The sequence below is a fragment of the Lagopus muta genome, chromosome Z, assembly GCF_023343835.1.
Source record: "Lagopus muta isolate bLagMut1 chromosome Z, bLagMut1 primary, whole genome shotgun sequence".
Taxonomy (NCBI): Eukaryota; Metazoa; Chordata; class Aves; order Galliformes; family Phasianidae; genus Lagopus; species Lagopus muta.
The window spans coordinates 53,686,684-53,830,862 of NC_064472.1; the positions used below are offsets into that span (position 1 = coordinate 53,686,684).

At 39.8% G+C, this 144,179-nt stretch overlaps 2 protein-coding genes across 2 annotated transcripts; both read right to left on the reverse strand.

Annotated features, from left to right (window-relative positions):
• Positions 1–1,088: 1,088 nt before the first annotated feature.
• On the reverse strand, positions 1,089–24,252 carry LMNB1 (lamin B1). Its single transcript, XM_048932298.1, has 11 exons — positions 23,721–24,252; positions 16,045–16,201; positions 14,775–14,900; positions 12,951–13,121; positions 11,470–11,595; positions 8,427–8,647; positions 7,209–7,434; positions 5,834–5,938; positions 5,350–5,469; positions 4,578–4,682; positions 1,089–2,004 (listed from the first exon to the last, which is right to left on the reverse strand). The coding sequence occupies exons 1-11, from the start codon at positions 24,074–24,076 to the stop codon at positions 1,963–1,965; spliced, it is 1,755 nt and encodes a 584-aa protein (XP_048788255.1). The 5' UTR covers positions 24,077–24,252; the 3' UTR covers positions 1,089–1,962.
• Positions 24,253–46,214: 21,962 nt separating this feature from the next.
• On the reverse strand, positions 46,215–55,296 carry PHAX (phosphorylated adaptor for RNA export). Its single transcript, XM_048932306.1, has 5 exons — positions 55,123–55,296; positions 53,075–53,694; positions 51,481–51,601; positions 49,679–49,762; positions 46,215–47,127 (listed from the first exon to the last, which is right to left on the reverse strand). Exons 1-5 carry the CDS (start codon positions 55,225–55,227, stop codon positions 46,858–46,860), a joined length of 1,200 nt encoding a protein of 399 aa, XP_048788263.1. The 5' UTR covers positions 55,228–55,296; the 3' UTR covers positions 46,215–46,857.
• Positions 55,297–144,179: the final 88,883 nt, after the last annotated feature.

The following is a 144,179-nucleotide window of genomic DNA, read 5'->3' on the forward strand; positions in this document are numbered from 1 at the left end:
ATCTAGTGGCAGGATGTTTCCACACTAAATGTCAGCAACATACAGAAGGCTTACCCCCCCACCCCTTTTAAAATCTCCTAACATTATTTAGGCTAGTTTATGCAAGTATTCTAAAGCACCTTTCTAAAAATCAGCACTTGTCTACTGCCATCTATCGTAAGAGTGCTGACTTACCTGAATACACACAAGACTCAAGCAGCTGCTCCTAGGTACATGCTCCCATAAAGGTTAAGGCACTATTCATCATTCTGCAGTGATAAAAGAGGGTCTACAAAAGCTAGAGCCAAGAACACTGATACATGCTAAATAATCTCTTATCAACTGTCTTATCTAACAGAATTGTATTGCTAGTCTGTGCTATAAGTTTTGAAAACAAATAAGAAATGGAATAAACAGTTTACTACAATGTAAGTGTTCATTTATACAGGTAACGCCTGTAACACCAGTATCTCAGACTGTAATAGAAAAACATTATTCTTAGGAAAAACAATTAGACATAATGAGAATATTACAGGATATGAATTAATACTGAAATTATATGAAAATACTACATAAATACAAATGCTCACATTTAAACAGGAAATTAAAACAAGTTTTACTTCAGGGTCTAATGCAGTTGTTTAAGCCAATGTTACTACCAAAAGGAGGAGACCCACCAATCTCTGTCCATCCACATAAGCCTTGGCTACCTCTAACTTCTGCTGGCAAAAATTCAGAATGTCATGATGTAGTTCATCAGGACAGAAACCGATTCAACATGGAAGACACTAAGAAGTTCTGTTTTTCAAGAAACTGATAGCAAAAAAGCACAATGAATTCCCATGATTCTGGCCATTAAAAAGACCTTCAGATCAAGACAAAGATAACTACAGAAACAGTTATGTACACTTTGAATAAAGGTCCAAAGAATTCATTTTTGAAATGTCAATTTGTTCCTCATTATTTTAAGAGAAATCTTACAAATCAAGTGCCACTGTTCCACTTACATGCAGGTTTTCCCAAGTTCAAATCCTATCAGTTCTAAATACCTAACAATCATTCAACTTTTAACTCCATTTTATCACAAAACAAATTTCAAATCCTTAATCTGAAGTGTCTATACAGATATACTTTACTCTTTATTCAAAGTTTTCAAACAGTAGGTAAATGCAAAAAGAACTGAAACTTTCCACATTGACAGAATTACAGTTGTTTTCCATAGAAACATAGACTAGATTTCTAGAAGACTTGGATTTGTTCCTAAAAACTGTAAACAAGCAAAGCAATCAATATTAAAATTGACTTTGTTACAAAAAAAACATGTAAGCAAATTTAAGCTGTTACACTACCTTAACAATACAACTAACACATTTAACATGAATCCCCTTTTCAGAATAAGAAACCTAAGCAAACAAAGTAGCAATAGAAAGTTTTTTTTTACTGCATCCTTCGTGAGTTGAGTGCTTACATGATTTTATGGTTTATCCCCTTCTTTTTTTTTTAAAAAAGTCTATTTTCTATAAGAAAGTTGTTTATCTTTGATTGCGCTGTAATACGAAAATGTCTTCAGTACAAAAAGTTCATAGTATTGAAAATGCCTTTCCCTTCCCAAACAGCACCTAAGTATAAAGAAGTCAACAGTAGATGGCTGGAGTGGTGTTGTCCGACAAAAATCAATCCCTGGAATGCAGAAACTTCTAAAGTTTCTATTTTAAAAAAAGACTGGCATATAAAACTAGGGGTAGGGAATGTCATTTTCAAACAGTACACAAAGTTCAGAATCACCAGTTTATGTCCTAACAACAAGTTACAGATACGGTTTCTTTTACAAAACTTCATTTTCAATGTCAGGAAATTAAGGCCATTAGACTTTCAGCTTAAGAACTCACAGAAATAAACTACAAAAATACATTGTGCTTTTGAGAAGGCTATTCTGTAGACAATGATCACCATTATTTGAAGAACCTGGATGACTGGAAAGAGTTACATGATCGCACAGCTTCTGTCAGATTTTCTTGGGCTCCCCTGTCACAAACAAAAAAGTCATGATTGGAAAAAATCCAACAGCAAGATATTCAGAAATCAAAAACAGTATGATTATATGTATTATTAATATAATACATACATATTATCAATGTACAATTACTAGCTTGGTATGGCCTAAGCAAACTGTAATACAATGTCTTGACCCTATGAAGTAAAGGAATGCTAGATATCCTGTTAAGTGAGGTAATGGAAGATGGGCACCACTGTAGGAGACTGGGAAGTGAGAAGCAAATACCTGGTAGAAGAGTAAAAGGAGACCACCACAGTAATGATATGAGGGAAAGCTGGAGGAAGGAGCCTTGCAAGGCAAGTATTCCTCCAGACTGATTTCCTTATCTTGTGAAGATTATACAGACCTGCTGACCTGCAACAAGCAGACTTAGTGGGGAAGGAAGAGATGTGGCAAACTGCACCTGTACTCAGTTCAGCAGAGTGACAAAGACAGCCACTGAAGCCCCTCCGGCCCATTTCCAGAATACACCAAATCTTGAACTGTGCTTGTGCAGAGGTAGAGCCATATCTCAGTCACAACATTAGAGGAGACCTGGCAACCATCTGAGACCCCAGACGCATTTCTGAAACATTCTGAAGAAGCACTTTATTTCTCCTTAAGGGCCACAAAGACAAAGAAGGCAAAGGACTGCCCTTTCAGGTGTGCACATCTTCCACGGCAGGAACAATCACTGCTGGATCCAAGGGTGAGAACTGTCTCTTTGTATCTTTATTTTCATTTCTCTCTTTTTCTCCCTCTTTCAAGTTATATTAGAACAGATGCAAGTTGATTCATCATAGCTTACCACTAAAACTGCATTTCTTACGTAGCACCAATAATCACATTCCCTAGGAAATTTGAAACTACTCTTGTTTGAATAAACTCATTAGCCAACCGTCCGTTGTCATTTCACCTTACTGTGCCCCAAGGAGCCTCACACCTTACAACTTCCATACTTACCCAGGGTAGCTTGAAGTCATGAAAATCAGAAATAACAAAGGCCATACCGTAGTTTATAGCTAAAAGCATCATTGAGATCACACAGCTGGTGAATACAGTAGTGAGCACACACAAATACGTCAGAAGTTTTTATTAAAAAAAATCCACTAATATTTCTTTTGCTGAAAAGCTAACACTGCTTTAGCTGAAGAGCACACCCCAGAAACCAAGCTGCCACAGGATGCACTTCAATACTGAAAAACCGTAGTAAAAGCTTGCACCTGTATTCAGTGCCACTAAGATACAACTCAGTTACAGGCCGAAAACACGCCTGGCAAAAAAACATGATTTCTCAAGCAGTCAGCTCTCTTCATTTTTTCCTGCAGATTTACATACATAATTTTAGTTACTGTTCTATGTTCACTCTCCTGACCAACATTAATACCCATACTAACTGAAAAATAAGTTTTAGCTAAAGGAGCAAAATATCTATAAGATGTGTGACCAGAATGCCAAGGGAGGTGATCCTGATCCTCTGCTCTGCACTGGTGAGGCCTCACCTGGAGTACTGCATCCAGATGTGGAGTCCTCAGTACAGGAGAGGCATGGACCTGTTGAAACACACCCAGATGGCGGCCACAAAAATGATCCAGGGGATGGAACACCTCTCCTATGAGGAAAGGCTGAAAGCGCTGAGGGTGTTCAGCCTGGAGAAGAGAAGGCTGAGGGGAGACCTGACAGTGGCATTTCGTTATCTAAAGGGGAGCTACAGGAAACAAGAGGACAGACTCTTCAGCAGGGTCTGTGGTGGCAGAAAAACGTAAATGGTTTCAAGCTCAAAGAGGGTAGATTTATATTAGATACTAGGATAAAATCTTTTACAGTGAGGTGGTGAAGCACTGGAAAGGTTGCCTAGTAATGTGATTGATGCCCCATCCTGGCAGACTTTTAAGTGAGGTTGCATCAGGCCCTGTCAACCTGAACTGACTGTGGTATCCCTGTTCATCGCAGCAGAGCTGGACTAGATGACAATCAAGAGGTCCCTTCCAACACTAAGGAATTTATGATTATATGGCCTTGGCCTTAGAGGAACTTACTTGCCCATTACAATTACTGTCTTTTCAGAAAGCTACTTGGTTAAAGCAGTAACACCAAACTCAGAATGCAAACTACTCAGTACGCTGTATCTGAGTATTCTCTCATCTTTCAAAGCACTTTATACTGTCACTGCAGGTTCACACCTCTGCCTTTAGAGTTGCGTTTTTTCATCATGCCTGACACTTTCACTCCTAGAGGAAATGAAAGATTTAAGTTCCGTAAGTAAGCAACTACCATTTTATGTACTGACTGAAGGCAAACACCATACATTTCCCTCAGTCCAATTGCATCAGAAAGTTTAAGAAAATCCCGTATCTTCCTACTAATTTTAATAATTCTTAAAACGGTTATGTTTTAATTCAATTACTGATTTAACAAAACAAAAACAACAGAACAGCCATGCTCAAACAGTTATGACACTTCTGTAAAAAAAAAAAAAAAATCCCTTCTTATACATCTCTTTTCCTTTTCAATCTAAGCAAATTTGTTAAGACAGTAGTCTGGACAAGCCTTAACAAAATACCTGTTGGTGGACAACATCTCCTTCAAGAATTTCTTCACCTTCCTCCTCCTCCTCTTCCCCTTCATTTACAGTTGTTTTAAAGACGGTGCTTCTCTGAGCAACTTCCTGCAAAGGAGTTACATTTTTAATAATTGACTCTTCCAAGAGCTCATGATGATCTACTTGTATTTTGAGAAAGCAGAATGCCACCTGTTCAGACAGCCAACTGTACAGTTTGTCTGTGCACTGCAGCACATGGAAAGCATGTACACAGCATTCCTAACACTTCAGTTGTAAATCCCTTAACAATTAAAAAACTTCCTAAAAATGCACATCAAGCCTTTTTCCCCCATAACTATTACAAGAAATTTGTATTTTGGTATTTTACCTTAATTGCTACATGTCATAGTCACTGATCTACTTAAAATTAAAACTTGTTTTCCTAACTCCTCATTAACACAGTTTTCATGGGAACAAAATATAAACAGAGCACTGAAAAGTTTACTAATATCTTTTACCTTCAAAATTGAGGCACCCCCATCAGAGCAATGACAGAACAAATGGAGTATATAAAATTTGTAAGTTTTCTAAACGCTGCACCCCTTAACTGCAATTAAGTTCAAGAAAAGTGCACAGTATGCTTGGCTAAAAGTAGCAGGAGAAAATTTTACTACAGTCTCACATGCACTTAAGCGCAAAGAACTAACAGTGGTTCTACCTGTATCTTTACAAGGCTAGATGCTGGAGTGGCAATATAGTCAAATGCAAGTTTGACACATCTGAATTACTTTACCTCCCCCTGAGAATTTTTCAGCACAACTTTCACATCTTCACCAGTGCCCCAGGAATTCTGGTTCTTCCAGATGAGGTCAGTGGGAGGGCTAGCAGTCACTCCAGCATTTGCAGCCCAAATCTGTTAAAAGTCACAAATGAATGTTACTTGTTAGTCTTACATAATTCACTTCCATTTTAGGCGACACTTTTTTTTTTTAAACATTAAAATATCCCTACTTTTTTAACATGAACAGACACTTTTGAATATGCAAATACACCTACTTACAGTCAAAATTATTGTTGCATATATAAAGTAAGTTTCTAATGTGACTCTGTTCACTAAAAATTACCCTTCCCAACAGATGATACAATGAATGCTAAATATAGGTGATTTTTTTTTCCCCATCTGTATGGGAATGACAAAAAAACATTACTGACTTACTGACATACACGAATTAACCTAAAGCCAGTTTGAACTGAACAGGTGAAGCTTGACAACTTACTGTAACAGTCTGTCCTGCCTTCAGTACATATCTTGAGGTATATCTGTAACTAGCAGAAGTGTCTCCTATTTTTCTGATCATCTCCCAACCTCCCATAGGTTGATCCTAAAAAGAAGGATAAAGTTTGTCAGCAGTTATTGTGTTAAACATGTAGGGTATTTTACACATATGGATATGATGCATATAAAATTTTGTATTTCCCTTCAGCACATAAATAGCTACAGTTTTAGGCAAGCTGATCTTTTCTTATTCCAGGTTAAATTTCAATACATTCCACTTCTCCATTTTGACATCACCCTTTTTTAAATTAGTGTATTAGTTTGCTTCAGGCTTTTTTATACCTTAGTCCATATAAAAGCACAAGTGTTAAGCCTGACAACATTTTGTCTAGCACTCCTGATCACTCCCACATACAATTTAGACTGCACTACAGACTGTTGCTGAAAACTTTATGCCTGACTAAGTGCAATAACTATGAATCATATATGGCTACTTAGAGTTGATGGTTCAGCTATGGATAAACAAACGTGTAGCTAGAGGTCACCTATAATAGAAGGGAATCCCATATGGTGCAGAGGGAAGTTGCTGAAAAAAATGGTTAGGGAAAAGTGGGAGGTCTTAACACACTAGAGCAAGTTAAAGTCATCTTTATAAACACTAAAACATAACACAGGATTGTTTTTTTTTCCCTTTAAACAGAAGTTAAAATTCCTATCTTGGGCAGGAGCAATTTAATGCAACAGTTGATGTCCTTCAAACAAAAGCATGAGTAATAGTCAAAGCATTTCTTTAAGTGAAATGCCTTTAAATATTGTCCCACTTCCCCACTGATGCAAACTGCAGCCTACCCACAGAAAAACAATCTGGAGAGGTTTTGGCATGAGCACATATTGCTCCTTCCAAAAACTGCAGATGCAACCAAGGAAAGAAGGAAAATTGTAACTTAAAGAAGACATACACAAGTATTAAAGAGTGTCTCTAATTAGTCAGTTAGACCTTCACAGACATTTAGAACTTCATTCTGCATTGGTGCTATTTCTTTTGGGCCTTCTTAAGGCAGAGAGAAACTTCTGAAGAAACAGTGCAAATGGACTTTAGGCTATCAATGATAATTGTAACTGTAAAGCCAGATCATCTGGCAAAGCAGAACTAAAGAGTCTGGCACCTTGAAAACCATTAAAAACAATCAGGAAATTGTTACTAACCCAGAATACTGTTGGAAAGAACATTCTGTGACACACTAATTTCTAACGGCCCTCTTTCATACAGCCTTAGTTCCAGAGTCAACATTAAGCCTGAGATGTGATATGGTGCTGAGAAAGCCTTCTACCTACTCAGCCCGCTGTAAAGACATGTGATATGAGCACTTTCAAACCTGTTCAGAGGTATTCTTCAAGCGGATGAATTTTCCATCAACATCTATCTCCTCAATAGAGATATTTCCAGTGGCAGAAGCTGAATGGGAGATGCTAACACTACTGCTGGCTTCAGATTCTTCCACATCAATTCTCTTCCTCTTTCCTCTGGTGGTACGTACACTACGGCTTGATGAAGCTCGTGAAACTGTCACTCGAGAAGATGGGCCTGGAGAAAGTCTGAGCCTAAATTGAAGAAAATCAGAATCACAAACTGTAAGGGTTGGAAGGACCTCTAGAGATCACTGAGTCTGGCCCTGTGCAAAGCAGGCCCCCTTGCAGCAGGCTGTTCAGGTAGGCATCTAGACAGGTCATGAAATCTCCAGTGAAGGAGAATTCACAACCTCCCTGGGCAGCCTCTTCCAGTGCTCCATCAGGAAGCAAAAGGAAATAAAATTATTCTACCCTCATTTAAAAACTTTCTTCATATCTTCTCCTGTTCCCACAGAATTACATAGCTAAAGGTAGAGGAACATTGTAAACAAAAAACATTACATCAGAATTGAAGCTGTAATTACTTTAAAGAATTAAAATGTTGTCAAACAGCTCATTAATGCTCAGGGACATGAAAAACAAAAGACTACTATATTAACATCATAAAATCATCTGCACTACTGGGTAGCTGTAGTAAGTCCAAAAAGCTCATAAACAGCAACTGCACAACACTCTTACAAGGACTTAAGTTTTGGTAGGAAATTTATACAAAAATGTCTGTGGCAAAACCACCATCAGTATTTCATCCCCACACAGAAAAATCAGCTGAGAGGAGTGCCAGTAAAAAAACCAAAGGAATACACAATTTCCAATCACAACTGTGACTTGCCAAGTCAAAGATCTCAGTGCTGCTGAACTCTGTAGTCAGGTGTAAAAAGTGTAGCTATCTGCTGAATTAGGTTATCACAATAGCTATGACAGTATTAAATTAACCCATGCTTAAAGCAACTTGGATAACAACTCAGGGCTAACTCTCAACAGGGGAATAATATCTGTATCTTTGTAGAACAGTCACTGAAATACTCAAGAAAGTTTCTGTCACAGAGGTAAACATGTGTCAGACACAAGGACGCAAAGAACAGCGTTTTGTTAACACCAGTAAGGGGCTTAATGAAAGAACTGCCTTTAAACAGAGTTCGACAAGCAAGCACGCAGAGTCACCATGTTGCCACGTTCTTTCATACCTCTCCTCTTCGCTCTCCAGCAATTTGCGGTATGCACTGATTTCCATATCAAGTGCCAGTTTAACATCCAGAAGTTGTTCGTAGTCACTGAACTGCTGCTGCATTTGATTTCTCATCTCTGCCACTTCTCTCTCATTCTCAGCCAGTATTTTGCGACAGTTTTCCCGCTCCTTGGACAAGGCATCCTCAAGCTCATGCACTCTATCTTGCCATGCTCTAGACTAGAAAGCATTGAAAAACAGTGGTCTAAAGGATAGCTCACTCTAATGTCAAAGCACTCCACTAATCAGGTAAGCTGAATTTCAGAATACCAGACTAAGCACCCTCTTTCTCTCTCTCCAAATTCAAACCCACCCACACTCATCATCCTGTTCTCCACATTTTCTTTAAAACCTTAAGTCCCAATGAAATTTTCAACATACTTTAGAAAGCAAACATTTTCATATTTCAGAAAAATTAACTAAGTATTACCACAGCTGAAGAAGAATGGAACTAAAAAGTCAGCGTGTTTAACGATAACACAGGGTAGGACACAAAGAAAATGAGCTTGGTGAACTTCAAAGCCTGTGGTACATAATTGTTTTTCAGCTCTCAGACGTATGTTCCTTGCCTCAGTTTAGTGCTGCCAATTCTAAATTCTTGAAGAAGTTTATCTAAAGGAATAGTGAATGCCTGCCTGCCTACCAACGTTTTCAAGGTCTGCTGAAACTGCAGTGGCAATTGGTCCACAGGAAAGCTAATTTGCAAGGCATTGGCACAGGCTGCCTAGTGATATGTTTGATACCTCACCCCTGGACTTTCAAGGTGAGGCTGGATCAGGCCTTGGACAACCTGTTCTAGCTCTGATGTCCCTGTTCATGGCAGCTGAGTTGGACTAGATGGCCTTCAGAGGTCCCCTTCCAACTCTAAGGATTCTACAACTCTATGATCTTAATATTGTATACACAGAAGGGAATACTTATCAAAGAATAACTAAATCACGACACCTTTAAGATCTACTTTCCCTGAGAGCATTTTTTCAGCCTGATGTTCTCTAAAATACTTTAACTGAAGGACAAAAAAAAAAACAATAGTGCTCTAGAGCCATGTTGTCTGGTTAAATCACCAAATTTGCTGTGAAGGCACACTACTCTAAAAGTCATCATAGTACAGCAATAGCAAAACAAGCAGCCTACCAGGCAGATGCAGAGGACCAGTTTAACTAGATGCTGCTCTTAAGACTCAGATAGTGCTTAGTGTTACGCAGAAGATTACAGAATTTGCTGAAATTCACAGCACATACCTCTGCAAATTTAGAAGTTTTTTAAACCTAGCAGCCAATTTAAGTTAGCAATATGACACTGACATTTAACTGAAGTTAGAAGGAAAAAACCAACACACTGACTGAGCCACCACAACAATGACAATCACAATGTAAAGGCAGAAATAAGAGCTAAGTAGCCAGAAGCCTTAATCCAATTCTTGTGCAACCTCATGCACACTGATTACACAACCGGGCCTACTTTAGAAAATAATTTTACTGTATAACAGAAAAACTGGGAAGACTCATACCCAAAGTTATTAGGAAAGTGCATGAATGTTCTTCACCTGAAGTACACTGAACTTTGAAATTCTACAAGTCTACTATACAGTAGCAATACAATTCAAAATTCACCACTAATAATAGGAAGAATAAAAACTAAAGAATTACTAATTACTTATTGGAACAAAGTACAAAGTCTTCATTGCATTCAACTGATAAATAAGGTTCTGAAACGAGCTTCAGTAACAAGCATTAGTATCTGTCTAGCTTTTCACTCCAGATTTTCCAGTACATGACTACTTTGATCAAGTAAACTAGCACTGAATATATGACTTGTCACAGGTTGTGTCACACTTCTATAAGCATGATCTGTATACTGTGACCTGACACTACCTCCTTTAGCTTCAGCTATACAAACCTCAAGTGTAGCTACTTGATGCACTTCGTCCTCTAATTTCATCCCAATCCTGGCACAATCATTCAATTTCATCATTTTTAAAATAGCTCTAGATAATAAGTGGGTCAAATATGGAAGAAGATATCAAGCAAACTGTTTATTTTAGCTCTGGCTTGAAATCATGCTTTGCCGAATACTGCACTAAAGCATTCAGATACTGAAGAAAAGAACTAAATTGTTTAGAACGTCAAGAATATACAGCTTGTGCTTAATACTGTCTTATCTAGAAAACAAAGAAGGGGTTCTGCACAGTTCTTACAAGACCTAATGTAATAGGATCAAATCCTTACTAGTACCATAACATTTTTTTCAGTTTTCTCTACATTTGCTGGTACTAAGTTGAGATGAACTCTTGACTCCATAAAGGGTGGAGAGGTGTTGCAGAGATCTAGACAAATTAGAGAACTGGGCAGTCACCAGATGCACAAAGTTTAACAAGAGCACATGCTGCAAATTCTGTGAATCCTGCACTAGGGAAGGGGCAACCCTGGCTATACATACAGACTGGGGGATGAGTGGCTAGACAGCAGCTCCACAGAAAGGGATCAGGGTGTTCTGGCTGATGGCAAGTTGAACAAGAGCCAGCAGTGTGCCCTGGAGCCTAAAGGGCTAGCCCTGCCCTGGGGTGCAGCAGGCCCAGTGCTGCCACCAGGAGAGGAGGAATGGGGCTGTCCTCTCTGCTCTGTGCAGCCTCACCTCCAGCACTACATGCAGATTTGGGCACCACAATATAAGAAGAACATAAAGATATTAGGAGTGTCCAAAAGAGGGCAACAAAGACTGTGAAGGGTCTGGAGGGCGAGGTGTGTGAGGATTGGCTGAGATCAATTGATTTGTCTGATCAAGAGCAGAGGCAGCTGACATGAGGCCTCATGGCAGCCTACATCCTTCAAATCTTCTGTAGCACAGAAGATCAACTTTGTCTAAAGAAGACATTACAAAAATAAGTTCAAACAGAAGAGAAAACAAATTCAAAACACAGTGATGAACATACTTACAAAGTAAGGGAAAGAATTCACATTAAAAATCAACAACTAATAAGACTGAACAGACAAACTTGTTACCTCTTTCTGAATATCGGCGATATGGGAAGACAGTGTTTCAATTCGCATACGACTTTCATGAAGTTCTTCTCTTACCGTGTTGGCTGTACAACTGTGCATCTCAGATGACTGTCTAATATTTTCAAGCTGCAAAAGATGAGACATCAACTTCAAAGTATCTTTAATTAAAAGAAAAACCCCGTCTCCAAACAAGATATATACAGTATGAAGGTGCGAAAGTTCCTCTATCCAGCTCTAATATATTATAAAACATCTCTCTCTTCAGTGGTTAAATGTGGTGGTTCAATTATCATGTTTCAATTATCATGTTGGATTGCCCTATCTAAAAACCACAGCTATCCGAACATTTATTGTAGGATTAACTCAACTCATTATAAGTTTCCCTTGAAGACATTACTAAAACTAGAATGCTAAGTTCAGTTTTTACTAAAAAAAAAAACAGTACGTATCTTTATATACTTAAATACTGTTTTTTAAGTATGTCTGAATAAACACTAACCTGAAATCATTGATTTTCTACAGAAGCAAGTAAACAACTGATGCTGATTATCAGACAACATGAGCACATTAGTTACGTGCCTTAAGATTACAGGTACCAATGCCATGATCACTGCTTCTTTATTTTAATTTATTACATCAAGTTCCAGTAATTTTGTTTTTAGACTGTTTAAAACACCCAAAAGGAAGCCTCAATTAGAAAAGATTTTTCAGATTATAGGAAGATTTTTGCTAGATCTTATTTGAAATTTCTGAATTATTTGAAATTTCTGTGTGAAATAACTTCCTTTCTCCTAGTTTTTTCAAGTCAGACTGAAGCCCTGAAGATAAGCAACTGCACAGTTTTCCAACTTTGTTTTTAAAAATACTGAACGCTGTTCTGAAAAACACTAACTGCAATAAGAAGCCACAAGAACCAGGTTCAGTTGAGACATCAGGATCCTTCCTTATAAAAATTACAAAAATGCTGAATCATAGTAGAGGAAGGAAATGATGAAGTATAACTGATTTCAGTTTGAGTAGGGTTTCACCCTTCTATAAATGCAGAAATGACTGGGTGTGGTCAAGGTCTCCACACAAGAATTCTGATATAGGGTTTGATATGGAGTGCTGTCTTCTCAGCAAGCCATGCTACAGATTAAGCTTTACACAAAATACGGAACACTACGCTTATTACTGAGATTGTTCTGTTACATTTATAATAACCACAACTTTCCTTGAATTCAAAGTAATCTCAGTACAAGTCTTCTTCCACATACTTCATTTACACAGTGCTTTCTATACCTATTTTATTGCGCTGTTTAAGTTTCAACTCTGCCTCCAAAACGAGAACTACAAATGTAGATATACCTTCAAAAACATGGTGACTTTAACCCAAATGCCAAAATAAAATCCTCTGAAATCTAAGAAATTGTTAGGATATCCCCCCACTAAACAAAGCAAAATAAAGTGAATCGGACAACTGCATGAAAGAACATTCTCACTTTGCTACTGTAAGTCTGTTCGAGCTCCTCTTTGTACAGTTTCACTTGTGCGTCATGCTGCTCTCTTATTTCCTTCAGTGCTTGGGCCAGTTTATACTCATATTCTATTTGACGCCCAGAGTCAACTTCAACTAAGCGAGTTTCATGTTTTCTTCTCGTCTCCTTGATTTCCTAAGAAAAAAAAAAGACAAGATCACCATTCAATAAATGAGGAAAAGCAAGTTTTAGAATCTGACTATCCAATAAGCAGATTGCAATAGAAATTTCAGCTAGTCTTGTGAGTCTTTATTGGAGAAGTTGAGAACTTCACACTAGGTATGAAGGTGGAGTGTGGGTTAAAATTCAGCTCACTAGTGATGAGCCTGGGGGAATGACATCAGGGTCGGAGTGAAGCCAACAGCTGAGCTGAAATGCATCTACACCAAAGCACACAGCATGGGCAACAAACAGGAAGAGCTAGAAGCCATTGTGTGGCAAGCAAACTGTGACTTAGTTGCCATTACAGAAACATGGTGGGATCGCTCACATAACTGGAGTACTGCAACAGATGGTTATAAGCTCTTCAGAAGGAACAGGCAAGCAAGGAGGGGATGGTTGTGTGGTTGTGAGTATTTGAGAGTGTTGTGATGCTGTAAAGCTTGGAGCTGGGAATGATAAGATCAAGACCCTATGGGTAAGGATCTAGGGAAAGGCCAAGAAGGCTCACATCTTAGGGGGTCTGTTATAGACATTCTAACCAGGATGAAGAGACAGACAAGGCGTTCTACAAGCCAGAAGTCATGCAATCACCAGCCCTTGTTCTGGTGAGGGACTTCAACTTCCCTGATTTATGCAGGAAATACAACACAGCCCAGAGGAAGCCGTATAGAAGACTTGAGTGTGTGGAAATAATAGCCTGACACCGCTGGAGCCCACCACGGGAGATGCTCTCCTAGACTTGCTGCTCACAAACAGAAGGACTGGTGGGAGATGTGGTGACTGGGAGTTGTCTTGGGAAGAACAACCATGAAATCATAAGAGTTCTTCATTCTTGGTGAAGTTAGGAGCAGGGGGTCAGCAGAACTGCTACCCTGGACTTCCAGAGAGCAGATTTTGAGCTGTTCAGGACACTGATAGAAAGGATCCCTTGGGAGTCAGTCCCAAAAGATAAAGAGGTCCAGGAAGGCTGGAAATTCCTCAAGAAGGAAGTCTGAAAGGTGAAGCATTAGGCTATTCCCCTGTGCCACAAGATGAGCAGCAGAGAAGACAATCAGCATAGCTTAACAGGGAACTTTTGCTAAGATTCTGGGAGAAAAAATACTGCCTCCCCATAGAAGAAGGGACAGGCAACTCAGGGAAAGTACAAAGTTGCTAGCATATACAGTAGGAATATAAGAGAGGCAGAAGCCAAGCGTGGGCCACATCTCAAGTACTGTGTTCAGTGCCAAGCCCCTCACTACAAGATAAAGGCCATGGAGTGTGTGCAGAGAAGGACAATGAAGCTGGTGGTGAAGAGTCTAGAGCACTAGTCTTATGAGTATCCGCTGAGGAAACGAAGACTGTTTAGTGTGGAGAAGAGGAAGCTTAGGGGTGACCTTATCACTCTCTAAAATGACCCAAAAGGAGGTTGCAACGAGGTGACATGACACCCAAAGCTATTTCACCATTTATAAGAGCTCTGAGTTCATGTTATGTGCTTGTAATAAAAAGATGAAAACCTAGATACAAGAGAAGTAAATTCTGCTCAGAATGGGAGTTCAGAAAGTTATTCTATTACTTCAGAATGACCTTTCAGTTATCCTTTGTCCTTTAAAAACATAAACATTTTATACTAAGAAAATTTACCTCCTCATACATATTCTTACGGAATTCCAAATCCTCAATGAGGCTCTGACAACGATTTTCAAGATCCACCTTCTGTAAAGTTTCATCAGCAAGTTCTTTCTTGGCCGCAGCTAAAGAAATCTCAAGCTTTAGGAAAAAAACACAAAAGCTCAGCATGATTATGTAGCAAAACTTGCATAACACAAATAACTCATCTGCCTACTGAAACATTAAATAAATATTAAGGTTAAGGTTGACAATCAAGTCTAGTATTTAACAGCAATGATTTTTTTCTCCTTTGTGATTGCTTGCACAAGTGAATAATAGATTCTGCACACTGATAAGATTCATGCTAGTGATAAATGTCCTAAAATGTCCTAACAAGCCTTCATTTTTTCTACTTGACAAAGAACAGCTTCCTGATTTCAGATGTCTCCTAGACTCATGCAAAGCATTTTTTTGTTGGTCTTGGTTTTCTTTTTGCTTAAAATCACAGTTAAGATACTTCAAAGGGTCAACAAAACTGTAAGATTTTTTTACTTGCTATCAGATGTCCTGAAGACAGAGCGCTACAAACAGAACTATAAAGAATGAAGATAATCATAAAAGTAGGAAAAGTAGGAAATACTTTTAAGTTCCAGCATTCCGACCCAACTTGCTTTCAGGAAATATCTTCAAGAAGAATCAAATATGTTCTCAGTACATTTTTTATTACCCGCTATGAAAGACAGCTACAGCTTCTCTCCTCCAGCCATCTCTCATTGTTTCATCAACTCTTTTTTTTTACTAAATAATTATCCCAGTTCTCTTAAGGAATCTTCCTTGCTGCAATTTAAATCTATCAGTTTTTGGTTGGTTTGGACTGGCACAAACAACTGACTACAGCAGTCCTGTAAGTGAAGGCTACAGTTCCGCTTTCTACAGTAAGACCAAGGTCCATTGCACTTTTCAGATTCTTTCTGGAAGAACAGTACTGAACCAGTTACTCATTTATATCAGTGACCTCAGTCACCCCACAAAATACTTCTCCAGTTTAAGTCTGTTTTGAACTCTTGATATGTTCGTCTACAGAAGTATGATCCTTTATACTCTGCCAAGCGTGGAATTTTAAAAGCGCTCTACCATTCATGCTATTAATAAACTGAACCATACTGAACATACACCTATTCCATACTTTTGTTAAATTCTGACACCAAACCCTAAGTTCTAGATTTGCATTCTTGTTTTAGCAACAAAACTGCATTTTACCACAATGACACCAGTTCCTTAGTTAATTAATTCTTTTCCTCACCTGCACAATTTGATCTCTTAAATCCTCAAGTTCTTCTTCCTGACTTCTCTTATCACCCAGTGCTGTGGCCAGCGCAGCTTCCTTAGCATTTAACGCTGCTTCGAACTCTCGAAGTTTGACTTGAGCTGCATTAAGATCAGAATCCTTTTTTGCATAGCTGGAATAAAACAGAAAGCAGTAAGAACAGAAACGCCCCAAAGTAGACAAGCAAAACAAGGTGCAATCTAAACACTTTATTCATTTAATTTACTTTTGTTTAAAAACAAACTACTTAGTTCCGTTCTCTTATACTACAAATTACTTAGTACTTCACTCGAACGGTAGAGACTTTATTATAGAGGAAATTGTGTGACAAAAGATTTTGTAAGTGCTGTATGCATGGAAAGTGAAAACTGGTTAATCAAAGTTGCTTTTCGTTTTCTCCTTCACAAGCCACTGTAAAAATGTCCTATCCCCTGAGTTTTAATAGGTAGAAATAAGTTGCTCCCATTAACGGGCCCTTTCCATAGAGTGGAAACAAATAATCTCAGCAGCCCTTTTTATCCATGCAGGAACTTGTACAGATCAACAGTCCAGCCTGCAAACAGTCCTCTTTCAAACAACAAACCAGCTTCTAAATCAAAATTGAAGTTCACTATGTACAAGGTAACACCCCATGAACAGAAGCTGTAATATAGCAAGTTACTTTGCTATACTTTGCTATACTACACCCTTCTAATCATACATCGTGACTAAATTCTACAGGTCAGAGGAAAGATACCCAAATATTTTTTACACAGTAGTCTGCCATCAACAAAACTGCAGTAGTGATGAGGTAGAAGTATCTTTATTTTTAAAGAGGCCAACATTATTTTCAAATTATTGCTCAAACTAGTTGTCAGGTCTTTATAGGTGCCCAAATGGGGTTATTCTCTAAGGCATATGCAAACAAGGCAAGCAAGTGAGAAAAGAAAGATATTTCTAAAAGTTGAAATACTTCCTCTCTGGGATATCCACGCTTCTCAGGTGAAGGAAGCAGCACACAAAAATTCTGAATATTTACAGTCAAGCCATAAGCCATTCTACAGGAATAAATGGATTAGGACAACAGCTAGCAGATTTCAGTTTCCACATTTCCTTGGGGAAAAAAAGTAGAATTCACAACACCAAAACGAGGAATCTAGAAACCAGTAAAGACTCTTAAGAACTAAATCCTAAGGGCCAGAGCATGAATACAGCCAGTACTTTCAAATCAAAGCACTGCACTTACAAGCATCAACAGCAAAGTTTCTCAGCAAAATGAGACTAGCATCAGATCAACACACAGTTTTTAAGAGAAGCTTAAATTTGTGGCTTTTCCAAGATTACGTGCAAGTACATGCAATTAATAACAATTTCCAAGAGAAAAGGGTGTGCAGAAGGCTTACCACAACGTGTATCAATCATTTTGGAGGCGATTTAGGCCGTACAGCCACCAGATGGCGGGCTTTATGTAACAGACTTAGCCTTAAGCCAAACCCACCTCCTCTGAATGACACAGCACACTGATGTGGTACACAGTACAACTGATCTCAAGAACTGAGAATCTTGTTTTCAAGAATTTATTAACATTTCTGCTGCTCAGTGCTATCCATTTGCTCAATGGTGTTTTACATATGACTGCTTAGACCCAATAGCTGGGTTCATCTATCAGACCACAGAAAGTAATTCAGGTTTTGGCCACAAGTGTCCCCTACTTCCAAGCTCCCTTTGTTATTCACCAGAAACCCACTACTCTGTCCTTCCTCTCCTTCTCAGGCCTGTTAGAACTCCACTGTACAAGAACACCTGAATGACACTGAAAGTGGAAAAAAAAAAAAAAAAAAAAAAGGGAGAAGTATGAACACAACAGAAACCTCTCCATCTTCTAAGACTGATGAGGGCCCATCAAGCTCTGAGCATCACTGGATAACACTTTTCAAAAAACATGCAGAAATGGCCTCACTCACGCTCTCACAAAGCTTCAGACTGAAATCAAGCCTGTCAAGTTGGATCCTAAAACTACAAGTCTGGTCCTCAAAGTAGGGCATGTATACAAGAGTGCAATCCTATCTGAATTATCCTGAACTCCAAAAATGAGAAGATTCCATCTGTGACCGAGGTCACAGAAGGGAAAAAGGCAGAATTGAAGCGTTATTAGTTATATATGCCATAAGTTGTCTCAATCAAAGAGCTCATCTGTACATACTCTCAGGAAGAAAACAAATGGGAGCTCAACAATTTTAATGCTGAAAGCCAGACTAAATCTCAGCACCCCATCAGCACCTTCCCAGCCCTAAAGGAATATGGAAAAGAGCAACAAGATCAGAAAAACCTCTCAACATCACATGTATACCCCACACACCTAGTAATTTCTGCCAGGAAGAACTTCAGAGTCCCAACAACAGCCAGCTTCTTCCACCACAGAAAGCTGAAGCTGCATTTCAAGACAACAAAAAAGCCCAAGCCCCAAGTACCTTCTTGCTGCCACGTTCAGCAATTACCTAGAACTGTACTCCAAGTAGTTTCACTCTTGAAAGCAATAGAAGCAAAGAATTGTTAGCCTGCTTCTTCAAAGAAGAAGCTTGCTTTTCTCTTTGGACTTTGAAGTGCACCTATTCATTCAAGCATCTATTCAAGCATCAATTCATTAATTTTCAATTTATTTTGAAATAATGCAGAACTAAGATCTGACCAAAACCTAGCCAGTTGCTCTTTATTTTCTCTGTACTTCAGGGAGAACTTGTGCTTCAGAAATATAACCCACATCATTTAACACATAAAAACACTGCAGAGAGACTCTCAACTGGTATTACCTCACTGCTCTCCCTAACGGAAGTTGCAGCCAATAGTACCTTAGATAAGGCCTTGCACAAACTGCCCTTCAGAAAGTAATGCCTCCTATTTATTTCCTTAGAAACTACAACACATACAAAGATAACAATATCACTTTATGATAGAACAAATTGTCACTGCAACCACTCTTCTTCAACACAGTAACCACTATTAGCTAGTCATGAACACGAGCCTGCTTTGCCACACAACAATCTGCATCAGCAGAGGTGACCCAGTGTTGTGGCTGCTGCTGCTGCTGAAATGCATCACCTGCCTCACTGTGCCCACAGCCAGTTTGGTTTCCAAAAACATTCAGCAAGAGTCAGTGAATGTCAGTGGGTGCCATTTTTTCCCCACGGAAGAATTTAATGCCTCACCTTCACTGTATTCACACTTCCATGTTGTACATCATTTTAGACAGCTCAGTTTGCTCACCATTCCCACTGTACAACTTGTAAAGCAGAACGAACAAGCACACAATCCTAAGGTACCATGGTTGTGTCTGGTTACCTGTGGCAGCTCATTTAAAACTAATAGAAAACTCCCACAATGCCACTGGTGCTACCACTGCTCTGGTGCAGATCAGAGAAACAGACATGCCACTGAATCTCAGGGAAAGAGGAAGGCTCCCTTTTCATGCTCTTGCAACCACCCTTTCTCTTTCATAAACTCTGAAGTTCATGAAACATCCTAGAACTTCCTGCAATTTCCTTGAATTTCTTACTAAGCTAGCTGAAAAGCTACCTAGGAAACAAATAATTTTATACCAGTTTATACCAGGCTCAATCTGAGCCTGGGCATGATTGAAGTTCCACTGAAGCTGATCAAGTGCAAAATGCCAGCAACCTAGGGGAGACCCTTTCCTTGTCTCCCACCACACACCCGTTCACTCCTGACAGTATTTGGGCAGCCACATTAGAGGTAAGTGCTGCCAGCAGTAATTTCAAGGAACATTAATTTTTCAGACAATTTGTGAAACGACTATGTGAGTGTAACTAATGATAAAGCAGCTCACAGTTACATTTACTTAAGGTTACACGGTAGCACACACTGTGCTGTTCTCCAGTCAAGTTGGGGAGGTGTGCATGCATGTGCAGAAACAAATCTAGCCACGCTAATTAAACAAGACATCAAGCATTGCTTTCCCATGTTTCTTCCCCTAAGGCACAGAATACAGTAAAGCTGCATTTTGAAAGAATACAATTTACAAAAACAGAAGGGGTATCTGTCAGAAAACATTAATGACTCTGTATACATATCAGCATGACAATAAACACCACCAGTTAAGCTCACTATTTATGTAAATTAATATATATAACCTGGTTCCAACTTCTTATTTCATCCACTTTAAACAGTTGAAAATGGTAACTGAAATCATGGTTATATGACCATCCCCATCACTCACCCCATTCTGAAGAGCTCAGTTGACTATGCACATTGAAGAATTGTAGCCATCAGTTTTAGCAGACCCTTTGCACAAGAACTATATACATTAAACTGTTGCTCAAAATTAATTGTTTTTGCAGGTTCAAAAAAAAGATTCAAGTATAAGCATTTATGGTTCAGTGAAGTCTGATGTGTTTCCATACCTAATTATTAGATAACTCAAGATACAGACACCTGTGATCAGTTGATTCGGTCCATGAGAGTGGTGATTCCACAGCTGCACTGACTCCTTTGCCAGATGTATTTGTACACATCATAATCTTGATCAAACAAATCTTAAAACAGCAGTAAAGAGCTCACAGAACTTCAAAATGATGAGAGAACAGCACCAAAATGCTACCACATATTGAATTTCCAGTAAAAACACCACATTACAAACAGCATGTTTATTCAGTGTCTGTAGTAGTACTCACAAAATTTCTGCAGAACACACTTAATGACTTGGTTTAATAAAACCCCATGGAAGGTTAAAAAAAAAAAAAAGAAACACAAAACAAAAGCAGGCATCAAAGCTTCAAGAGAGATGAAGAATAAGCTGTGTTGAGTTGTCTACATCAGGGTGTGAACATACAGCAGGCATCTGATAAACTAACATTCTCATAACTTCACTGTATTTGGCAGCAGTAGATCTCCCACTCCATAACAGCTGGAATTTGTCACTACAGTTTGATTTCCAAATTTACTGCTTCAAGTTACCACTGCAAGTAGACACATACTTGTAGGATATGGTTACATCCTACTCCAAGTGGAAGACATGCTCTTAGATCATTCACTCTTACATTTCACTTGTTTAAATTACAGTGCAACAAGTTAATTATTCCTCTCCTTATTTCCTTGGGACAACATCTCTAGGGTACACATGAGAACAGAGACAGGGTTCAGATTAAAGCTCAGCTGTTCTGTAGCCCCCAGACTTGACTTCACTTCTCAACATCACCCACAATAACAGGAATCGTAGAATGGCTTGGATTTGGAAAGCACTCCAAGAATCAAGCTCCAGTGCCCCTGCCACAGGCAGGGCTGCCAGCTGCAAGACAAAGAACAAGCAGGCTGCCCAGGGCCTCATGCAACCTGGCCTTGAACACCTGCAGGGATAGGGCATTCAAAGCTTCTCTGGGCATTCTGTGCCAGTGCCACACCATCCCTTCAGTGAAAAACTTCCCCTTGACATCTGATCTAAATCATCCCTCCCTTTGTTTAAAACCATTCTACTCCTGTCCTGAAGCCCACTTTGAAGAGTGTTATATTAGCTGCCCAAGATTGTACCCTTAGCTCACTACGACACAGCACATGTGCACCACGGGAAACCCTGGAACAGCTGTTAGAACTTGGCTGGCAGGAATGCCACAGGGTTCTTCTGAACAGTTGCTCAGTGTATCAGCTGCATGCTTGCAGAGCAATTCAAGCTACAAGGCAGTAACAGTTAGGTGTAATCCTAGCTGTTACCAGTATTGCTTAGGCTATTACTGCTGAGTCTCACCTCAGAAATCCACTTCTGAATAAAGATGGAGAAAGTAGACCAACTGAAAGCAAAGCAGAATAACTAGAGAATTTAGCTCTTTAATATTAATAAATGCACAGAGCTAGTCTGACAAAATCACCTTCTTATAAGTGACTGTACCCTACAACAGCTGATAATCAATGACCATTAAATCCTCTATCAGCATCTTTGATAAATCATAATTTCTTTAATTGAAAATTTACCTCTAACACATTGTCTGCTTTTACAGCTAAGTGTACTTCAGTACTGGAAAGCCACCAGCGAAACTTCCAGAAGAGTTTCCTAAATTAGCTATTTAATAGTGTTATTGTGCTTTCCATAGCTGTTTTAGTTTCCATGGAAAATGACATAAGGCATTACTTTCAGAGCAGCTCATATATTTTTATACTGTAAGTAAACCACTACAGAAATTGGAAAGTAACCTGTAGCTTTGGTTTTTTGTGCACTGATTGGGCAGAAAGTCAAAAAACAGAAAGATTCTTGGAATTTAAAAAGAAAAGAATGAAGCACACCAGAAGAGCATTCTACCAACTAAAGAAAGCAGAGTTGTGAGAACAACTGGGTTTTCCACAGAAAAATCAAATAGCAGAGAACGGCTAGCTGGACTGTGACTCCCTTTGCTCAGGGTCATACAACTGAACAGCCAACCATCTGTGCTCCTTCTGGATGAGATGAATCCCCCTTCAGCATCCAGAAGTATTCTGCAAAGCCAGAATGTTTTTGTTTTTTTTTTTTTAACTGTAGATTGCCTTCACCCCAAGCTCACATGTAACGGCCATCAGCTTCTGAGAAGTGCCCATCCCTGCCATGAAGTCACAAAACGAATGTCAATCCCTGCCTGGTCTTCTACTTGAGTGCCCATCTGTAGCTACAGTGCACTTCCCCCTTCCATCTGCTTTTTTTTTTTATGGAAGCGTACCAGTGGTCACCAAAGAGTAACCAGAAGGACCACCCAATGATCAGAACCACATTATGCAAAAGCAAAGAGCCCAGAAGGCACTGAGCTGCCTGCAGACATGCGGAAACAGCTGTGGATTGGTTTACATGAGTGTCTTTTTCGTTATGGAACTCAGAACTGAGATCAGATTTACGAGAAAATCAGAATTGACAGATTACACAAGAATCTTTTTCCCAAGCTTTTTACATTAGTGTAATCAAGATGAGCAAGATAAGCAATTGAATCAAGTCTGATTTTCAAGAACCAACACTCAGTGGAAGAAATCAGTTCTTTGTGCAGATTTTTGGGCTGTGCCATAAAACTTGCAATTCTGAGATTATCATAAGATTGCTAAGGCTGGAAGAGACCTCTAAGATCACAGAGCCCAAACATCAGCCCATCCCCACCGTAACACTGCCCACGTCCCTCACTGCCATTGCTACATATTTCCTAAACACCTCCAGAGATGGTGATTCCACCACCTCCCTGAGCAGCCCGTGCCTCACCACGATTTTTCCTACTACCTAGTGACAGAGCCTGCCTTCACCTGAACGTCCATAAAAAAAAACGTACAGAAATTGTTCATTCGGGGCTTTAAACAAGCCCTGCTTATCACACACTCGTGCCTTTCCGTTAACACCCAACGGAAAGCGGCTTTAGACAGAGGAACGCCCACACCGACGCTCAGCACCACCGCGCTATCCCCGAGACCGCACGGCGGGGGGCGGAACGGCAACCCCCCCGCCCTGCCCCGGGGGCCCCGCACAGGGCTCTGCGCACGGCCGCGGGCTCCGTACGGGGTGGCGCTGCGGCCGCGGCGAGGCGGAGCCTCCGGCGCTCATTCATTCCGTGCCCGGCGGCCGCCGGCACACAACAACGGGGGGGCGGGGGCTCCGCGCTTTGCCCGCGCACTCTTCCCTCCTCAGGAAAGGAGGATCCGGCGTCCTCCAGCCCGCTCACCTGCTGAGAACCTGCTCGTGCTCGGCGCGCAACTTGCCCAGCTCGATTTGCAGCTTGGCCCGCTCCCTCGCCGTGTCGTCCAGCGTCTTACGTGCGTCGGCCAGCTCCGTCTCGAAAAGCTCCTTCAAGCCGCTGATCTCGCGGCCGCATACCTGCTCCCGCTCGGAGACGCGCCGCTGCAGCGCGCTGTTCTCCGTCTCCAGGCTGCGCACCTTATCTATGTAGATGGCCAGCCGGTCGTTCAGCTGCCGCAGTTCCTCCTTCTCCTGCAGCCTCGAGATGCGCGTGGGGCTCAGCGCTGCGCCGCCCGCAGCGCCCCGGGGCTGCGGCGACAGCGGTACGGCTGCTGCCGCCATGGAGTACGGGGCGTTGGGATGAGGACGCGAGAGGGCTGAGCAGAAGAAGAGCGCCGAGCGGGAGGAGACGGGGAACGGGCGGCCGCGTGCGGTAGTCGAAAGGTTCTTAGAGCACAGCAGCAACCACAAGCGACCCTACGCCCTCGAGGGCCCCCTGCAATATGGCCGGTTCCACTTCTCTGCTTCCCCCTCATCCTGTAACACTGCGTCACGTGGCGAGTTCTCAGCCAATAATATGCTGAGGACGGCCGCGCGCCTCGGGCTTTGTAGGCGGGGGCGCGATTCGAATCCCGCCGCCGCCGACATATAGATGAGCCCGCGCGCCAGTGAGGTCCCGCCCCACCCGCTGCGCTAAGGATCGGAACGCCCTGCATCGCGCCATCCTTTGTTGTGGTGCTGAGGGAAGGGATCCCTGTGCTACTCTGCTCCCCGCCTGTTTGCTTTTCCCGATAGCGTGGAAGCTGTGAGCTGCGATTTAAAAACAGCACTCAAGTCAAGCCGACGCCTAGTTTTATCTGCCTCCTCGCATTGTAATACTCAACGTGTGTAAGTCGGGTTCAGCTCAGTCTAGGTGTTAGCATTAGTGTGTGGATGTTCCGTATCTGGAATTTGCCTGGCTGTTGAAGGTTGTTGTGAGGGGGATGTTGTGTCCATAATCACCAGTTGACCCTACACTCCTCAGGAAAAGGCCACATTCTTCACATTACAGTATAATAGATCAAACGGCCAGATTCCTCACTGTGGGTTTGACCTGGAAATCTGATTTGTGGCTTAAAAAGCAGCAGCACCTGTTTGTAAAGGGTTAAGCAGGCTGTATCTGTCACTTTACACTTTGTCCTCTGGGCATCACCTGCAAGACATTAGAGAATAAAAAGTGGAAAGAGAAACACAGCTAAAATGATTGATTGTTTCACAGCCCTGAGTGTCCTGACATAAATCACAGAAGAAAGCGCCTGTCTGCAGGAAAACTCCATACACTTCTTTTATCGAGGTTCCTCACAGCTGTTGAAGGGAGTTCCTTAGAACGAGCTAAGGCTGGATCTGGAAAGACAGCAGTTTCCCATCAAGGATGTGAGGTTGGCCTGACTCAAATGCTTGTTTCTAGACATTCATCCTCAGTTCAGTTGTCTTAGCAAAATAGTTCCTGTGGATTATAACTGTGAAGAGATATCTCCTCAAGGAAGCAAATACAATCCTGCCACGGGGGCTTTTGACTAGAGGCAAATTGTTGGTGGTTGGAGCTCCCTGCCCATGCCATGCCTTTGTTAATACAGAGTTGCAGACTGTGTTCCTTCTTCCTCGGCCTGTTATTACAATCTGCTCTTTTCCAGCCTGCTGGAAGATAGAGCAGGCTACAAAGAGTAACAGCAGCTGGGAGAAAAAAAAGAAAATGGTATTCCATCTCTATAGCACCTGCTATTGCATAAAATTGTCAGCGAACCAGGATTATAGCCCACGGTAGGTTTCCACTGCAGCTGGCACTAGGGTGAAAGGGTCTGTGTTCACAAGCAGTACGAATCAAACAGAAATTGGGATACTTATGTTCAGACAGAGCTCTCTGCAGGTGTTAATGCTGACTACGTCTACTTTCAGGTCTTCAGTCATCCAGTTTTCATTTCATTTTAAAGACATGTTACTACTCGTCCACCCTCACCCCCTCCCTTTGTTTTGCAGCTATTGCCGTTGAAGTGAAGCATATTGTTTTTGCTGAAGGAGCTACAGATGTTTTTCATTTTGTCTCTCACATTTTAAGGACATATTCAAACACAACTAAAATTCTCTGCTGTTTTTTTTTTTTTTTTTTTTTTTTTTTTTTTCTCATCTGAAATCTCTTCCTGCTGTAGGTGTGATTGAATTCATTTTGTTCTGGTTATGCTGAAACACAAAATAAGAACAGAAGCGCATGTATTACCATGCTCTGGCTAATGTCAGACATTTTACTTGTGAAATTGCATATCAGTGTTGTTCCTCTTTCCTTTGGCAATTCGGGCCTGATAGGAGCGGTGTGCTTCCTTTGTGTCGAAGAGCCAATAAGTGCCATTATTAAGCCAGCCAGAGGCGTCAGTGCTCACAGACAGGCACAAACAGCCGTGTAGCACTGAGCGTTGACACTCCCATGCTCCAGACTGCTGCCCCAGGGAATCAGGAATGTTTTCTCAACCTCAAAACAAAGGGAAAGCAAAATGGAGGAATGTGTTGTTTACTCATATGGCTTACAACTTGACTCAAGACTATTTCAGCTTATTAAAACTCTGACTGGCTTTGCAACTTTTAGGACTGAACTGTGAGCTACCTCCTAGAATTTTAACACAGCTTCCAAATACCACCACAGCCACAGTCTGACAGATTTACGGTTGGCATAAATTGTATACATCAGTATACATTTGGATATATTTGATACTCAGAGCAAGCTATACTACATTTAGACCTCTCTCCTCTGTTAGTGGGAGGTATTTTACTGGTACAATATTGCATTTGCTCCTTTCTTTTTAAATCAGTATCAGCTTTCCAACATGCAGTGTTTAACAGCAAAGTTTTTATTTGTACACTGATTGAAATAAAGAACATTCTAGAATCTGGGCAAGTATGTGGGAGATTAGTGTAGAGTCCATGATTCCTAGAAAATAAGACATTTTTACTGTTGCTGACATAATATTGCTAAAACATTTATTTTTATATGAAATGTAATGATTAGCATTTATGCTTTATTTCCTTGTGAATTGGGCAAGAATTATGTTGAACATATTCTGCAGGTGTGTCAGTGCTACAGAAATAAATGATACTTCAGGGATGTAAATATGACTCAGGGAACTGATAAATATTTGAATCTTTAACCTGAATTTTTCACTGAAACATTGTCTATTTGTTTCCGCTCAGAAGCAAAGAAGAGACCAACACAGTAAATACCACAATTTGTGCTTTGAAGAAACAGAGGAAAGGAGCAAAGATTTGGTATCAGTGTTTTTCCAAAACAAGTTAAAAAAAAATAAATGTTACAGCACTCCTAGATGTAGCAGGTCTCTTGCAGGCAGCCTCATCGAGTGCCAAGTAAATTAACTTGACCAAGTATTTTCATAACCCCAAAGCACAAAGTAAATTTGTACGTTTGCGAATATTCTATCAGGATCTGATCCCAAGTGCAATTAACTTTACATTTCAGTGCTGAATAAACTTTCCTTCAGGAGATTATTCTTCCCCCCCTCCCTCCCTCCCTCCCTCCCTCCCCATATCATTTATGCTTCACAAATATTGTAATATTTAATTCTGACAAGTCCATAGAAATGTTAATTTCTTTGCTTATCAAGTATTGGCTAAGAAACAAAATCTTGTTTTTCCTGGAAATACTGGGGGATAGGGAGTGGAGACAGGCAGGGAATGAATATGTCTACAGCTGTTCTGAAAGACAGCAAAATCTGGAGACTCCTCACATCAGCAGATGGGATAATAGTAATACTCCTCCCTTTTTTGGCTTCAGTAGTGCAAAACTGATGCCAGGTAGATATCCGTAAGTTCTGCATGGTACACGTGTTTCTAATTACTGCTGTGTATTTTAATAACTCATGTATGATTACATTACTGTTAATATGTTCCCTTCCTTAGGCGAGGGGAGTTGCCTAAGAATTACTTCAAAATGTAAAAATTTTACACAGTACCTGACTGGGATTTGAACAGAGTTCTTATATTTCCTGCACACAAGTGAAGCACAAAAGATCTTCTAGGAATTTTTATTTTTAAATTTTATTGTTCAAGGTACTATAGAAAATATTTTTTGTTTGTTTGTTTGTTTCTGCAGAATCTCTCACATTGAATGTTTTGTTAGAATACTTTATTTTGTGTACTGTGGGATCTCCTCCTCCAGGAGAAGCTACCACATCATAAAAAATATTTGGGCTGCAGCCTCTCTGTATCTGCATGCCTATGGCTCAATCTAAGATCAGTAAGAGCAGGGAGGAGAAAGGAATGTAGCCTGAAGCAGCAGTAAAGGAAAGACAGAAGCAAAAAGAATGTTGCGAGAACTGTAGTGCTCCTCAGTATCCATTATACAAATCACCACTGTTCATTTTGCCTTACGTAATCAGGTTCTAGAATTTTCAAGGCAGGGAAAATCAGATTGGGATGCATGCTTAAAGAAATGGATGCATGGTGGCAGTAGATTTTGTCTGGGATAATGTCCAGGGAGTATTCTACACCTCTCTACCCATTTGCTGAAGTACACAAATACACATAAAATAGATGTAGTGATATTGCTGTTAGTCCTAGCCGAAGTCACTTCCCACAGTGATTGCAAAACCCAAAGGAGAGAGAAAGAAACTGCAGATGGTGAAGGAGAAGCAGGAACTGGTAATTACGTAGCTCCACACAAAGAGATCAGGCTCGTGTAAGGAAAGACTTCTGTGCAAAACTTTATAGGTTGCATTTCCAATGAACACATGAGCAGCTATAAAATAATTTGGAGTATATCTCCTTGCTGATAGTATTTTAGTTGGTACAGATGGCTTTTGCTCATATAAAAATAACGGTCTTCAGCAAGAACTTTTTGCTGAAAAATTATGGTATTAATCATATTAACACTTGAGAGAAAGTTGCTGTGGCTGGTGACAAAACAACTCCAATTCACTTTGCAAAGACACTGATTAAGGGAACACATTAATTGTTGGCAATTTCTGCAATTCTGATCTTGGTTATATAAAACTGCTTACTTTTTTTTTCCAAATGCTTGCTGTATGTATTCCTCTGATAAATCACAACTCAAAGTTTTAGTTGAAAGATGCTTGTCCTTTTAGCAGTGGAGGAAAAGAAATGCTGAATGTGTAAGTTAGTACAAAATTAAACATGTTAATTAAAGAAAATTAAATATTTAACTATAAATTACTACCTGAGAGATGACAGTGGGCATGGTGAGCTTCCTGGTTTCTGTGCACTGATGTGACCTCTCATGTGATTGATCTGTTCCACATCTCTGAGCAAGTTTAGTGATGAATTTCAGAAAAGTGGATATTAGTATCTTGTCATCTCACATTTGCTGCCCGCTTCCCACTTTGAGCTTCTTCACTCAAAGATTAAACACCTGGGAAAGCCATGGGATAAATATACAACTATATAATTAACATCATGAATCACAGTGCTCACCCGACCGGCTCCTCCATATGGGCAGAATATTAACAAAACTGCTAGGTCACAGAAGAACCACAACAAAACAGCAGCACCACAACCCATGCACACTGATGATGGGTTGGAACAAGAAGAGCAGCTCAGATTGATGCACGGAATTAAAGGCTCTTTCCTCCCACCAGAAACTTAGCTCCAGGCTCCATAACAACAGGGTTATGATGGGGTACTGGGGTAAAAGTGCATTTTGAGACCTTCGGTGAAAACAATGAAGTGGTGGAATATGAAGCCTTTCTGCTCCTAGTGTAGCTGCCATGGGTGACAAAGCACAACATACAATATAATTGCAGCAAATTTCAGGTCGACATGCCCTTGTATTTAGCTTTATACTGATAGCTTCTTTTATGTGGCAGGGAAATATGGAGAGTCAATGTTTATTTGTAGGGTGTGGCAGCTTCCACACAGGCTTTGGAATTACCAGTTTTCACTTGAAATGTTTGAGGGCTTAGAGACATGCAAAAGACTTATGAATTTTTAAAATAAATTACAAGACATGAATTATGATTTTAAAGTTTGGCATCTGTGTTGTTGAGTTCTTATTTAATAACATTGTTCATAAAGAAGACTCACAAAGCCTTTACTATATTTCAGAGTTAGGAATTGTGATTACCTCCATGTGTCAAGGGATTTGTAAGATAGACTCCTAGCATCATTTCTCTATACAGGGAGAAAGCAACCTACTTCTGATCTGGTATTGAGGAAGGTAAATACAGCGCTTCGAGACATACATAAATAAATATCCAACAACAGCAATAGTATGTCTCTGTCAGGTACAGCTTCTTGTACTGGTGTTATTGAAGTTGGCAGAATCCAGAAAAAAATATCAGTTCTTAGCTGTGTAAGATTCTATGATAGTTCTTCTATACTTCTACTGCTTTTTTTGCTTCTGAAAAGAAAATTTAGAGTAAGGGGAGCCTTGCTCCAGATTCCTCAATTTGATACTTACAGTCTGCTCCACTTTTTAAAAGTTGCTTTGCCTCTATCTGTGGAATCATCTCTTGCTTGGAGGAGGAAAAACATGAAATTTTCTAAACTGTCATAGCAATATCTTTTCACAGCCCAACTACTTTTAGCCCTGATGAAGCAGACAGGATTACGGATGCCAAGGACATCATATGAGTGCTCATCATGTCACTTTATTGTTCAGAGAGTGTCCTTGTTTCAGACAGAATAATTTTCTTCACAGTTGCAAATATGATGTTTTGGATTTGGGATGAAAATAGTGCTCATAATATGGATGTTTTAATTACTATTTACAACAAGCCAAGGACTGCACTCTCAGCAGATATGCAGATGGCACCAAACTGTGTGGTGTGTTTGATACACCTGAGGGATGGGATGCCGTCCAGAAAGCCTTGAGCAGTGGGCCCAGGAGAACCTCATGAGCTTCAACAAAGTGTAAGGTCTTGCACCTGCGTCGTGGCAGCCCCCACTATCAGTAGAAGCTGGGGGATTAAAGGGTTGAGTATAGCCCTATCAGAAAGACCTTGAGGGTACTGGTGGATGGCAGCTGGACATGAGCCAGAAATGTGTCTTCACAGCCCAGAAAGCAAACCATATCCTGGGCTGCAGCAAAAGAAGCACGGCCAGCAGGTCAGTGAGGCGATCCTGCCCCTCTGCTCTGCACTGGTGAGGCCTCACTTGGAGTACTGCATCCCAGTGTGGAGTCATTAGCACAGGAGAGATGTAGACCTGAATGGAACACCTCTCCCATGAGGACAGGCTGAGAGAGCTGGGGCTGTTCAGCCTGAAGAAAAGTCGCTAGGGAGACTCAGTAGAGGTCCCATACCTCAAAATATACAACATAAGACTGGATGGGACTCTGAGCAACCCAATCTAACTGTGAGTGCCTCTGTTCACAGCAGGGGATTTGAAAAAGGGTACCTTCTTTAAGGGTACCTTCCAACTCAAGTGAGTTTGTGATTCTGCAATGGTTCTATGACTTTTTTCCTTACCCTGGCCTGCCTATAATGAGGCTGAGGGTGCAGAAAAAGCTAGGAGAGGACACAGCCAGGACATTGAACCCAAAATGTGACAGGAATGATATCCCATACCATATGTCGTCACACTGAGCAATAAAACTGTGTGGAGATGGACGGTAGGCTGCTCTTGCTTGGACACCAGCTAGGCATTGTTCAGCCAGTTATGAGGAGCAACTGCAGTGTAAATCTTTTTCTTTTTTTTTTTGTTTAATACTTCTCTCTTTGTCTTTCCTCCTCCCCTTTCTTATTAAACTGTCCACCATTCCTTGCACCCTGATTCTCCTTTTTTCATTTCTTTCATCCATCCCGCTGGGGGGAATGAGTGGTGCTCAGCTGCCTGCTGGATTAAATCACAACAGAGAAGAAAAGAAAAAATTCACCAGAACTACAATAGGTAGCTGCAACATGTGTTTTTCTAAAAAAAATTTCAGTTCTGGAACTCTATGAACGCTGTGCTATTGCTACAAATAACTATAGAATGTTTTCAGCTCTGCAAATTAAATAGAAAAGATGCTTTAAGGCATGTTGGTGCATGACCCCTACATTTTCTTTTATTGTTGCTGTATTTCATTTTGGCACGCTTTTTCCTACTTCCTGAAAGACGTGTATACACAAATGTTATTTTACTATTCTATTATTCATTATTCTTTAAAAATTGAATGTTGAATTTACTAAGCAGGCTCTTCCATTATTTGAAATACTGTTTAATTTTGCACTACCCATAGCATAATTAACAGGCAGAGCTATATTCTAATAAAAACCTGAAGCTGCATGAAGATTCTAATCTTGTGCATAAAGGCTCACAGAAAGAGTGATGCAGAAGAGTGCGTATCTTTTGGCAGGTAGGAATCTGAATGGCGAAGACAATGTGAACACATGAACAGAGGACATGAACTGCAGAATTTCTGTTAACAAAACACCAAAACCCAGCATTCAGATATTTAATATACACAAAGCCATGTTTTCAACAGGGTGCATTAGTAATGCACCTTACTGGGGTTCCAATCCATTCACAATGGGCTGTCTTATCAGAATGAAAACAGATATGAGTCGATCTTCTTAGAAGCACGGAAGTAGGGCCTTCTTAGGCTCTGCCAGTCCAAAATCATTACTGTGAAACAATAGAACTTATTGGTAGAAATTTAAAAAGTCACTGCCCAGCTGTGTACTTTTAGCACTACATGCACACAGACTCATACTGTAAAAAATGTATTTCAATGAATAGCCACAGTTACATATAAGGATGTATCAGTGTTTACTGAGAAATTTAATAATGAGGTGTACACGGACAATATATCTTTCTGGTAAAGAATTCTCTATGGGATAACTATTATCTCACATATTGAAAGGATATAAGATAAATTTTGGATTAGGTGCCAAAATTACAAGCAGATACTTGCCTTTTGAATGCTCAGTAACATCATTACAGACATTCTTATTTTGTGCTAGCAGAAAGTGAGAAGACAGCCCTGTCTTTCTGTTGAGACTTCCTAGAACACCTCGTGCTGTTGTCGATATTAAACTCAAAACACAATCCAAAAGACAAGAGTTTGGAGAGGAAACATTGATTTATTCTGCACAGGGCATGATGTGGAAAATGCCCACAGAATGTTTTTTTTCTTGCTTCTATTTATAGTCCAAAAAGTTTTCACTATACTTAATACATAAGTCACACATCCCTATTATATATTCATAGGATTATGGAAGTACAGGGCTACATAACATGTATGAACCTTCTGTGCTTATGTGGAGGTCTTTGGTTATCTTCAGTGGTTGTCTGGGGAGGTACACTACTCAGTTAATCCATAGGATAACTAGCGCAGCACTAAGATACAGGAGGCTCTTCTGGTTGGTTAATTTTTGGACTTGTGCTTTCATCTTCAAGGATGTCTATTCTTCATAGAATCATAGAATAGCTTGGCTTTGAGTGGACCTTTAAGCCAGTTTCAGCCCCATGCTATGGGCAGAGCTGCCCTCCATCAGCTCAGGCTGCCCGAGGCCCCATCCAACTCACTGAGTGCCTCCAGGGATGGGACACCAGAGCTTCTCTGGACAGCTGTGCCAGGGCCTCACTGCCCTAATAATAAAGAATTTCATTCTCACATCTAGCCTAAATTTCCCTTCTTTTAGTTTAAAGACATTCCTGTTTATCTTGCAACTATTAGACTAATTAAGAAGTCACTTTCCCTTCTGCTCTTTATAAGCTTCCCTTAGGTACTGGAAAGCTGCAATGAGGTCTCCCTGGAGGCTTCTCTTCTCCAGGCTGAACAAGCCCAGCTCTCTCTTCTATCTTCAAAGGAGAGCTGCTCCAGCCCCTTGATATTCTTCATGCTTCTCCCCTGACCCCCTCCAACAGCTTCACATCCTTCCTATGCTGGGGTCCTCAGGCTTGGATACAGTTCTGCAGATGGGCCCTTACAAGGGCAGAGTAGATGGGGACAATCCCCTCCCTCTTCCTGCTCTGCCTCTCTGTTGATGGAGCCCGAGATACTGTTGGAGTTCCAGACTGTAGGCGCACACTGCTGGCTCATGTCCAGCTTTTCATCCATCAGAAGCCCCAAATCTTTCTCCTTTGGGCTGCTCTTAAGGATTTTTTCTCCCAGTCTACATATACCTAGGATTGTCCCAGGTCAGGTGTAAGACCTTGCACCTGGACTTGTTTTGTTCACATTGACCCAGTTTTCAATCTTGTCTAGGACTGTGCAGCAGCTTTGAGCAGTAAAGAAGAGTAGGTGGGCATAATCATGAGACATTCACAACTGGACATTCTCCATTGCCAGATCAGGGTGGCAACACTTTGGATGAGAGGAGAATGCACCACCACAAAATGCTTTTTCCAGACCTGCTACTGCCATTTCCCAGTAGCCCGGTGTGCCATGAAGAGCTGTTTTCTCCTGAAGGAGCCGTTTTCTCTTGGTATTTGTGCTCTGCATGGGATTTCTCTGGAACCTCCTGTTTATTCTCAGGAGAAGACAGCTGCCACTTTCCTGAGTTCCTAAATTAACAGAAAGCTGACTAAGGATAGAATTTTTTGTTCATTACAGGAATGCTATTTAAAAAAAAAAAAGAAAACAAAAAAAAAAAAAAAAAAAGAAAACACCAGCAACTGTTTCACAGAACCACGTAACAAAACTTACATAGTTGTACATTCAAGTTCCTGTGTTTTATTTCCTGTCATGCAAGAACATATGAATACCATGATCTGTGTCTGTCTAATTCAGAGTTTAAACCTTAACAATCCTAAAAGTATAGCCATCATTTGAACTAATTTCCCCAAATCATTTTCATCTTTGCAATGGACATGATGTTCTTAGTCATTTTCAAAAGCTCATCAGTTAGCACTGCAAACCTTCCTGCCTACCCACTAGAAACTGCATTTAGAATAACATTATACCTCAGAAATTTATCTAAGCAGGCTAGATAAATAATCAGTTTTTAAGTCACATCTTCCTAAGCTTCAAGCACTCTTTTTAATTTTCTGTCAGGTGATAGTTTTGTTTGTATAATTTTTGAATTGTTTTACATTAATCACTGGCTGCCTAGCATACAAAGAATTTTTGGAATCCCAAATCTTAGCTCCTTGTGGTTGAAAGGATTTGGGTATTAATTCCAAACAGCTAAAAGGACAGATTCCATCCAGAGATAAAGGGCTGCTCATCCATGCCAACTTTAATGGGATCTGCTCTGCTCAGAAATGACAGGTTTTGATAAAAGGCTTTTACCTGATTCTGCTCTCATTTGTAGAATGTGCAGTTCTCCTGACTGTGTAGTTCTCCTGAAGCATTATTGAAATAGCAAAGCATTAAACACTGCAGAGTGGACAGAGTACTGAGTAAGTACTTGATTTACCACTCTCATTGATAAAAACCATCTTAGAATCCGTAGACAGAATTTTTTTCTCATGCATAAAAGGTATTGTTTGTTGTAATAGCCTATGAATGGGAAAGTAACCCGTTTTTTATAACACTGACATTAAAATCTCTCAATTAAAGAAAATTTAAAGAAAGTACTGTAATATGGGGGCTGCTCTGAAAGTAATAACTCCTATTTTATGATGTTGTCCCGTGATGTCAGAGGTGGATGTTGGTGATATGAGGTTGAACCTTCACACCAATATCCCATTACATGTTGTTGCTGTGTGACAGATGGCAGCAGAGGCGCAGAGTGACAGAATGGCTTCTAATGTGGAAGTGAGGATATGGAAGCAAATGTGTGCAAATGTGTGGCACTTAATTCCTTCATGTGGAAAAAAATGGAACTCACTGACATTCATTGATGCTTGGTGAACATTGGCGGAGAACAAACAATGTGTGTGTGCAAACATTTCAGCAGTGGTGACAGTGACATCAAAGAAAAGCCACATTGTGGAAGGCCATGCACAGCTCTCACATCATGGAATGAAGAGTATCTTAACTGATCCAGTCAAATCAGTGAGGAATATGTTGAAATATAGTGTTTTATAGCTGAGAATTTTCTCCACCAGTGTTACTGTGCTCTTCGTAGTAGTTTCCATGGAAATAAATAGGAGGCACTACTTTTGGAGTGACTTACATACAAATGTGGTAGTTGTTAAGTCATTGCTATGCTGGCTGCAAAGGAAAGCTCTGATCTGCTTCTGTAACTGCATTTGCAAACACTGAGAATCTGTTCACCTTCTGACATTCTGGAAGATTAAGATAGTTGCTCAACTGGTTCAAAAAGTTCAAAGGCATCTGAACAATTCTTTCAGGCTTTATGCCAAAAATTGCTTCAACATCTTGCCAAGATGACTTATTTCTGAAAATATGCATACAGCTAGACAATGGTTAACCCAGAAAATATCCTCCCCAAAATTCTTTTGGGTTTTGGCTGGGAAGCCAAAGAACAGTTGCTTTTCTTCCCCGCCTTTCTTCTCATATCAAGCTTATTTTTCTTGACTGGGAATTCCACTAAAGATGTTGCAACACACCAATTCTTCTTTTGTATGTAAATATCTAACAACATAATGGCAGAGAAATATGATGCATAGAAACAACCCAGAGGGAATCATTAAGTTTTTCATTTTGTTTTGTTTTGTTTTGTTTAGGGTACAGAATAAAATTTATGCTTCACTTTGAATCTGTTGCCAACCCTCAGTAAAATAACTAGTAAAATAACTTATAAAACTAGTGATTTTACTTTATTTATTTACTGTCTTTAAACAGCATGACTGAAAACTCAGTACCCTTCCACATCCCCTGGTAATTTTTGCACAGTTACCTAGCTAAGCAGAAAGATTGAAAAATCCATGAATCATTACAAATTTATATTAAAAAGAGTGAGTGCCATTGATGTGCTGATTAGGTGAGACAAACCTAATTAATGTCCTTTACAAAGTGAAAAAGAAAAACACTGGGCTGTGTTCAGCTAGGAAAGCAACAACTGAATCTGACTCTGAGAACAATGAACAAACTGCCATTTTAAATATTAGCCAGAAGAATCCCAGCCAGTTTCGGATGATTCTTCTGTCTACAAACCTGTCTGAATTTCCAGCCGCCATAGTTTACTACACAGCACCCCAAACCACAAAGCATTTTACACGCAGTTCCACAGTGGGGGAAAAATAAAACAGGAAAGCGCTAAATCATCCTAATTCCAGTACAGCGTGTGCCTTTCTTCTCTACATTAGATCCTTTTTGTACCGCAGCATCTTTTAATTCAACATAGTTACTACAGATAGTAGCACTTGTTGGATTCCGACAAGCACAGGCAACCCACACGCAAACTTAAACCCACCTGCAGCTCCTCCTGGGGGAAGGAAAAAAAAAAAAAGAAAGAAAAAAGCTTTTCCTATGCCCGCTCTTTGCTGGGAGATTCCTGGGGCAAGAGCGACTCTTACAGGAAGGAAGAGATGACACACTTTCTGTTATCATTCCATTTTTTATTATGTTCAGCTATGTTTGTCGTTTTCCTCTTGATGTTGATCCAAGGGCATGGCGGGTGTCCCTGTCCACATTTCAGTAAGAACCCAGTTTTACTTTAAAATGGGGGTCCTCTTCAGGTTTTAGACAAAAGATTGTTGTTTCCTCAAGTATTGATTCTCTGGGGAAGCTTAGCATCTTAGCACAGATCAGATACAGGCTTTCTTCTCACTGCCTCATACACGGAGAATTCCCTTCCAGGATGCAACTGCTGCCTTTGCTCTCTATCCTTCTTTTCAGCCTGGAAGATCCAGTCACTGAAAAAAACCCTCTTTCCTATATGTCTTCTCATTTCACAAAATATAACAAAAACAAAAACAACCATCAACAACCAAATCACACCAGGACCAAATCAGTTTCACCCAGGCTTCTGGGATGACCTCTGGCAGCCCTCAAGTGCTACTGCCTAGCTCCCAGCCCCATGACCCATAACATTTTCTTTTTGTTCATCAAGGAGGAGTAAAATCCCTATTGGGTGAGGCTGTGCACCGCCTCCTTTAATGTCCAACTCTCCTTTTGAGACACTCCACAATAAACACAGTGGGAATAACTGCTTTGGTTGATAAGATGACCAGAGTGAAAGTGTAGCTAGGCCTACTTTGGAAAGGGAGATGATAGACCATTGCAAAGCTTCATGAATAGCAAGGCAATGGAGAAGGACAATCGTCAAGCAATGCAGAAACATCAAAGCCAGAGGAGAAGGAAAGTGGGGGTGAAATTTTCTTCACAGTGTTGCTATTCAGCGCACCCTCCATTACATACGCAGCAAAGAACATCATTCCTCAGGCCCATGGCACTTCCTTGCAAAGTGTGGTTTGCGGACTGCAGGTGGGTTAAAGGCTTTTGAAAGAGGTTCATTAAATCGTCCTGCATGTTCTAAATTAAAAGAGTTGAACTGTTAGTTTCCAACCACATTCTCTGGTCAATAAGGTCAAGACAAACAGATCTACTCTTACTTACTTAAAGTGTTCCTGAAGAACACTGTTCCTGAAGCTGTTATCATTTCTGGATATTCGGCAAATTTGAAAATGCATGTAATTTTATCTGCAGAGAATAATTTCTGTTATTGACCTTTTAAGCTAACTTCCTTGTAAAATTAAAAAATATTCCTCATCTCAAGTAATTTTACGGAGGAGTGCTGAGATTTCCCAGAGGCCTGGCAACTCCAGGAAGGGCACAGGGCTTCTCTTTTTAAAGGCTAATTTGAGGAGTTTGTTGATTTCCCTCTCAGAAAGTTGTTGGAGAGAAACAATGATTTTGTAGGTATCAGGAGAGTAAAATATTCATTACAATAGTGTTTTTTCATATCTGCTGCTATCTTAACTGTTGAATTCCTCATGTAATTGCAAAGGTGAACTCTAGCATCACGCTACAGCTTGTCTCATGCACACCTCTATTCTCTATGGAGTTGTTCTACAGACTGAAGTTCCATGGGCCTATCCCTCCCTCCTATGTGTGGAATCTGCTGCTGAGGCTTCATTATCCTGTGGACTAGTGGAAAACAGTAAACAAAACTGGAGCAGGGAGGAAGGAAGCAAGGGAGGAAGGGACATACTTCACAGAGGTCAGGCAAACTGGCTTACAGCCTATCCAGTATGTGTCTTTATGCCTATCTGCAGGAAGGCCACTTCCAGGAACAGCTGCTGAGAACAGAAAATTCTTGAGAGCTAGGGCAAACTGCCAGGGCAGGGAGTGCAGGAAAAACTTCTTTGTTCAGCTGAGGGCAAAAGGTAAGGAGCACTAAGGCCTTTTCTAATGGGCTGACCCCTGCTTCTTTCCATTCAATCGTGCTGAAAAGTGCTAGGAGGATTAAAGGATTGCAATTGTGGTGCTCAGGTATTATCTGCTCTATTCTTTTTGGCCAATTTTTGAAAATACGAGGTGGTAAAAATTGAAAGATGCCAGAACGCCTTCAATTTGTAACCCACAGAGGAAAGAGATTGAGATGTTAAATTGGAGTAGTTGGTGCTGTCAGATAATTTCTGTGGAAAACTTCACAGACATGCTCTGCACTCTAGTTCCCATTTAAAGAATTTTGGCAACAATCCAAACCCATTAAAAAATAAAATAAAATAAAATAAAATAAAATAAAATAAAATAAAATAAAATAAAATAAAAATATATGTATATGTATGGCATTGCTGTTCCCCTTTCATGAGCATGTGTCCTGAGTTCTTCAGAAGCAATCTTCCAGATGGAAATTACTGACACAGCACTGTGCAATCAACAGCTCACTGCATAAAATGCAAAACAGTCACAAATCTGGTTTTATTTACCCACACAGATTTTGACAACAACAACAAAAGAATGACTTTACTGAAGCGCTGGTCTTGTAAAAGATGCTGTAGGTGTTCGAACACAGAAACTAACCTTGAATGTCTTTCACTGGGTAAATTTTGGATAGCGTATGAAACGAAAGACCTTTCAGAAAACAGCTCAGAGGAAAAGCATTGCAAATCAAAATCAAATAAAGATAGAACAGGAGAACATATGTTTTTTTGAGAGCAGGGAAACAGACTCACCTACTGTTAACAGCAGTATTACCTTATTTTTATTACCTTCTCTAGAATAGAAGCTTGTATGAGCCATAGATTAGCATCCACCATGACAAATTCCACAGGGAGAAACAACAAAGTACGAAACACCCACAATTTAATTTCCTGAAGAAATATAAAAACCATCATTTTTTTTTAATTTTTATTTTTTTTACATTTGAGGCACACAAGGGAAGAAGCCAGCCCATTGTTTTGTGATTATTATGTATACAAAACTAAATTAGTAATAATGGTAGAAAATCTTCAAAGCCCTTCTGCTGATTTGTTTCCATGGCAATTCTGAATTTTTGTTACCAACAGCCTTGAAGCCATCTTCTGTCCATTGGGTTTCATGAAGTCTGCCACAAAACAGAACATGAAAATAGAGTTAATTGGAATGAAATGCCTTTTGTAGAGAGTAAACTAAAATAAAGCTTCAGTATATCCCATTTTAAAAGTCAGTTATATGGTATCTAAATGAACATCGCAGTAAAACCTTTATTGTACCGCCTACCTGTCAAACAGATATCCAGGATATTAAAAACTTTTGGAAATATTCAACACCTCAGAGAATAACATTTTTGTTCTTATGATTTCCCCCTTGCTGTGCTCCAGCTTTAAACTGCATTTCCACAGTGAGGAACCGTAAGAGAATCACAATAGAAAATTAAAAAGCGTTTCCTCTTGTGTATATCTGGTTTGGACTGATAGCATGATAGGGCAGGTTTTCAGGTTGCTGTGGCCAATTGCTGTCATTTGTGGAGCTCATTGTATATGTTTTTTTTTGCTGAAGATTACTTTTCATTTAGATCTGCAGCACGTATTTTCTCTCATAGCCCTTCAGAATCATTTTGCACTATCTAATTTTCTTTTGTGGGCTGCCAGTGACTGTAGATCCCAAATTCTTCCTTCAGAAAAAAACCTACTTCACTGTATTATGTTTGGGAACACTTTATCCCCACTACAAAGGAGTTAGCGACAAAGCAAAATGATTTGCACAGTTTTCAGAAGCCGATGCTGCATAACTGCACATTTGATGTAGATCTTTCAGAAAGGTGTTTTAATTATGTTTGATTTAGACAGGGAAGTAGGAATACTGCTTAAACAAGAAAATTCAAAGTGAATCTGACAGATACTTTGTGAAGGGTAAGAAGGAACAGTGAATGGTATCACTTTTAGAAAGTTCAGGAAGAAGGGGAGAAAGCGACCAGGAGACAGCAAGGGACTAGGCTGACACCATTCTCTTCTCCATCTGCATGTACATTTGATTTTCCATCACAATCTCAAGTTCAAAATACTTTGGTTTCCTATATGAAGAATAGCAAGGCAACTTTAAGTTACTTTTTTTCTTCTTTTCACTTTTGTCCATACAAAAAAAAATAGCCCATGAAACAGTTTGATTAATGTCATAAGCACTTTAAACCTTACAGACCATTCCAGCTTGGTTACATGGGCAGGAAAGGAAGTCAGTTTTCTCCTGTAGGCAAGAACATCAGAGGTGGTTGGTATGTAGAAAAATTTAATTGTATGGGTGATATCAGCAAGTAACACTGCAGATTATCTTTTCTGCCTCTTGTATTGGGTAAGAACATGGAAACAAATCAAAGGATCTTATCTGTAAGTATACCTAGCTTTGTGGCTGGTGGCTTTTTGACAACCAAATGACCTATATGGCACCAGCTTTGTGGGCACTGGTGGGGGTTCAGGGCTCATTGGGAGGGCTTTAAACTGATCTGAAGGGGGATGGAGGGAATAATGAGCCTTCCCATGACAATGTGTGGGATGGCATAGCTAGATTAGAGGAACAAGGAATTAGTAGGGGCCTTGAAAGACATGCTTTTGAGAGGTGTTGGCAATACTGCAACATATATGAAATTGTATGATGATGAGTCAGTGGCTGCTGGAGCTATAGCAGAAGAGAGTGGGGAAAATCAAGTGAAATATTTAAAAAGAATTATAGTGTTATCCTTTAACGAGGTGACAAGACCAGCTTCCCAGCTGAAGTGCCTCTATAGCAATGCACACAGTCTGGAAAACAAACAGGCGCCTGGAAGATACTATGCTACTAGAAAGCCATGATATATTGTCTTCACTAAAACCTGGCAGTGGGATGATTCCCGTGACTGGAGTGTGGCTATTGGCAGCTGCAGCTGTTCATAAGGGACAGATGAGGAAGGAGTGAAGGAGGTGTTGCCCTCTACAGCAGAGGTTGGTCATGTCTTTTGAATCCCACACTTAAGATATTTATTAACATTAATAGGATCACCTCTGAGTCTTCTTTTTTCAAGGCTGAACAGTCCCAGTTCACTCAGCCTTTCCTCATAGGGAAGATGCTCCAGGCCCTTCGTCATCTTTGTGGCCCTCTGCTAGACTTTTTCCAGGAGATCCCTGTCTGTTTTGTACTAGGGAGCCCAGGACTGGACACAGTACTTCAGGTGATACCTCACCAGGGCAGAGTAGAGGGGGAGAATTACCTAGAAACCTGCTGGCCGTGATGCTGTTAATGCACCCCAAGATCCCATTGGCCTTCTTGGCCACCAGGGCAAACACCAAAGCTGGCTCATGGCCAACCTGTTATCCACCAGGACCTACAGTTCCTTCTCTGCAGAGCTCTCCTCCAGCAAGTCATGTCCCAACCTGTACTGATACTTGTGGCTATTCCTTCCCAGGTGCAAGACTCTACACTTGCTTTTGTTAAAAAGCACCTCACCTGGTTTATTGCTGGCTAACTCTCCAGTCTATTCAGGTCTTGCTGAACAAAAGCTGGACACGAGCCAGCAATGTGCCCCTGCAGCCCAGAAAGCCAACCATATCCTGGACTACATCAAATGAAGAGCAGCCAGCAGGGTGAGGGAGGTAACCCTGCTGCTCTGCTTTGCTCTGCACTAGTGAGGCCTCACCTGGAGTACTGCGTCCTGATGTAGAGTTCTCAGTACAGGAAACACAGACCTAATGGAATGCATCTTAAGGAGGAATGCAAATGATTCAAGGGATGGAGCGCCTGTCCTATGAGAACAGGCTGAGAGAACTGGGGCTGTTCAGCCCAGAGAAGAGACCTGAGGACTCTGAGTCTGAGGAGACCTGATAGTGGCCTTTCAGTATCTAAAGGGGGGCTACAGGAAAGTAGGAGACAGACTGTTTAGCAGGGTCCATGGTGGCAGAAAAACAGAAACGGCTTCAAGCTTAAAGAGGGTAGATTTAGATAAGATAGGAGGAAAAAGTCTTCTACAGTGAGGGTGGTATGGCACTGGAACAGATTATCTAGAGATGTGGATGCCCCCTCCTGAGACTTTCAAGGTAAGGCTGATCAGGACCTGGGCAACCTTATTTAGCTGCACATGTCTCTGTCCATTGCAGGAGATTTAGCCTACATGACCTTTAAAGGTTCCTTCCAACTCTATGGATTCTTTGATTGCTTGAAGCATTCCTTTTTAATTTTTATTGGGGGCTTTTTCTTTCTTCATGCAAAAGTCTTTCCTACACCTCCAAAAACAAACTGCCTGCCAGTGCTCCAGTATGTACTCCAGCAAGTTCTGCATGCTGAATAAAGGAATACCAGTGCTGAAAGGTTGCCGGTGCAAAGCTCAGACAGTGGCAGCAGGAGACTTGCAAAGTAGTAACCATAAATACCTTTTTGGAAAAGGCATTTGGAAAAACTGGCAAACAAGTGAACAAATACCAAACTTGTAGAAGAAATGAAAAATTTAGGAAGCAGATTACAAAGTGCTGTTTCTGGAAAAAATTTTACTTTTCAAAGATATGATGTGCCAAAGAAGAATGCTGATATGCTAACTCACAAACAAGCTTTCAAGATAAGAAATATCTTTCAGGGGAAATTTTTTCAAGATAAGAAACATTTTTCTGCATTTATTTAATGATAAATTAAAACAAAACAAAACAAAACAGAAGAAACAAAACTAAAAAAAAAGAGAATGTTTCCATTCAAGCCAAAAGTTGTGGCTTAGCATCTTGAATACCTAATTTGTGTGTTATGATTTCAGACATGTATTTGTCATTTCCACTGGTTACCAGCATTCAGGTCCAGGTATGATTGTAGAATTGTTCTCTTGTTGGGCAACACTCCCAGCTTTGAAAAACTGCCATCTACCAATTTTGCAAATAAGGAGGTGAGAAAGCTTCAACTTTCCTTTCTAAATACTGGGAAACTTTTTTTTTCCTGCAAGACTTCTCTAAGGCCTGGTGAGCCACACAGGAGACAGGATGCAGCAGATTCAAATGACAGCGTATTTCCCCCATTTGCCACTGTCAGCTTCTGACATGACACAGATGGTTTTGTGTATTCCCACTATAGAGGACAGCATCTGTCCTGGTAGAAAAGCTGATGGTGAGTCACATGCCATAATGAAAACTTCCCAAGAAAACCATTAATCCTTACATTTGCATTTTAGTCTGTGAAGTGCTTGCTCCTAAAAATCCTAAACAGCCAGGAACATCAGGTTTACACAAAACACAGTCCTGTTTGGTTAAAATCAAACCAGAGAAAGAACCACGATCTCTGCAAGCAGCAGCCCAGGACAGGATAAACAAAAATATGTGAAATCAAGAGAGAAAAACACTCAAAGACACTTATATTTCTAGTTCCTGCAGTAGTTTCAGTGGAAGAAAACATAGCAGGGAAGAATGTTGACTTCAGATATCAAATCTGACTCAAATCTCCGGGTTCCTCAACTCCAGGACTGCCCATGCTCAGCCCAAAGGTTGCTGAAGCCAAACTCCTCCAGAAAAGGCTGCAGAGGGACAACACAGCCGCAGGACTGCCTGGAGCAGCCAACACCTGACTCCACACGCTACGCTGACATGTAACTGTTCCCTCTTAATGCATTCTCTTTGATTCCCATGGATGAAAAAAGAACGAAGACTGGATGCTCAAATATTTTAAACACATGTCCTTTTGAAACGAACAGTGAAAGCCAAAGATGAGAGAGAAAACGAGGCAGACAAAGAAGGAATTGATGCTCTGTGTCATTCTTCCCTTGAAGAGATGACTTCATACACTGTTTCAATAATCCTTACCTAGGAAACGAATGCTAAAAATATTAACACTTAAAAAAAAAATACAGTCCTTATTAACATAAAATTATCTAATAATGGGAAAAAAAAACAACCCAACAAATAAATAGAAACCTTAACCCACAAAAATTAGTGTTCCGTATACCAATTTTTGGAAGACATTCCCAAGCAATCATAAAAAACTACGACCGTACTGTCTCAAACTAATCAAGTACTGTGCATGACTTATCATTTTAGTACACTTATCATTACAGCTGTATTAGAAAAGTTAATGAGTAAATCAAATACTACTACTTTGTTGACAGCCTGTTTCCAGCAAAAGCACCTGATGAGTAACAGCAAGCTCAGACACATGAACAGAAAAATGCAGAACTCCTAGATAAATTTAAAAGCACATAATGGAACGCACTGTTCCTTGTATTTCTCAAGATATTTTGTCCTTTAAATACCAGCTCTTGACAGTATTAAAAATTCATTATGTGTTTCAGTGACACACCTTGCCTCTGAAATCCCTGAACTCCCAGAAGAGGAAAGTTTATGGATATGTTGGTTTTAGAAGTCAATTAATCCATTAAGAACACCAAAATATTGAACGTTAGTTGATTTTCTTTCTGATGACCAGCTGTGCTTTGGAAAAAAACAAAACACCAGGTTGGGTTGTAGCTAAACAGTGCTGCATGGAGATGGGGACAAGTCTGCTTTTCATGTTGTTCTATCAGCAAGGGGGTTTGCAGTGTTCAGGGGAGCCAGGATGGCTGGCTCAGACTGGCCAAAGGGACATTCCATACCATGTAACACCATGCAGAACTGCAAAAATGGGGAAGCTGGCTGGGACGAGGGGTAGGGATGGGGACAGCTGCTGCTTGGTGGGGCCTGGATGGGCATCAGCTAGTGGGTGGCAATTGTGTTGTGCATCATTTGAATTGAAAAGATACACATTATTATAATTACTACTATTTGCCCTTAGTTTTCTGTCCTAGTATGTTACATTTATCTCAACCCATGAGTTTTACCTTTCTTTTTTTGTCTCCTCCGATTCTCTCCCCAGTTCCTCTGGACACGGCAGTCAGAAAACATCTGTGTGGTACTTCACTGTCTGCCCGCTTAAATCACAACAGTATTTTATACTGCAAAATAACGTGTCTATTCACAGAAATCACAACTCCATAGTGACAAAGTAAACATACACATATCAAAGTCACAAACTTTCTTCAGTTACAACCAAAACATTATACTCGAACTACAAAAGGTCTTTTGTGTCAAGTAGAAGTTATCTTTTGCACATCTTGTTTTCTTAAAATTCAGCAAACATAAACTTTATAATTCCTGCAAGCTGCACGTTACTTCATTCTACCACAGGAAAAAGCTTGGAAACAAGAATTGCAACGTTTATACCTGCAAGTAAGGTATAAAGACACTCAAAGTAAATACATTAATACAATCTCTCTAATTGGAAAGAACTGTATTTTAGAACACAGAGATGTGTAATTTGTGTATGTTTATTCATAGAAAAAGTTTAAGTAGAATAACTAGGACGCTCAAACCACTATCATTAAATGGAATAAACTGCAGAAATTTAAAACATACATTGCTCAGCAGTACCTATTTACAAGATTGTTCTTCTAAGATTGCCAACATTAAAATGCAGTTAATTTCACAAACTGATCTCATTTAACCACAAAACATCGCTATTCTTGTCAGCACACTGTCAAAATAACATTACATAATCTTTTACATCAAGAGTAACTTTTCTGTTACTGTGTTTCTGTTCAAGTGTAATCAGGAACATCCCCTACTTAATGGCAACTTTTGTCAGCTTCAGCAGGTCAAGCTGGATTTCTTTTGTTAGAGCTGTTAATTACTAAAATTAACATGTGGCTAAAACAGCTTTTCTACAGAACACTGATGCAGAACTCTTATCAAGAGAAATCTTATCAATTTTTGAGGACTCAGCAAACAAATAAGACAGTTAACATCTTTCATGGTGTTAAGCTTAGCTATGAACTATGTCATTTTCTTCTTTATCAAATATTTCCCATGTTTCTGCAATTCATGAAAACAAGAAGTTATGGTATAATTTTAAGTTTGTTTAGTATGTTTTATAGAGACTTTGTTATCATTACTATCTAAAAGATCTCCAAATCATGAGCATTATCAATTTCTATAATATCTTCAGGTTCCATCTTGGCTTCATGATGCCCATCCTGCAAATCATCCAGAGAAGCCAGAGCTTCGTTTGTGTCACTGGCAAAAGTCTCACGAGACGCATCATCATATTCTTGCAGGTTAAGCCCTTTAATGGCTTTTTTCATCTTCTTTCCTAGAATTTGTATTCTTCTCTTCTTAGCAGCTTTTTTGTTTTCATATTCCTTTTGGTTTTCCAGGTAGAATATTTCCTTGAATGAAAGTAAATGAAAAAAAAAACACATTAATTTCCTGAAGAAAACATCAAACAAAAATCCTTTTAACTTCTAATTCTGCTCAACAGTAATGAACATTCACACTACTCAGGGTAGGAGTACAGATTGCACTTATTTTGATTTGAAAGTACCATGAAAGCAACACTAAATTTTTCATTCCAAGCGTGCAGATGACACAAAACTGGGAGTGGTTGATATACCAGTGCCATGCTGGTGCCATGCAAAGGGATTTCAGCAGTCTGAAGAAACAGACTGACAGCAATTTCATAAAACCACAGAATCACAGCGTTGGAAAGGACATAGGATCTAGAAGATCACCTAGTCCAACCATCCTCCCATTACTAATATAAGCTATTAAGCCATATCTCTTAGCTCCTCATCCAGACTTCATCTCACAGAGTTCAAAAAGAAATGCGAAGTTTAGATGTTGCACTAAAGGACATGGTCGAGTGAGAAAATACCGGTGGTAGGTGGAAAGCTGGACTGGATGATCTTGAAGGTCTTTTCCAACCTTAGCAACTGTGACTCTACATCTGCGGACGAATGACACAAGGACATACTTGTGGCCAACCGCCCAGAAAATACAGCAGCAGAAAAGGACCAGGAGGGCCTGGCAGACATAAAGGTGAACAAGAAACCAATAGTGCACCCTTGCCACAAAGAAGGACAATAATGTTCTGAGCTGCCCGCGGCAAATACTGCCAGCAGGTGCAGGGAAATGAACCCTTCCCCCTCCTCAGGGCTGGAAAGACCACACCTCAGGTAGCGCATCCAGTTCTGGGCTCCCCAGTATTGAAGAATACAGACTGGAGAGACTACCATGAGGGGCCACTAAATATAGGCTTGGAGAATATAAGGCTCAAGGAGGGGTCTTATGTACAAATGCCTGAAGGGAGAGTACAAATAAACAAAGAGTCAGGCTCTACTCTGTGGTACTCAGAGAAAGGATAAGAGGCTATGAGCACAAAGACAGAGGTTCCCTCTGAACACTGGCTGACACTTTTTGACTGTGACACTGACTGAGCACGGCAGAGATATCTCCCACAGTTGTTTCAAGAAATGGAAATCCCACCAATCAGAAGCCATCTTGACATGCTCTTGGCAATCTCTTCTAGTGGAGCCCTGCTTGAGCAGGTGGGCTGGACCAAAGGACTTGCAAAGGTTTCTGTTGACCTACACTACTCTTGATTTTTCAAAGAAAATCTTTTATATCAAGATGAAAGAAAACAACTAAAGGTAACCTACAGTGAAATCTTAAGCAAAAGGTTCTATTGCCCTTCAACAAAACTCTTCCTCAAAAATGAAACTGGAGGCCACATCTCTACAGCAAAACCTTTCTGAACCCCAGTAACATTTTCACTCCTATAAAGCAAACTCTAAGAAGCTTTCTCCTTATTTTAAAGGCGGAAAAGATCATGCAGATTAACTAAATGCAGCTACATGCCTTATTTCCATTTTTTTTTTTAATGAAAATCAAAGTTTCACACAAAAAACGTTAATGCTTTTTTCACTCCAAGAGATGCAAGTCCAATGCTAAGTACACAGATGTGCGAGCGTGTTGTACACGACAACCTCTGCAATGACAAGATTACACATTTTTTCTATCAAACTGTGTATCAAACATCAGTCAGTTTCATTGAGAACGAAATGCTGCCTCATTAAATGCTTGACAAAAATCAGCAAGAGAATAACAAGGCACACAGTCACAAAGGCATGGATGAGGTGGCTGCACAGTACATTTTACATGAAAGTGAGATAAAATGATCAAACTCACAACTTTTTGCAACCATTGTACGCTATGGAATGTTGTACTTGTTTTTTTTGTTACTGTTGTTTTTTTTTTTTTTTTTTTTTTTTTTTTTTAAATATGTGACAGACAATCCCAGATTGAACTAATTCATCTCTAATTCCCAGTACAAAATGGTGGGCTAACATATCAAGTGAGCTGAAAAAGCAAAACAGCTTTAAAAGAATTTAAAAAAAGACATTTCAGACTATATAAAAAACCGTGAAAGGCAAGGCAGTAATATTTACAAGATCATTAATCTAGGATGGCAAGCACATTAGGCCAGTGAGCAATTACGACTAGATTCAGACAATAATCTGGCAAAAGGGAAAGTATATAGCTTCAGCTGTAGCACCAGACAATAAGACAAGAATACTCTACTAAGAGCACACTATTAAATTATTGTATAATTAAGCGATGTCCAAATAGAAATACAGCTGTAAATAACATTACTGTAAGGTATACAGAATTATGAAAAACTCAGTATGCAACTCTTCAGACGCCACAGTTTTCTCATCTGTTTTTTGTCCCTGGCAATACATAAATGGTGCTATTTTAGCCACCTGCCAATGCAGTGTGTGAACTGTTATTTGCTTGTACTTTGAATATGAAAAGCACATTTCTGTGGAATAATAAACTTGCTAGAAGTCTTGAGGGGAATTCAGACATAAGCTTTCTAGCAGAAAAAAAACCTCCACAAAATTAACTTTGGACAATCACGTGCACTCTTAGCAATTTTACCTTGATTTGTTCTTCTTTGATACTGGGAGTATTCTTGAGCAGATTTAAATAAACACCCCCTGGTGTTCTTCTCCTTGTACCGTTCTTAACAGAGAAAGAAAAAATTTGCAACGTTAGCAAAATTAAAATATAACTGTTGATACAAGAAGGGTATAAAATACAATGCTTTCTATTAAGATTGAATTCAAAAAGCAAAGTTCTGCTGTTCTAGCTGTTACGTAACCACAACCCTTTTTTTTAATTGCTGTTTACGGCTGATATAGTCAACAACCAGCTTCCTACATTTGGACAGAAATATCAGCTGTTCATAGCTAAATCTAATTTTGACAGTGAAAAAACAAAGTACTTATGCATTTCAGATACTCTCACAGCCACCTGCAACAACACATATAACACATATACATTAGGTTAGATATTCAGAACATTATTAACAAGAAAGCCTAGTAAAATTTCAAGAATTAATCTCATAAAATTCTGTGAAATCTCATTTGTTTGTCTGCAGGATCTTGCATTACTCCCAAGGCAAAAGTTTCTCCCTGTAACATGTTAGTTCCATGCTCCACATCTACTTCAGTAGATTTCAAATTAACAACAGTGAAGTACCATGCTGGTGCATGAACAGACACAGCTTTGAAGCCTCTGTAAATTATAAACACTAGCTACCAGAATATTTTACAATTACCATTCACAGTACATAAAGTTGAACTGTTACTCCAATGCCCCGATACTCTATTAAAGGCAAGCTTTTCTACTAAATAGCAAACAATACAATTCAGAAGTTTAAGAACAGGGAAGCTCAATTTGTATATCTTTCTTGAAAGAGCAGACACCACAAATTTTTATTATACTAGTAGCACAAAATCTCAATTAAAAAACCAGTACACTGCATCTACCCTTCAAATGGTATACGCTGATCTGCAGGCAAAGGTGCCACTAGGAGTTGTACATTTTCATCTTCTCAGTGAATACTTTTTGATTATAATTTGAATCCCTCATAAAAACACACTGCTTTTAAGAGAAGTCACTGGCTAGAAAACTTACCTCCTGCCTTGCAACCACAAAAGTTAAAAAAGCACTTAATTAACTTTCACCTCACAGCTCACTATTTAACAAAAACACACACACAAACTGATAACTTGATCATTATGTATAGAATTTTTACCATGACGTGTAAAAGAAATCTGCCCTCAGTTCTGCACTGCTGGTATTCAGGTCTTATAATAAAGCTAAGAGATTCCCTATTGAGAGTTATGTTTTGGAAGTGACATTAGGAATGCCTGCAAGATACCATGTTGACCTCTGATTGTATGGTGATTAACCTAAATAGCTCAGTGCTGCTATCTAGAACAACCACTGGACTTAACAGAGTAATCTCCCAGAAGCTTCATCCCAGAAGTACCAGCTTTTATTCAAGATTTAGAATGTCTTAAGGTCGTGAGGGAAACATCCCAAGGTAAGGCACGTAATTGTTATGCTATCACCGCAAATCAGATACTGATTTGAGGACAAGAAGAGGAGTAACTTCCAGACCCATTCATCTCATTGATTACTCAAACTCTGCTAGAGGGTTATGCTACCATTTATTGCTAATTGACTTTCATTGCTCAGACAAAAGATACACTTCCCAAGGAAAGATTGTATAAAAAACAAAACAAAACACAAAATAAAACAAACAAACAAAAAAAGCATGGAATCTAGAAGAACCTGTCAAATGTGAAAGCTATGTAATAGAATTACACAAACATTCTGCAAACAAAAAAGTATCCCCTCCACCCCCTGCCACAATATCACATTTTTCTTACCACTATGAACAGTCCACCATTTTGTTCCACTTCAGCAGTTTCCATGAGCAGCTCAATAGATTTTCTCTTTCCAATTATTTTCACTACTCGAGCAATCAAATCTTTCTTTGGTTCACAAAGCCTTGAGGAGGCGGGGGGGAAACAAACACATTCAGTCTGTAGAATTTCAAGTAAAATCAATCACAGCACTTCCATAATGAGCAATTCATTCTATGTGATACAGAACTATGCTATTAATAATGAGTTTCTACACTTAAATGTTTTTCAGTGGCTTCTTAAATCTCAATTTTACAGTATTGAACTTCTGAAGGACAGTGATATCTAAAGCATGCATTCATGTTAAAAGTTTGTCTGAACAAAAATGCTTTGAGTAGCTGTTTTCCCTCTACTAATTAGTGAAAAGTTAAACTATATCAGAAACTTCAAAGCCCTACATAAACCTCTGAAGCAAGAGGATGAAAGTCTGCCATATGATAAAACAGCTACATATTAAAGGAGCGTAACACTGAACTGTAGCTAAGAGTTTGAATACAAAGTCAGCAGTCAGCTTACACAGCATCTATTTGCTCGGCCAGCATCTCTACTCCACTGGAAAAAAAGTATAAGCCCACAGATAAAAAACTGTGTAGAGCAAGAGTCATGTTCGATTTTTTTTTTTTGTCCTTAAATGGCAAAGCTGATGATGCACAGTTCCAAGCACTATAGCAGAGTGGTTTTAAATCCAAGGGGGGAGGTGGGGCAAGGGGGAAGCAGAGGAGAGCAACATACTGCATGAACTACAAACATTTATTGAAGACCACCACATATTCAAGTGCTTTAAGTGATATTACCATGCTACAAAATTACTCACACTACAACAGCTATAACAATAGAAGCTGCTTGACCTACTATAGGGAACCTGCTTTATCAAGGGGCTGAACTCGAACTGCAAAGGTCCCTTCCAATACCAATGATTCTGTGCGCAACTCAAGCTTGGTAGCTCTAACACTGGCTGGCACAGAACTGCAGCAAAGCTTCATAATATTGTCTCGCTTTCAGTGCTAGCATCTAGTAATCTTAATTTGACCAGCAGTGAAATGTCTCTGAATATAGGATGATCTATGTAAACAACACATGTATTTCAGAAGCAGTGCTCTCAAAAACATTACCCTACTCACGTCAACTAGATTTTCAAAGATTTATAATTTAGCCACATTTCCACAGTGACAACAGCTTATGCAAACTAATTACCAACTTAAAATTTACATCTTTAATCATGGCACAATTCCTCAAATAGCCACTACTAAATATAATTAACAAGAAATAGTATTTTTGATAGCCACCGTTAGAAAAAACCAAGCCATTAAAATCAATCTCTACCTGACTGACTCAGAAAGGAAAAAAAAAGGTTTGACCTTTACGCTTCTAAAAGATACTACATAAAATGCTGCATTTTAATTTCAGGATTTTGGAAATACCCAGAAGGCACTTATTCATGCCTTTTGTAGCCTAGTACAACACATCACAGAGACAGCAAATCAAGGTCTTTTTTTGTGTGCTCCCTTCCATCCATAGTTTACCAATACTTAAGTAGACATACGATTATCTAGCTTACCGGTAAGCAATTTCATCTGCTACTCTTTCCTCCGAATCCTCTTCTGTTATTTCATACCTTCCTTGGTATTTCATTTCTTGTCTTTCACCCAGTCTGTCTTTTACAGATCGCTTTCGTTTGAGAAAGCCTTGTCCATTTTCTTCTTCTGCTGGCAATGTTTTCTTGTCATCATGCATGTATTCATCCAGTTCTTTATCTAAAGTCTCTGCCTCCTTTTGCTGAGCTTCCTTCATCAACTTTTTAGCCAATAAATAATTGTAAGTCTCTGACTGCCTGCTCCTGTCAATACTTCCATCCATCCCTAGAATCCCAAGTTCAGTAGCCACTGCATCCTGATTTTGCTCCTGGAGCACCATACCCCAAATGTTGTTAACTTTCTTACCACCTAGAGCAGTTTGTTTTGCGTGGCTCTGAGTAACTGGAAATGGCTCAGATTTGGCAGGAGGAAAGTTGAAACATTTCTGTCGTTTTCGTTTCCACAGACAGCTATCATCATCAGATTCAGAAAAGCTTTCATCACTTGAATCTACACTCTTGGTTGTCCGATAAGGAACGTCTGGTGCACCTGATGAAAGGCTGCTCTGGAAAGGTCTGCCTGCATTACTGCCATCGTGTGATTTCTGAAATAAAGTAGCAAATGTACATTAACTCAATTACTCACACAAAGAAAGAGAGCCATCAAGTCATGCAAAAAATTTCATTATCTTGAATTTCCTAATCTCAACTAGTGGCATTTTGAGCAGTACTCTGTAAGTATCTCGAAGAGACTAAAAAGGCTACTACAATTACCAGCCCAGACAATGACAAATGTGCACAGTAGTTTTAAGAAAGAAAACTATTACAGCACTTTGGTGAAAGTTCTCATAACAGTAGAGAAATTAAAAGTCTTCTTTGGAGTCTAATCTGTCAGAAAGAGAGTGGGTGCCCAGTGATGCGCACCCACAGCAGTCTTCCCTGAAATTCATGTGAAAGGAAAAACAAACAAAAAAAAGGAACAAAAATTAAAGACAGATGCTACTCGAGACTTTGAAAAGCTAATAGCATCTGGTGATTTTGATTCACTAAGAGCAAGGCATTACCATCTAATGGTAATGCCTCACATTAGAATCAGATTTCCTCTCTGCTTTAAAACAAAGTGCTACTGACTCACTGTGGCCAACAGGGCAAAAACAAAACCCTAAAGGTTTTAAAATGCTTTACAAACAAGTCTTACTGCTCCAAACAACATTCAAGATCTGGCACTTCTCCATCATTCTGACTCGCACACTAAAGAAAAAGCCAAGCCTGCTCAAATCTGCATCACCTGCAGACATCACAGGTTACATAGGCCGGAATTCTGATATTACCATTTCAGGGAACTTATGGCCATGCTGTCTACACCATTCTACAGTAACTCTTTTTTTTTTTTTTAAACGGTTAATTTCATTTTTCCCTGGTTGATTTCTTGTTGTATGCTACCCTAAGATCTTTAAGATCAGACTTTCTTCAACCAGTGGTTAAAAACCGTTTTTAAGTATCTCACCACAGGTATGGCACCGTTTCTTCCCTTCCCTTTAAGGAAGTGAGAGCAGATGAAGTTCAAACATTATAATACATCTTAACATGGAAACTCTTAGACCTCGGGAATAAACAGAACCATAAACAGCAGTTTACGGGTGAGAGCAGTACATTCACAGCACAGCGGTGGTCGTTACCCATCGCTCCCACGTGCGGACGAACGCTTCATCCTCACTGTTCGCCTAAGGCCTGAACCTGGACACCCAGTGTTCTCCTTCCTCACCACATCCGGCTCCTCAGAGCCATGGGAACCAGCCCGCTCCGCCGGGGCCCACGGCACGGCCAGAGGGGCCACGCAGCGGGAAGGGCTCACCCGGCCAGGCCGCACGGCCAGGCCCAACCCACACAGCCCCGGGCCTGGCGCCGCTCTCCGCCGCCAGCAGGCCCCCAGCCGCCCGTTGTGGCCGGGCCTGCAGGGCGCCTCCGGCAGCGGGGACGGGGAGGCCGGGCCCTACCCGGAGCCCGCCTCGCCACAGCCTCCCATCGCTCACCTGCTGCCGCTCCCTGGGGGAGCCGGCGGCGGGCATGTCGGAGTCCGAATCGGAGAGCTCGCCGTCCTCCACATCGCCCTCCATGCGCCGCACCTCCAGTGCCATCGCGGCGCAGCGATCCCCCTACGGCTACTGCGGCGGCGACGGCGGCGGCGGAGGCGGGGCGGGACGCGTCGGGAGCGTCGGCGGGCAGCGCGGGGCGGGGCGAGGGCGCGTTGTGCGCCGCCGCCATCTTGTGCTGTACACTGCCCCCTAGTGGAGCTGCGCACGTTCATCGGCGCCGCGGTGGAGGCGGGGGATGTTGTGGGTGCACAAGATGAACAAACATGCGCAGATCGTGTAGTCCGACTCATACCGTCAGTCGGTCGACCAGGAAGCCCTCTATTACTCAAGCTGCTCAAGTGTTAGAAAACATTCTTTATTCTTGGCGCTGGATGCATGAGGGGATCATAGAATCATAGAATAGCCTCGGTTGAAAAGGACAATGATGATTATCTAGTTTCAGCACCTCTGCTGTGTGCAGGGTGCTTCTGCCTGATCGCGCACATCTGGTACAAAGCACCTCTGCTATATGTGTGATAGGTATGCAAACATTTTCCCAGGCAGAAGATATCAGTAGTTCCCCCAAAATCATTCTCATAGGGTTCCACCTCCTTGTGCATGCTCATGTGGCTTTTTGTGGCAGTGGTCCTGAGGCCCTCTGGATGAAGTTAGTAGCCTTTCTTGCTGGCTGGCTGAACCCAGTCTTCATGCATGCTCAGTTAGCTCCTTGCCTTGGTCACACAAGCTGCTTTCACAGTATCAGCGGATCCAAGCAGAATTTCCATGTCTGCCATTTTGTATAAGGAGGTCAGTACATCATTACGTGGTACAAGGGCACAGATTTTTCCTCTTTTCTAAACCAACTCCAGGGCTATCCATCAATGAGCATTAGCAAACAATGGTATTTCACCATCTTGTATGACAGCCATCAGCCCACCACCAGCATGCTCACTAAACCACATCTCTCAGTGCCCTGCAAGATGACCCAGGGCCATTACTGGCCAGAGTTACTGTGTGACGATGTGGGTTACTTCAGGTGAGTCTAAAAAGCTGCCATGGGTTCAGTACAAAGATAAAAAAATCAGTCTCCAACAGTCTATCTCTGGTTCTTTGATGTGGGCCAATGAATATAAAGTAATACTTTATTTAATAGGTTGATTATCAGAAATTGAGTTCTTTTTGTCTCTATCACAACAGTCTAATCCATGTCAAATCAGGCAGGCAGACTAAATTCAGTGACTCTGGTTATTTTAGCTGTGATTAATGCCAGGTGGATCAATTTAGCTTATACCTTTCTTCAGTAAGAAATATATTTCCTTCAATAATTAACATATACATAGTCCCGCAGCTGTGTTTACAACTGCAATATGCAGACTACTATGTTGCAGGGTAACATTTGGGAATACAGTTAGGCACTGAGACTCCTCATACAGTGGAGAACTAAGCAAAAATCTTTGTTAACACCTGAAGCATGGAGCCACCCAGATCTAGTTAATGAGAACAACTAAACCAAGAGAATTGATTTTACTGCTACGTGACATCATACGCTAGCATTAGGTCTGTCACTGTTTCAACAATATAGAAAATGATAGAGTTATAGAATTACAGAATATCCTGAGTTGGAAGGGACTCTTGGTGGGTATGGTGGTGATGAATTGGTGACTGGACTGGTCTTTTAAAACCTTAATTATTCTAATGATTCTAAAAGATCATGGAATCCAACTCCACACAGTGCTGCAGGTGAGGCCACAAAGCACAGACCACAAGGGGCATACCCTCACCTCACCTGCTGACAGTGCTGGGCCTGCTGCAAACTAGGGTACAGTTGGCCATTTGGGCTCCAGGGCACACTGCTGGCTCATGCTCTGCTTACCATCAGCCAGACAGACATTCCTTTCTGTGGGGCTGCCCTACACTGTTGCATTCCCGATTCTGTATGTACAGCCAGGGTTGCAGATGCCAAGGTACTTGTCCAGCACTGACACAATAAATTATTTAGCAGATAAACGATTTTCTATATATAATTTCCTATTTACTATTTTGGATGGAGTAGAAGAAGACACTAGTTGTTAGGGCTTGGGAAAAATATCAGGGTTGAAGAGCGGATGCCTTGGTTTACTTTTTTTGCTCAGTTCACTCTCAGACTTCTACTGGTGTGAGTGTGAGTGTAGGATCAGGCTGGTGGGACAGAGGACATCACTGGAAACCATGATGGCAGCAGTTGTTTCCTCCGTGCAGCAGGATGCATGAATTCTGCTTGCTGGTGGCTGCATCGGCGCAGCAGGCAGATTGACAAATTGGCAGGAATGTTAATTGCTGAGAAATATAGCTGTGAGAGTAAGATATGGAAGTAGTTTTTCTTACCCATTGGCACGGATACTTATCCATCTCGGTTCCAACAGCTCAGCCTCTTACCTTTCCTGTGCTTCAGGGCCCTTCAGGGATTTACAGAAGGCGACCTCTTATACAGCTGTGGCAGAGGACCACATGCATGCAGATACATCTGATAGAATTGATTTTTAAACCATATTTGCTTTCCCCATTTAGATATCAAACGTCTGGCTGAAGGGCTAACACAAGCGAGTTAAATTTTGTCAAATCTCACAGCATCTGATCAACATAATAAAACAACAGCAAAAGTTTATCTTTTCGGCTAAGCTGCTTTGCATGGCAGCTGACATTTCAAGAAAGGATCCAGGAACGCAAAATCAAAATCTCAGAGAATGTGAACTTGAGAATCTTTTGCTTATTGGCATAAAGAAGCAATCAGTATGGGAAGGTTGAAACGGCGGAGGAGAGAGGTGGAACATACCCTAGTCTGCCTTCATCTAGGAGCAGAAGGAAAGGATGACCTGCAGTTAAATGCCTACAGCTAGCTAAGCAGCCCTCAGATGAATCCTGTCTGGGCCTTCTTGTCTTCTCTGACGTCAGTTTATTTACACCTGCAAGTCACAGTGACTTTTGTTTTCACGCAGAATTATGCCTGAGTGTAGAGAGGATTAAATTAGGAAGAGAAAATAAATAAAACTGGCACCCCCAGATCGGTGCTTTCTCTTGCTAGAAAAAAATAATGACTGCAGATTGTTCAAAATAAACTTGCCAGTCTGCCAGAATATTGCAAAGGTTCCAAGATGAAAATGTAAACATGCTTTTCCTGATATCCATCCTGAACCTCCCTTGGCGCAACTTGCAGCCGTTTCTCTTCGTCCTGTCACCAGCGAGAAGAGCCCAACCCTGCTTTTGCTGCAGTCACCTCTCAGGTATTGGAAGAGAGCAGTAAGGGTGCTGAGAGCACTGGATCTCGTGTGGCACAGTGTTGGGGGTACGGGTGTGCGCGTGAAGGGCAAGTCGTCCCAAAAGATGGACACTGGGAATAAGGCATGCTTCTATGTTTTTATCATTTATTGGAAAAGCGGGTAAACCCCGCTAGAGGGACCGGGGAGGCCGCCTCTTGCAGGGCGGATGAGCGCTCTGGGCGCTGCCGGCCCTCCTCTTCGTGGGGCGCCGGGGCCCTCCAGCCGAGCGCTTTCTGCCCCGGCCGCGAGCGGAGGGGCCCCGGCTGCGGCGCTGCTCGGAGGGACCGGCTGCCTCGGGATCCGGCTCGTCGGCAGGACCCGTGCCGAGGGCCCCGCTGGATGTGCCGGGGAGCTCCTCCGCGTCGGGACCCGCGGAGCAGCTGGCTGGTGTGGCGTCGGGGGTGACGGCCCCATGCAGGTAGGCGGAGGGACCGGATGGTGCCGCGGGGCCGTCTTCGCGCTCCTGGGCAGCGCTGGGGTCCTCGGGCCCGTCCTGCTGCTCTTGGTCGGCGCTGGGGTCTTCGAGGCCCAGCAGCCTCCGGGCCCGCTGGCTGCACCGGCTCTCGATGCTTGTGACGAGAGCGTCGATGAGCGGTGCGGCGATGGGCCCCAGGGCGTGCTCTGTGCACTGCACCAGGATGTCCCTGTCCGGCCCCACCTGGCACAGGAATGCCAGGATCATGCTTTTCAGCCACTTGATCTTCCACCAGCGCATCTCCCCGTGGTGGTGTAACTCCTGCTCCAGCCAGGGCAGCACTGGGTCGAGGATGTCTGCTTGGGCCCTGAAAAGTGCTGCCCAGACCTCTGGCAGGAGGCCACCCACTCTCTCCTGCTCCGCAGCCATGGGCTCAGGGGATGGTGGTGCAGACAGTGGAGCAGATGCTGCAGTGCCGCTGAGGCCGGTGGTGGTGCCGAAGCCGATGGGCACTGGCACTGCAGGCGGGGCAACAATGCATTCCACGTACTCATTGTCTCCCCGCACGGAGACCCGGATGGTGTTCATGGCCGTCCTGCACAGTGGGCAGCTGTCCTTCAGCCTCGCCCACCGCTGGATGCAGCCGAGGCAGAACATGTGATTGCATGGAGTGGCGTAGGCGACGTCCTGTCGCACATCGCGGCAGATGGAGCACGTCCATGCCTCTTCTGTGGCCATGGCTTTCTCGCTGCAGTGGGCTGGGAGAACTGAGGATGACAAGTTGTTCTCCTTTGCCGGAGCCGCAGCGGTAGTGTTGCACTCTGCGAGAGGAAGAGAGGTCACAGTCACTCACTGTGCCAGGCTGTGAAAGCCATCGGCAGACCCTTAGCAGGAAACCCTCCCTGCTGGCACAGGGCCAGGCTCCCCGCAGCTGCCCTGAAGGAGCCCACCTGTCCCAGCACCACTCACCTCCGCTGCTGCGGGTGCGCTCCGTAGGGGCCCTGGCTGCCTGCACTAGGCAGGGCCAGGGAAACAGAAGCGATGCTGCGGGGTCAGGCACTGAGATGCTGCAAGCAGCCCCAGGTGTGACCCAGCACAGCACAACCAAAACCTTGCTCGACCTCCAAGCCTCGCAGAGTTGCTCAGCACGGTCCAGGAACGAGCCAGACTGAGCTGGGCGCGGCCAGCACCCCACTATGAGCAGTGAGGGCTAAGCAGTCACAATCCGTCGCCCGATAATGTCACAGCCCGTTGCTTGGGGACGTCACCATGGGCCGTCCGCCCCCACTGCCCCCACCCATGTTTGAGATTTTGCCCCTTTTCCCTGTTTCTCATTTCCTGTATCTTGCCCTTCATTCCTGTCCACCATTTATGCCTCACATTTGACATTAATGCGCAGGTCTTTCTTTTGCTCTGATTAAACCAACTCTAACTGTTCATTTGTTTCCTCTGTTTCTTCAGTATTAGCCTGTAGATTTTTCACTACTGTGTTGCGTAGAAATTGGGTTTGGCCTTCCCCTCGTCTTGCTTCAGGATTGCCTTTTCAAACTTTCCCTCATTACTCTTCTGTCAGCATTCTCCTTTCTAGGTGCTTTCCTGGAATATCTTCCATTATCAGCTTCTGAATGAGTGCTGCATCCCACATGTGGGGAGTGGGTGCAAGTAAGATTCATGAACTCCTTTGGGACGGCTCAAGGTGAAATAATGCCCACGGTCCATATATATGTGTCTAGTGTAGTGTGAAATTTACACAGAACAGCTGTTCTGTTTTTGTTGGCCCTCACAATTATTTCTACTTAAGATTTGCAGTTTTATGGGAAATCAAGGTCAGCTTGAGTTACTTCACAACTTTTGGGAAACCTTGTCTTAGCAACATTAGGAGGAAAGAGTTTAGGGGGGAATGGTAGGTTGGGGGCGTGGAGAGAGATCACCAGTCCTGGATCCAATATCTGATCTGCCAGTGCGGGTGTCAGGGGGAAAGGACCTCCCCCTTGACTGGTACATGTCCTGTGCCTGGACTTCCTGAGCCTTCTCTTGTCACAGTTCCAGGACTGGTTGAGACACCATCAAATTGAGAGAAGTGACATCAGGCACTCTCCTGTGGCAAAGACCTTAAAGGATCATCTTTAAGGAAAAGACTGTGGAGATCATCAAGTCCAATTGCAACCTAACCATACTACCCTAACTAACAACCCTCTGCTAAATCATGTCCCTGAGCACCACATCCAAACAGTTTTTAATCATATCCAGGGATGGTGACTCAACTACCTCCCTCGGGAGCCTATTCCAATGCTTAACAACCCTTTCTGTAAAGAAGTTTTCCCTGATATCCATCCTAAACCTCTCCTGGCTCAACTTAAGGCCATTTCCCCTCGTGCTGTCACCTGTCACCAGTGAGAAGAGACCAGCCCCGCTCTCACTGTAAGCACCTCTCAGATATTGGAAGAGAGCAATAAGATCTCCCCTCAGCCTCTTCTTCCCCAGACTAAACAACCCTAGAACCTTCCGTCTCTCCTCATAGGCCATATTCTTGAAGCCCTTCACAAGCCTCGTTGCCCTTTTTTGGACCTGTTCCAGCGCCTCAATGTATTGCTCAACACTTTCTGTATTGAGGTGCCCAAAATTGAACACAGTGCTCGAGGAGGGGCCTCACCAGTGCTGAGTACAAGGCAGGATGACTTCCCTAGTCCTGCTCACCACACTATTCCTGATACAAGCCAGGATGCCATTGGCCTTCTTGGCCACCTGGGCACACTGCTGGCTCATATTCAGCTGACTGTCAGTCATTACTGTCCATCAGTTCTGGACTTGCTTTTAATTTTTTAATGGAAAAAATTGAGTCAAGTCCTATCGCTTTTGTTGTGTGGATGAAGCAAACCATGAGTGATGAAAGTACCTTTAGATAACAAGATAAATATGTAAATATTTCAACAAGCCTGATTCTTAAAAAAAAAATGAGGAATACAAAGACGAAGTGTGCAACAAAGTTATCAATGTATGTCAAGTCTTTCTTCAAGCTAATAAAAACAAAACCATGAAAATGTAAATGCTTTGGTCAACTTATAGTTTGCACAAGTCTATTGTCTTCAGTGATTGGCTAATGCTGAAAACAGATCCCTGTGTTCTGTTTCAGATTCATCAATGATTTATCTTGCCCATTGCATACATAGATGAACCTTAGCAGCTTGCCATGCTTTGATTTTTTCTGTTACTGGTTTTAGGACCACAAGCTGCAAGGTTGTTCACAAGATAACTGTCAGGACAGAGCTATCACACAGTCAAGACAACAGTGGAACAAAAACTTCTGATGAGTGCACATTTTTCTTCCTTTTTAACATGCTGAAAAGGACTCTGCTTAAACTGAGGAACATAACTACTACTCATCTTGTTGAATTTTTTCTCTATTTGACTGCTGTTGATATACAGCAACTTACAGTATGCTGTAAGTTTTTAGGAGATTATTTCAAAATAAATATTTCAAAAAAAACCACTACTTATTTCAAAAGAATTATCGTCTCTTAAAAATATGGTGGTTAAAAAATGACCAAACCATAACTGAAACTGCTCCCAAGGCTTCAGTGAAATCTCAAAAAGGATAAATAAATAAATTCTTTGAAAGAATATGTGACAAAACCTTATTTGCAGTCTGGAAGTGTGGATCTGAATGGTGTGTCTGCAGGACAACCAGCTCAGCCTTACTGCTCCTATAACAAAATCACAGAATCACGGAACGGTTGAGTTTGGAAGGAACCACTTGAGATCATCTAGTCCAAACTCCCTGCTTGAAGCAGTCAGCTAAAGCCCACACTGCGCATTTTGAATATCTCCAGAGCAGGAGAATTCACAACCTTTCTGGACCTTTCCATTCTGTTTCAGTGCTTTGTTACCCACACAATGAAGAAGTTTTTGCTTATGTGAAATGTTTTTTACATGCCATATAAGTTTCTTCTTCCTGTGTTTCAGTTTGAGCCCACTGCCTCTTGTCCTTTTACCAGGCACCACTGAAAACAGCCTGATTCCATCTTGTTGACACCCTCCTTTGAGATACTTAAACGCACTGATTAGATTCTTCCTCAGTCTTCTCCAGGCTGACCTTCCCCAAGTCCCTCAGTCTTTTCTTTTAGAAGAGACACTCCAGCCTCTTAATCAACTTTGTAGCCCTCTTTTTCACTTGGCTTAGGAGCTCCACATCTTTCTTGTACTGGGAAGCCCAGATCTGCACACACTACTCTGCATTTGATCTCACCAGGGCTGAGCAGAGGGAGAGGATCACCTCCTTTGCCCTCCTGGCCACATTCGTTTTAATGCATTTCAGGATGCCATTGACCTTCTTTGCCATGAATGCACTCTGCTGGCTCATGACAAACCTGCTGTCCACCAGGACACCCAGGTCCTTTTCTGCAGAGCTGCTTTCTAGTAGGTCAGTCCCCAGCCTGTACAAATGCATGCTGTTATTCCTTCCCAGATGTAGGATTATGCACTTGCCCTTGTTGAACTTCATTATGTTCTTCTCTGCCCATTACTGCAGCCTGTTAAAGTCTCTCTGAATGGCATCACAGTCGTTTGTTATGTCTGCTACGCCACCCAATTTGGTAAAACCAGTGAACTTTCTGAAGGTGCACTTTGTGCCTTCTTCTAGGTCATTGATGAAAAAGTTGAACGAGACTGGGCCCTGTACAAATCTGTTGCTTGACTGAGCATCAGCACTGATTGAGCATCAACTCTTTCCCAGTTCACTTGCACTAGTAAAAGTAGAAAGCAGCTGTAGCAGTTGATGCTTCCAGGAGGCTTGGACTTTGCCAAAAAAGCTTCTCAACAGCCAGCACTGAGGTCTCAGTCAACACTGCTTGGTGAGCAGTTTTGTGCTTTTTATTTCCTTGAAAGCAGCTGCTCACTTCTAGTTAGAAACAGACTGCTGCAGGGAGCATGAAACATATCAATTGACAGATATTTCAGACAAAATGTTCATGACATCTCTCTTGTCTCTGTTTTCATGTATTGCTTTACTATGAAAGCAAAACAGGGCAGAAAATATCTTGTGACTGTACCGCAGCTGTCTGTTTTCAGATAAGACACAAAAGTGCTAAGGAAAATGTCAGGAATCTTTGGGCTAGAGCCTGCATGAGTAGGAAATACAGAAATACATGAAGGTATTCACCATTCTTCTTTCCAACAGCAACAGCAGAGTGGTTTAAAACCAGAGTCATTATAAAGCCACACTGTCTATATACCTGACATTATTGTTGGTTAGCTATATTTGATAAATGCTGGATAATATTAGCAAATCTAGGAAAAGATCTTCATAGTTTTTTTTTTTTTTTTTTTTGTCTCCATTCCAGTTAGAACTGGAAAAGTCTTCAAAGGGAATTAAAAGAGAGCAGAGCTGGAAAAAAGTGTGAAAAAACAATTCAGTGCTCACACAGGCATTCACATTTAATTCTAGATAAAGTTTTTAGTTAGATTTTCTTCAGCTGACCCACTGACACCCATTTTTCATACACATTGTATGGCAAAATCTTCCTTCTAGAAAATCATTGACACCATGTGTGGTAGAAAATAACCATGTTTTCTGGGTTTGATATCACCGTATACTTGACACCTTCTGGGTGACTCAGCTGTGAGTGAGGCCTGGCTCTGTGGTAGGACTTAGGCAGACAGAGAAATGAGCAAAGCTGATCTCACAGTTTCATCCTGTCCATCTGTACCCATGAGAAAAGCCATGCTTTCTATGAGATCCTGCTTTCTCTGTTTTCCTTTGACAGTTACAGAAGTCTGCTATGACTTCTCTGAATGTCACTTTCTTAAGGAAGGGTGATCTGTTTTGAACAGCTTTTACAAATCTAAAGTCAAAGTTTGATGGTTACTGCATAACTGGACAAGAGAAGAGCTGCTGATGTCATCTGTCTGACTTAAGTAAGGTTTTTGACATTGTACACCCACAACATCATCATTTCCAAATTGGAAACTATGTGAGTTTGATGGGTAGACTCTTTGATGGGTAAGGAAATGGTTGTGAGATAGGATCCAGATGGTGGTGGTCAGTGGCTCAATGTGTCGATGGAGGTCAGTGATAAGTCGTGTCCCTCAGGGGTCGGTACTGGAACTGGTACTGTTTAAACTCTTCATCAGTGACACTGAGAACAGGATCAAGTACATTCTCAGCAGTTTGTGGATGATAACACTGAAATGTGTAGTGTGATCAGACTGCCTGAGGTTTGGATGCCATCTAGAGACACATAGGCAGGCTCAAACAGAGGGCCCAGGAGAACCTCGTAAAGTTAAATAGAGCCACAATCTTGCATTTAGGTTAGGCAGCCCCCACCATCAGTATGAGCTGGGGGATGAAAGGATTGAGCACAGCCCTACAAAAAGGACTCAGGGGTACTGATGGGAAAAGAACTTGGGGTACTGGTGGATGGCAACTGGACATGAGCCAGCAATGTGCCCTCAAAGCCCAGAAAGACAACCATATCCTGGACTGTATCTAAAGAAGCAAGGAAGCATGATCAGCGGGGTGAGGGAGGTGATCCTGCCCCTCTGCTCTGCGCTGGTGAGACCTCATCTGGAGTACTGCGTTCATGTGAGGAGTCCTCAGTACAGGAGAGGTACGGAACTGTTGGACCGTGTCCTGAGGAGGGCCACAAAAATGATCCGAGGGATGGAACACCTCCCCAGCAAGGACAGGCTGAGTGAGCTGGGGCTGTTCAGGCAGGAGATGAGAAAGCTCCAAGCAGACCAGATAACAATCTTTCAGTATCTAAGGGTGGCTGTAAGAAAGAAGGGAAGAGACTCTTTATCAGGGTCTTTTGTGGCAAGAAAAGGGGAAATGGTTTCAAACTAAAAGAGGGGAGATTTAGATTGGATATGAGGAAAAAGGTTTTTACAATCAGGGTGGTGAGACAATGGCACAGGTTGCTCAGAGAGGTGGTAAATGCCGCATCCCTGGAGACATTCAAAATCAGGTGGGATGGGGATTTGACCAATGTGATTTAGTTGTAGGATCCCTGTTCAGTGCATGGGAGTAGGACTAGATGGCCTTTTAGGGTCCCTTCCAACCCAAACAGTTCTATGATTCTATGAAGTCAGGATTTGCTCACTCTGTTGTCTGCTGAGTGGAATGGCCACTGGTGACTAGGACTGACATCCTACCTCTCACAGAAGCAGCCAAACCTATTGCTTTTATTTATACCAAAATTTTGCAAGGTTTACGGTATTTAACTTAGAATAAGTAATGAGTAATCATTTACTTGTAATTGTAGTATTCTTAGGTTTAAGGGCAACACCTGTGTACACACCTGGTTCACTTTCATAATTAGTTCCCTGGGTGGTCCAGAAACTCCATTTCTAGATATTTTCATAGATGAAATAATGAACTGGTTTATAAAAATGGACTGATTGAAAATATAGGTGAGTGGCTGAGCTCCTAGCCACCCTCACAGAACATTTGACTAAGTGGTGCAGGAGATCTGTGGTTGAGAATTTCTGACTGTCCTGAAGAATTTCTCTCAGGGCATTTCCTGCTGTGCCAAGAATAATTTAAAAACTGTTATTCAACAATGTAGGTTGCAAGTCCCTGTTGCAGGGACTTCTTCTACCACAACCAATCCTTAAGATATTTGCTTCCCCAAGTGATCAATACTTTATATCAAGATACAAATAAACTAACTTTGTGGTTGTTGTTGTTTGTTTGTTTGTTTGCTTTGTATTGTTTTTTTTCTTTGAACAGACATTCTGTGCATGAATGTGTCTACAGAGCCTGCCTGTGTAGTCTGACAGTTACTCAGATACTGGTCTGAGCTGAGCCTGAAAACTTCCCTGTAAGTGGAATAAAACCACTTTGTTTTCATCCATTCTTTGGAGCTCAGCTCTGCTCAAGAGAGCAGAAATTTTGTATAAACATACCTGTCGTTATATAAATATAAACAAAGACAATTAGCATCAGGTGATGTTTTCACCACCTTAGAACTGCTGGTCTTCACATTGGGGTATTTCCAGACTAATAAATAACAGTCTTTTGTATTTACTAACCAGGAGAGCAATTATGCAGCAGCTATGCCATGGGTGTATCAACTGCAGCCAAATTTTGATACAAGGCATCAATGTGAGAACCAAGATTAGTAAACGCCACTTAAAAACTGTAATCATTTATTTCATGAAAATCTACCAGTTGAATTCTTTCCTCCTGCCTGTTCCAAAAGGGTAACACATTTTGAACACTGAAGTTATATATGCAATTTCTAATTTTTGTTTTTCCCTTCTATCACTAACTGCAGTCACAGAGTGCCTTGGACTTTTCTACTTGCCTTACCTGGAAAAAAAAGGAAATAAGTAGATAAATGAGATTGAAAGTTGAAGAAACTATTCTGACCTTGCTGTACATTTTTACCTTTTCAGCTGGTGGTTTAAAACTGTGGACTTCAACCAGTCCTTTGAAGGAAAATGAAAAGATTATCACAAAGAGTCAGAAAAACTGCTTTAAACCTATACAATTATACAGAGTAAAAAGTTTGCAAATGGAAAACAGTTTTTCATTTTTAAAATAAGCGAACAAAATGACTTAAAGTGAAACTCATAGCATCCTGTTTTGGTTATATTTCAAAACCCCAGACCTCTTTTGCACTGCAAGTTTCTGCTGAATCTTAATCTTAAGAATTCTGGGAGCTCCCCATGTGATTCTCAGAAGGGGATCCCAGGGGCAAAAAATCTTAACCACAGGTTTTACTAAGCTGCAGGTGATCTTTCTCTATAGGTAGTGGCTATTCAGACACCACTGATGGTTTTTTACTAGCTGAAAGCAAGTCCCAGTGTCCTTCACCCTGCCAATACATTTCCTTTGACTTAATATTTTCAGCCTCTGTATGCATCAAATTAAGTGAATATTTGGTGTGCTCTGTTTCAGCCTTTAGCAAATTCCAGCAGGTGCTTGACTGAATCTAACCAAATGTTCCAAGAGATTATTATGATGATTGCAGTGGAGTAAGTGAGTTGAGAGTCAACAGTAAGTGGAATCTTGTCACTGAACAGGGGATAGTTAAAGCTCTGGGGTTAGGCCATGTGACTTAGCTTTTAACCTGTTAACTTGCCATTTCTCTCAACTATGATACATCTACAAGAGGCATAATCAGAAAAATGGTATTTTGAAATCCGAGCCAGGCTAAGGATTTATAAAAAACTCAAAGTATTTATCCTTACTTTAGCAGAAAGTAAAATAATGCAAGGAGAGGAGAGAGAAGGGGAGAGAGGACATGGGACGGAAGAGAGTGGATTCGACTGGAGTGGAGAGGAGAGCAATTTCCTAGTTAAGAGTTACAAAGAAATTGTTAAATTGCCAGATGTCTCTAAACATACATATCACTTCATTTATAGCGATGCATGCACTTCATATTGATTGCATAATAAGAAGGAATCTCACAAAAGTTTGTGCTTCTCTTAACTACATTCATGCTAAAGTTATGATCTGTGGATGCTTGAATTCCTGAAGTGTAACTGAATACGAGTTTCTCTTTTTTGGCCTTTCAATTTAACATACCACATGAACCTTCCAGGTTATATATCTGTCAGATAAGTCATCTATTTGTATATTGCATGGGTCAAAGGCTAAGTAAAATTATTTCTGTTTGTTACCCTGAAAACTATGCATTACTAAGTTTATTTGGGAAAAGACCCTTCTCATGAATTCACAGGCACAGTTGCTGTTTAAGGTTTTCTTGTTTACCTTGCAAAAGCCTATCACTCTGCTGCTTCTTAAGAATGCTTTATTCACTTTGCAGATCCTCTTAACGGTTCAGGTGGCTCCGCTCTGCCTCTCTAACTCCCTCTTCTTACAGGAAAGCACAAGTTCAGTTTTGTTTGCAGAGCAATGTCAGTACCACTCCTACTCACCAGTTGCAGCAGTTTGGACAATTCCCAAGTCCTGGATCCTTCTGATGTACAGTGCAGTGCAGTGCGTGTCTAGAACATTATAATTTGTACTTGTTCCTTCCAGATATATGAAATCTGCCAAATATGTCTTTTTTTGTGAATTTATTTTATCAAGCCACAGGGCTGGTGTTTTAGCACGGAAAAAATATTGCAAACTAAAATGCAGAACAGGGCTTTGTTTTGTACTAGTTTATCCTGCATTAGCACTGCTCGCCTTGAATTTCTAAGGTGCATCTCAATTATAACAGGTAGGGAACAGCCATGGCCATAACTTCATATCTGATTGCTCTTGTTTTCTTCCCTCACTAAAAAATGAGATCTTTATTAAAAGAAGAAAATGTGAGACTAGTTTGCATGAGCTGCCTAACCAAAAACTTGCCAATGATTATCTAAACAAAAGACAGACCAGTTTGTGAGACTGGATCTGAAGTTATCATTTCTTTTATGTCATATGTTAAAGCAAAACTCATTGCCAAGTGGACTCTCGTGTGTTAGCACTCAGATTTTTGAGGTGTAGCAGATGCACACTGCTGTGACATCCTCTTCATGGGCTCTCACACTTGGCCCTTGGGGATGGAAAGGTTTGGTTCCAGCAGAAAGCCTACTTCCTCCAAAAGGGACTGAGATGCTGGCCATGCTCATGACCTGATATGGGTCACTAAGAGACCAAAAGAAGTGATGGAGGGCTTAAGGAGACACATGGCTCTCCATAGGCTTTTGCCTACCTCCAGAGCCAGCTGTCAGGTCAGCTTGGCTGTCTCACCTGACAATCTTATCAGAACTAGACCTGCACTATGATCTGCTGTCCTGGCAGGAAAGGTGAAAAACCTACACCAGAAGTAGGCTTTGATGATGGAGGATCAAGGATTACCTGAAGGCTGGTGGCCTGGAGGTGTTTCACTGGGCATTGCAGCTGCTAGGAAGCTACTCCATATTGCTACCCCTAATCTTGCCCCATACTGTTAATCTGCATAAGCAAAAAAAAAACAAAAAATGGAAGCCAGACAATGGATTTTAAATTTTGTTTTGTTAGGAGTTTAAGCTGTACATACTTACTGAAGTGAGCCTTCTGCTATTACACTAGTTGCTGGAGTTTAGAGGACTTATGTCTTGGGATAGAAGCAAAAGAAAAAGAACGAATCATCCCTGTTCTGTAGCTTATAAATAAAATTCAGATTAATGTAGTGTATCCAAGAAATTAAAGATCTCAATCTATTGCATGTGTGACTATCAGGTTTTCTCTTAGAAAGATTAAAGTGTTACAGGAAATTTTCAACAATGAATTCATTCACATTACAAAAATACCTAATTGAATGCCTTTGCTGGCACATCTCATGGAATACTGAGCTTGAAAGGTTTCACAGCATAAATTTTGCATGTCTGAAAGTGAATGCCACTTTGTTGTTAGAAGCAGGTCAGAGACAACCACTGGGCAATCTTGGAAAATTCCTTTAAAAACCTAACTGTTCTTACAAGCCATTTCCTTTGCTGAGTTGTTCAACTGTCGTGGTATAGACACTGTAGGTCAAACTAAGAGAATACTGCATGACTCGATTTGAGGAATGCTGGTTAAGACTGCCTTTCTTTTGGCTTTGTCATTGAAACAGTGGAAGCGAAGTAAGTCAACAAGAGGAGGGCTGCTCTTTGTTTTCTCTGACAATGAAAGCAGATGAAAATGTTTCTTCCTCCAGCTGCTCCATCTGTAGCGTGCTGAGATCCACTAACCTCTTTACCAGAATAATGTTTAATAAGGCTGCACAGCAGTAACCCCAGCTAAAACAGCATGTTTTTTTTTTTTTTTCAGCTTAGCACTTCCTTTTACATCTCAGTGCTGCTGAGATCTGGATCGATATGTTAAGGAGGGGGCATATGAAGAAAAAAAATGCTATCTAAACATGATAATAATGTAGCAATGCGTAACCATGGACTCCCCAGTGCTGATGTGAGATTAAGGACGGGAGCATATTGTCATCAGTGAGGGGAAGAGCTGACCCTCTTGTCAACCACAGGAACTCAAGCTGGTAATGCTCTAGACTGTGGGTGTCCAATCTTTGCCTTGCCTGGGCTGCACTGAGTGAAGAGGAATCTGCAGATAAAACTTCCACAAAATGTAGACAAACAGGAATCAGCAAAAGTTTAGAAAATCATCTTCCAGAAGCTACATGTGTTAATGAAAATGGAATCGAGTGAACCCTCAGCAAGTTTGCTGATGACACCAAGCTGAGTTGGTGCGGTCAACGTGGCTGAAGGAAGGGATGCCATTCAGAGGGACCTTGAGAGGCTAGAAAGCTGGGCAAACCTGATGAGGTTCAACACAGCAAAATGCAAAGTCTTGCACTTGGGCCGGAAGAATCCCAGGCATCCATACAGACTGGAAGGAGCAGTCCCTGGGAGCAGTCCTTGAGAGCAGCCCTGTGGAGAAAGGCCGGGGGGTATTGATGGATGAAAAACTTAACATGAGCCAGCAGTGTGCTCTTGCGGCTCAGAAAGCAAATGGTATCCTGGGCTCCATCAGCAGAGGGGTGGCCAGCAGGGACAGGGAGGTGATTATCCCCCTCTGCTCTGCTCCTGTGAGCCCCATCTGGAGTACTGTGTCCAGGTGTGGAGCCCTCAGTACAAGAAAGACAGTGTTGTTGGAGAGGGTCCAGAGGAGGGCCACAAAGATGATCAGAGAACTGGAGCACCTCCGCTATGAAGACAGGCTGAGGGAGCTGGGCTTGTTCAGCCTGGAGAAAAGAAGGCTGCGGGGTGACCTCATTGCAGCCTTTCAGTACCTAAAGAGAGCCTACAGAGGGGAGGGGAATCAACTCTTAGAAAGGGTAGATAACAGCAGGACAAAGGGAAATGGTTTTAAGTTGTGGGAGGGGAGATTTAGGTTGGATGTCAGGGGGAAGTTCTTTACAGAGAGAGTGGTGAGGTGCTGGAACAGGCTGCCCAGAGAGGTTGTGGATGCCCTGTCCCTAGAGGTGTTCAAGGCCAGGTTGGATGGGGCTCTGGGCAGCCTGGTCTAGTATTAAATGGGGAGGTTGGTGGCCCTGCATGTGGAAAGGGGGTTGGAGATTCATGATCCTTGAGGTCCCTTCCAACCCTCGCCATTCTGTGATTCTGTGATCATCAGAGGGTATTAAAAAATGAATATCTTTCAAACAAAGAAAATCAAAACCTTTCACATTTTCTGCTGTAACTGAAATTGTTACAGCTTTTACATTAGAAACATGAGATACCTTCATTCTAGGGACTTGTTCGTTTAAATAATACATAAATACATATGCAATTATGTAGATGAATATCACAAATAGTATTCAATTTGACTCTATTTGCAGTGCAAACAACACAAATGTACGTTCTGGTTAGTGACTTTAACAACGGCTGGAGTTGCACGTGGGCTTAGTGAGTTGCTTATAATGTGTAATTCAGGTCCAGTTCCAAACAGCTGGGATTCTTTCCCTCTTCATTTTCCTGGCTCAGGGAGAAGTGCAAACCAAATAGAAAGTCTGTCTTCAAAAACATTAACAAAGCCACCTTGGAGTTACAGTGTGATTTAGTGAAATGATCTGCAAAGCAAGTTTTCCTCCACTCAGAAAGAAAAATTATCATGGTCTTAGCGGTCCATACAGTACTGTAGAAATACTCTCTACAGATAGATGTTTCTTTGTGGAAAGAACTGCTCCTAGTTAGATTGTGCCCACTGCAGGAAGAACAATTTCTGTACATAGATTGACAGCAAATGTAGAAAGAACAGTTTAAATTGCTCAATTTTCCTTTGATGATTGTGCAGATTTCATAAGATATTCTTAACTCATTTGTAAAAGCCCATCACTTTTTCCCCTTTGAGTCTATTAAAATCTAGATTTCTGTTTCTGAAGTGCTGTATGAGCATGAGATATGCAAGTTACTTCACAAGCTGCTTAATCTAAAAAGTGTACGTTTTTAATATTGATTGTCCTGATTTTCAGAGCTACTGTGACATGACAGAGTAATGGGATCCAGTGTTAGTAAAGGGTAAAATGCCTCCTCTAAACCAAACCTTGTTCATCTTTGTAATTGTTCTAGAAAGAAAAAAAACATACAATATGAGGAGAGAGTATACTATCACTGCACTGGCAGGCAAAAATGAGCTAATGCAGGAGACAATATGCAAGTGAAAACAAGGACTACTGAATACAGTTCAGTGTTTGGAGAAGGCAAGTCACCTCCTCATCACAGTCTGTATCAGCCATGGGAGCAGCTGGCTTCTAACTGGTGGAAGTCTGTGGCAATGCAAACTTGTAAAGACTTTCTTGTATGGAAGTAGACACCTTGGTGACACAAACTGCAGTCAAAATTTCAATCATTGTTAATAGCTCTTTCCTTTTTTTTCTTTTTTTCTTTAGTTAAACAGAGCAACTCAGTGACTTGCCAATCAAGGCAGACAGAGATTCGGCCACTGCAGGAAAGACACCAGGAATGTTAAAATGAAAATACGATGATATAATTATAATCCTTGGGCGATCAATGTCTTTAACTTCTATTTAATTGCAGTGAGATGAACATTGGTCCAAGAATCTTCTGGGACAGGGGAATACAAAAACTTTGAAAAAAAATCTTTTTTTTTCCAAAGACTTAAAGTCATTTCCCTATTAAAAAAAAATATATTTAGCTGAATGAAAAACAAGAAGAGCCAATTGGAGTTAGCAAGCTGGATATATTAGACCCATTTATCTCTAGAAACCAAAGTGTAACTTGCTGTGCTGAGGATACCTGTGCAGAAGAACAATCAAGATACACACTGCAACTTCATCTGATTTATAAAATCAGACTGATAGATCATCCTGATTTCACAGAATTGAAATGAAAATACAGCTAGAGAGCACTTAGATGGCAATGACAAGTAGAGAGGTACTTAATGTGCTTAAATGGGATTTAATGTACCAGCAGATGCTGTTGCCTTGACCATTTATCCCTTTTTACAGAGGATGTGTGATCTCTTTTAACAGGATGGTTCATTCATTTAGCCAGCAAAGACCATCATGTCCTACAGAACTGATCTACTACTGATTCACAGGAGCTGACTAGCATCTTCAACAGCTGAGTCTGAAAGATTTAGAGCTCATTGCTGCTGTTTTTCTTAACTTGTGTACTTTCTTTGAGAAGCTAGACTAGACATCACCCCTTTGACAAGCATATGATTCAAATTGACATTTGTTCTCCCAACATGGCAAGTGAACACCACAAATCAGCAGAGCCAAGTATAACCTACATTGCAGCACTGTAGCTGAGAAGGATACCTTTTCTCAATCACAGAATCACAGAATCACAGAATCACAGAATTGTATCTGTGACAATCTGTTTCTCTGTGACAGCTGTGCAGCTCTCCCTTCTTTCCCTTGCTGGGGACTGGACTATCTGAGAAAGAATGACTTAAAGGTAACTACCCCCACATTATCTTACTGGTTTCTAATTTGTTAAGACAAAATTGTCATTCTGCCTGAAGTTCACAATTGCTTTGGTATTTTAAGAAGTAGAGGAAAAAAAAAAAACAACCAAAAAACCAACCCAAACAATTAAAAACAAAGTCCCCCAAAAATGGGCCAGATGGGATGGAATGGGCAGAACAGATGACTCCTTGAATATTACATTTATTATCATTAATTTTAAATCTAGTAGGTGTGGAAAGCAGTTCTTCTGCATTGCCTCTACTCTGTCCAGCTGTTCCAGGGGCAGACTGCTGCCAGTCTGCTACTGCACATATCTGCAGTGTCTGATGCACAGACTCAGATGTGAATGATCCAAATCGTTTATTACAAGTTCTCACATCACTTACATACCTTCACAAGTTTTCTAGCTTTCGCATCCACCCCTACAACTTTCCCATCCACCTTTACATGTCAACAGAGCGTTCTACCAAAGACTTTTCAACCGTTCATCCAATCAGAGCCATGAGACGTCCTTTATTCTTCTAGAGGTGTCCTTGGTTCTCATGCTGTTTATCTTGCTCCACAGCTGCTGCTCTGAACAGCTTTCTTGTATTCCCACACGTATCCATTACAACATGAGCAGCAGCTGCCATGGTGGCCCCCCAGACACATGGCAGTCACAAGTGTGGCCTCCTGTGGGAGGAGGCCAATCAGCCTTTTAACATCTGCAGACAAATGGGGAGGTTAGGTTAGATGTTAGGAGGAGTTTTTTTCACAGAGGGTGGTGATACACTGGAACAGGTTGCCCGAGGAGGTTATGGATGCCCCATCCTTAGAGGCATTCAAGGCCAGGCTGGATGTGGCTCTGGGCAGCCTGGTCTGGTGGTTGGTGACCCTGCACATAGCAGGGGGGTTGAAAGTAGATGATGATTGTGCTCCTTTTCAACCCAGGCCATTCTGTGATTCTCTGATTTTTTTTTTTTTAATTTTTTTTCCCCACATCTTGCTTTCAGTACAGGCCTGTTCAAGAAGCTGCACTAAGCAATAGTTCTAATGGTTTTGGACTCAGCCCTGGATGTGGCAAATGAAGATCGTGCAAACTGTGGTGCAGAAAAAATGAGTAATTTTTTCTTGCACAGATGCTATGCAGATAGTGGTTTCTTTTAAAAATATTGCCCTGACAAAAGACACCGTGATATTTACTGTGCAGCTGACATAGCAATAGGAGTTTCCAGTGAACCTCAGGGAAAGTTGCCTTACTGGAAAATAGCCTTGAATTGACTGTGAATGGGGAGGCTAAATGTGCTGCTGTCCTAGAGGAGAGAAGGAGGGACCACCTAGGGAGCACGGAATAGATCAGCCAGGCTCCAGGGGAGACGAAGAAAGCAAGCACTGACAGGATAGGTAGACTCTCCCAGCCTCTCCCAGCAGCAGGGAATTAACTCCGGGAGATAAACATTCCAGTTCTTTTAACATAAGATTAAGGGTTATATAATACAGAAATGTGAGAGCAGTCTTGTGCTCACAGTGTTGCGTGCCTTGATGTGAAGTGTGTTTGCTGAATTCACCCTAATCAAAGGTACAAAAGGGTCGGGTTCCACCAAATCCAGGTATGAGGTTGCTCATGTGAATAGGAAGAGTTGTGAGCCAGTCATGTGCTTATGGAAGGTATACAGAAAAAGAGTACAAGCCTGTAAGGATGGGGTAGGTCCATGGTCAGTCCACGAAGGCAAGTCATTGGGTTGGGAACTATACAGTACACAGCATCATCAGGCACATGTATGGCTGCAACACAGCTCAGGCAAAGAGCTCCAAAGAAGCAGTCTCTTGGAGATTTCTTGTGGAGATTTCTCACAGCTTTCCTCAACAGCCCTTTTCAAGGCTGTACACACTACCTTGAGATCAAGCAGGCAGACCTTTGGGGTGTAATATGTGTGCACAGAGTCCTGACACACTGGAACTCAAATGATTTTAAAGTATTTTCTTTCCTTTGATAGAGTTCTACTGCTATAGCCCAAGCAAAGTGTACAAGTAGTATTAACACAAGTGCTCTACCAGAATGAACAGGTCTTGCAGTAAATAAAAGTAGTCACCAATATGTACAGTATGTCAAGTTTAGACAGGAGGAAAAGGAATATTCCTTCTTGCAGCCAAACTGGTATAAAGAAAACTCTCTAAGTTATACAGAGATTCAAGCCCTCAGCTCTACCTACCTCAGCATGCAGGAGAGGATATTGCAGAAGAAGATGTTTTTAGAAACATACCGAGTGCTCTCTGTCATCCCTTCTTTGTTCTTGCATCTTAGATTAACGAATGCAAACAACAGAAGCAGAGGCAATTTGAACAGTTCAGAATCAGACATTAGTTGCCAAAAATAATGTGCTGGGGACACTTGGTAACAGGTGTTACTCTCCCACTCACTGAAAAGCGAATCAAAATATTTTATTATTTTTAGAAGATTTGTAGAGGAGTAGAATATACTGGTCTAAAATAAGAAGCCATTACCTGGCTGTAATTCTGGTCCTGCCAATTTCGGCAGGGCTGGGACTTCCCAGCACTACCGTCCCCTATCTATTAATGGTTTCTCCTGCTTTATATTATTTCTTCTTCTCAATAAAGAAAATAAATCACTTGCTGGAAAGATATTCTGATACAATTGCTAATTAGACCTTTGTATTTCTGAAGTTTTGACAGTTTCCTGAGTTTTACATGTAAATAATTGGAAAGGTATCAAAGCAGAACATCAGTTTTTTTTCATTTTTTTTCTTTTTGTTTATTTTTAATTATTGTTATTATTTAATGAATAGGGAGGAAGAAAGAAGAGAATGCTTGTCTTTCCCTTATTATTTGTTTAGGAAGGACACATATGGTGAAAAATCAAACCTAAGGTGATGAATAAAGAAAAGGAAGGACTGAAAAGAAGGAAAGCAGAGTCATACCAAAGATCTCTTTCTATTTTATAATATCCTCTTTTTCTATCACTTGGGATGGAATTCTTTAGTGACACTTTTATTCATGTATCATGAAAACTAGTTCCACTTTTTTCAGGCAGTTTTCTTTTTTGCAATTACATTTCAACACAGGCATATCCTGTCATTCTTACCTCCTGTGAAAGATAGCGCATGCAGAAACCACAATGAAAAGCCAGGCATTTTTCTATCCTTCCCAATGAAAGTCTGTTTACATACGTGCATTGATGCACATACAGACTGTACATGCACACATAGGCAGGAATGGTTGTCTCACCCCTTCCTCAGGACTGGATGGTCCTGGTCCAGGATCTGAACTGTTCTTTTCCACTATGTGATACATCAGAAATGATTTCCTACTTCCTGCCAAAATTCTTCAGCTGAAAAATTACTTTCTCATATGCTACTGTTTCTTCAAATATGCAGGCGATTCCTTCTTCCCAGACCAGGAGCCCATCAACCCAAGGTATAGATTATTTTCTACTTTGTTCTAATACAGTCGTTCTGTCACCACTGCACACATTCAATCTCTCTGCACGGATATACTTCAGTGGCATCAGTATAAGAGCATGGAGGGGACTGTGTTTTACTCCACTCTGATTTCTATATTAAGGAGGAGATGAAAGAGGTAATTGTAGGAGCAGAGGTACAAACACAGTTATTGTATGCACTGAACACAAGGTAGTGTAAGGTACTGTAATCAGTTGTGTCTCCTTGCCTGATGAGAAAGCACTGAATGAGAATATAGACAACAATTTACATTTCTTAGTTGAGTGGTTCTAAATGTTTTTCCCAGCACGATGTCCTTTTTCTACAGAGTTTGGTGGGATGGCTCCTGTAGTGTTTGGTAGGTGCTGGCCTGGCAGAGGTGGACCTTACTCCTATAGTGCCCTTTATCTCCAGCATGTAATCACAGATGACAGTCAATGAATGTTGCACTGATCATGGAAGAAGTTATGTATGGCAATGAAAAAGTACCCTGAAGTCTCATCTTCCACTTCAGAACCAGTGTGGTTGTTCTCCTGAGAGGGTGACTACGCAAAGCAGGTGCAGATACAGATGAAATATGTAACAAATTCTGTGTCTTTCAGGAAAGTGATGATACGGTATGCATGTGAACTGAAGAAGGGGAAAAGCTCTTCCTTCTATATTACAGAGAACAACAATAGTTAATCCGTTTGGAAGTAGAGCTGTAACAACACAAGATTAGTCTGGTATTTTGAATGCAAGGTGCGTATTTGTGTGAAAGCCAAGCAGTCACAGATAGCTGGGACAAACCTAATTAAGTCTTGAAGTATGACCCTAGACTGGGCGGTTTTCCCTGTGAAGGAAAATCATGACCTGGATTAGCTACTGTCTTCCTTTCACAAAGCATTTTGAAATAATCAGTGTGTTCACAGATATGGCTCATTAAAAAACACTATTTATGATGTCAAAGGAAGGCTTATATTAACTTCAATGTCCTTTAGGTCAAATCTTGACTGTGGATTCAAAGACAGAGCTTTCCTGGATTAGGATTGCAGAAATCAACTGGGAGCGAGAGCAGGTAGGTAATAGCAGTGTGTGCAAACTGCTGTAGCCTTTCTGCCAGCATGCAGCTGGCAGTGAGAGGGGCTGCCAGCAGTCACCACCACCATTAGGCCCTTGTCCATACAACTGTTGAAACAGAATCAAACAATAAAGATACTGGTTGAGCTATAATTCCCTTCAAAGTGAAGATATGAGTTGGTTCTTTCTCAAAGAAGAGTCTTCCACTTCTGTGTTGATATACTGATATACTCTCACATTTTCAATAGTAATGCTTTTAATGCCCTATTTACAGTCTCCATTGTCATATGCAGCATAAATATAAAAAATATGATGCCAGCTAAATGTGTTTTATTGCTTTCCCTCCACTCTTCAGCTTTCAGACCTCTGGAAAAACATGAAAAAATCTGATCTCTTGCAGGTGTTAACCATCAGTCTTATCTGTGGAAGAAGGATTGAACATGAGGTTATAGAAGAGCATGTGAGGGTTGAGTGACGATTTTAGCTAACAACAATTCAGGGTTGGAAACAGAGAAGCCTGCTCATGTTGCTCTGTCTGCTCCATGTGTTCTTATGGTATAGTATTACCTAGTCTGTCAGAAGCCATAGGCTGTCAAAGAGAAGTTTTAGAACAAGAATATTAATATGAATTATATAGTGAAAATGAATGCTGTCACTGCTGTGCATTTTTCCTCTTTGTTCTCAATTTCTGCCAAACTTTTTCTCCAAGAAATGCTATGGGTACAATGTTTTGGCTTGAGGTTGATATTTTGATATGTTCCCACCCTGGTCCCAGAGATGCACACTGAAACTCACACAGCCCCTGAAGGATTTCAGAATACAGTTTCTCATTATTACACTCTGTGCTGCATTATGTAAGAGGAATACTTAAGCCAGAGCACTACAGAGATGTGAAAGAGAAATTCTTTCAATATTTATTAAGGCTAAGAAGTGACTGTTCCTATAGGATATGAAGTTAAGCCTCTTTTTTTCTAAATCATCCACAGATAGGACACCTACAAAGATAACATTTGATAAGGTGCTGAGGTGAATGCAAAGTCATCTTAGGCACTGGATGTATGTGGTATGTATTTTTTCATTTTCAAAAAAACTTTGTACAGATGCCTCCCTATTCCACAGTGACACTTCAGAAGAATTTAATGTAAAACCATCACTCCGAATGACTTTCCTCCAAAGCACTTTTATTTTCCTTTACATAAAGACCTTGATGGGATCCCTGTTTTCACTGGATTGTTTTAGACTTTGACATTCTAAAAAGACATATTTGAAAAGATAAAAGCCAAAATTATTTGCAACTTGTGCGTGTGTGTTGATCTCAGAATTTTTTCTTCAATGAACTTTATGAAATAGCAGAATTACTTTAATGTAAAGGGATAGTTACTTAAGGAGCAGATAGATACACCTAGCATGTGTTTGTTACCTTAAACTACTGAGGGCAAGACGTGATTACACTAGTCTATAGAAATCATGTGCCTTCTGTAGTTAATCACAGAATTCTGTAGAAGCCAGCTGTCTTCATAGTTTCAAAAATGTAACCTCAGACAGTCCAGACTTTATCTCAAAAAAAAAAAACAAAAAAAAACCAACAACCCCAAAACAGCTTAACCTAATTATGATGAACATGAACGAAAGGTTGCTCAGAAAGTGTTACTAAAATCAACATCTTTTTCATTTTGAGAAGGTGACTGGGGCAAAATTTCAGCACATCCGTGTCACAAATAACTCTCAATCAATTCTTTGAACTTTTGCAATGTGTATTCATAGTTTTAAATCCAGAGAGACCATTAACTCATTTGGTTAGACCAAAGGCCAGAAAATTCTGTGCAGTTACTATTGCACTGTCCAACTACACAGACCGTGGGCTAAGGCCTATCTCTTGAACAGCAACCCAACTTGCATGAACAACATTAGGAGATGGTGGACATGTTCTTTTCAGAATTAGCTCAGTCAGTGAACGAATCTCCTGAAATGTTTAATATGTATTTCTTATTTCTAATTTAAATTTGGTAATAGCAATTTTCACTTGCCTATTTTCATTTGGCAGTTCACTGTTTCCCCCTCCCCCACCTCAAAAATGCATGCACGAGGAAATCACAATTCTATCTGAAAACTGGCAAGATTTTTAACAGGGATTAGCTGATGCTTCTGTACGTTAAAATTTTATGTGACAAACCCCTCATCAAAATCACAGTCTGTTCTGATCATTGACTTTTTAAAATCCAGGATTAGAATGCTGAGAAAGAGATCTGCATATTATTAGTACTATCATTTACTGTACATGAGTATTCTGGGGCAGAAGGGAGAACTCTGCTTAGCAAGCAATGATGTAAAACAAAAAAATTATCTTTAAAACTGAATAACACTGAGAAACTGAAATTATTCTCTCATTTGAAGCTGCTTTCATCATTTCATCTTTCTTGCAGGCAGGGGAAAAAAATCTTTTCAAGGATTCTAAATTCATCAGGAGGGTCACATGAAATAGGATTTGTGCATCTCTCAGAATTAAGATTCTTCATTGAATCTTTGATCCTCGTTGCAACTAAATTCATTTGTAGAACAGATCTCTTGTGAATACTTGGCCAGTAGATGTGGGTAGCGGGGAAAAGTTGAAGGGGAATCAGTGCAAACAGTCCCAACTCTTTCAGTGCAGGCATCTGTGATCCCACTAGGGAGAGCTCACGCACTGCAGTCTCGCTGAAAGAACTGCAAATAAGCTCCTTTTTTTTTTTTTAATCTTTCTTTCTTTTCCATTTTTAAACATAATATTACAGCAGACACACAAGGCCTGAAGCATGTGCATCTAATATTTAAAAAGGCTGAATACAGCAGGAAATGTTTAGGATGTTTCTGCTTATACCCTTCTTGTTGTAATCAGGTTTCTCATTTCTTTTCTGAGCTGTAAACTTTGATAACAAAACCAGAACAGAGGCATCTGTTGCATACATTTTGTCTTCTCCATACTTTTTTAAGTACGGATTGCCACCTTTCTCATCTCCATTCCTTGTATATGCTACTCAGATTGGGAACCAATCTCTCCGTGCCTGCTTTCCTTATCTGTAAAACTGGAATAACAATAATTCCTGCACCTGCCTTCACTAGCTGGTTGGCAGAGCCTTCAAAGCAGAGGCCAGATGTGAGATCACTTTCAATTGCAGTCCCTTGCTTTTTCTGTATCCTGAATAAGACATGATCTGAAGCATATCACCAACACAAAAAAGGAAATACTAGGTGTTATTTGGGGAAGAGGAGAGTAATTTACAGTAAATTTGGGTGTAAGAGAAGAGTGGGATCGTTTTCCAATCTTGGAAAGCTGGCTCACAATAAAGTACAATTTTCATCTGGGAATAGATAGTGGTGCTTCTGACGCAAGCACTTCTATAGCAAACATATTCACTATGAACTGTGAAAGGTCCTATGAACCACCAGAGGTTGCTATTACCAAATTAAAAAACAACTACAACAACAACAACAAAAAAACCAACAAACCAATAAAAATAAAAAGCCAGTGAAATACTCTGATCTATTATAGGACAAGGTAGTTTTCTTCCTTTCCCTATATATCTCCCTCCTACTTTTATTGCTCCTGATTTTCAGTCTTTAGAGCCAAGCCAATCTGGAAAGAAGCAAAGGAGAATGAGGAAAAACAAGGATGTTGAGTCAATTTTAAGAAGTATGAAGAGGAAACTTTGTCAGACCAAGGTCTTGTGGGGAATCAAACTGCCTATATGCTCTATTTCTTCTCCTTTCTCATATGGATTGCAGTCTTTTATTATACTTCTTTGTATATGGGGCAGAACAGTGACCATTGTTGCAAACCTGGAGAAGCAAAGGCAACAGATCAGAGCTGAAGCGTTGCCTTAGAGCAAGTATTAGTAACATTTCCCAAGGCACAAATCTGAAGGAGCTGAGGCCAGGCTCACATACAAGACCTCTGATATCTCAGTCCAACTCAGCAGCCCCTGGGCACTGGCTGTACCTGGAAGCAGAAGCAGCCTAGGGATTTAGCAGCCTGTAGTTTTCCTAGAGCAGCTCACTTCAGCATTGTCAAACCTGTAAAGGTGGAGCAGGTAGGCTCTGTCACCAGAGACGGTGATGTGTATTGCCTCCTGTGTCTGTCCTGGGGTGCTGAGGGAATTTTCAGTTTCCTTGACAGAAGAACCAGGACCTGCAGGTGCTGTTCGTGCCCCTGCTTGGGCACAGCAAACTTTTGTAAATGTATTCACAGCAAAGGCTGCTCCAGTCAAATCCCAGCCTGTACTCCATGCGCTTTAAGAAGAATGAAATGTCTCTGCAAAAGTTTTGATTTGTAATATTCAGCAAAACCCACGGGGTTGGCTTTCCTGATGGTTAGAGCAATATTTGGACTATTTATTGCTCTCTATTTCTAAATGATTAGGTAAAGAAGGACAAAGTGTTCTTTAGCAGCTATAGAATTTAGAAAAACAGAAATCTCCATCCTCTTGTTGACTCAACTCTTATTGTAGTCACACACTCTTACATGACTTCCCATACTCAGCTGCAAGATTCATCACCCTCTTCACTAATGAAAATAAAGTTCACCTGTAGAAACCAGATAAACCCCTGCTTGCAAGTATGAAACAAACACAGAACACAACTATTTTTCAGAAAGTAGGAAAGGAATGTAGCCAGTATAATGCATCATAAGAAGTTTTTCCTTCATTTAAGTTATTAATATACCATATTCAGTTATTAATATATTAAGAATATTAATTATTTGAAGTTCTCTGGAATTCCTGCTGTCAAAACTGAGGAGCCTTCCAGTGCTTCTTTTAACATCTCCCAGTATCAAATCGTGTGGCACTGTCACAAATCTGCAGTCAAGGACAGTGAAGTCTCAAACTACACGTGATCAACTGCTGTCAGGTCTGAAAAAGTTGCTGTTGCTCCGCCAGGTTCCTGTTCTTGACTAATCTTTCACAAATCTCTTTTACAGATCTCCCTTTTTCATTCCAGAGATTCATTTTTCTACATTAGATAAGGGTGAAAGCCCACCCCAGCACAATTAGAAGCATGTTTGCTCAGACCTGATTCCATCCACAATATTTTTGCTCCTTTACAACATGACCACTCTTTGGAATGGAAATGAAACCAAATTATACTCAGGCATGACCACTTGCCCCTCCTTTGCTTCCTTTCTCTTCACCAGACTGAGTCTGATTTTCCAAGATCTGGATTTTGGGACAGAAGACAGGAAAGAGGATAGAAAACTTCTTATTAAGGCCTCATCAGTTTTGTATATTGCATATATACTGTATACTGGACATTAAAATCTGGTCCCCAGCACCTATTAGAGAAATTATCTGTCCAAAAGAAAAAGGAAAACAAACAGATTCTGAAAAGATTACAAAAAGCAGCAAAGTACCCTGTAGGAATCCAGCGGAAAGAAGAGGAAATAAGTAGAAAGGGCTAGGAGACAGGCCCGAACATTTTACATATGTTGCTTTACTGTGTATGGGAAAAATTCTGTTAAAAATAAATGGAAAGGGCATTCCACGAAGTGAAAAAATGGTAATGGTTTGCAGCAGTAATGGAAATGAAAATCTGGCTTACATGACAATGTTTAAGTGAGCCTTTTCCCACCACATCTCATGGAACAGATGTCAACTTTGTGATGAACAAGATAGAGCTCAGAGAGTGAAAGTCTTTGCTTTCAATTTTCCTTTTAATGGAAGGAGAAAATTGTTCTAAAATTAAGAGTTAGCTGGGGGCTAAGAAATGGAAGTCTGCTTTAGAGTGATCTGCACGTGTAAATAGATAATATATTACTAAATACTGTGTGTCACCTGGCTGGGGACCTGATTCAACACCAAATCCAAGGGAAGCTGTAGTGGCTACAGAGCAGCTGAAGAGAAAAAGCAATGTGGCGAGATCATGGCGGAGAAGTGGCTCACACTGCCATAGCAGCACTGCTTCAATTTGGACTCTGATGACCTGCAGGACTGAAGACACTACCCCCTGCTTGATGCTCCTCAGTTGCAAGTGAGTCCTACTTCAGGAAGGAAAAAATGTCCATCTAACCTTGCAGGGATATCCTCAGGAAAAAGAAAAAATAGGAGAGGCTGTAAAAGAGCAAGTTACTGCAGCCAGTTCCAGGCATCCCTCCAACATACATTCTCTTTAAGAAAATATTTGAATAATATTTTGATAATGTATCTTCTTTGTTTGCTTGTTCATTTGTTTGTTTAGCAAGTGCAAAAAATGGCCTTCTTGAACATACTAAAGGTAACTTCAATCTTTCCCAATTTTCTGGCTGTGGGATCATGGCAGCACTTTATGAACCAGAACCAGAACTTTATGGTTCCTGGTTAAGCCATCCACATGCAGAGAAACAGACAGTGCATATCAGTGGTAAGAGAAGGAGAAGATTGCTGGAATTTTGCCTGCTTCTTAAGAACAAAACCTTTTAATTATCGAAAGGTGAAAATTTCTGTACCCTTCTTTCCTTCCTGACATTTATCTTAGTCAATCTTTGACACAGATGAGGCCCGCTGTCCTGACATACAAAACAATGTCTGTTTTAATGTCTTGGCCATAGATTACATAGCACAGCTTTCCAACAACGCTGCAGCAAAACCAGAACAAAAAGTGAATATTGACAGAAGGAAGTTTTCAAAAACAACTATCAGATACAGGCTATGAGCCAACAAACCAGTGACCCCCATGACTTTAGAAACTCTTCTCTCTCCAAACTTCTGTCTCTATAGTGCTTTGGGAAGTCTCTTCTCCCAGTGTGTAATAGCCATTTCCAAAGATGGTTGGCCAAGTGGCAGAAAGAACTACCTCATGCTTTCTCTATTTACAGGAATAAAAAGGAGTTGCTTAAGTGTCTGGTTTTATGAATATGATATGTGCTGTGGTCTTGGAGAAGAATAAGAACAGGTTTTACGACTGATAACCTTTGTTATGTTTTGTTTCGTTTAGTATCACTCATGGAAGCCTTCACTAACTGGAACCATTTTTCTCGATGTCAGAATGAAGTACGCATGACAGGTGCAAATTTCCTCATGCTGATCAGTCCAGATGACACCCTTTAGTGGTGCAAAGATAATCCAGCTGCTTCTGTTTCAGCACGGAACACTCTGCTTTTCAAGAAGCGCTTCCAACAGAAGCTGACTTCACATGTTACTTTCAAATAACTGTGTAAATCATAAGATTGTAAAATTCCAGTTTGCAATAGGAAGCATGTGTAATAGAGCCCAAGGTTGGGAACACCTCCAGTGCTCACCATGGCCTGGCTTGATGAGGGAATTTTTTATGTACATCCCTATCTTTTAATGTGCCTGAACTTGAGTGGAAATCACATGAAATATTTTCATACAGAGCTGATATCCACTGGGCAAGGTGGAACACAAGGATATGGGGTGAATAGAAGACTCCATTGAAGTGGCCATGTAATGAGACAAGAATAATGCTCACAAAATGTGCAACGACACATGCATTACCAGATTTTGATCTTTGAATCATCAGAAATTTACCACCTGGCATAAAACTCCTCTACAGCTTTCAGTCTTTGCATACTTGAAATCCTTATACAATTGCATAAATCTTCATATCATTAGCAATTACATTTTTAGTGTGAATTTATAGAATATAATGTTCCGTCAGTGAATACCAGCAAATAAATCGTGCCTTACTGGGCATTGTGATGCCCTACCTAATTTGGGATCTTATTCCCATGTAAACTTACTTGAAAATTTAATTGCAAAATGTATATCACTATGAAAAAGTTATTTAGAAATATTGGTTGGCTTCTTTTAAATGAAAGAGGAGTAGCTTTTCATGTGAATATTCATCTGTTGTTCACAATCTCTCTTTTTGCTTTGGTCTCCATTACTGTAAATTGATTATTTTGTGTACTTTCCTTTATTTGAGCATGGTTATAAATTGCTTTGCTGGATTAAAATTCTGTCTGGTCAATTTGACGTACTTTGAGTTTTAAGGCTATTTACATTATAGCTCACATAGACTTAAGGAACTACTATAAAATTAGTTCTCAATTTTAAAGGTACTAAAATTGAGGTATATTTACTTTGGTTTCAGTTGTCTGCATTTTTACTTGTTTCTACAGAGCTAAACACTCTTTTGCTCAATATTTATTCCTGACTTTGAGTAACTCCCTTGAGTAACGTCTAATGAACATATTGGAGAATGTTGACACAAAAATCTGACTAAGGATTTTTCATATGAGCAATGGCTTCCAGTACCAGGACTCTAAACATGGGATCCTGGGGTATGGCCAAATCTTTTACCACAGTTTGCATGAAATCCATACAGATGCACTATAAGAAAAGATAATTGATATTTAATGTATTCTAGATTTGCAATGTTGCTGTCAGGGGAGACAGATACTGTTTCCGAAGGAATATGCTAAGCAACAATCATAAATATTCAGGAGAAAATTCATAAGTAAACATATGAAAAGAGTTAAAGCGTAGCATTTTCACAACCGCTCTATACTGCAATTAAACTCTACAATTACTTCCTGAAAAAGAAAAGTGCATAGAGGAAAAAACACTGCCAGTCTGGTGTAACCATAACCAAAATTTATTTATGATCATTTTGAAAATAAACCAAATGATTACCAGCTCCTGATATACCCATTCTCTCTCCACTAAAACCAATGAGAGGGTGTGCAAAGTAAAAGAAAAATGTCAGGATGTATCCTTCAGTGTTTACTCTTTACATTAAGACAACTCTGAAGCTCAGATGGTACCATAAGGAGCCTGGAGCATTTCAGAATCAAGCTGCAGAAGAAAATGCAAGGCAACTCACTGTTGGCTCTGCTGTGACCTAGAGTGAGAAGCAGCATGTGACTGCATTACCTTGAAAAGCGAAAAGATCCACAGCTGCCATTTCCTTCTCTGCAGCTGCTGAGCTGAGTTTTGTCGGCAAGCTGTGAAGGGGAGGCTGAGGTAAAAAAAATCCATTCCCATCTTCTTTGTGTGGTTGGTCCCTTGTCAGGGGATGTCACATTACCCATGGAGGAAAAGTTTTAGCCTTGCATAACGCAGAGTGCCTATACTTGAATTACCCTGCAAATTAACTCAAATGAGGTGACTTCATTAGGTATTATTACATAAGTATTCTGGTTAAATACAGACACCCATTTTATTGTCACAATTTCTGCTTCTAGTGATCTTTCACATCACAGGGTTGAAACCCAAGGTCCTGTCTTACCCGTTTGGTTTTATTCTTTAAACTTCAGCCCCTGGAGAAAGGAGCATACATGACAGTCACAGTTTTCATATGAATGTAAAACAAAAGTTTGTTACTTGCCAAGCTATTAAAAAAAAGCAAGAACACATATGATGACTGCGTCATGCAACTTCAGAAATTGAGACAAAGAACTCAACTCACCCTTGAAATCAGTGCTTGCTTTCGGATATCTCGGGAAGTGCCCATCCTGACTCATAACATCTGAACGTTTAGGGAGTTTGCACAAGAAAGAACAGAAGAAAGATAAAGTGATTACGAGATACAGACAAAATGGACCTTTTTTTTTCAGATGAAGGTGAAAAATAATGAAACACTGAATGAAATCCTGGTAAACTCAGAAAAATGCTCATCTGGAATTTGTAGACATTAGTCAAACACAGATTACCCTTATCTATTTGGACCATACCAGGCCGTGCTGAAAATCTTCCAATTTCCTTACAGCTCCTGGCATTCACATCAAGATTGCCATAAGCTCACTACAGGCCTTTTTCAAAGTTGAGAAAGCATTATTTTTTTTCTCCTTTTTTTTTTCTTTCTTCTTTTTTTCTCAGAATGTGGTTGCAAATAGTTGTCTGTGGGGAAAGGGATATTCAGCTGTCATGTCACTGTATACTTTTGTGTATTCAACTCCAAAGTTGCAGGCACATTACAGGAGTCTGCTGAGTCCTCTCTTGAGGTGGGAAGTAAATGGCAGCCCCTCCAATGCATCCTATGCAATCTGGAAATCAACCCAGTTGTAGATGAACTGAGACCTGAGCTCAGATCACCGGAAAAGCAGCCCAACTACCACAGTTTTCTCCATTCTTCATATTTTTTGTCAGTACCTAACATTATTTTGCTTGCATTTTCTTCTTTATCAGGGCCTTAGCTTTCAATAGTTGATAATAGTTGATACGTTAATGTATGCATTTTATATTTCTTCTTAAGCAAGATGGACTTTATTCTTCTTTAAGTACCCTTCTAATTTAACTACACCGTGATTCCTGTAGCTTTTCACTGCTCTGAAAACTTTGCTTCTTGCCCCAGAGCATGGCTTTCATAAATTCATTGTCACTCATAAACGTCATCTTCCTGCACCAAAACCATGACTTCCCAGATGATTTTCATTCAAATCACAAACACAAATTCTTCAATAGCAGTATACTGAATACCATGGTAACCTACTGCTTTTAATTATTCTTCTCTGTGCCCTAGCATCTGGGAAACACACAGAGACAAGCCAAATGTAATTTAAATACTGTCGTGTGCTCCAGATGTAGCAGTACTCTGCCAGGTGTTTATTTTTAACGTATAACTTGAAATTTCACCCGGTTAACTCATTTTTTGCTTCAGGAAAAATATCACTAAAAACATAGGTTTCCTGCTGCAAATGCTGTAATACCCAATTGTGACTATGATTCTTCAGATCTGGTGATGGGGGGCACTTTTTTACTTCCCTTTCAGTACTAAATATTAATTATGGACATTATTGCTTCTACTTTGAACTAAAGCCACAGCAGACATAACTTCATCCAGAACGAACAAAAGTGCAGGGAAGATTTTATTGTATTGCTTTTGCTGATTTCTTTGGCATCAGATCTGGTCTTAAGTTAGCTGCATATTATGTTAGGCCTGTGTGGTACACTTGCACACATATCCCCCCGCCATCCATAGATGCAAACGGTACTGGAATTTGTACTTTAAGGTTTTTTGTTTGTTTGTTTGTTTGTTTGTTTTTAATAGCTTTGCAGCCACTTAGAAGAATTCCACAGCATTTTTTTTTTCCCTAAAGAAAATGAAAATTAATTGCCATCTCTGCCACAAGGTAATTTTTTACTTCTGAACTTGTAACTCCCACTGTACGCTAAGATGTGGTGGTGCAGTAATAAGCAAACAAAAAACTCACTGAAATCCCAACATGCCTCTTTAAAAATATTCCATTAAAAAAGAAAACACATTAGCTTAGATCTCAGAACAATGCAGAATAAGGGGCGTCATTCTGTTGCATTACGTTGGTCTTTCTTTGCCATTCTTGCATGAGACACTAGACTTTTCATGACATCAGCAGAAAATGGCCTCATGAACGTGTGGTTAAAATAAGAAAAGTGAGCACTCACGGCAACTGTTAATAGAGCTAAACAGCCTTTACGAATGTTTCTAGCAAGCTATATTCCAGCATGGCTAAATGAGCCTTTATCACAGTGTGTACATCAATGAAACAAAATATTGTTGTTTTTTTATAAAAAACAGTTTGCTTACAAGTGTAAAACTTCTTTGCCATGCTGCCACTTTATCTTCAAAGAAATAAAGTGCTGACTTTAGAGACTTTCTGAACAAAAGAGATGCAGAAACCACTTGTGGGCTCCCAGCAATAACTGGGAGGAAATCAAAATGGAGCTGACAGGACTCGTAGGTAAGTTTTCTGAAAAAGCATAACAAACAGGTCCTGAACTCATTTCATACAGCAGTTATTGTGAAGCCAACTATTCCCAGACTAAAGATATTCCAGGTCCCAGAACAGGTGACTTCCAGAGATCATTATTACAATCAAATGACAACAAAGCACTAAACATCGTTTTTGTTTTTGTTTTTGTTTTTTTTTTGAGGTGAGCTTGAGGTGGTCTTCATTTTATTGTCTTTACTTTGGGTCTTAGAAAAGTGGATAGAAAAGAATTCAGATGTTTCCCTTTCAGGCTTGGAAAACATAATTGCTGGGTCTTCAGTTTATCAAGTTTTTGTTTCATGACTCATCCCTACAGCCCTGCACAGAGTGCTGAGAAATGAACACATTTGGCTTCATAAAATGGCTGAATGACCCAGAAGAACCTGTGCTTGCAGCTGTCACTGGAGAGCAAAGAGCAGGAGGAGCTTGGCAGAGATCAAACAAACTCCAAGATAAACAAGCTCTGTTACCCAAGAGTCACAAAGCTTCTTAACATTCCACTCGAGATAATTACCAACCAGGAAAAGCAGATTTAATCTGATACTTTTCCCCACTCTTCCATGGAGTACATGGCACTCTAGATTCTGGGAATGGCAAACAAACTCCAAGGTTGCTGAAGTTTTTCTGCATGGGGCTGAAACTGGTTAAAAATAAGACAATTCCTGAGAAATGGAATTCCTGAGTACTTTTTCAATGTGTCTTCAATATGAAAGCCATTCCCACTTGCCCTTGAATCTGCTTACCCCTCAAAATTTTCTTTGACAGTATTTATTCCCATTTGGAACCTGACATTGTTTCCCTTCTTTTGTTATTTTATGCTTCAGATCTAAGGTTAGGCAACGTAACTGTTAGTTTTAAAATCAGAAGGACCATATACTCCAGTTTCCTGCAGAGATCAAAAACAATTAACTCAGTCTCCCTCATCTGGTGGTATAAAACATTCAGCAGTTCCCCTTGGCTTTTGCAGAGAGAGTAAGACACTTTCTGAAACAAACAAACAAACAAACAACAAACAACATGCTATGGACCTTCAGTCTAACTTATTACTTTAAAATCTGAAATTAATTGTAGATAAGGGTGCAATATAATTTTTCCAGTGTCTTCTAGATTATTCATTTCATTTTGAAGTACATTTATTTTGGAGTTAAATACGAAAAAAAAAGGATATAAATGAATCTTCCCCTCTTAACAACATGAAAATTTGGAAGCCATTCTTCTGTAAGCAGAAACCACAAAAAGCGTTATAGATTACATTACTGGCTTTAAAATAATAACATCTGTATGAGCCTTGCTCAAGTTCCAGATGTTCTGATCATTTATATTTTGAGTATTTTTAATTAAGATTGTGCTCTCTATTAGGGCATTTTTACTGTATTTTTTTAACAAAAGTAATTCACTCAGATGAAAAAAAACCAACCAAACAAAAACAAATAGACAATCTTTTTAAAAAGAGTTTGTAAAGCCTGCACTGAAAATAAAGGCAGAAATAAAGAAACTGTTGCATTTTAATTTCTTTCACAGAAAGCTGCACTGCATTCCAATGAAATCAAAGGATTATGGACTTCATGAGGCTCTGTCAAGCTAATGAAAATACAAAATAACTCCTAAATAACTTATTGTCCTAAACAGCTAGCTATCTGCTATGATTACACGTGTCAAGAAAGCCACTGGCATCTTTTAAAAGTCACATATTCATCCCTGCCAAAATCTAGCTGCAAAGGCTGTAAATCGATGATTACAACAGAATCTTCCTCATATTTGTCCGTTATATTCATTGTTAAAATCCTAACAAATCTACCAAAAATTAAATTCTTGGGACTATTCACATATTTCCATGGTTTTTCTGTGATCAACATAGGAAAAAAAAATATTTATTTTCTGAATGGCTGTAGTACTAGAGCAATTCTGGCATGTGAGAAAATTGAATATTACCTCTGAAGAACTGGTGCTCACTTATTAACTTGAATTGTATGAAGGTTTTTCACTAAGTACCATTGTTTTACAAAGGAAGTAACTTCAAGCACGATATCAGTGTGCAACGATAGAAGCAAAATGGAAGCATGCATTATATGGGATTTAACCAGCTAACCTGCTTCTTAGCCTGAGCAGACTCATGTGCAACTCACACAGATGTTTCTGCATTACAGACTCCAGGACCCCTGGTTCCGGGGCAGCCGTGGGCAAAACTAGCCAGAGTACTGCTATGGCCAGCTACCTTAGGAAAATAAGCAGTAGAGTTAATCTCCATGCCTGCACTTGAGTTACTTCTGGAAGATCCTAGTGCTGCATTGCTGAAAGGGCTTACTGACACTTGCAGTTCCACACCTAACCTCGGACTTTCCTTTTATGGGCCTAGATCAGGCAAGTTCAACCCACAGCCTGTGAATCACATGGGGACCTGTACAGCTAGTAGTTATCCCTGCTCTTTCTGCCGCACCGTCATGGCAGCAGTGCTTCCTTCCTGAGTGACCTGGCCTGGCCCCAGGAAAGCACTCATCACTCAACAACAACCAAACATCATCCTCAGACAATTAATCTTCACTCACTGCGGCCCAGGCAAGCCAGAAGGTTGGACACCATGGTCCTGACAAAGTATGTGGTTAAGCATTTGAGGCATGGCTGACTAGTCATTGTCCCATCTGATGATATTCTCACATGGGTTACTGTTTTGATGAAAAAAAAAAGGTTAGTAAGTACTCTAACTACAGCACAGCAAGCAAGATCTGCTCATGAAAAAGCACCACAAATGCCATAATAAATTTTAGCCTAGAACCTTAACAGTTCTATTAAGTGGACAAAAAGGTAACGGAAGTTACATCTGGTTCATAGCAAAGTTCTTTCTAAGTTTCCAGCTTCAATGAACATTTAATTAATACAAGATTTAAATTATTGCATGAAAAAAAACCAAACATTGAATCATAGCATTTCCTTGATTTTTTAATATGCAGTTCATGTGCAGTTCATATCCTACAAAAAAACAGTGGGCATGCACTTCAGTGGCTGTGGCTTCCGTAACAACTTGGAAACGGCCCCCATGCTGAAACTACAAGAAAAATAAAATATTTGCCAAAGATTTTTACACAAAAGAAGATGGCTAAATTTATCTGAATTCTGCTATAATAACTGCATTTGTCCACAGAAACAGTTGGCAGACCAAAGATGCTAATGACTCTAAGCACTGGTATGTTTCTACAGTGTAGATTCCCTGCCTTACAGGGACAAGTTGTCCTTGTTCCTGATTCAACTCACTTGTAAAAACCATGCTAAAAGATAATGTGTGAGTTTCTTTGTTCACTCTGATACTTGCACAGAGCATATACTTGCAAGACTTCCAGGAGTAAACCCCGTGCATCTCAGCAGCGTCTTTGCTTGTACAGCTTTGTTAGAGTTTTCTGGAGAAGTTGTAGGACTTGGTCCTTCCAGAATACATACAGATTAAGTGCAAAGGCATTTGTGGAAAAGCACCATTAAATCACTTGGCTGACAACCAGAAACATCGTGCTAGCAGCTTATGAATAAAGTCCAGCCAAGTTCTGACAAACAATCCCTCTTAGGCCAGAGCTCGTATGTATGGCTGACAGGGAACACTAGTTCACTCCAGCTGTAAAATGTCCCTGTAGTCATTAAGGTTGTACATCAGGCACACCAGGCCATCGCATAAATGCACCCACTGCTCTGGAGGTGGTCTCGAAGGAGCGTGTGTGAGCAAACTCTGACACAAAGAAGCTAAGCTCTTCCACTTCTCATTTTGCAGAATATTTCCCTTGCAAAAACTTGTCCATTTAGTATTATCACCTGAATTGACCACTAGTGTAGAGTCGCGACCCAGGCTTTATGAAGAATAACTTAAAAAGTGAGAATACCTTGATATTGCACTTTACTTATATATCTTTCATAATGGTTTCAGGTTCCTCCTTCAGACACCTAAGATGCAGAAATACTTGTGAAATATACAGGAAGCAGGTTTCTGTTTCATCCATAGACACCAGGAGCTGAATCTTTTCTTGTTGAACTAGAAGAGCTTCAGGTTAAAATCTTAATCTGACAATACTATTTAAAACTAGCCTGGGAAATGGACAGCCGTTTTGGAAAATTAGCTCAGGAAGCATGGCACTGTTCTTTTATTTTTACACAGAGACAGCTTTTGAGTATTTGTAGTTGCCATAAGTACTTTGACATAAGACTGTCCTTTTCTGGAGATATCAGTTCCAGAGGTTTACTACAATGTTTAATTGTATTATCATCATTTTTATTTTTATTAGGGTGTGCAGAAAAAGAAATCCTGTAGAAGAGAAAATCTCTGAATAGATTTAAGTTTTGCTTAATTTAAAGCTTTATAAAATGCAAAATAAATCAATTCATTAGTAACATTACACAGATGGAGAGAAACAGAGTAATGGATGTTTTCAAGCTGTTCTCATTTATTGCATCTTAGGTATTACATGTTTTGCTTGTTAGCAAGCATGACATATTCAAATTTAGTGGCTGTCAGTACTATTACCTGTACTTCTGCAGCCAAAGGCCATCCTCCTTCCTGTTCAAAACCTCCCTCAAGGAGAGGAATTACGCAAACACAGCGTAATAAAAAATGACTAATGATATTGCTTTTTTGGGTAGGGCTTCCCTCATTTTCAGCCAGTGAATTGTTTTACAAGCTATCTTTATGTAGTTTCAATGCCAGTAGAGTCACAAGTCCCTCTTACAGTCTTGCTCAGTACCATCTACTGACAAGTTTATGTACTTTAGTGATTTATTAGTAGTTTTAGGAATTAAAATAGCAAACAATGTCCTGTAGTTGCTATGATTTAATACTAGATGAGAGCATACGAAGATTTCAGCAAGTTTCGTATGCCCTTCCCTTGAAACAGGCTTGGTTTTATTCCCACAGATTGCAAGCCAGCAGGTGCTTTAAGAGGATGCACTTAACAAAACTCACTCCACTTTTGTTAGATAATTATTTGGAAAGAAACCCTGCAAAGGTCATCAGCAGGTGCACTTACTGAGGCAAGATAAGATTTCGACATTCTTATAGTTTATTATCAGTCTTCATGAAACTTCTGCTGAATTCAACAGGAAATGTAGGTTGTCCCCACAGAATAATGTTGTAATTATACTTCTCTGAGCCAGGAGATGACCATGAGAACAAGCATTAATCTGAGGAAGGTTAGTGAAAGCAGAGCAGGTTTGCCAAACTTGGCATTTTATTTGCTATATTCAGAGACTAAAAGGTATATTTTAATAGCTAATACTTGGTTTTTCTGCTTGCTAGCAGAACAAAATGTCCAGCCAAATGTCCAGTCCTGAGATTTGCTGGTCAGAAAGGAATATGCAGCAGGACATTAATCTTACTGCTATTACTTATAGGAACAGCACACCACGGTCATTTCCAAACGAGGTAACTTCTCAAGCTACAAGCAGCTGTTTTTTATTGCATAGTCCTGCCAGCCACACCAGCGTTTTTCAGAATGGATTCTGCAATGGGCTCTGCTCCATTTGGACCCCGGAGCTGTGTGGTCAGGATTTCAACAGAGCTTACAGGCTGAGCTGTTTCAGGAATCTGGCCAAAAATGTGTTATAAAGCAAGGGGTGGAACATGGAACAGAAAAAGAAGAAACCAGAGACCTTTCGTGGGTACTTTAGTCACACCTGAGCTTGCTTAAAATCATATGAATGCGGAGTACTTTAAGGTCTGTCCTGAGGGCTTATTTCAAATAAGAATAAAATGTAACATGTATGAGGAACTAAGGCACTTGTCTATCTGAGATTTTAACGGAGCCATGGACACTGAAAAACATTAATATTTGCTGGAGAACAAGAGGCCAAGGAAATCTTGGCAAAGAATTCCGTTTTACTATGTCAGGGTATTATTTGTTTAATTTTAGATTAGTCAATACTTTTGAGCTTGGGTTTTCTCTTTGTTTCATCAAATATTGAATCAGCTTGCATGCATCTGACTATCCCAGGAGTGTTTATGCTTAGATTTACAATGTAATACCCAGAAAAACCCTAGATGTGATCAAAGAAGTAAAGGAGAACAAATCTACATGCAGAAGAGAGTTTTTCCCTTTAGCTCTAGCACAAAATGAACATTGAAATGACTGAAATCCTAGCAGAGAATGTTTGTTTGGACATGTAATTTAGTAGAGCTATGTTCCACAATTAGAGATTTGTTTTAAAGAACATTGGAGATTTAGTTTCTATGCTGTTTAGTAAATGTTTATGCTCTATTCTGCTAAGTTACAAAAGGGGGGGAAAAAATCTACCTTTTTATTGCAGTAACCATAGTGATGCACAGAATAGTGATACAACAAGGGACATAATAAGCATATATTCTTTGAACAATGTTCATATATTTTCCAGATTCAATTACCATATAGAAGTATCAAATGTTTAAGTGGCCAGCAGAGAGAAGAAAAAAAATCCAACAAAAATGCTATTCCTCATTCAAGATAAAGTCCGTATTACTTTACTTGATTATCCATCCCTATATCTTTTAAGTTATTTCAGAAGAAACTCCCAAATACCAAAGCATTTGCAGCCAGATTTATTTTTCACTTAGTGGAGGTCTCCTTTCCTCCTTTATTAGCCATTCAGGAATTCGGTAATAATGGCAATAATGGAATAAATGCCTTTTGTTACCATATCCTTATGTTATACTGCAGTATTGTCATTACCATCTGACAGGAGAGGAGAAACCCCAGTGGTAATTTTGCTGTATTACTGTGCAACATATTTCTCCATCTACTGCCTTCCTGTTTTATTTTCCAACATCAGGTCAGCTTCCTTCTATAATGTGGCAATTTTGAATGTGACCATTTGCGTGAGAAATTTTGTGAAGTGGTGAAAAATTAGCAGTGAAGACAAGAATATTTTCTAAATCCTTTTTAGCTGCTTTACAATACTATTCATCTAGATTTTACAGAGGAGGCTCATCCCTTCTGTTGAGAATCTAAAGATTTTCTTGAGGTAAACACATTTTGCTCTCTTCAGATGGACAGCTCAGTCTTTTTCATTTCTTTTTTTTTCTTATAATACACTGTGAGGTGAAATGCTGGTGACTTGTAGTTACAAAAAGAAATACTCGTGGTATATGCTACATCTGGTGGTACTGGATCCTAATGCAGTTTACCAGCCAGTCACCGTCACTACAACTCAAGTCCAACCTGCTCTCCTTATCCATCCTCATTGCAATAAATGCTGAAAAAAACAAGCTATGCAATGAAACAGCTATTTCCAGATGAATGCTGTCTCTTCAATCTGAGTGGTGTAAAGACAGTCTACATGACTACAAGTACATGAACCACTGCCATTCTGGATAAAAAAGGCAGTGTTTCTCAGTCCCCAACAGTGGTTTTGAGCAAAGTCAGACTGAGTAGGAATGTACTGAACACAACCACTGGTCAAGATCTACAGGTTAGAGGGAAAGAGAAATACCTAACTCATACAATGCTTTCAAGTATGAGGCAGTCCCAGGCACACCAGGCAGACCTGTAGGAGCCAGAAGAACATTTGTGGATATTAGTCAACTCCAGGATGTGACCACAGCTGAACAAAGGTTTTAAGATGTTCAGGGTTATATTTGTGGCATTAAATTAGTCAGTTGTAGACTTGAAACATGGGTGTTCAACATGTGCGCCCAGTAGAATAAAAGCAAAGCTTTCCTCACATGTACATGTACGGGCAGACTCAAGCTCCTCTGAGCCACGTTGGACAGGAACCATTTGCTGTGATAGCATGACATTATGCTTAAACTAATAAAGCCTGTCATTAAGTATAGGTTTCCTAGATCAAGCATAGCACATGGCTAGCATAGCTCTCTAGCTTTCAAGTAACATCCAGCCTCCTTCCAGCAGTTTCTGCAAATTTCAAATGAAGGCTTGTTTCTTTTTCAGACACATAATCAGGTGCTTAGAAGACAACAAAAAACCTCATCTCATATTAATATGACATGAAGCTGAAATGGAATTGAGTTGTCCAGGCAAATATTTGGCAAGATTATCTGACCCACACTTAGGATTACACAAGGCAGGGTATGTCAGGTAAGAAAGACATTAAGCCACATCAGAAGGTCCCAGTCACAGTCAATCGTGTTCACAAAAATAATTGCAGTGGTTTGTATCTTATACCTCAGAAAACTTATTCATATTCTTGTTTCCCGTGTCTTTGACAATGCTTGTGTAGCACACCACAGGATTGTGTAGCACTTTTTCATCTGTACTTTATTTCCAAGTATGCATTATCTATTTTTTTTTCCATGTATTTCTCAAAAGTCAATAACTTATTAAGCATTTATCTAATGGCATTTTCCCAGTTTGACATCAGTACGCTGTAATAACAATGTGTAAACACAGTGCTTTCACAGGATACCACATCTTATATCATGGAATGAATGAAGCAAGTGATGACAATGGGTTTAGTAATGCAAGAATATCTGCTGTAACTTGCACTTCAAGCATAATCAGAGATGGAAAAGGCCAGTAGTATGAGGTCATCTCACAGGACCAGAATGTTCGTAGTATGTTAATTGCAGAGTATTTCCTACAGATGCAGCACAAATAAAGGAGAAAAATTACATGGCAATCTTCGCTGCCTTGTAAATTTTCACAACTTTGCCTCCCATCGGCCACCTATTCACATGTGATGTAATAGCTATTCTCAGGCATTACATACCTATTCTTTCCTTGAGGTAGAAAGATGAGTAACTTTCCATGAATCAAGTTGATGAGAACATTCCTTTAATGAAAAGCATCGTCTGCATACCACAGGTTTATTGCAAAAAAATCCCAAACAGCCTACATTTATCCATAGCAATTCAACAGACTGTATTCTTTCTTCCAAGTTGATAGTAGTCCAAAATGTCAGTATGGACAGGGAAATACTCAATAAAATCTCAAGGTCATGAGCAGTTCTTATCACTGAGGATGTAATTGCTTGTAGGGGCAAGTGTCTCAAAGCAGATGTTGGGCAGGGTCTTCTTATGAAATTTAGAGTGCAGCACCCTTTATCATTTCAAAATACAAAAACACATTGCCTTCTATGTTTTATCTGTTAGCAACCACCTGAACACCCAACAGAAAAACTGGAAGCACCAAACCATATATCTCAAGGGAAAGAAGATATTATACTCCTTGATTAGAATTCAAGCCCAGCCTGTAGTGCATGATGACAACTTCATTTTGTGGTGCTCCTGTACTGTAACTGTTCAATGAAAAATGCCAAACAGAACCCTGTGCATAAAAAACATAGTGGGCAGTGAATATAACAGATAACTGGGACAGTGAACTTTAAGCTTTCAGTCTGAATATCGGTGTATTTCTCTAGCTAGTATCAGGAGTGTAACTGATTTTAACTCAAGGCACATCTTTGCAGGGAATGTGGCTGACAGCTTAATCATTGCTGCCTGGGCCTGTAGACAATATTTGCAAAGAAAATGTTAGAGAATATCTCCTTAAAGAAAAGAAGATCATAGCTTTTTCTGACATTGATTATTTTTTCGTTGCTTTAAATAAATTCTGTCTCATCTTTTTCCAAAGACAAATTTGATCGTCAGCTATATCTTGCTATTTTTAATATAAAGAAAATAACTTAATCAACCAAATGCTAGATTTTTTTTTTTTTTTTTTTTTTTTTTTTTTTTTTTTTTTTTAGGAATAGTACTGTTATATGAAATAAAATGAAATGATGAAAATATTTTAGGTAAGGTTAGGAATGCTGATTAAAATGACTGCAGATCTATCTGTCTTGTGAGTCTAATAAATGGGCATCATTGTTCAAAGTTCCTAAGTGTTTTGCATTAAATGCTACTTAAATGTGCTTTATGTATGCTAAACACCTATATGTATATATGTATGTATGGAATGCATATCTGTAATATCTGTATCTGTATACACAGTTTGCATTAAATAAGTATATACACATTCAGACATACCCTTGTAGATATAGATATATATATATATGTCTGTATATATATATATGTTTCTGGTGTGAAAATGTCAAACTCAAATTTGTAATCAGTATAAAAACTGTTATGCTATTGTTGCACTTAAACAGATATCATTAATAGCTGGTGTTTTCATGAAGGTTTTTTTTTCCTTTCCACTATTATTCAGCCTGACTAATTGGATATCCTTGTGTGGCATCACCTCTCTGTGCATGATATACAGAAATAAAGAATGATAAATGCTGCTGCATAAGTGAGGAAGCAGTGTGCTCAGTTTTTTACATAGAGGTGAGTGACTCAGAGCTCTTGCCCTAGAGAAGGAGAATGAAGCCATCTGAAGCTGGTGTGTGAGCATCCTTTAATCAAAACCACCATTGGCCTGGTCTGAGTCATGTCTTTGCTGGGCCTCAGACTGCTGTGCTCTTCTCATCCTCCAGATTTCACATCGTTTGCTTCCACCAGAAGCTGGCTGCCCACTCGCTGGAGTAATACATTGTCTTCACTTGTGAGATGCAGCCTTAGGGCCACTCACCTTCCACCTAAGCCTGCTTTGAGCGGGCAGCATAGGCATTTCGCTTAATGGCAGCAGTATCCTGCAATGTCCGTTCCAAAATGTACATCTGATGGGGACATTTCTTATGACTGAGATTGGGATGCCCACGGCTGTCATCTGAGCACACATGCTCTGCCAGAAGGACAAAAGCAGCACTGTTCCTTTGCAGAATGGAAATCTTTCTGCACAAATGGTGAATAATGCTGTCATTTTGTCTTCTGCCAGTGCTTCTGAGAAAACTGCAGCAACCCCACTTTACTCAGAAATATTACAGGGACACCAGGTAGAATTTGGTTGTCTTGGAATGTTGCTCTATGCATGCTGAACACACACATTAGATAAAGGGAAAATGTTAAAAAACCTTGTGGGTTTGTTTTTTTTTTTCCTCCTGATTTTTAGGAACATATTTGAGGCTGAAAGCCAACTTATCCTAACCTGAAAAAAAAAAATCTTCTAAATTGATCAGACTATCATCACAAAAGCAGCTTATGTGGTAGTGTCCATCACGGAGTTCTGCATATTCCATTTGCCTTATTTTGAAGCAGACACTTTCAAAACTTTCTAGAGGTGGCAAAGCTACCAACACACAGTGAGGATAACTTCAGTGAGGTTACTTTCTCACTGAAGTTATCCTCTCACAGACTCTGTTCATTTGTGAACTTCACACACTTGATAGCCTTGAATATTTCTGGGACAGGCAGTTGGGAAAGTCTGGATGAATCTGAACTTCATGACTCTGTGTGGTAAGTTAATGGGAACAGCGTTTTCTTTTTGATTGAATTAGAAAAAATTGTGGTAACAGAGTGTCTCAAGCTGTTTTTGTGTTCCTCGGTTAGGAAGGAAGAAAAATACTCTGGGTCAACTTAGATAATTTGCTTGACCTGAAATAACTTAATTTGGGTTAGATTTGGTTTTGTAAAACATTCTATCCATTTATTCCTCTTTAAAATTTACAGTATAAAAAAAGTTTTCAAAATTAAAGGTATTAATCACACTTTTTAAATTGAAAAAGAAAAGAATTCTGATATATGATATTTGAACCAACTGTAAAGACACATTTGTTCAATGCTGGTCTAGTCAGCCTATATAGGAATTAAATTAAACAGTATTTTAATTCCTAAATTCTTTTGGACTTGAAAAAATGAGCTCAAGAAGCAATGAGAATTCCTTTCTGGCTGTGTTTTAGGGTCTAACCTTGAGCAAACTTTTGCTGAGATGCCAATGCTCTTGCCTCTGCAATACTCCGTTTGAATTAAGTCATTCCAGCTTTATACCACTAAACTTTGAAGAAAAAAAGGCCTCAGAAATCAAGATCTGTTTTGTGGATTTCTGTGAATGGTTTGCAGCTGGCAAGCTGCAACTCTTTTTTACAACATAAACAAAATATGGATGCTCAGGATTAAAACTGGATTGTGTTCTCTGTATCATAAAGAGCACGTATTTAGAAAATGTTTATCAGGAAAAGTTTGATCATGTTTTGTTATCAGGAGAAAAAATGCAAAGTCTTGATTCAGGGCATGACAACAGGCGGCCCTGCAAATCACCAGTCAATAAATTGCTTTATTTTCCCAAGGAAAACAATGGCCTACAAAAAGTTTTTCCAGAACATCCAATTTCATAGAATCACAGAATTATGTGTAGGTCACTCTAAAAGTAATGTGTCCTATTTATCTCCATGGAAACAACAACAGATATAAATGACAAGCTAGCACTGTTTGATGGAGCAAACTCTCAGCTACAAAATGATTTTTCAACACAGTCACCACCATTACCTACACATTCTCACCAGCAGTGAACAAGAGCCTGCATGCCATGCTTGCAACAGTCTACACCAGCAGAGGTGTCCCACTGTTGCTGTTACCACTGCTGATACACACCACCCACCACCTCACTGAGCTCCTATCATAGAATCATAGAATCCCAGAATCCCAGAATCCCAGAATGGTTTGGGTTGGAAGGAACTTTTAAGATCATCTAGTTCCTCCCTCCCCTATATGGGCAGGGACACCTTTGACTGGACTGCTCAAAGCCCCGTCCAGCATGGCCTTGAATGTGTCTGTGAGGAAGGTGTCCACAATCTCTGTGGGCAACCTGTTCCATTTTTGCTTGGGATTGCCCTGACCCAAATGCAGGACCTTACATTTGGCCTTGTTGAACTTCATGAGGTTGGCATGAGCCCATCTCTCAAGCCAATCCAGGTCCCTTTGGATGAACAAGACTGCCCCCCACTGACTCAGGCTGCCCAGTGCCCCATCTAACCTGGCCTTGAGTGCCTCCAGGGATGGGGTATCACACATTTTTGACTGTGAAAATGTGCCCCTTGCACCCAAATACACTTGTGGTCTTCTGTCTGCTATTAACCAGCAACACTGGTGAGATGCTTTCCAACTTAAACAAGAGGAGCCTTTGAGCAGATCCATCCACGCTTCCTCTCCCTCTTGGCTCCCTTCAGGTGGGATAGTACCCCTTAGCCTGGTGCACAGGCCCAAGGGCCACATCCTCAGTCAGCATCGTTGCTGACTTTACCAAGTGATTGATGTTGCAGACAGGTGCACAAGCAGCCAGCTGGTCAGGGCATGTATCTTGAAGATTGAGTGGGAAATGTGGAACGTGCCAGTCAGCTATGTTAGCTCATCAAGGGCAGCGAGAGCTTATTAACAGCACACTTGCTCACAACACCCAGCTGTAAAACTCATTTGCTCTTACTCACATCATACGATATGTTTCATCAGAGCAATGAAACCAAACAGAGCTATGTGTTCATTCACTTTTATCCTGCGTGCCACAGACAGAGAGAGCTGTAGCTATTTCCAGCACAGATGGAAAGCAGAAAAGATTTATTATTTACAATTTGGACAGGGATTGGCAAACAAAGAAAACACAATGTTTTTTTAATTTATTTATATATTTTAATATTTTTTATGGACAGTTACAACACAAACATTACAGAAGACTTGCACTTTCCAGAAAGTAACGTTTTGAAACACAAAGTCTCCTGATTTCATTCTCAGGCTTTCAAGGGAGCTATTGTCTGTTCACAGAACTGTTTAAAAGTCCGTGCCACTGGGTATCGGAGTAAGTGTGACCTCCTCTGACTAAATGCCTCTTTCGGCTTGTTCCTAAGGACTTGGTCAAATAGATGCTATTATCAGAAAGTGCTTACTTAATTTTGATAAAAAATTAGAATGATCCACATCTCTTTCCAAACACAGTGGACATAAGCATGAAGCATTTTCCTGCACTGTATAACCACTAGAACACAGGTGCCAAGGAATAGGACTTTTCCCATTTATGTGATGGAAACTTAATAAAAACCTCCACTGGCCTTCTTTTTGTGGGTTATTAATATTTTTTTAATTACCTTTGATCTGTTGGATTTTTTTTTATCTTTTCTAGATGATATTGTTGTATTATGTCTTTAAAAACTGGTGCTAAAACTGCGATAAGTTTTAGCAAAAAGAAAAAGAAGAAAGAAAATATAAGAGGGAAAGAGAAAAAGAAAGATTGCATTGGTTCCAGATGACCAGAAGGCAGAAAATGTTGGTGGTCCTTTTCCTTTCAGTCATACAAGGAAATAAGATGCATTTTAGATCTATTTAAATGCTTAAGGGGGGTGTTTCATCCACCATATACACTCTCATTATGTATTTTTGGACAGGGTTATAAGAAAATGATGTTTTTATTAGCATTTGGGGGCTACTTAAAAATCTGGATCATTATAACAATCTTTAAAATATGTGCTTGAGAACTTCTGAGTGTTTGTTATTCACTGAAATGACTGCATTTTTATCATATAACAAAGAGTACTTTTCACTATGCAGACTTGCTCACTGTGGACGATGTAGCACAAAACATTCTGTGTAACAGCAACAGATTTAAGAACAAGCTTGCCAGACCACTAGCCTGCCTCAGCCTTAGACCAATTGCTGTTCAGGCTTAAATGTTGCTTGGAAGTGAAGGAGGAAGGGAGGGAAGAAAGAAAAGGTGGAAGGGAAGAAGGGAAGAAGGGAGATAGGAAGGAAGGGAGGGAGGAAGGAAGGATGGAAGAAGGGAAAAAGGAAGGAGGAGAAGGAGGCATGGAGGGAGGGAGGGAGGGAGGAGAGAAGAGAGGGAAGAAAGAAGAAAGGAAGGAAGGAGGGGAAGGAGGGAGGGAAGGAAGGAAGGAGAGGAGGGAAAGAGGAAAGGGAGGGAGGGAAGGAAGAAAGGAAAGAAGGGAGGACAGTGCCAAATGTGCATGGTTACTTTCAACAACAGGGAGTTCTGTGATGATGCCCTCTGGGGACAAACAGTGATTAAAGAAAAGCTATCTGAAGTTCTCCAGAGGTATAGCTAATTCCTTATATAAAATATTTGCATTGATATGAGATGGGAAGGATTTCCAAAAGAAGCTTCTCCCCACCGCAGCCTAATTTAATTTTGTAGAATGGTTTGAATTAATGGTGAGGGTTATGGTAATCAAAGTCAAAGGCTAGTAGCTTATTTTCACTGTCCTGTTTCTTATGGGTTGTTTTAGAACTCCTCTTCGCAACGTATATACTCTTACTCTTACACTGCAACCACTGCAATGTCAGATTAATTTCCGATCAGTTAATGTGTTTGTGGATATGTGTGTGTGCTGTACACTTTGCTCCTGGGTAGTGGTGTCAGGCTGTTCCAGAAATAAAACCTCCTGCTGGAAGGATCTGGGTCTTTGGAAGCAGCAGTGAAGAGACTGTTGCATTCTAGCAGGCTAACTCACTATCTACACTTCTGTTTGAACTGGCAGGATCTATGCTGCAATGAGTTCAAGGGAGCTAGAGGAGAGAGACAGTGAACACACTAAAAAGGCTTGAACTGGTCAGACACTGGCCGCTGTGGCTAGCCTTAAACCTACTGCAGTTAACAAAGAACTCTGAAATACTGGGGTGGCATTAATTCTTTGGAGAGAATGTAGCACATCTTTTTCATTCTCTGATTCTGTTCATATAATCAGCTGAAAAGCTGGTATTAAAATGATGTTGAAAAGAAAGTGCCTTTCTCAAAAAAAAAAAAAAAAAAAGAAAAAGAAAAAGAAAAAGAAAAAAAAAAAAGAAAAAGAAAAAAAAGGAAGAGAGAAATGCCAACTGAGATAGAAAGTTTTGATTGGACCAGGCCACATTCAAATGCGTCTGGAAGGTCACACCTTCTCTTCAATTAATTTTGGTATAATTAGATGTGAACAAAGCCAAGCGGAGTATCAGAGACACAAAGAATATAAATGACTTCTCATGGACCATGAAGTTATCTGCTTCCCTTCCTGCCACTATGTCTATTAGGCAGCATACAAAAGGAGTATAACCTAACAGAGACTCTAATCTACATCTTGATGTAGAGGCATGGCTCTGGACACCGCACATTCTCCAAAGCCAGCAATCCCTCTACCACCTGTAATAGCCTTTTATTTCTTCAAGACAGTATTTGTTATCTCTCAGACCTGCTCTCACTAACAAACTACATTCTCAGAACAACACTCTCGTAGCTGTGCCTCACATCAGTGGACCGTGGGAGTGACTGTGCTGGTACAGCGCAGCCGTATGCTGTGCTCAGACATGCTCATCAGCATGCTGAATGCAGCAGTTAATCTGTTACATTGAGCCCATGTGTTTGATTGTCTCAGTCATGCCCGTTTTTGAATCATTTTTCACATCCCGTGCTGAATGCTAGACATAAAAATCCTATTGGTATTTCTTATTTATCGTGCAGGGTCACAGACATTTACAGCCCATTACTTCAGACAGAGAGTGCTGACCATCCTATGTGTATCACAAAGAATTTTCAAAGCCTTCCCAGTGACAAGAGCATCAAATTAGATAGTTTTTACCTTGACGTATATTTTTTTCTGTTGCTACCTCAACCCTCATTCATACAGAACAAGATTGCTCTCTGAATTCAGAAGTGAAATTCTGTTTTTGCTACAGCAAGCATCTTTTTTTTCTTGTGCCAAGGGAAACACTGCATTAGGCCAAATGACTCAACAGTGGGAAAAGATGTAACTACTAAGGGTGCTTGTTATGAAAGTTCATCTCATTAAAGGTGGTTAGGAAGCAAATCCCAGGATAAAAGGAGGATTTTGTGAACCTTTCTCTGAAAGCATATTAATCCCTAATAAGATAAGGCATGGCACAGAGTATGTCACTGTGACCTGTGGTAACTCATTTGAAATTATACAAGGAATGTATTTGTCATTCTTAATCTGTAATCCTTCCTTTTATTTATAGGTAGTGTTCAGGTTGTTTTTATTGTATTCCTCCTTATTCTCCAGAACTCCATAGGGCACATAATAAGACAAACAACAAACTAATGTTGTATTAGTGGGATTTTCCACAAGGAACTGATACAAGCACTATGAAGCTGTTTCCAGAAACAGGTGTGTTTGTGGAACGGCTGATTGACCACAAATAAATCCATTGGAACCTGCTATTTAAAGAAAGCATGGACCAAGAAAAGCCTTCTACATTTAGCATTTGTCAGTAATGGAGGAATGATCAGTAATTTCTCTCAGCCATCCATCAGTTATCTGGATTCTCTTTTTTCAGCCCTTTCAATTTCAGCCATACATAGATGAGCAAATGCCTCTTTCCACTTCATGAACTCTCTTCTACTGATGCACAAGGCACAGAACCATCTGCATTGTCTATTTTTTTTAATTTTCTATTATCTCTGCCTTGAACTTATCTGTTTCTTTGTATTTATCACAGAATCATAGAATCAACTTGTGGCCATTTCCTCTGATCCTGTTTGTTGCCTGGGGGAAGAGGCCAAACCCCTCCTCATCACAGCCTCCTTTCAAGCAGTTGTAGAGTGCAATGAGGTCTCCCCTGAGCCTTCTTTTCTCCAAACTGAACAATCCCAGCTCCCTCAGCTGCTCGTCATAAGACTTGTGCTCCAGACCCTTCACCAGTTTCCTTGCCCTTCTCTGGACACATTCTGCCTTTACTGGTGACATAGTTCAGCATATTGATTTGAACTCTTTGTGGAGAAAAGGGAGTTTTTCCCTAGGCATAATGTGATGAGAATCTCAAATAATGGGCTTGCTTCTTTCTCACAGTAGTCCTCTATTTGAGTCTGAGGTCACAAAATACCAATAGTAGGACCAGGATAGTGTAGATTTATCTGTGATTTTGACCATAATTAATAGACACAATGTTTAAGATGTCACCTTCAATAGACAAATTTGAGACACAGAAGATATTATTGACCCAGATACCACTGAAAGAGAGGAAGCTTTGAGTTTTTATACACTGAATAATCTTTCATGTGCTTTGTTTGACTCTTCCTATGGGCTAAAATGTGAGAGAAGCTGTAATTGAGTTAATCCTCTATACTGTCCTATAGGGCATAGCAATGCATATCCTGCTCCAAGATACCTGGACAAAATTCATATCTGATGTTCTCACTGTGCAGCCAGATTTTCAAAGACTTAACACATCTATCGAGATAATGCTCTTTAAACAGTGCATCCTCCTCCCAAGCAGACAAAGTTCCAGCTGTTTTGCTGCTGATCAGAGTGTTGTTTGTGTATTTACATGATTTGTTTACTACTGGGACCTGCCCTTTCTAGATCATATTTTCCTTACTCCCTGCTTTCATCCTTTTAGCACTATGTTGTATCTCACTGACACTTCCTACACCTTGAAGCTAACCTTTGAAGCTGTCTTGCTTTTTTGACTTCACTCGCCACCACCATCTCTTCGTTTCAAATTTATTCCAATTTTGCCTTCTAAGAGAAAGCTTGACACTTCCTCGTCTGTGAATCAGTTTCCTTCATTACACCTTTACTTTTCTTTCAAAAACCTATGTAAACATAACCTTCAAGTTATCCACCTGAGGTTAAAACAATGCTTACAGAATATTCCATGTTTTCTTAACAGACTAGTAATAAATATCTTGAAGTAGCCAAATAATTTTTTTTTTTTTAAAAACAGCCTTCCAGCTGCTTTCTAGAAAGTTTGAGATACTTCAGAACAGCAAAATAACAGCATGTGAATGCAGAAAAAAAAATTGGATTTTCTCCCACTCTTACATACTGATTACATTATTACACCTAGAGCTCCAAATCTTTATTTCCCACCAGTGAATTGTAAATTCTTCTGATCTCGTATTAAGGAAGGAAAAAAAAAAAATCATGAAGTGAAATATGATAAACATTAAAAATCTGTATGTAAAGACAGATTGGGGATGCCAAATATGAAATTACACCAGATGGCCTCTGTGAACACAAGTGGTGTATTAAGCAAATCCAAAGTTCTTTCATTATAGTTTAGAATTTATACTAAAGTTTAAATTCCAACAAAGTTCCTTTTATATAGGCAAATTTATACATAGAATCTAGCTGTAGGCAATTCACTATTTGCATTCTTCTTAAAGTCTGTATTTTTCTTTGGAAGTATCTTGATGGAATATATACAGTGACATGGGTTTTGGACAGTTGAATGCAGACTTTCAATATTCTCTTCTGTTTGAGATCCTTATAACACAGCATTTTCTCTCTCTATATATATACTATGTACAAAAAGTATTCCTTTTCTTTAGACATAGGCTGATAAGTAAAGTTTAGCTGTAGAGCAGTTTAGCATTCAGAGAAAAATTAAAATGAAGGTTTGGGTATTTATTTGACTGCAGATTTCTGAGACTTACATCTCCAGTTTTAGTGCTTTCATGCCTGGTTTGTTTTGTAAGATCTCATCCATTTCCTAATGACATCTGAGTTCAGGTAACTTTCATATAGCTCTGATAGCTTCGTGCTTGAGATTCACAAGGAGTTGATTATGAGCTTAGAGCTAAATGATGCTTATCTCCCTCCATGTCTTCATAACAGCCTGTTGAGCAGACAAATTGAAATCTTTCATGCCATAGGACCTTTAAGATTGCTGGTGATACTTATTTGTGCTTATTTTCCTCTCAAGTTAGACATTTTGAGCCCCTTTGCTAGATTTGTTGGATGCAGATTTTAATTGGCTGTTTCAAAGATGGAATCATTGTATGTTGAGGGCTAGATTTTCCTCTTTCTGAAGAAAATGTTCAGTACATATATTTCTACTACTGAAAGTGCTTCAGAAGACTTTGCAACACTCTATGCTCTAAATTCAAGCTTTCAGTGAAAACAGGTGAACTGTTTGAAAATTAAGGAAGCCTAACATTGACATTCCATTAAATATATATTTTTAAATCCTCTTCTTTCATGATTTCCTAAGATTTTCTATGATTTGTAAAGCCTTGTGAATGCTTCAAGCTTCAGAGTTTTTTTCTCCCAAGCTGAATCACTAATTTAAAACACCCAAACTGTTTGAATACTAGCAGTCTTGTGGTTTAGTCAGTGTGACATATTTCACCCTTGCAGCTCTTGCATATACTTTATCCCAGGTGCATGTATGTGTTTATTTGACACAATGGCTTCTCGAGCATCTTTCATTATTGCTTACTGGACTTACACGGAGACATGTCTTGCCAAGACGTACGGAGGGGGAAGACACATCTTCCTATTGTATGACCTGTTTCCTCTTCTGCAGTAGTCTGCCTTAACTGTAAACTACATTTGGCCTTTCACATCTTCTGTGATTAATAAGAGTAAGTTCTGGCTTGAGCTTGTGCCTGTAGGGCCCCTTGCAATTATCATCTGGCACCCACTAGTCTTGCCAAATTTACAGACCTATATATTTCACAAAACTTCTCAGGCCAAAATAGATTTTGTTTTCTTTTCTTCTTTTCCCTTTCAGTTTTGTTTCTAATTTAAATACTACTGTACATTTCTCCAAGAAACCCATTTTTACTATCCTACATTCTATGGAGTGAGCAGAATTATGGCAGAGGACAACAGCAAGTAATAGAGTGGATATTGCTGAATAATGTCCAGTTTTCTTAACGCTTCCTTTCAAGGTGATTTCTTCCAAGCACCCTATTTTCCCAAAGACTTCTGGGTAAATTGCTCATTTAGTCTACTTCAGCAGATAAAACCTTTTCTCCTTATGATGTCTATAGCTAGAACAGAATCTCACATATGTTTCACACTCACTGAAAATAAATTATTTAGGAATTGAAGAAATTTGGGCACTTGTGAAATTAGCCATCATTTGACTTCAGTTATTGGTCTCAGGAAGTCTGATTTTGCACAAATAAATCAAATATCAATGTTTTCATTGTTCTCCTGCTGAAGTCTTCAAATAACATGTACAGAACAACATTTTTTTCATGCAGGTGTGGTTAGTAGACACACAGCTTTATACGTAACTGTATGTACATGTATTGTAGAATGTAAATATATTTCTTCTAAAAGATTTAATGATCCTAAATTTCAGTACCAAAGTACTTCATCTTCAGTGCATTTTCTTCCTGAGAGGAATTTTCTTCAAGATTCTGTGAGATGTTTGGTCTTTCTATAAAAGGTTTGTGAGGAGTTAGTGACTTCAAATATAGTCCATCAGAGAGAAAAGAGCAAACATACACTGGAGAGGATATAATTTTGTAGTCTAATGATTAGAGCAAACTTCAGCAACAGGGAGACAAGGGGAGAGGCTTTTGGGCCCTTCTCCCAGAAGCTATGTACTTTGTCCAAGAGTCATTCTGATGGATGGCGTCCTAAAATGGATCTTTCAGGCAATGTGAATACATTTGTGATCAGTTTTGAGGGTGACACAGCTGCTTAGTGTACAGAAACCAAGACAGCATCAGGCTGATGAAGAAAGGCAAGACACTCTTCCAAATTTCAGTGTTAAGCAGGAGTTTGTGGAGCTTGTGTTCCTGGACAGTGGGGAGCTCTTGCACTGTGGTTTGAGACTGCAGTACTGTGTGTCTGTGTCAGATCTAATCCTGATCTCAAGGCTTTCACCAGCAAATGTGAAGATGTTAAAAAGTATATTGTTAAACATGAATGCTTTCTTGTAATATCTACGCTGCAATATATTACACAGATTTACTGCCTCAGTACAAGCAATAAGCAGTACAAGCAATGCACAAAGTCTATATCCCTTCTAACGAGTAGCAGGTCTGAAAGCTGCCAATCATTTACCATCATCATCCTCACCTTGATGCTAGAAGACAGATGAAACCATTCCTCCTCCTAATTTAGCACTGTTCCGGCAGAACTACAGCCTGAAGTTGAATTGGTGTCGTGCATTCTTTTTTTTGATGAGCACATGCTTATTGGATGACTTAAAGAGAGGTTATTGACCTAATGTACAGCAAGATGCTTTTGTCAGGAGGTTTCCCAGTAATTTCAAAGGTAATCAACAAGCATAAAGAACAAGCATAAAATAAGAGGAAAGTGTTATCACATATTCCAGCCCTTATCCATCTGGTCCTCCCACTTAAACAGAGATTGTAGTGAAAATAAGTTAGGTATATTCAGAAAATCTCTAATGTTCTGGCCATCTATTTTTTTTTTTTTTTTTTGACTTTGTATAAAAAGAGGCACATTGGTACTTAGCAGTATTCCTTTCACATGTTCAAATTATTGAAAATGCTCCATTAACTGAGGACTCCTTGAAAACCTCTACCAGGCAGTTAGAAAGTTGTCCTTCACTGCATGGGGTGTTGTGTAGCTGTGGCAGGGAATATAACAGTTGTCCTGAGGAATTTTGTGACTCGGTGAATCTTTTTGCAGGGGAATTATTCCACTCTAATCTGATCACACCCCAAACTAAAGGAAGTTAGATAACAGTAGAAGTTAATGGACCAAGCTCTGTTATACATGTCCATGTACAGTTTTGTTGAATTCACCTGGTTGCACAAAGCACTGTAAAGACAGAATTTATTCTGACAGCTCTCTACTCAAACATGGCCTTTAAAGTAAGTTTCAGAGTCTTGATGCCTTGATCAAGTCTTTTCTTATACTTTGTTATTCATCATTCTCTGTTAACTCCTAGCACAGTTTTGGGAAAAGTTGTTCAGGCACGGTTGGAAGGATCTCTGCATTCAGTATCTCAAAAGAAAAACTATTAATAAATCAATACCAAAAGTTTATATTTACTGTAGTTATGTAGTTTGAAAGAGGTAGATTTTCTAGTCCTGGCATTTTTCCAGTGCAACTTGTCAAACCAGGCTACATTTGAAATGTGCCTGCAGCCAAGAATGTGAGAGCAAAGCGTGACGATGTGCAGAGGCTTGTTTGATTTGGGGTGATTTTCACTTTTCATCAAAGAAGCTACCTGATCCTCTTTCACGGGTAATATTGCGAGGCTCATTATTATTCTTCTGTTTGCTTTGGTTACTGGGCCTCATTGGAGGAAACATCTCATTTAATTTAGTTTCTTCACTGAGACTCTTTTTGTAAAAATGCAATGTTCTTCTTTGTTCTTTTGACTTCTAATCCATAAAGCCATCCCTGCCTCCCAAGGGAGTCTGCATTGCATAACATGTCAGACTTGATTTGTTTGCTTTTTTACCTTCAATTGTCACAGATTTTCTAGGAAAAAAATACTCCAAATCTTGTACTTTTCAAACACAAAACAGAAGACTTTATGTTTGAAGTATTACGGATTCCACAGAACAGTAAAATTAATTTCATGGGACAATTTTCACACAGAAGATAGATAATTAGTTCACTCTGTCCCAGAGGCAACAACGTACAGATCAATTTCTTTAACTAACTGCCTGTGACTGTCCTAGCACAATTGTAAGCAATTTTTAAAATTCAAGAAACAGTTAGGTTGCTTTACTTATATTTTTTTCATTTTATTCAGTACCCAGATTCTCTTTTGAAGTAGTTGTAGCTACTTAGGCTTGACGTTAGTAATCTTCACTGATTTTATTGCAGTTTACTATTTATTCCCCATGTTAATTCATAGCTGTGAAGAGAAAAAATAGGCAAAAGAAACTCAGGGGTCCCTATCATTACATCTTGGATTTTCTGAATGTGAAACAATAGCATGCCTAGATTGGTTTATGTTTTTATGTCAGTCCTTGATTTCCATTTAATAGAAAGGTGTTATGACTTGTCAGGTAAGAAACTCATGAATGAATATTTGTCACTAATTAAATAAATATTATGTTTTAGTAATACATCCTTTCTGCCTATTCTGGATTCTCCTCTTTCTTGGTCTGTTGCTCAAACACATTTCCCCCCTCTCTGCCACACAATACTTGCAGTCGTACAAGTTTCAACTCTCAGTCCTTACAAGATCTTTTTTTTTAACCTGAAAGTACCTCCAGTCCAGTCCTGCTTTCCAATGACTATGACAAAAATTTCTTTCATTCTCCTTCTGGAGATTGGAATTGTGTCTCATTTTTGGTTTAAAACTTTAGTTTTTATAGTCTTCCTTACTCAGTGTCTCTCATAAATTCCTAATGAAATGGCCTATAAGCATTTTTCATTTTTTCCCTGTTTTGTTCTTGAAGTCAAAGTGCAAGTTCTTATTCCCTTTCCTTCACATACGGTCAGTCAAATTCTCCTGCCTAGGATAGGTTGCTTGTATTACTCTTGATTTCAGTTTTGCCTACAGCCTGTCATCCTAAAAGTTTCTTTTTCTGGCTGGGTGAAGCTAGTCATTTAGCTTTAATCGTTTTTGCAAAGTATACCACTCCCAGTATTTATTGCTTCTTCTCTTATAAACAGTTCCCAGTGTAACACTGTCACAGCCACTTGACTGCATCCCCATCAGGAATTTACTCTTTAACGTGCAACACCAAGTGGTGGAGGTATGGCTAAACTGACAGATGCCAGAGTGCTTCCTTCTCAGAGCACTTGTGTTTTGTAAAATATGAAAAGCCAAGGAACCTTTGGGACTTTGGGAAAGTAGGGAAAAATGAGGAGGGAAAGTCAATCAGTTTTAGCTGAAGGAAGGAGAAAGAACACCTTGACAGCAGTGAAGGAGGGAGACAACTTTGCAAAACAGGTTGGAGCTGGTATCAGTTTTACACCAAGCAACAGCTGATTATACAGCGCTGTTTGGCAGCAACATTAGCAGTGGATGAAGCAAATTTCTGTCAGACTCCTTGACTCTAAGTGGTTTCCAAACGTAGATACTGTGGTGATGGACCAAAGGGAAAGAGATAGAATCTTATTCATTATTTTGCTTGGAGCTGTTTAGACCTAATTTTTTAATTAACAAAATTTCAGCTAGACTCCGTGTACCTCTGGCTGTTCACTGTGCAAGGAGCTTATTTAAATTGTCAGATACTTTTACTTGAACTGAAAGAAATCACTGAAGTTGTTTGTGTTGCTTTAGGACAGTGCCCGTGGAGAAGAGAGGCACTACAAATGAGAACTCAGGAAGCAATTTCTAGCTGAGAAGAGAAGCAGCGTACAAAGGGAGGAAAATCTTTCTTACTGAATGCAGTTTAGGAATACTATACTACCCGTGATCTAAACTGTCAAAATACAGGGTGGTTTGTTTTTGTTTGTTTGTTTGTTTTTGTTTTAAAGCAGATATTTCCTGTGATCAACCCATATTGAGTCTCACTTAGGAACAAAGTGAAAGTGCCAGAAAGCCAGGGGCAGATCAGATCTCAGAAATCAGTGAGGCTTGGATCGCTTTACATAACTATGTCCTGGGGATCTGCTGCAGACCATCCCACACTGCAGATTGAGTGGAAACTCTTTTTAATGAAAGGCTTCTGGCCTCATCCAAGTCTCACCCATCATCCTCTGCAGAGTGAGTCAGAGCTTCCCAAAAGTCCGTGATGTTATGCCAGCACTTTCTTTTACAATTGATAAAACGTCCTCTATCCTGGCATCTTGTAGCACACATATCTAAGTCGTATCAAATAGGTGTAGAGCTATAGCTTTGAAAACACAAATACCCAAGCAAAAAAGCATGTTCAGGTGGCAGATTCCTGGAGTAAGCATAGAAATACAGAGGAATATTGCTACTAAAAGCTTTTTCTACTGAAAGCATATTCCTGATTTCCTTGGCTCTAGAGAAATCCTTCCGTCCTTCCTCCTCTTCCCTTTAGTAGCACTGAGCAGTGTGTTCTAATATTATTTCAATATACGATTAATGTAATTAGTTTTATGTTTCACTCTTTCCTTGTATAAACCTGTGAGTCCATTGTAACTCCATTCCAAGTAAACAAAAGATAGCATGTGGGGCCTCTCTTGAAGAGTGCTTGTGTGTAAGCTAAGCCATCATACTGCCTTTTCTTGGAAAATGTTACAGCTAATGTATATATGTGTGTATGTATTTATTCATGTTTGTGATATGTCTCTGTGCATAAATACAGGAATGTATACGTGTATGCAGCATACCAGTTTTAAACATAATCCTTCATTTGATTGGAAATTCTGTTTCATCTCTGTTGAAGTGCCATGAAATTGCACAGAAAATAGTGTAATGAAGTTGCTGGGAGGGTAGTGGTCAGTAGTGCTAAATCTCATTGAAGGCAGTAATGAGTGTCATGCCCCAGGGGTCAGTACTGGGTCCAGTCTTGTTTAACATTTTCATTAACAATCTGTATAATAGAATAGAGGGTGCTCCCCCAGCACATTTACTGATGACATAAAATGAAGATGAGTGGCTGATACACAAGAGGTCAGGCTGCAACACAGAGATGCATTGAGAAGCTGGGGAAACGTACTGTTAGAAAACTCCTGAAGTTCAGTTGGGCAGGAGAAGAGGAACTACCTCTGAATTAGTTCATGCTAGTGGCCCCCCAGGTAGAGGACAGGAATAGAGAAGGATGTAGGAATCCTGATGAACAGCAAGCTGAGTAAGTGACCCCTTGCCACAAAGAAGACTGGGATGCACTAGTATAGTCAGCAGGTGAAAGAAGGTGATTCCTTCCCTATCCTCAGCACTGCCAAAGCCACATTTGATATTCTGTGTCCAGTTCTGGGCTTCCCAGTACAAGAGAGACACAGGCATAATGGAGGGAATACAAGGTAGGTCCTTGAAGATGATAATGGAACTGCAGTATGTCTCCTATGAAAAAAAAACTGAGTGCCAAGACCCTTCAGCATAGAAAACTGAAGCCTCAGTGGGGATCTTATCAATGTATAGAAATACCTGAACGGAAGGTGTTAAGAAGGCAGCACCAGGCTCTTTCCAGTGATGACCTGTAACAAAACAAGAGGCAATAGGCACCAGCTGGAGTACAGGAGGTTCCCTCTGAACATCAGGAAGCAGTTCTTTATAGTGTAGGTGACTGAGCCCTCTCACAGGCTGCTCAGAGAAGTTGTGAAGTCTCCTCCTTGGAGCTCTTCAGAAATGTCTGGACTTGGTCATGGACAACCTGCTTTGTGTGTCCCTTTTTGAACAGGGGCTGGAGCAGGTAATCTCCAGAGGACCCTGCCAAGAGCCACATTGTGATTCTGTTATTCTTAAAGCTGTGCTTTTAGCATCACAGAATATTCAGAAATTCAGAAAGATGGAAAAAATATTGTCTAATTTACAAATATAAGCTTTACTAACTTTTTTACTTGTATTCCTACATTCGTTTAAACTAATATAAATTAAACATTAAGATTAACAAATGTACACAAATACATAACTGTCTGGTTGACCAGAGAGTACTACCACAGTATAATAAATGTTAAGACAAAAGTTGAAAAGCATTAAGGAAATATGATGACTGGAAAAAAAATCAGTCAAGCTTTGCTCTTCTTTCAGAACAAATGGCATTGTTCTGAAAGCTGCTGTAGCATAGGTTTTCTTTGACAGCTTCTTTTGAAGGAAAATAAATATTTTCTTAAAGGAAATAGAAATGTTTTCTAATTGCTACCTTGCACCCTCTCTGATCAAGATAAAAACTGAGAGACTATTTCTGGAATTACTTTTATAACTCTCTGCAACACTGATTTTTAATTTTTTATCAGCACATCCCTATATTTTACATTGAAAAATTTACTTTTAAGACTGTCAAGGTAGGCACATTACAGTCAAATCTTCCAGTCCATCTATAGTGATATGACTCATTTTCACATATGAAACACAATTTAGGTAGCTGAAGTTCTCAGTATCAGTTAGTATGGAATTTCATCATTTTATAGAAGCCATATGATGACTCTTAGTTACCAAGTGTATATCTGTATACATGAGTGTATATGGTTTCCTAATTTAAACAGTGTTTATTTTATACAGGGTCTATTAAAAGACATAAAATAAACAATTGTTGTCCAAGTATTCTCCCAAGTCTTAAGATTGAAGAACACCTGTTCCTCCTTCTATGCTGAAAGTAGTTTACTATCACAATTTCCATAACCCAGACTCTAATCAATCTTTTCATACATACCCTGTAGGTTTTCTTCCATGCCCATTTTAACTGACCAGACCACCATTTCCTAGTTGGTTCTGAAAAGATGGGTCCACTGTCCTTCAGAAGAACAGAATTTGTGCTTCTCCCACTAACTTCAATGTAGTCTGCACCATCTTCACTCTAGCTATGCACCATCTTCTGAAGTCACACCACTTCCACTAAAACAATTTCACTTTACACAGCTATTCTTGACAAATATTGGGTAAACTTAACCAGGAAGTTGTAGCTACTGGTAAGGTGAATGCATGAAAAATATCATTGAGGAGATGTGAATCAGGGTGTTTAATCCCAAAGTACGTGGAATACGGTGATGTCATCTGGCATCTTCCTACATAAGTACATTAAAAACACAAGTTCAACAGGTTTAATTAGATAAATCCATTGCATAATGATAACATTTGCTGGAGCTGAAAAAGGCAGAATTGCAGCAGTGCTCAAAAGAAAAGTTGGATTGCAGTTGGAGTCAAAACATTACAGTCAGATTTCCATTCTTAATTCAAGAACGATGTGAGGCCTGTTGAAATCTGGAGCATATGATTAATGTTCACAATTAGCCTCTGCTAAGACCACTAGCAGAATTCAGATTGTGCTATCAAATTTCCAACAGCCTCAGGATTTTGCTGGATATTTCCAGCTTGCCACTACGCACCAGTATCCCAGCATACGGTCTGATGAATTATTTGAATTCTCTTTAAAGTTCTTATAATTAGCTCAGTTTCTTTTGTCTCTGTAGGTGTTGGCAAGTAGTGTCTTGTAAAGCAATCCCTTCATCTCCCCCAGCAAAGCATAAGGCAAGAACTATAGAACACACAAAATTAGGTGAGAACAAAGCATTCTTTTTTCAACATATAACATAGAGAATGGCTACTGCTATTCATTTTGTTCAAGTATGTCCAAATGCAGCAGTTGCTCTACGTTTCAGTCATCGTTCTCACAGGAATTAACCCTTATTTGCACAACTCTAACCAAGATAGCTTTCAGTGATCAATGTGTTTCTTCCTTATGACTTTTCCGTGTCTCCCCCTCTATATTTTATCTCCTGCATTTGGCAAGTGATCCCTGAATGACAGGAAGAGCTTTCTTGTGGTCCATGATTCATTTCACTTATTCCTCAGCCACTCCCTGGGTGTGTTTTTATACCAGTGGGCTCTTTTGCAATCTGAAGGAGTACATGTCTATAACAATGTGGCATCACCTGCCTGCCAAGAGAAGAGACCAATGTGATTAATAGCTTCAAGAAGAAAATGACACATGCAGGCACAAGGCTTCCACAACTTAAGCTCTGATGCAACACTTTTGTAAAACTAACATATTTTCAGAACATCTATCCAGAGGCTCTGAAGAGTGGTGCTCATACAAACTTGAGGTGTCTGTGCTCCACTTAACTCCTATGTAAAAGATCAATTTTTACTGCTGGAAAACACCTCCACCAAAAATCTCAAAGAAGGGAAACATAATTTACACAGGTTTCTAAGGCTCTTTTTTGAAGAGTTAGCTCAAGTTGTCACAAAAGCAGCCATGAGGTGTAGCACATCACATTTCTGTGGCATTTTTGTTTTCCTAGTCTTTACTTTTCACAGATACTTCTTAAGGCAATGATCACTGCTTTTGGAACTCTTTTTGAGCTCATTCAGTGTGGATTCAATTTTTGGTTGAAACTTCTAGACCTTCTCAGTGAGGACAACCTATGAAATAATTATTTGATGCTGCATTCTTATTGTCCTTCAGATCAATATTTCCTATTCATTGTATCAGACATGGATGGAGAAGATTTTCCACAACGTCTGCAGGTGTTTTAAGTAACAGCTCTGCTCCAAAATGAACCATAGTCCATTTCCATAGAGCTTGAAAGTTCACCCAAACTTCTGGGATGAATCTTTTGTTCCAAAAAAGGAGCACTGTGAAGTGAATAAGGTATGTTAGGACAGAAGAGGGACAAATGCCTGCCTTAGAGCAGCCACAGAATGGCTCAGATGGAGGGGACCTTTGGTGATCAGCCAGTCAAATCCCTGTTCCAGCAGGGATACCCAGAACAGGGTGCCCAAAACCATATCCATGTGGCTTCTGGAGATCTCCAAGGAGTCGTCTCCACAGTCTATCTGCAACCTTTTCCAGTGATCTGGCACCTGCACAGCACAGAAGTGCTTCCAGATCTTCATAAAGAGCCTCTGTTCTGTGCCATTGTCTCTTTTCTTGTTGCAGGTCACCATGAGAAAGAGCCTGGCTCTGTCCTCTTTGCACCCTCCCTTCACATATTTATGAACATTGATGAGCTCTGCCCTGAAATCTTCTTCTCCAGGTCAAAGTCTGATACAAGGCCTTGCAGCTAACAAGAAACCCCGGATTTCACTACTCCACTGTTTTCCAGTCTGAAGATAGATCATATGTAATGTACACACTGTCAGTTAAAGAACTGGAAAGCAGCTGAAAAAGCTGTAAAAATAGAATAGCTGGGAAACTCAATGCATTTGCTATAAGATACAAATAACTTAATTCATATACTTGACCTCCTACATGGAGAAAAAAGGTGCTAAGTGCAGTGATGGCTACCAGGTGCACAAGGAACTTTTGCTAAGTGAGGTGTAGCGAATGAATCCAATTACATCAGTCAATCAATTAATAAATAAAACAGGAAAACAAACAAACAAACAAACAAACAAACAAAACCTGGCCGTGTCTCAAACCCAAATTTTAGGCACTTTGGTGGTAATACAGTGGCATTATCATTAACCATCAAAGCTGTCTCAACCCATTGAAAATGGAAGCAGAAGCCAGAAAGAAAATTTTATTTTTAAAAATCATCACAGATGGAAAAAAAAAAAGTTGTGTGTCACCCATAACATTTGTCACTAAAAGAATCACCTGTTTCATCGTGGGAATACAGTGCAGAATAAATAATCATTTCAGTTGTGGTGGAAGCACTGCAAAATATCCATGAGGACTTTCCATTCAGCTGGATTACCCTAACATAAGCTGTTGTGAAATGTGAATATCCCTTGGGGTCACCAGTTAGGCACAGGCATGTGATTATACGATCTGTTAAAATCTGTTAAAATATAGTATGTCTTCAATAACATTTGCGCAGCAACAGTCTTACATCAACAAGTGGAAAACTAGTTTGGAAAAGGAAAAGACTTCCAATGGTTTGTTTGTGTATTATTCAACAGTATATCCAGTAGCCTACTACGAAGCAATCAAGATGTCTCAATCTTATATATATGTATTTCTTGATGCCTCCACTGCTTTGGTAGATAATTTATTCCTTGCTGTATACCTTTGACTCAGAAAGGTACGTAAGCACATGTTTAATCTTGAGCAAGTGTGTTGTCCCATTGATTTCAAGAGGTGATTCATAAATCTACTGAATCATCACCTTGGTCTTTGTTATGGATTTTTTTTTTTTTTTTTTTTTTGGCCTAAGAATGATTCCTTACAGTTTAAATTCCATTACATTCTTTAATATCTTGCTTTGAGGATTTTATGCTCTTAAAATAATTAACAATTTAGTTGTGGAGGAGTGCACATTTACAGCCATAGGTCTTTTGGCAAATGAGCAAATATTACACTAAAAAACTCAGCCACTTCATGCTAATTGCCAAAGGCTTATTTCAGCATTTCTTTATTTAGTTCAGAACATTCAGCATTGCCCCCTCCATAATCCAACCACTCATCTTTAATTGCTGTTTGTTTTTTCAGGTGAAGATAAAAAATTCTTTGTTATTGTTGGTTTTCTGTCTGCAATTATAACTGGGCTGTTGTCTTTGCAGGTTAGGCTCCTTCTCTTTGAACAGAAATTCCTTTCTATACACATGGACTATGTTTTTGCACGATAAGGATCCTCTTCTGTTGTAAGGCATTGTCTCACAGGCTTTGGCAGATGAGCTAAGCCAATTCTGCTTATACACTCAGGTAGACATTTGACAGGATCACAATCCAACAGCATCTATTATTTCTGCCTGGGAACTAAAGAATGCTCCCGCTGGCATTTCTCTTCCCTGCAAGCTGTAGCAAGAAGGACCACGAGATGGCAGTACTGCTTGAGCAATTGGACCAAGAGACAATTTTTTTTTTTTTTTAACAGAAATTTCTTGGGAAGCAAAATTGCTGCTGCCAGCATCAGAACCCTTTGCAGATTCGATCCGCTCCAAACTTATTTTGCAGCAGCAAGGAGACAACACTAGGGAAGTCTGTACTATCCACATTCTGAAGTTTTATGGCTAACTGGTCATACCATGTGCTACTAATAAATGCTGTTTGTTACAGTACAGTACCAACACTGGTAACATTCAGTGGTTTTCAAGATGCTGTAGAGCACCACAGAAAGCTTGGAACTGAGAGATACGATCTCCACTGTATTAAAACTTGCCTTTCTTCTGAAGGATAGGAGCATTAAGTATTGAAGAAAATCTAAGTGAAACACATAATTTCAAGGCAGAAAGTAATGAGTTCTCTGCAAAAAGAAGTGTTGAATTCCTTTGCAAATTAGCTATCCCTAACATCAGTGTGGCAGAAATTAATTGCACAGGGCAAAATAACGTGCTAATATAGCTAAATTGTTTCCACTTTCCAGAGGCTGAACTACTTACTCATTTGTGCATAGTGGTCAATTAGGCATAACAATATACCTGTTTGGTAAGGCTGACCAGAAGGAAAATAGAAATGGCTGAGCAATAGATACTGAGCTTCTAAAAGTCTGAAGAACTCTAACTTTCCTCTGGCCCTCCATTTCACAGCAGCATAAAGACAAAATGACTTTTTCAAGTACAACAGTACCAGGGAGCCATTGAATATGAAATCTGTTGTAGGAATTCCATCTTCTGCCTAACGTTGGGCCTCCATTTTCCTTCAGAAACAAAGAAACATGCAATGCAATAAAAAATGTGAAAAGGCAAAAAATTATGAATTATCCAAATGGGCAGAAGCCACTATCTATAGCTGAAACAAACACTATTAAAGCCTTTAGATTAAGGCAGTATGATCCAATGCAGTACAGAAGCAGAAACACTGAATACTTCATTAAGGTGAACTTTTTTTCCCCCAATTAGAGAATCATAGAATCACAGAAATGCAAAGGGTCCTCAAAGCCCACCCAGTCCCAACCTGTGCCGTGGACAAGGCTGCCCAGGGCCCCATCCAACCTGGCCTTGAGCACCTCCAGAGATGGCAGAGATGGAGCACCACAGCTTGTCTGGGCAGTCTAAGAGATGGGAAGAGAAAAAAGAAAACAGAAATAGTTGTTTCTGTTAGTTTTCTCTTTAACAAGTAACAGACACCTTCCCTCTACTCTGTTTTTTTTTTTTTTGTTTTTTTTTTTTTTTGAGGATGCAAAGCAGCCACTTGGCTGGCAGTGTTTACTCTGGAGCTATTCCAGAACAAGGGGAACAGTCAGCACAAAAGCATGTGCAACAGAATTCTGAGAAATCCATCACTTCATCTGCAGCATATTTAAAGGCTAGTTGAGAGAAATGCATTGCTATGCAATGCCTACTATGAAGAGATTTATGCGTGTGTGTATTTGTTTATAGAAATATCTGTACATTTATTTTGTCATTATGTTTTGGCTAGAGAAATTAGCTGAAGTAATCAGAGTGGTGCTGGGAAAGTAATGCTAGCTGTTCTTGTGGGCAGAAATTTATACCCTGTCAGATAAATACTTTTCAATCTGATTGTTATTTAGGAAGCATTATGAGGCGAAAAACAAGTAAGATTCAAGACAAGTTTTATCCTTGTAAATTCCTCCGCTTCCACTGGGAATCTCTAGCATTCAAAACTCTGAGGCTGACTGGATGGTAGTTTCTATCTAGTGCTGAAAAAGTCAGCAAAGTGGCTCGACTGTGGTTAGTACACACAGAAGAAGGGAAAAACCCTAACACAGCTGCTTAAGGAATCCCTCTGCCACCAAAGCTTAGACTGTTCTTCATCCCAAGGCAATATGAATGACAAACTGTCATTTTCATAGCCCCAGAAGTGTTCTATGATAAGTGTTACGAAAGTTATGATCTTAACACTATGCAGAGGATATGAGGATACTATAATTTCCCAAATGGTCCACTTTTTGCTGACAGTAAAATCCCTTATCTTGTCCCTTTTTCCCTTTCAGGTCCTCGCAAAGATGACTGGCATTTGATGTCATCACTCTTCCAATTGGTCCAACACCTAAGAACATCTATCCTCCATTAAAGGCAAAGTCAATTTCCAAGTGCACAATAAAGAGTTATAATGAGGCTCAGAAAGACACAGTCCGCACTGCAATATCACCTTGCAGGTGATTAGGTATTCAACAGGTGTAAAGTCTTACTCTATGAGAACAAAGGGTTATTTCACCTGGGTATTATAATTGGACTTCTGTAAAAGCCATGATTTTGCTCTGATAGAAAAAATGTTAAATTTTTAGGAAAAGGTTACCATTCTATTTTTTTCTGAACCTGTACATTGAAATATCAAATTCTTTCATAGAAACACAAAATCACAGAATGTCTTGTGTTGGAATGGACAAAGCCCACCCAGCCCCAAGCCGTGCCATGGGCAGGGCTGCCCCACCAGCTCAGCTGCCCAGGGCCCCATCCAACCTGGCCTTGAGCACCTCCAGGGATGGGGCACCACAGCTTCTCTGGGCAGCTGTGCCAGGGCCTCACTGCCTTCTGAGTAAAGAATTACCCTCTAATATCAAATCTCACTCCTTTTATTTTAAAGCCATCCCACCTTGTCTTCTCACAATTTGCCCATGCAAGAACTCAGTCTCCCTCCCATTTATAAACTCACTTTATGTACATGAAGGCAGAAAACTGCACTGAAAATGCATGGGCAGGCCCAGTTACTGCTCCTACATCATTATAAGAGAGCACATGGCCACCGTTCAATTGGATTTCCTTGTTCTGTAAAAAAGGCAATCAGCACGTCATGGAAGGCTGAACATAGTACAATTTTTCTGTGGATACTTTCTAGGGCTCTTAAATACTGCCAATCTTTAAAAATCAAATAAACAAACAACAACAAAAAGTACAGGGAAGTACTCAAATATTAGCACTGTGGATTCACATGACAAGATTCAAGAACTCAGAACTACAGTCATCCATTATTTTCATTATTGCTTTTATACTTAGAACGTTATTACTCAAAGAAAAAAAAACAACAAAACATTCGCAAGCCATTTTTAAAATAAATATTTTTGGGGACTGGAAATTAACATCTGCCAAATATTGGTTAATAATCACTCTTTTCAACATTTTCTATTTTCTTGTACCCATATGTATCTCCCAGCCAAAACTCCTGCATGGGATTATGCCTTTATTTTCATCAGCCACGTCAAAAGATGACACAATAGATATATAAATCTTTGTAATGCATTTTGCTTCTAGGAAAAGCTTTCAGGAAAGCACACATGCTCACCCCATGCATATTCAAAACTCAGCAGATGGATCATGATGAGTTGTCTTGATTTGGCTCCAGAATGACAAATTATAGCCATCAGCACACATCCTGCCAAGAACAGAGAATGAAACTCTGTTTAGTCCAATGATCTTGCTTTAGTTGCAGGCAGAATTTTGCGTCTATCAAAGAAATATGTCCTTCTAAATGTACTCCACAAGCATTTGTTCATGTAGCTATTTTGAAAATACAAAGTAGACCTTTTGTTCCCTCACAGTGCTTCCATCTCTCCCCAAATCTGATCATGCTGTTTATAACAGAAGATTGGAACTAAACTGATGAAACAATATTTCATTGTAGAAGGCAGGTTTCTGAGCCTAAAGGGTTTTAGTGGAAATATTTGGGCTTGAAAGGCCTCCACCATATCCAAGAGATAGCTTCAATGTGACTGAACAAGGATTCCTGGCAAGTCTAATTCTAGATCTGGGAATGCAGGGAACGCAGCAGTTCACAGTTCAGGGTGATCCTGCCTCCTGAATTTTTTTTTTTTCTTTTCCTGAAATTATTAATCTGCAGTTCAGTCTGTCCTACAACTAAAGTCATAGAGTGAAAGTACATTGATGAGCTGGGAATGTTGATTTTATGTGAGTTCTGATGTTTACTGGAGTAATTTCTGTAAAGGAAATTTAGTTCTTGAAGGTTCTTGAGTGGAAAAGATAATGAAGGCAATCTCCACATTTCATTTTGTTGTTGTTTCCTTTCTCGCATGTAGCTAAAGATTTAGAGATATGCCATAATGCAGGAATATATTTTTGCTCTCTTGTGGCAAAATCTTCTGAAGGCACTGATTTCATAAGATTGTTTTCCACTTCGATGAAAATCTGCAAAAAAACAAAAGAAAAGAAAACAAAACCCAACCAAAAACAGCACAAAACGAAAAACCCCAAAACAAAAAACAAAAACAAAAACAAAAATGCCCACAAAAAAAAAAAAAGAAAAAAAAAAGAAAAAAAGAGAACAATGCAGAACAGACCCCCACACAAGAAACATATATATTTACAAGGTAAATTCAGAATTAAAACTTACTAGACTTCAATATGCCACCTACCAATGGCAAGACAAAGACAATGCTGTACTGCAGACCATTGCATTCTAGTTTTCTTTTCTCAAAGCAAAGAATGCTTTTTCATCATTTACTTTAGTAGATTTATCTCCAGCTATTCTGTGAGTTTGGAATTTCGCCACTCGGATGGCTACAGTATGGAAGGAACAGATCAGTTATGGTTTCCTCTGGAGGAATCCTACTGCCTTTCAGTCCTTTCATGTTCTCCTACAGCTGAAAGCAGGACTCCGCATCATCAGAATTAAGCCAGCTCTCAGCACACTTCCATTCAAGAGATTAACAAGGAAACTGAGTAGTGGAAAGATAAAACAAAAGACAACATCGTAGTTAAAAAATTGTCAATGATGCAGAAAATAGGGCAGAAAGCTGTAATCAGTGTGAAATCAAAGACTCAGAGCAGTGAGTGTCTGCAGGACTCTGCTCTGTCTCAATGGCCTCCTAAAAGGAAGCTCATGCCACAGCCAGCCCTCCTTGTAGCAACCTTTGCATGGTACAGGCAATATGAAGATGTTGGACTGAATCTTTTCCAACCTGGATGATTCTATGATTCTATGATTTTGCCAAGCTGCTCTGAGTACACAATGGTGCACACTAGCCTCAGCAAAGTTTCCATTTGTTTCATGGTTGGTATCATGTGATCACAATTGGCTCTTGTTTCTCCTGCCAAGATGCTCAGCATCCATTTCTACTAGGACTTCAGAAAAATATCAGCCAAGGCATTTGGATGCAACATATTGCACAAATGCCATTAACAAGTTCATAATCAGACACAGCTTTCAAAGTCTTGACAAGGTTCTATCTCCTTTCAGACTCACATTTATTTCAGTCACCTACCATTTCTGGTGCTTTCTGTTTGATGACCCTTCAGATATACTTGCAAAAATCTTGTATTTCATGCTGCTTTGACTCACTGATAGACATTTTCAGTGCATATGGTTATCAAATTTCTTCTTCCTGAAGAGTTCTTGTTTGTAGGCAATAAATAAAATGTTTTCATTGGAAAGGATGCTTTGCCCATTTCAATATACCTTTCAGGAGGAATGTTAATGTATTAATTATACTTGTATATATAAATATATACAAATACAATGCAAGAAAGATTTTGCCTATCCTTTATCAGACGAAGTAGGGAGTGATGGGCAGGCAAAAGAAACCATTTCCCTACGTGCTCTCTACGTTTTACTCTTAGGCAAGCCAATAGATTTAACTGTACTCACTGTACTATTTTGGAACTTTCATGTTCTGATTGAATGCAAGAAACAATAGGACAAGAAAGCACTTGTTTAAGGTGGATGTAGGGCTCCTACCATACAACTGGTTAGAAATACAATGCTGTGTGTTTACTATTGCTACAATGTACTTTTCAATGAATTGTCTAGCCAGCATCCTACCATTGAGCAAATGACTGCAGTTTCATTTTGTGTGGCAATCGAAACCATTCAGTTTCAAAGAACGATTGAAGTTTAATAAAGCATTCCACTGTTAACCACCAAACAGTGTCAGATTTCCACCGGCAGGTTTAGGCAAGGAAAACTCTTGCTTTTTCAAGACTAACTGAATCAGGGATGTGTCATCGAGAAGCAGCCTTTTTGTTTTAGCTTTACAGTCATTCTGTAACTGACTTGGAAGGCAAGTTGAATATTCCTAAACGGATATTCAAATTCTGCCCACCATGGAAGGATTAGATCAACCTTCCGAAGTGCAGCATGCAACCAAACCTTGTGTTTGTGAGATACTGGGACCTCAATGGACACGTTTGCACCATGAAAAAAACCCAGAAGCTATGGAAGATTAGAACGTACACAGAGCCAAATGCCACATGGTGTATTTTATTCACTGCCAGAGCAGATACTAGATTATAACTCCGAATGGCACAATCAACTCTGCTGTACCTTACAGAAAGAAATACACAGATAGAAAGCAATGGTCATACACTGGTCATGGCCGAACAGTCCTCTGGACTGCACTGGGCAGCAAGCACTAGTAGGACTAACATGGAGCCAAATCTGGAAGATAAAATCACTCTCCTCTGTGTCAAATGGTGGTGATATGCTGATGGTTGGATCTTAGAGATCTTTGCCAACCATAATGACTGTATGTTTCTATGGTTCTATGAAATGTAACTGAAAATGTTTCCATTCGTGCACCATCCTTAGAGCATGAAAGCTCATTGCAACACACAGACAGAAGTCTTCTGTCATAAATTCAGCTCAACACTGCAATTCATGCTTTTGGAGCTGGGGAGCATAGATCTTCAAACTCATTCTCTAGTGGGCTGACATTACACAATAACAGATTTTTTTTCACTTGAGAATATGTGCTCCGAATTCTCAGCAGAAGAACAAAGCAGTGTTTGGTGGATGGAACAGTTTACATACAATTCAAACAAAACCTAAGTAGCTGATGACTAACTTACAAAGCATAAAGATTCCAGTTTTATATTGCTGAAAAATGTAAAAACAAAATTGTTCTTGTTTGCTCCCCCAGGACTATATCACTGCCAGAAACCAATTCAGACGTTGGGAAAACTAGGGTCCGTTTCTAAGTTAATTCTGGGGTTGCCCAGTGTAAATCTTACGAAACATACTGGAAAAAATCAAGATATGAGTCATTCACACCAAACTGTCAAGACATTGTGGGAATCTACTGCAACTGCCCTTTGGGCTAAATGACTTTGTGGAGAAATTCTATTGAAAGCAAAGCACAAGAGACTAATTTAGTCCTCTATAGCTAGTTCTTTTCTTTTCTTCCTTTTCTATCTTGCTTGCTTTTTTTTTTTTTTTTTTTTTTTTTCCATTTGCTTGCTCACTGTTTCTCCATCTCTTCCTCCTACCGCTTTTCCTTCTTTAATTGATTTTCGGTGTAATAAGAACAAAGGGCCCAGTCAAGGTCAGGGCACTGGTCTGAGGCTGCAACATGCCTTAAGAGAGGAGCAGTGACAAATAGAATCAGTGCAGCAAGACAGTGAATGGCAGTGGTGGACTCAGGGAGCTTATGACATGCTTTACACAAAGCTGAGTGGAAAGGCAAGTCATAAGTCAGTGAAGTGACAATTTCAGCGTTTTTATCCTACCTTACAATTGAAGGATCAGACACAGAGTTCATAGTCACGGAATCAAGCTGTAAGCACAATTAGTCCATTTTCCAATTTCTCATCTCTGCCACCAGTTCTGTGCCACCCATTGCCATTTCCCACCTTTCTAGTCTTTCTACTCTGGTTTTCTACCCTGAAGAAATATGATTTAAGAACATCACAACAACACTATGATATAGTAGTATCTTTAGCTTTTATGAGGATTGACAGAAAAATACTGATGGAAAGTATCTGAGGAGAAAATTTGACCTTCAAATTTTATTTCTGCTTCCCAGACAACCTGATTACTTTCCACAGAAGTATTAATATTTTCTTCATGAGAATCTAATGCTTTGAGAATAAAAGATGGTTCCATGGCATTCACACAGGAGCCATAATATATTTCTTTCCTTCTCCTATAAGAAGATAAGAAAGTGATGTTTGCTGGATGCTTTGACCCAAGAATGGGATCCAGACTGATCTGAAAAATGAGCGAGTCAGGAACTCAATTCTCCGGAAGGTTTTCACAAACACATTTCAGAACAGGATTTTTAATTTATTGATCTTTTCTTGTGGGGACGGGGGGGGGGGGGCGGGGGGGGGGGGGGAAGGCGGGAGGGATGATTTTATTAACATTTCTACATTTCTACAGTAACTTAGGTTTTATGCTGGTGAGAATTCTGAGTTGAGTATCCAAATAAAGAGCATCAGACATCTTCAGTTCATCTTCAGTAACTGCCACCTAAGAGATGCACAAAAGCATTTCTATCCATCAGTATATTACATTTAATAACTATCCTTATTCCTCCTGAGAAGAAAAGGAAGGTGAAATCTCTGCAATTCTTCTCTGTACTTCAAAACAAAACAGAAGGAAGCCTTCACTTGGTTTGTTACTCTGATAAACAAACAACTCTTATGTCATCAGCTTTGTGTATTCATCATATACAGGTAAAGATTGCTAAACACTAGATCCAAATTAATTATAAACTGTAGTTTATTTATCTAGGAGTTAAGTCCTATTCCCCTGTCAGACCACTGTTTCTGTCATCAGGAGCAATTCCTCCACAGATGAAATCTTTGTTCAGGGACCTCTTACAAATTGTAGCAGCAGAACTGGGCTCCGTCTGCATGGACAAGCCAGTAGTGCTCCCCCTCTAGCCCTTACAGCACCTTTATACTCCTTCCATTTCCCCTCACCACAAAGACATATCGTTCCTTATGATGCAGATCAGTGCTACTTGAATGCTCTGATGACATGATGAAGCTTGACTTTTTATTCTGCAGTTATGAGGTTTTAGAGAAAGAAGTCACTGTGAGTGAGTTCACACCTCACACTTTAGTAAGTTCCGTTGCAAGGGAGATTTCAGGGAGGTCTCTCTCTAATACCTCCTAAAGGCTGCTCCAGTCTTCAGCTTACATCTGGTCCACACATTTGACAAAAGGACCTTCAATTTCAGCATGCTAATAGTCAGAATTTTAAATTCTGCACTCTGATAGATGTTCAGTCTGAAAATCTGGACTGAAAGGTACCATCATGGTCTTCTTCAGAAACTAAATCACATGAGAGCTCACCTGTAGATCCACCTGCAAAAGAAAACAGAAATTCTAGGGGACACGAAAGCTTGGAGATGATTTTTTCTGTCACTGTCACTGGTTTTCTAAATCAAAAATGCAATGCTCATTGAGTGATATTGTCTCTTAAATCATAAATACTTCATTCCTTGATGTTATCAATAGCTATTTTGTCACTTTATTGATGCTATGAAATTTTCTTTACCACTAGAAATCAGATACATTTTAAAAATTTGGATTTTTATTCACATTACAGAAAGGCAATTTTCCTAATACTTTTGCAAAATTACAGTAATTCACTACTCCCAAAATTTTGGACTTTCTTAACTAACAACTTTCTGTCCTAACAATTGTCACAGACCGTGTATGTTAGTACTTAGGGTGAGCTCATGATCCCAAAACACAGATTTTCACTCCAAGACCCACATTTTACAGTCCAGAATGCTACCTCTACATGATGCAACTTCAGATTTGGTCTTCTTTCAGATCTCTTTCATGTCAAAAGCTTGTGTGACTTCTGATCCTCTGAAAAACAAATGCTACATGCTACAAAAGCTTACACTAGCCTACACCAAATGAGAGTTACAGACATTATCTGCTCCCTCACTACTACTTTTTAGGATAGTTCATTGAGTCTTCATGCATGGTGTGCTCCTCTGTGGTCACTAAGGAGGGGGTTCATATTTTCAGTATGTCTTTAATATATATTCTGCTTATTGTCCTTCATCTGATGAGAATTCCAATGATTACAAAAAAAAATTCTACAAACACAAATTGATTTTGTATTATTAAGACAACAGCTGAACACCAGGACTGTCAGAGTGTGATGGGAAATGTTGCTGTCTGATGAAAGAAATTTCAAGATGGGGCTGAGAAAACTCAAAGAAGACAGGGAATAACTGGTTATTAAATATGATCAGTGAGATACGAGATTCAGCTTAGGAAATTCCTAACCCACTGGCCATAAAAAATGGGAAGAGCAGAGTGGCTGGAGCATTTTGCATTGCTTGTTCTCATTCTGACGTCCTTTGCCCACACATTTGCTGATTGCCAGTGCAGGAGGAAAGATGTTATCTGGCCACTTTCAGCTATTCCTTCTTTCTTAGTGGCTCACAGGAGCCACTTTCTGTTGGGAACTGAGTTTATACTTATTCTGAAGAGGGTAAAGTTATGACTGCCATAAAAACCCCACAACATAGTTACTTCCTCCTTCCTGGTTTTCTTCTTAGAGCACTTCAGCAGAAATTATGTACAGGGAGTGAGATTCTTATCTAAATCATACTCACTGAGTCTGTCTTAAGTTCCTTGTTTTACAAGAGTTTTTGTAAGTGACTGAGAACAGCATGTAACCAGTCAGCACAGTCAGCCCAGTCCTGTCAGTTTCTACAGACACTGCAATGAAAACATTCACTCTAAGATAGCATATCTCATTATCTTAAGGCAAGAGTAAGATTGTAGTTCACTGTTTCAATATAAATCACATTAAAAAAAACATAAATTCACCTAGATCACAAAGCTGAAGTTTAATGAATCCCATGAACAAAGAATCCAGTAACAATTTAAAAAGCTGCAAGCATGACAGGTGACACACTGTCCTTTGCTGCACCAGGTGTGGAAATACTACTTGCCATGCAGAAGACAAACCAGAAATTGTGTAAGAACAATTAACTAAATCTTCCCTGCAAAAGAATCTGCAGACACACCTTGCCTTCTGTAATGAGATCAAAGAACTCTAGAAATGTGTTTGCCAAGGCCTTTTCAGTGCATTATCCCTAAATCACCTAGAATGTGAGTGACATGGTGAATGCTGCTGTCCTTGCTGACATTTCTAAGCTCATATCTTAGATGGCACGCAACTCGCATTTGTACCTTTAGAGGAATGAATTAATCAGCGTTAGAAAGAAACGCGAACAACCTGTTACTCAATGGATTCAGGCCTGAGCTGAACTACAATGGTTTACACCAGCTGAGAAGTTCTGCCTGTTATTCAGCTGCACTCTTTATTGTCTACGGTTAAACGTTTTTAATCTACATTCTTTGTTTTGAGTTACAAAGACCTTACAAAACCCTTGCGCTAGGCAGTCTTGTTCTGTGTCCTGAGACAGAGCTGCCTCTTCAAAGATTACAAATAATTAGTCAGAAAGATAGATCTGTATTATATAGCTCAGGTGTAAAGCTAGAAGTTTTGGAAGTGTAACAGCTGCAAAATAAACAGAGAACAGCACCTCAAGTGGAAAAGTATGAGTAAATGCTCATAAAATGGTAAAGGATTAAATTAAATATGAATTTTATTCATCTGCAAATTTTATTAACAATATTGCACTTCAAGGAAACTAAGCGCATTGCTGAAAGACCATGATGATGCTAGTGGGATTTTCTAACCATTCTAAAGAAAAACAAATGTAATTTTAGACTGTTGGCATCCATAATTGGACTTGTTTTCTACAGCTGAAGCACAGTGCTAATTTGGTTTTTTTTAGACCTTTTGGTACGATTTGCTACAATAAAATATTCAACAGAGATTGCATGAAGGCACAGGCAGTTAGGTGAAAAAAAAATGCTACAAGTTCAGCATTTAATTGTGTATCAGCAGAATGCCCAAAAATAAGAATAAAGGAAAAATGAAAGAGAAATAAAGACTGATAGTTCCCTTCTAGAATGAGAATCAATGACAGTGCAGAAAATCTGACTTCTTTGAGCCCTCCTCACTTTGACAAAACTGTAGGGGAAAATCCCGTCATGTTTCCTCTCTTCTCCCATCTGCACTTCTCTCCAAGAGGAACTTAGAGTTACCTTGAACATCATCAGTAAATCAAACATAAATCTGCAGTTTATCTGCTACTTGTCATTTAATACAAAGCAGTTGTCTGTGTTAAGTGTTAGCATGGATAATTGTCTAATCAAAGGTTAAGCTGACCAATATAAAATCGCAATGGCCATTATTACCAGCACACTATAGCTCTGCCTCAGCATTAGAAAGCCTGACAGGAGAAATGTCAATTATGGGGATATAATATGGGAATAAAACAAAGATAATTTAAGTGACATAAGATGGGATTCTTCAGGCCAGACCATTAAAGGTAACAAATACTGCAACTTTTTCACAGAAGGAGCACTTTTGAATACTTCTTGAGATTTAAATAGGTATTTAAAAAAATGGTCTTACCACCACTTCTAAAAAACTGAACTACTTAATCAGTTAGAGTAAAACCTAGAAAAACATTGTTACCTTCATGGTAATTATCCTTTGATGTACACATTCTTAAAATCAATGCAATTTAACAGGGGAAGCCCACTGAGCTTAGGAGAATTAACTGGATGGAGTTTAAATATTAAGTAATATTAAGCACCTCAATTAACTGCATTTAAATATTAATTACCTTAAATATAGGTTAATAAATTCTGAAGGTGGACAATTACTAAAAAGGAGAAGGTAAAAAAGAAGCACAGACTAGTCACAAATCAAGAAGATAATGAATCTTTCCTGAGACCAAAACAAGTTTTGGTTAATGAGGTAAAATTTGCAGTCTCTGTGTGTGAAAGATATTGTTCCTACCTGGTACAAAGCACTTCCTACAGGTGCTACCTGCCCTGCAATGACTTTCATCTTTGCCTTAGTTAGTCCAAATTACTAGCAGTAGACACAATTTGCTATTTGGTTTTCAAAATATTTCCATACAAATGTTGAAGAACCAGGCTCTTTTGTAAGCAAAGAAGACAGACTTCTGTCTTGTTGGTTTCCTTTTATTTTATTTTCAGTATATAGGCCTTATCTAATTCTTCCAAGGTGAAAGAACACACGTGTGAGTAGATAATTACAACACAGTAAAACACACATTTTTTTATTGATGAACAGTAAACTGCATGGCTGTATAAAGTGCTGGACTGTTTAGATTTGTCCATTCATGCATATTCAGTAAGTGAGGATGTAGGGAAGCAACTCAAAACCTGGCAATTTTCCTTATATTTTCTGCTGTCATTAATGGTAGGATTTCCAAGCATTCTTGTGGACAACATGGCCATTGTTGGAAGTTGGAAGACCACAGAGTTTTAGGCAGACAAGATCTGCTGTCAAATATATGGAGTAATGATGCAGGACCACGTCCTTCCCTTTGGAGTCACTTGAGGGTCGAACTTTTCCTCCTTCATAAGAAATTAATTACAGCACAGAACAGGCATCCATTTACTTCTCAAAATTTGTCTGCAACCTGTTAACAGATCCTTAATCTCTCATTTTGCCAGTGTTTCACAGTCCGGTGTAAGAGGGAAGGCCAAAAGCAGAATGGAAACTGCTCCTTCCTCAAGAACATACTGGCAGGTTCTTTGTTGGTTTTGGAAAGATGGAAACTGTAGTCTTTTCCCCACCCCAACTTGTTGTTTCAACAATTACATCTCTGACATGTTTCTGTCAGTTTGATATGTTTGTGTTTCTCTTATAAACCTGCTGAATGATGAATACACAAGCTATACTATTTTAATTCAAGCCCTTTAGGACTGTATTTCTCTTCAGGTCATTCTTTCTTCCCTCCCAAGAGACTATTTGGACCACAGAAAAAAATAACAGGAGGAGAGAAACAATAACAACAACAACAACAACAAAACACAAGACAGAGAAATCTACTGCAAGCTTGGGTGTCTGGTTAACTCATAAGAAAAATGGTTCATATATTCAATGATATTATTGAAACTACCTCTACTAATAAAAATTGTTGCATTTTCAATTTCCCAGTCACCACAACTGTCAACATGGTAGCATGAACATAAAGCGTGAAGCTTGTTTTGCCTTTTGATCCCTAAGTATCTAAGGACTGTAGTAGGCGACTGCAACAAAGGACCTTCTACCTCAGAGCACCTCTCTGCACCACTACGTGCTGTGAGCCAAAAGCAACTTGTCAGGGAGGACCTGGGTCCTAGTGAACACCAAGTTAAATATTGGTCAGTGGTGGCCAGTTCCAGGACAAGAGCCAATGGATATCAGCATAGGTGTTTTTTCCTCTGAACATCAGGAAGCACTTCTTTACAATGAAGCCTACTGGTCCCTGGCACAGGTTACCAGAGAGGTGGTGGACTCTGCTCCTTGGAGCTCTTCAGAAGCCGCCTGGACTTGGTCATGGACAACTGTTTTAGTTGTCCTTGCTGGGGCAGGATTTGGACGAGACGGACCTGGAGCTCACTCCGATCTCAACTATTCTGTGATTGTGTGTTTTAGATATCTACTGTCTGCTCAGTCTTCAACTCCCTACCAAATATCATGACGCTTCACCCATAAGGTGAACTTCCTCATGAAAAGGGCTATTCTTCTTTAATTCCACCCATCTTTTGTAGATACCTTTATTTATATTTTGCTAAGACTACAATTTGGAAGATAAAAATCTTGCAAGATTGTTGTACTTACTAAAGATGGTCTCTATTCCAGAAGATCTATATGAAGAATAGATGTGTTTATGTCAAAACTGTCAAGTTCTGAAAACCAAATTTGCATGAAACTTAAGTGGGCAACAGCACATGTATTCATCTAAACAGAGAAATTACTCTTATAACTAGTATTAAAATGAATAAAAGAGATTTGCCATAAAATTATTGATTTCTGTCTAACTCCAACTGACAGGCAGTCTGTAAACTCTGCTTCAGAGTCAGGGAACCTCATCTGTCAGATCATGCATATGCTGTTTCCATTTGTAATCAAGTCATATTTGAGCTTCTCTTCTTTTAGCAACAACAGTTCAAAATCACCTTTTACCAGACAAGAAAACAACAGAAATTCATATATTTTTGAGATTAAATGTATTTGGGTGTTTTTTTCTTCAATAAATTAACAGGCAATTCTCTCTCCCTCTCTTAATAATATCAACATCTGTTTGAAGAAAACATATTGTGGTCTTCCACTGTAGTTAAGAAAACAAAGCAAAGCAAAGCAAAACAAAACAAATCATTATAATGCTTTTTAGTACATTCAACAGGGAATAACATGTTCAGCAAAGAAACAGATCTCCTCTTTAAGAGTTCAAATTCTTAACATACTGCTGTTAGTGTTAGTAGATTTCTGTTTCTGATGTTTCCCTCAGTCTTTCCATAACTATCAAAGGTGTCCCCTTTAAGTGTTATTCCAAACTGAAAATCAAAAAGGGGTTGTTTCTTAGGACTAATTAATTACAAAATTAAAAGCAAACATACAATCAAACCTCCAAAAACTTATAACATCTAAGCAAAGTATTGTTAAAAAGTATGTAGAAACTTGCTTCCATTTTTAACTCCTGCTTCAAATAAGGACTATGGAGGAGAGAATAAGTGGAACTCCTCCTAAGGTGCCATTCTTCCCTTTTCTTATAGTAATGTGATATATGGTCTCTGTTTTAGCTGTTGTCAGAAGAAATGGATGTAATGATTAAGAAGGAACAGTGGGATTAAAAGCCCTGGAGAAGTTGCTAGGGTGCAAAACAAAAGATTAATAGCATTGTTTTGGAAAACAGAGTTTTACACACTTTCCAAACATGATCTTCTCATTTTGTGGAAATCACTGAAAGGCGTCCTGCTACAGAATCGTTTCTATAATGCCAATGTTGTATAGAACTTCTTGAGTGCCTGGGATATATCAATTTTTTGCTTTGCTTGCATGTGAATCTTTGCTTCACTTGATAAACATTCTTGACTTCCAGTCATGAGTTTTCTTGCTTTTGTTCTTCCAATTATCCCCTTCTGTAACCATTTTGAGGGTGGGGTGAGAGCAGGTGTTGGGTACTTGGTTACTGGTTGAGGTCAACCCAGCATAATATTAGATGATGGTTCGACTGTACAGTTTAACTATCCTCTAACACTATAAATGGCCTCCTGTATCTCCTGTAAACCCACAGAAGAACTGAAGTTTACTGATAACTGCTTTAATAGTTCAAGGTCTGTCCTACAGAAATGCTAAGTTGTGGCCATGCCAGAATCCTGGCACTCTCCGCACAGCCATATGAACATAGCAAATAGTTTTGTACTGAGTCCTAAGCAGGCTTATCTCTGGATCATGCTGTTGTCATAAAGCTTGCCAAATTTGCATAGCCAAAAAGTGAACTGGTTCAACACAGTAGGCGCAGGTTTAACTTCCCTGGAATCAGAATGTGAACCTATACAGAGTATGCTGTGATGGGAAAGTGAGGTCTGCAGCAGTAACGAGAAAATTTATGTTGCCATTGGTGCACAGGAAGGCACATAGAAAAAAACACTGCAGAGCACAAAATAGCTCAGTGGCAATTCCTGGAGAAATCCAGTGACACAGATATCAGAGCACACCAAACTCAGGACTTTTTAAAGACATTTGCTACCCACTTGGGCTAGCTTCCTGCCTTGTTGAAATCTAGTTTGCTCTTTGAGGCCTACAAAACATTTGTCAGTGGTAAGACAGAAAGCGGAGAACGTCTTCTCATTATAACAGAAACACCAAGGACCATGATGCCATTTCCTTTCCTTTGGCCATTTCTTTTACTTTCTTTTACTCATGGTCACTGGAAAAGATGATACTGCATACCAATCTGCACTTGCTTTGCTGAAGTAGCAAATTCCCAAGTTTGCTTTTGAATTTGCTTTTTTCATTTTCATTTGATTTACAGCTCTAGAATATTATTCGAAGGCCTGCACATTATTGCTGGATGACTCTGCTGTCACTGCTCTGCTTCTTGTAAGGCAGGCTCACAAGGCTGTTTGCAATGCCTTCTGCCTCTGAACTCTCTCCAATTCAGAAGATGCACTTGATATTTCCAAAGAAATGACTTAGTATAGGTAGTAGGTGAGATTCTTCCCTTCCTGTGATTTATGTCTAGGAGGCTTGCTCACCTGATGAGCACTTTATGAAAAAAAGAGTTATTTTCCAAGGAGCCGAACCATTCTGATATATAAAAGATAGGGGGCATGATGTGAGGACTGTCCAGGCAGACAAGCTGATTTTTTTCCTTCTGCATTTATGTATTTTCTTCTCAAATTCTCCAGGCTTACAGAAAACAACACATAGTAGCTTACCTAGCCAATTTATCAAGTAAGGTGAAATTTAACTTATCTGAGTGAAGAAACTGTCATTGTCCTTACCAGACCAAAATGTGAGCTGTGGTTATCCAAGTTAGACTGCAGTTCTGTTTTCTCTGCTATCTCATCTTCAAGTGAGATGGAGGGAAGAGCAAAGCCTTCCAACTGTAAACTGTGGATCAGCTTTGCAGAGCTGCACAAAGTCATGGCAGTGAGACACAAAACTGAGTTTCATCACTTTTTTTTCAGGAGTAAGCTCTGGAACAGACTCTTCTTGTGGTTACAGCACAGTAACACAGCGTACTGTCCCACAGATAATCTAAGTCATGCTGTTGGCTTGTGAGCCAAGGATCTTAATAAGTTCTATGAGAATGCTGTGGTAAATTCCTTGCAAAGTGTTTCTTAATCATCCTCTACATAAATACACTTTGAACCTTCTGTGGACACATCCATGTGATATGTCTAATATGTGGCTTTCTGAGTCACCTGTGCCCTGGAAGACATGGCGTGAACAGTAAATAACCATTGGTCAATTGAAATAAGTAATACCTTGAATATTGATGGCACGGCAAAGAAAAGTGATCCAGAGAGCATTACTGAGAGATAAGGAGTTGGTGGGAAGTTCTCCACTTGTGATGGTGCATTAGCTTTTGTTTGTTTCTTCTTTTAACCTTCCGTTTTTTCCTCTTTTATTTTTCTTCTTTTTTTCTTTTCTAATTAAATCTGTAGGAATGTGTTAATTATATTTGCTGGTTCATTTTTCTGCATCAAATTGAAAAAGCGCTTGCCCTCTCTTGAATGTGAGACAGAAGTGAAGACAAGCAAAGCTTTCCTCATGAGAGGATACGCACATGTAGAAAAAAACAAATTAAATGCTGATACATTTTTCAAGCAACTCTTCAAAAATGAATTCTACCCCCACACAAACAACCAAAGAAATCAGTACTCAACTGCTCTTCTAGAAAACACCTTTTCTAGCAAATATACAGATACTGTCACCCACATAACACAGATTTTGGAAACTCAGACCCTTCTAGGTTCTTTACTGAAATTAGGTGGGTGGGTAACTGGTGGAAAAAAAGCACCCATGAGTTTAAGCAGCCTGCTTGAAGTGTCTTTTACATCCTTTCAAATCCAGTTCTTTTTCTTTCTTACACTGAAATAAAGACAAAGCATCACATACCAACTCCTCCTTCTGGAAGGTAGGAGGTGGACTTAAAATAAAACACCGAGTATGCAAACAGGGCACAAACAGGTGAAGTCGGTGTCTTGAAGACTAAACACTATTGCCCACATAACCATTTTGAGCTATTTTTACTGTGTGTACTTGCAAATCATGAATGGAAAAAAATCTTCATTTTTGTAGAAGAAGAATGTGTTGCATTGGCATTAGGCTGGGGAAAAGGGAAGTGCTGGTTAGGCTGGCTGAGCTTGTTTTGGGATTGCACTCAATGATTCTTCATGAAACTGTTTATAGGTATAAAAGCTCTGCAAAATCAGCATGTCACAGCTCTGTCAAATACTGTATTTGGCTGCCAGAATGGAAACAGGACCTGCCAGTTTGATTTGTTGTGGTTGAGAGGGTCAGGGGGAAATCAGTTTTAGAATATTATTTTTCCTTTTCAGAGATGTGTTTCCTAACTCAAGCATAGATTTCACAGGAAGGACTGACAGTTAGAGATCCCATATATATTCCACATATACTCTTACAGCCATTCATCTTAGGGAACCTGTGCACCTTACTTGTGTTTTTAAGAAAAAACAAGCACCCTTATGCTTCCATTAACCATTAACTTCCGTGGCTTAGTATATGAAAAACAACAGTGCAGAATGCTAATTTCACTGCTTCTACTCCAGCTCTTTTTTTTTATGCAGCACTCTGTGAAAAGCATCAGATGTACTTAGAAAACATGTTTTTCAGAACAGCAGTGCCTGGAAGGTAGACCACAATGTCATCATTACTAATGTGACATAAAACATAGTTCTCAGGCCTGAAAAGAGGAGAGGAAGCTAATTCTTGTGGATGAGCTGTCATTATGTCACATAGAATCATAGAATCTTTTGAGTTGGAAGGTTAAAGTTTAACTCCTCTGCAATGAAGAGAGACACCTACAGCTAGACCAGGTTGCTCAGAGTCTTGTCCATCCTGACTTGGAGAGTCTCCATGGACAGGAGAAGTTTCTCCGCATGGTGTATATCTTTGCCAGGGCTTAGTCAGAAGGTTCAGGCCACCTTCCAGTTTAATTACTGCACCTCTCCCACACAGTGCATGTTCATGGCGAGCTTTCTGTTACCCTTAGCCTTCCTTTTAGACAGGGTCCAGTTGGGCCCCAGTTCCTTACTAAGAAATGTAGTGTGTTGAAAGATGCATGCCCCATCCTCTTCAGTTACTGAAACTGTGAGATGGCCTACAACACCAGCACACAGAATGCTGACTGCAGAGATAAAGGATGTGAGGAAAAAGTGGTGTTGATGTGGCAAACACAGGAAAGACGATCATGTATTGTCAACAATTTGGTGGCAGTGTTCTCAACTGAAGGTGAATTGTAAGGCCATATAGTAGGGAGTTTTCAGGTCTCAGAAATGTAGTAGAAAACACTATACAGCTTTTCAAGAGTTGCAACATTGTGAAAATAAATGTAAGTATTAGATGCTTTTAATAGGTGTTATTACAAGACAAATATCTATCTCCCACGCATTTCAGTGAGAAAGGAAACAATTGAGTGAATTGTGTCCACATATTTAACTCTACTGAGTTTTTGCAGATGTCATAACGAAGCAAAAATAGAAGAAAATTCACCTGCCTAAACTATAGGGACTAAATGACTTCTTAGAAGATCGGTGTAAATGCAATTAATTGCATATATCAATGTGGGCACACTGAACAAAATAAAATTGGATCCTGGGAGAAAGCTTGTTTTAGCTGTGGAAAAATGAGCTATCTGGAGAAAAAGCAATTCTGCATTAAAGACATTATTTTTCTTGTTATGGAGAATACATGTAAGAATAGGCATGAATTGAGTTTAATCTGGATAAACTAAAATTTACCATGAGAAAAAACGCATGCTATAAATTCTAATTTTAAGTTATGATTAACTTATTTAATTTAGAAGAAGCTATGAGAAAGTTTTTGAATGAGCATTACAATTGCTTCATGGTTGTTTAATTAAAAGATGTATCTGTATTTATGTATAGTTTGTAATAAATATACACCTACATTTACTTTCTCAAGTCTTTGTTTTTTTTTCCGTTTTGTTCTCCATCTTTAAAACATTCTTCCGTGTATCTGAAAAGAGAATTTTTGAGTGAACCTCATAGAGATCTTTAACATTATACTTGCACTCTGCAAGTGTTGAATAATTCTATTCTTCCCAAGGCTTCTCAGGCTAACACTGAAAATCTATACCTTGTGCTTTAGAGTTGCAGCTGTCTTGACTAATTTTTTTTTTCACACTGTGTACAAAGAAGCCATATACATTTTTTGTTTAGAACTCTGGTTCTGGAAAGCGTTCCCAAGGATATCATTGTCATACCACAACTCTGGGAGGATAATAAAGGATCCTACCAAAAAAGTTTTTTGTTTTGCCAAGTTCTAACATTGCCACAAAAGCTGTGTGCTTCCCTCCATGTGTTTCTACATGGAGAGAAATAAGGGGACACTTAAAGAAGAACAATTCTAGTTAACTTTATTATATTGTTTTGAATATTCTTTATGTTTATATGTATATGTACTAAAAAATGTAGTTCAAAATAGCTGCTTACCTACAAGTTTAACTTCACCAAAAAATATTCAGCTAGATTTGCAGCAAACGTCCCTATTTAGAAAATCTATAACCAATCTCCTGTTTTTAATTTTTACTAGCTTCAGATGCAATTATCCATAATGTAAATCACATTCAGTTTTGTTGTTTCTTCATATTTGTTTACCAACTCCTTTGTTCATTTCCTTCGACTTTACATAGACTTTTGTCAGTTGAAAGAACATAACATTTACACTTGATCATTCCTAAGACTCATCTAAATTCACAGTCTTAGCTGTGATAACAGAAGACAGCTAGTATATGGTGATGATCCCTCTTGAATGCTTTCTGCCAGAAACCATTTGTTGCTTTCTCAGCCAGACATACTATTTTTGTATTTAATGGCTATCAGTGCATCTTTCTCTGGGAATAAATCTTTTCTCTGTAGGAAATTATGCAAAGAAGTAGAGGAGTAGAGGACAGTTTAAAATTAATAGTAAAGCATGAATTTAAAGAAAGAAGTAGTTTTGTTTGTCAGAATTTACTCTTTGGGAGTTTTGTTGCTAGGGTTTTCATTACTAAAAAAATGAACTCAGTCTTTAGACGACCTTAACATTCACCTACACATGGCTTCACCTGTGCGCTCTGCTTCTTGCTGTCTAGAAGAAAATTTACCAAAATTTTTCTTCAGCTGAATTGCTCAAAACCACCTGGTTGCACTTCAGACAATATATTATATCACTGATTTGTTCTATGGCTAATAGACCTGCAGGTTTGGTGGTATAAGTTCTTGTCATAAGATCTAAACATTCTACAAACACTGGAGAGAAACATCTCTCACAGAGAAGAGGATCTGGGTATTCCAAGTTTAAGATACTGAAATAGAGCAGAGATGCTTTTAAAGCCAGGAATTCCTGACAAGCAGTTTGATGCAGGTTTTGCAGTTTCTCTCAGCTTGTTTAGTAAATGAACTGCAGTGAAAACCCAGGTATGTTAAGTTTTCTTCAAAGATGTGTGACATCAAAGAGTGTACAGAAGATTGCTAGGGTGTCAGCTCCAGCCCACCTAAAAGAAAGCAGGCCTCCTCATCAGGCAGTCTAGTTTTCTATTAAAAAGCTAGAAGAAGCCCAGTAATAAATAACAGCAACAACAGTAATGATAATAATAAAAGCAGAACTGGAGAGAACTCTTTCTCACTTATTTTGGTTATCCGCTTCCCACCAAAAAATTTTCCCC

Coding starts and splice junctions, on each gene's coding strand:
- LMNB1 (XM_048932298.1), bottom strand. CDS start 24,076: ATGGCGGCAGCAGCCGTACCGCTGTCGCCGCAGCCCCGGGGCGCTGCG. Junction 14,901..16,044: donor TAAGAGATCAAATTGTGCAG/GTGAGGAAAAGA, acceptor TTTTTCCTAAAG/CTTGAGATTTCTTTAGCTGC. Junction 13,122..14,774: donor GTAAGAATATGTATGAGGAG/GTAAATTTTCTT, acceptor TTTTTTTCTTAG/GAAATCAAGGAGACGAGAAG.
- PHAX (XM_048932306.1), bottom strand. CDS start 55,227: ATGGCACTGGAGGTGCGGCGCATGGAGGGCGATGTGGAGGACGGCGAG. Junction 49,763..51,480: donor ATGGTGGACTGTTCATAGTG/GTAAGAAAAATG, acceptor TTCTCTGTTAAG/AACGGTACAAGGAGAAGAAC. Junction 47,128..49,678: donor TCAAAGAAGAACAAATCAAG/GTAAAATTGCTA, acceptor CTTTCATTCAAG/GAAATATTCTACCTGGAAAA.